At 33.5% G+C, this 142,084-nt stretch overlaps 17 protein-coding genes, 1 long non-coding RNA gene and 1 pseudogene across 22 annotated transcripts; 10 read left to right on the plus strand and 9 right to left on the minus strand.

Moving 5' to 3' along the window:
- The first annotated feature begins 4,530 nt into the window (after positions 1–4,530).
- LOC129892214 (protein LIGHT-DEPENDENT SHORT HYPOCOTYLS 7-like) lies at positions 4,531–5,385 on the plus strand. Its single transcript, XM_055967770.1, has one exon. The coding sequence runs from the start codon at positions 4,743–4,745 to the stop codon at positions 5,301–5,303; it is 561 nt and encodes a 186-aa protein (XP_055823745.1). The 5' UTR covers positions 4,531–4,742; the 3' UTR covers positions 5,304–5,385.
- Positions 5,386–8,353: 2,968 nt separating this feature from the next.
- LOC129892437 (peptide-N4-(N-acetyl-beta-glucosaminyl)asparagine amidase A) lies at positions 8,354–10,381 on the minus strand. Its single transcript, XM_055968003.1, is given in 4 exon segments — positions 8,354–9,188; positions 9,191–9,259; positions 9,262–10,060; positions 10,062–10,381. Coding segments are annotated over 4 exon segments (1,716 nt in total). The 5' UTR covers positions 10,344–10,381; the 3' UTR covers positions 8,354–8,622.
- A 367-nt stretch (positions 10,382–10,748) lies between these two features.
- LOC129893262 (uncharacterized) lies at positions 10,749–15,203 on the minus strand. The gene is made up of 8 exons (XM_055968772.1): positions 14,784–15,203; positions 14,029–14,163; positions 13,692–13,871; positions 13,390–13,451; positions 13,103–13,260; positions 11,898–12,046; positions 11,455–11,598; positions 10,749–11,173 (listed from the first exon to the last, which is right to left on the minus strand). Exons 1-8 carry the CDS (start codon positions 15,135–15,137, stop codon positions 10,988–10,990), a joined length of 1,368 nt encoding a protein of 455 aa, XP_055824747.1. The 5' UTR covers positions 15,138–15,203; the 3' UTR covers positions 10,749–10,987.
- Positions 15,204–15,881: 678 nt separating this feature from the next.
- On the plus strand, positions 15,882–17,904 carry LOC129893218 (uncharacterized). The gene has a single exon (XM_055968715.1). It carries the CDS (start codon positions 15,980–15,982, stop codon positions 17,768–17,770), a length of 1,791 nt encoding a protein of 596 aa, XP_055824690.1. The 5' UTR covers positions 15,882–15,979; the 3' UTR covers positions 17,771–17,904.
- A 149-nt stretch (positions 17,905–18,053) lies between these two features.
- LOC129893219 (polynucleotide 3'-phosphatase ZDP) lies at positions 18,054–35,220 on the minus strand. Of its 3 annotated transcripts, XM_055968716.1 has the most exons (12): positions 34,753–35,217; positions 33,398–33,457; positions 32,958–33,014; positions 32,826–32,867; positions 21,958–22,029; positions 21,525–21,581; positions 20,914–20,990; positions 19,750–19,831; positions 19,488–19,604; positions 19,043–19,164; positions 18,878–18,947; positions 18,054–18,406 (listed from the first exon to the last, which is right to left on the minus strand). In XM_055968716.1, the coding sequence occupies exons 1-12, from the start codon at positions 35,062–35,064 to the stop codon at positions 18,353–18,355; spliced, it is 1,122 nt and encodes a 373-aa protein (XP_055824691.1). In that variant the 5' UTR covers positions 35,065–35,217; the 3' UTR covers positions 18,054–18,352. The 3 variants fall into 3 exon arrangements, with proteins under 3 accessions (XP_055824691.1, XP_055824692.1, XP_055824693.1); XM_055968717.1 differs by lacking the exon at positions 32,826–32,867 and having other exon boundaries at positions 34,753–35,218; XM_055968718.1 differs by lacking the exons at positions 18,054–18,406; positions 18,878–18,947; positions 19,043–19,164 and adding an exon at positions 19,171–19,274 and having other exon boundaries at positions 34,753–35,220.
- LOC129893666 (U6atac minor spliceosomal RNA) lies at positions 22,111–22,345 on the minus strand (annotated as a pseudogene).
- A 262-nt stretch (positions 35,221–35,482) lies between the features above and the next one.
- Positions 35,483–38,938, plus strand: LOC129893220 (uncharacterized). 3 transcript variants are annotated; one of them, XM_055968720.1, is made up of 5 exons: positions 35,483–36,202; positions 36,652–36,819; positions 36,918–37,022; positions 37,496–37,597; positions 38,461–38,938. In XM_055968720.1, the coding sequence occupies exons 1-5, from the start codon at positions 35,567–35,569 to the stop codon at positions 38,500–38,502; spliced, it is 1,053 nt and encodes a 350-aa protein (XP_055824695.1). In that variant the 5' UTR covers positions 35,483–35,566; the 3' UTR covers positions 38,503–38,938. The 3 variants fall into 3 exon arrangements, with proteins under 3 accessions (XP_055824695.1, XP_055824694.1, XP_055824696.1); XM_055968719.1 differs by having other exon boundaries at positions 35,484–36,202; positions 37,493–37,597; XM_055968721.1 differs by having other exon boundaries at positions 35,485–36,202; positions 36,667–36,819; positions 37,493–37,597.
- An 866-nt stretch (positions 38,939–39,804) lies between these two features.
- On the plus strand, positions 39,805–42,923 carry LOC129893222 (multiprotein-bridging factor 1b-like). The gene is made up of 4 exons (XM_055968723.1): positions 39,805–40,029; positions 41,521–41,604; positions 42,314–42,396; positions 42,558–42,923. Exons 1-4 carry the CDS (start codon positions 39,894–39,896, stop codon positions 42,675–42,677), a joined length of 423 nt encoding a protein of 140 aa, XP_055824698.1. The 5' UTR covers positions 39,805–39,893; the 3' UTR covers positions 42,678–42,923.
- A 480-nt stretch (positions 42,924–43,403) lies between these two features.
- On the minus strand, positions 43,404–48,262 carry LOC129893221 (tubby-like F-box protein 7). The gene is made up of 4 exons (XM_055968722.1): positions 47,778–48,262; positions 46,882–46,969; positions 46,035–46,164; positions 43,404–44,093 (listed from the first exon to the last, which is right to left on the minus strand). Exons 1-4 carry the CDS (start codon positions 48,153–48,155, stop codon positions 43,517–43,519), a joined length of 1,173 nt encoding a protein of 390 aa, XP_055824697.1. The 5' UTR covers positions 48,156–48,262; the 3' UTR covers positions 43,404–43,516.
- A 4,808-nt stretch (positions 48,263–53,070) lies between these two features.
- On the minus strand, positions 53,071–54,956 carry LOC129891829 (protein DOG1-like 4). Its single transcript, XM_055967314.1, has 2 exons — positions 54,478–54,956; positions 53,071–53,298 (listed from the first exon to the last, which is right to left on the minus strand). The coding sequence occupies exons 1-2, from the start codon at positions 54,928–54,930 to the stop codon at positions 53,071–53,073; spliced, it is 681 nt and encodes a 226-aa protein (XP_055823289.1). The 5' UTR covers positions 54,931–54,956.
- Positions 54,957–58,741: 3,785 nt separating this feature from the next.
- On the plus strand, positions 58,742–61,517 carry LOC129892262 (uncharacterized). The gene is made up of 3 exons (XR_008767288.1): positions 58,742–59,072; positions 59,987–60,037; positions 61,069–61,517. It is a non-coding gene; the product is annotated as an uncharacterized LOC129892262 (long non-coding RNA).
- Positions 61,518–73,938: 12,421 nt separating this feature from the next.
- Positions 73,939–75,226, plus strand: LOC129893078 (uncharacterized). The gene is made up of 2 exons (XM_055968569.1): positions 73,939–74,419; positions 74,759–75,226. Exons 1-2 carry the CDS (start codon positions 73,989–73,991, stop codon positions 75,012–75,014), a joined length of 687 nt encoding a protein of 228 aa, XP_055824544.1. The 5' UTR covers positions 73,939–73,988; the 3' UTR covers positions 75,015–75,226.
- A 7,384-nt stretch (positions 75,227–82,610) lies between these two features.
- Positions 82,611–83,460, plus strand: LOC129892984 (uncharacterized). The gene has a single exon (XM_055968482.1). It carries the CDS (start codon positions 82,623–82,625, stop codon positions 83,346–83,348), a length of 726 nt encoding a protein of 241 aa, XP_055824457.1. The 5' UTR covers positions 82,611–82,622; the 3' UTR covers positions 83,349–83,460.
- A 3,408-nt stretch (positions 83,461–86,868) lies between these two features.
- LOC129891942 (protein GRAVITROPIC IN THE LIGHT 1-like) lies at positions 86,869–92,073 on the minus strand. Its single transcript, XM_055967435.1, has 3 exons — positions 91,762–92,073; positions 91,550–91,664; positions 86,869–88,541 (listed from the first exon to the last, which is right to left on the minus strand). The coding sequence occupies exon 3, from the start codon at positions 88,539–88,541 to the stop codon at positions 87,174–87,176; it is 1,368 nt and encodes a 455-aa protein (XP_055823410.1). The 5' UTR covers positions 91,550–91,664; positions 91,762–92,073; the 3' UTR covers positions 86,869–87,173.
- A 17,545-nt stretch (positions 92,074–109,618) lies between these two features.
- LOC129892205 (uncharacterized) lies at positions 109,619–113,499 on the plus strand. Its single transcript, XM_055967761.1, has 7 exons — positions 109,619–109,937; positions 110,226–110,294; positions 110,450–110,617; positions 110,708–110,878; positions 111,083–111,292; positions 112,164–112,240; positions 112,692–113,499. Exons 1-7 carry the CDS (start codon positions 109,853–109,855, stop codon positions 113,355–113,357), a joined length of 1,446 nt encoding a protein of 481 aa, XP_055823736.1. The 5' UTR covers positions 109,619–109,852; the 3' UTR covers positions 113,358–113,499.
- Positions 113,500–115,295: 1,796 nt separating this feature from the next.
- On the plus strand, positions 115,296–117,199 carry LOC129892210 (uncharacterized). Its single transcript, XM_055967766.1, has 4 exons — positions 115,296–115,475; positions 115,578–115,703; positions 116,208–116,327; positions 116,767–117,199. Exons 1-4 carry the CDS (start codon positions 115,439–115,441, stop codon positions 116,829–116,831), a joined length of 348 nt encoding a protein of 115 aa, XP_055823741.1. The 5' UTR covers positions 115,296–115,438; the 3' UTR covers positions 116,832–117,199.
- A 491-nt stretch (positions 117,200–117,690) lies between these two features.
- On the minus strand, positions 117,691–120,836 carry LOC129892199 (gamma-glutamyl hydrolase 1-like). Its single transcript, XM_055967754.1, has 8 exons — positions 120,749–120,836; positions 119,196–119,573; positions 118,994–119,083; positions 118,717–118,779; positions 118,429–118,517; positions 117,988–118,080; positions 117,844–117,898; positions 117,691–117,750 (listed from the first exon to the last, which is right to left on the minus strand). Exons 2-7 carry the CDS (start codon positions 119,247–119,249, stop codon positions 117,844–117,846), a joined length of 444 nt encoding a protein of 147 aa, XP_055823729.1. The 5' UTR covers positions 119,250–119,573; positions 120,749–120,836; the 3' UTR covers positions 117,691–117,750.
- Positions 119,584–125,377, minus strand: LOC129892198 (gamma-glutamyl hydrolase 2-like). Its single transcript, XM_055967753.1, has 9 exons — positions 124,942–125,377; positions 124,422–124,508; positions 123,630–123,814; positions 123,015–123,075; positions 122,214–122,303; positions 122,037–122,099; positions 121,514–121,602; positions 121,066–121,158; positions 119,584–120,970 (listed from the first exon to the last, which is right to left on the minus strand). Exons 1-9 carry the CDS (start codon positions 125,236–125,238, stop codon positions 120,877–120,879), a joined length of 1,059 nt encoding a protein of 352 aa, XP_055823728.1. The 5' UTR covers positions 125,239–125,377; the 3' UTR covers positions 119,584–120,876.
- Positions 125,378–133,827: 8,450 nt separating this feature from the next.
- Positions 133,828–137,562, plus strand: LOC129893401 (BES1/BZR1 homolog protein 4-like). Its single transcript, XM_055968920.1, has 3 exons — positions 133,828–134,260; positions 136,382–137,133; positions 137,297–137,562. Exons 1-3 carry the CDS (start codon positions 134,045–134,047, stop codon positions 137,298–137,300), a joined length of 972 nt encoding a protein of 323 aa, XP_055824895.1. The 5' UTR covers positions 133,828–134,044; the 3' UTR covers positions 137,301–137,562.
- The last annotated feature ends 4,522 nt before the right edge of the window (positions 137,563–142,084 follow it).

Raw genomic sequence — 142,084 nt, forward strand, 5'->3', positions numbered from 1 at the left:
AATACCCCTATCAAGGAGGATGCAGCTGATACTTTGAAATGATTATAAGGGATCATTTCCCATTTAACCACCCCTTTTTGTGATTTACCCATGGTATGTACGTTCGAAGAGCAAATGAAACCGTTAAAGCTTGAAGTCAAACTCGCTTCAATATGCAGATGTTAATTCGTGGAGTAATCTTTAATTATATTACGAAAAAATTTATTATTTTTTTCACGATTCATAAAGAATTTTCACTAGAAAAATAGTCTGGTGCATGACATATTTTAAATTTATATAGGATACGAAAAAAGGATGCACTCTAAGAGGATGTGATGTAGGCAACTCACCTAATCATAACACAAACATTAATGACTATTATTTCATAGTATGAACACGTAATTATGTAGGTAAAAAAATATATTTTCTTCTTCTCACTCCAAGATTTGAAAAATATCAAGTTAAAGTTCAACGAAATGTCCCAATGATGCTTGAACACTACATAGATACTAAATTAAGCTAATTATTTATTCCCCATGGTCCAAATTGGTGTGAGATGCGTTTAGTGGCATAAATCTTGCTGTTTATTCGGAATTAATTTCCAACTGAAAGCTTGATTAGGATAAGTTCAAAGATTACACGGATAACACTACACCGCAAATATCTTTCGCGCCAATATAATTAATTAACGACAATAATTTAATTGCCGCTAAATATATTTTTTAGAGACAATTACTAATGACAATTACATTTTAGCACTATTTGTAAATGTAGCTAAAGCCTATAATGATATTGGATCCAATGACAATTAACTAATGCTTGTAAAGGCTTTGACACTCTTTATTAATGTGCATATTTATTATCGTTAAAAACTATTTTTGTTGTATTGCAATTTGGTGCAAATAAAAATGGCAAATAATATGTTACATAATTGTTACTGTAGTTTTTATTTTTCCTACATTCTTGAGTCATTCAAAAAATTATTTATAAGTAAATCTTCTTAAGATCGATAAAAATTAAAAAGTAACCTGATATTAAAAAGAATTCTTTATCATGAAGGCGTGTATAATTTAAACTCTATATTAGTGACTATTAATTCAATATGCACCAAAAGAAACCACATTCCATTAGTTGGCTTGTTTAACTCCATGTGAAAATTGGAGTCATTTAAAGTAAAATGATATGATAATTGATAGGTATCTCATAACTACATGAACTAAATTAGCACTCATGTTGACAAGTTAGCTTGAAATAAGGAAACAAGACACGACGGACAATATTTTAAAAAACCGTATGTATATTCTAGATTTTAGTACAAGTTAAAAAAAAAAGAATCTCGAGGAAGCAAGATGTGATGACATAAGTGAGATCATTTGATTGATAGGGAGTGATTTAATCGTTTTAATAAAAATATTCAATGTGATTCTGAATTAATTGAGACAGTCTCGATTAACCAATGTCTAAAATAAAAAAATAAAATAAAATAAAGTATAAATAAATAAATGAAAAGAAAATTGTTTACTCATAAATCAATACAGTTGAATTTATAGACGTAGTTCAAGGACATATGAATAGAAATGATCAAAACATGTGATTTGTATATTAAAATTTGCTTAATTAAACTGAACATGAAAAAGAAATAACAAGTATGAAAATGACTTGAGATGAACCTGAGTTCTAATGTTGATTGCTAATAGCGTCATCGAACAAGTTTGATGTTATTTATGATGAAAAAAATAATGAGTAATAGAACTTAAAAATATAAGACAACAGTATATTGCTATTTGCTAGTGGGTGAATAAATATCAAATGGTTTACAACGAATGACTAGAAGACTATAATTTATAGCTAAACCCTATGGAGCATTTTTTGTGGAACTTGCACCGATTAAGTTCATTACTTACACCCTTATTGTTACGTTCTGACGATAGCATTTGATATTATTCCTACTGAGTTACTTGTGACTCATTCTTCTTGCCACACATCGCTTCTTAATAAATTGGCTTAAATCTTCAGTCCTTTTTTATCTCATACATACAAAAATATGGAGACAAATTAAAGAAATGAAAAGGAAAGCCGACGAGCAAAAACAAAAACATCACTATGACAGTAGAGTACACTTAGATAATAATATGATTAAACCATTATCAACAGTGTTATGATGTTAATTAGTGACGCTACTATTGTCTCGGCTATTATATATTTGTGTTGTTAGAAATATTATTAATCTCACAGCTGTAATAAGAAACTATAAGGAAAGTTGATTCAGTAGTTAATTGATTAATTATATTTCTTTCTATGTAAGCAAAATCTTGAGAGTCAACAAGATAAAATCCCATATGATATATGATGATCAGTTGATGCTGATTATAATAGTGAAATGATATAATATTTATTTGTATTTCGTGTTTATATTATACCAAACAATTTAACTTTTACAATTAAAAAATTGCAGTGAAAATACATATCACTTAATCATGCATGGTTAAGAATATATGTGTACTGTATGCGTATAAAAAGCACGTATCTTGCACAAAAGCTGATTCATATATAATTTAAAGTTGATTGATTCCTTATAACGATCGACCTCAAATAAATATGTAATAAAAATGGAATTTACAATTAAATACATATAATCGCCTATCTATAATCTTCATTTATTAGCTTAATATATATATTGAGTGCGTGTAAATCTCTTCCATGATCACATAGTAATATTTCCAGTTTATACTTTTATTTATTTTTCTCCCATTACCCATAGAAGGCAAATCCATAGGAGCCAATCAAAAAGCTATTAGCTAGCTAGGAGCCCATTGTTTATTAAATAATTGAAGCAGCCAAGCCATCACTGTATAGTCTCACTGTATAGTTTTCAAATCAAATACAACTTTCATGGTTGTCTTTTTCTAACATATTAGAAAATGACGATCTAGTTGGTCCAACAGATTTTCATCTGTCTAATGGGAAAGTCTTTTCATAGCAGCTACATTTATACATGTTACCTAGCTACTAGGGTTCCTGCCTTATATATACACTCAAATATTGGACTTAATTAAGTTTATTCAAAGCTAAGTTGGTTCACTACTTAAATTTTTACTTTATTAATGAGCATTTAATTAAAAAATAAGTATTAAATGAATTTGATAAAAAATAATTATGAAGCTATATAAGGCAAATGATGGCAAATATGTTGGAATCTTCAAATTAAAAAAATAAAATTCATATAATTGAGATGAAAGAAGTACAAAGATAGTTTACACATATTTTTTTTTTTTTGGCCAAAGTTCTCAGATTTCATATATAGATAGGAAAAAGGAGAATAGAAGAAGGTTAAGCCTGACCTTCGTATTATAAAATTAGGAATCAGGAACTCATCCTTATTCTCTAGCTTGTCAAAGAAACGAAAAAGAAAAAAAGAGTCCGCTTTAATTCTTCACTCGGATTCTAATATTAGGCTTGTCAATTACATTATTCTTCAATATGGATATAATCATAGGAGGAAGACTTATAACCTCAATGAAGAAGGTAGTTATTTTGCAATGCTCTGATCCGCAAAGTTAGCAAGCATATTGTCAAAAACAAAAAGATATGTTATCTTTTTATATTCAAAATAATTTAACTTTAAGTTTTTTATTTTTATTTTACTTTAATGATACAATTCTATGACATATTTAACCATATATTTCAAAAGCCTTTCTTAAAAAAAAAAAGAACTTTGTATTAAGTCAAATCAAATAATATTTCCCATAAAATGTTATGGATATAATTTTTAGTTTTTTGTCTCCTTCATTCCCATTTCTTTCCCCGGGTGCACTAGCAACTTACCATTGATTACACAGTATATAAATAATATATCATATTATTTAAATTAAAATATGTTAAAATTTGAAGTTAACTTTAGTTGGTTATATTATTGCTTCTGTTGTATCAATTGGTTAATCCTAACTCAAAATATTATGATTTTGTATATGTATAAAGGTGTCGATCTTAATCTCTACTAATGACTGATTTAATTTCTTACAAAGCAAACATATTATCATTAAAATGAATTAAAATATGTGTTTATGATCTAAAAATTCTATATAGTTAGGAGAAATACAAGTTTCTTCACCACCTAAAGGCTAAAACAATGGTAGTAATTAACTCAATTCCTCTTTTTACTAGTCAAGTAGGATTAATTGGTCTTTTTTACTTCTTGACTACATACACAAGTTATTAACTAACTGTGTTCACATTGGCTAGCTAACCTTAATAGCTAAGGGTCAAATTAAAGTGCTAAATTTGCTAATATTCTTGATAATGAGTGCTGAGATGATGCTAATACAATTATATATAAAAAAAAGTTAATTATCATTAAAAGCCATACTTATTGCTAATAGTACAATTAAAGGAAGAAAACAATATGGTGATGGAAGAAAAAGAGGAGCTAAAGCACTTCCTCTTGGACCCCATGTCATGTCTTATCAACTACCCCAATTATTTGTTTTAATTTTCATCTTTTCTCCATTGCAATCCTACTCATCTCTATATATTTTTCCTTCTCTTAGCTCAAACAATTCATTAAAACTCAAAACAAATCTCTCCCTCACAAATTCTCCTCCCAATTTATGTTTACTTTTTTTTTCTTTTTAATAAAAAGAAAATAGATTTTTTTTTATAGTATTATAATTTATTACTCCTTTGGCAGAAACGCTTAATTCGAGAAAAATCAAGGTTGCTGGACAAAAAAACCCTTGTTGAGAAGATAGTGGAACTTTCAAAATATGATGTCATCAAGTGAGCAAAGAAGGGAAGTAGGAGAAGGATCATCAGCGACCGCAACTCTAGTACAATCTGATCATCACCATCATCATCAACTATTATCATCATCGACTCAACTGAGTCGTTATGAGTCTCAAAAACGTCGTGATTGGAACACTTTCGGACAATACTTGAAGAACCACAAACCCCCGGTTCCTTTACCGCAGTGCAACTACAACCACGTGTTAGATTTTCTCCGATACCTAGATCAATTTGGAAAAACTAAGGTACATTTAAATGGATGTGTATTTTTTGGACAAGTTGAGCAAGTTGGACAATGTATATGTCCTCTTAAACAAGCATGGGGGAGTTTAGATGCACTAATTGGAAGGCTTAGAGCTGCTTATGAAGAAAATGGAGGATTACAAGAGACTAATCCATTTGCTAATAGTGCTATAAGAATTTATCTTCGTGAGGTAAGAGATTCTCAAGCTAAAGCAAGGGGAATTCCTTATAAGAAGAAGAAAAAGAAGAGGAAAATTCAAATTAATTCTTGTAATAACAATGAGGCAAATTCTTCTTGATTTGCTCAAGAGGGAAAAAAATAAATGGTAAAAAAAATTTCTTTTATAATATAATAAGAGGGTTACTTCAATTTGCTTTTGGGAAATTTATATATGGTCATAGTTTCAATATTATGAGTATTAATTGACTTAACTTCATACATAATGTGAATATAACATTGATTATGTTGCTTTCTCTATGATTTCTTGGATATATATATATATTTATTGAAATAGTAGTATTACTTGAGTTGAGGGTATACTCGGAACAATCTCTCTGTCTTCACAAAGTAGGAATAAGGTTGTGTACGTGCTTTACTTGTGAGATTTCACTGAGTATATTTTTATTGTTATTGTAGTATATTAGATTTGAGGGTGAGCCCTAAATTAGAGTTTTAGAAACCCTAAAATTTTGGACAGCCTCTCTATGGGTTATTTAAACTTTGATCTTCTACTTGAATTAGGAACAATAGGATTAGTAGGCAGTGACAAATTCAAGATTTGAATTATATGAGTTTTATTTTTAAGATTTCAGTAATGACTTCATTATATTTTTAAAATTATGATTTCAGATCTACTATTTATTATAATTTTAATAGATATTTATACATAAAATTTATATTTCGCGTCGAAAGTACTGAATTAAAATGAATCTAATGCTACATCCACCATTGCCATGGCAGAGATAGGATTTTCATCCATTTGACCCTCAACAATACCATTTCAGGTTGTCACAATAATTAATTGATGAATTAAGCATTTTTCTTTTTTTAGAGTCTACATGATATAGACTTACGATATGATAAGCCATTAATTAGTAGTAGCAATTATTATTTGTAGTTAGGCCCACTGCATAAAGAGATTTCTTCATTGAACAAATTTCATATAGTCATAATCATAACCATTAATAGAAAATAATCTTGTGTTGTTGTACGCATTATCTTTGCTCTTGGAGTCCTTTTAATCTGTTGAAAATTTAATTCACATTGTCCTAGAATTCAAACTTATACAATTGAAATGTCAGGACTATGTCATGAAATTTAATTTTAAAAAATCTTAAATTAAGTTCCAACTTATATAAATAAGCTCAAACTTTATGAAAAAATCCTCGAGTTTGACAGAGTTCCTGTATCCCAAGCTGCATGGAGTATATCCGAAATTTTAAAGGTTTGTGTGTACACTACAACAAAAATAACTTTTAGCGGTAATAAATATACACATTAATAAAGAGTGCTAAATCTTTTACTGGCATTAGTTAATTGCTATTAGATCCAATGTCGCTATAGGCTTTAGCGACATTTACAAAGATAATTAATTGCCTCTAAAAAAGATATTTTTAATGGCAATCAAGCTATTATCGTTAATTAATTCCCGCTAAAAATTATTTTTGATATAATGGTATAGTCTAAGATCAAATTATAATGTTATCATACTTGATGAAGGTAAAAAAAATTATTCGCACCTGATATCGAGTAAGTGTTTTAACATAATAGTGGTTGTTAAACAAATGCTCTAATGACTCTAAAATATAAGAAAAGGTAATTTAGAGGGAGCATTAGATTTGGAGATCTTTGTTTATGTGATTTGGTCAACCAGAATCAAAGGTGGCTAAGTTGGAGATTAGCAATGAGACATGCTGGGACAATTTAATGGAATAAGCATCTGGGAGAATTTTGTCTTTTTATTTTTATTTTATACTCCTATTTTAGTTGTCATGTTGCGTTTTTCGAAAGTTAATTTGATTAATTTTTAAAGTTAAATTATATTACTTTAACTCAATATTATAAAGTAAAAAAATTAAATATTCAAAAACTACATGAAAAAAAGTACTATAAGTTACAATTTTTTTCATATCAATATGAAAAATATATATATCTTAAAACGTTAATCAAAGTTAATATAGTTTGACTTTCAAAAAGAAAACCATGACTAATAAAATGGCACGGGAATTTTTGTACTATTTCCAATAGTTCGAGGGCATTTTAGGCCCTTTTCTATAATTAAAATTCTGTTAAATAAATTTTGATTTATAATTAATTTTAAATAATTAAATTGTAACCGTCGCCATGTGTTTAAAAAAATATTCAAATTATTTAATTAAAATACTGTTAAACAAATTTTAATTTATAATTAATTTTAAATATTTAAATTGTAATCCATAGATGGACGCCACACTTGTTTAAAAAAATTATTCAAATTATTTAATTAAAATTATATTAAAGAAAATGTCATTTTTGGACCTAAAGGTGGATGACAAGGATATTAATTTTCAGAATTTTATATGATAATGTTCCAAAAATGACCTTTTCTTTAGCATAATTTTAATTAATAATTTGAATATTTTTTAAACACTTGGCGGTCATCTATTGGTTACAATTTAATTATTTAAAATTAATTATAAATCAAATTTTATTTAACAGAATTTTAATTAAATAATTTGAATAATTTTTTTAAACACGCGCGGCGTCCATATATTGGTTACAATTTAATTATTTCAAATTAATTATAAATTAAATTTTAATTACGGAAAAGGGCCTAAAATGTCATCGAACTATTGAAAATGATATAAAAATGTCCTTCATGCCCTTTTCCTTTTCCTTTAAAGAAAAAATCATTTTTGAACCTAAAGGTGGATGTCAAGGGCATTTTAAGCCTAATAGATAAATGAAGGCATTTTTATATCATTTTCAATTATTCAAAGGCATTTTAGGCTCTTTTCCATATATATACACACACCATAGTGGTAGTTGGGGTCAACTGACATGATCTGGTTTGCTACTTTTCTTATTTGTCTCAAATTGTTAGTCCTACTATGTTGAATCCTTCAAAAATATATTACTTTTAAGAGGATTCAATACGCATTTGATGACAATTTTAAAGAGTACCAGCAATATAAGGAGTAAGCGATGGACTACAAAATAATAAATGAGATCATTACTAAGGTTTGAATCTCGGTGGCTTTTGAACCAAAATTTTCCAGTTTTTCACAAAAACTATTTTTGCTACCAAGAACTAGGAAGAAAAAGTTTCCTACCATACTTTGGAATTTAAAAAGCTTCAATTGAAATTTTTCTCAAACAATTCCATGAATAGTAACAATCGCCTAGTTCATTTGCATGTTTATGTCTTTGCGACTCTTAGGCAGGGGGCAGATGTAGACTTAAAGCTACGGATTCAGGTCTAACTCAGTAGCTTTTGCCTGAACCCTGTATTTCTATCAAAGAAATTCACTTGATAGCAATAAATATTTGATTTTGAATTGACTCTATATCGCTATAGGAACCCATAAACTTCAACTTCTGAATCCGTTGGGGCACTGCATTTGCATGATACTTAGAAGCTATGATGCAGAATCGATCAATTTGCTGCAACTATTGATCACCTTGTCATAAAGCACTGTATAATTTGAGCTGCTTATGTTCCTGGAGTAGCAGCCTTTATCGTTGTTATATTTGTATGTCTGTAGTGTGCTTCCGAGTCCACTGTCTATCGAATGGTCCTTTAAAAGCATATAGCCATGCGCGTTCTGCAGATTATGAACTGAGCTGGCTGAGGATCCATACTTCAACCTCTTTTCATCGAATATCAAAGTCACATTCGAGATAGAAGCACAGCCTTGATCTCCTATCTCAACACCATCAGAGTACATGTGAAGCTGAAACTTTTTAAAGGACTCAACAACTTGAACAGAAAAAGACCGCGTCTTGGCATAAACAGTGTCATTAAACTCAATAGTCTGATCAACAATTTGCAAGTTCGCGTCATTTCCCATTACCATGTTGTTACTACAACTAAAACTCTGAGATGATCTCGTCGTGACTGTTCCATAAGATGATTTTACCCATCTAGTCAATGAGATCGATCTACAAGCATTTAACACAAAGGATCCATCAAGACCAGTAAAAATGAACTACTATACTCCAACAACTTCCCTTCTGTTTTTGCACTCTTTTTATCCAACCAAAGATGCAAATTTACCACACATTCAAAGCATTTGTGTCACTAAATGAAATATTATGAGAACTTCCATCTAAGATCTTCCCTAACAACGGCGTAATTTCAATATCATATGAAGGAAGATCAAATGAGACAATTCCACTTATAGGTCTCCTCAATAGAGGATTGATACCACCAGTATAAATCACAGTAAAAGACCAAACTGCACCAACTACAACATCATCCAAATTTACTATCACCTCTCTAAAAGCACCATTCCCCACGATATCAGTACGATTATTTGCAGTAATATAATCATTTGGCAAATTTCCATACCAAAATTCATCATTCTCATGGAATGACACATAAATTTCCAATACAGCCCTGTATGCATTTTGTGGTATTTTGAATTCTTTTGACTGTACATCTGTAGAATTCTCAATCTCAAACCACAAACCATCATTCAATGGCAAATTTCGCGAAATGGTTACGATTAAATCACTCCCACATTCAAATCCCTTGAAGGAATTACCCGAAATCGATTGTTTTTCAGTAGGATAAAAATGAACAAAAATTTCCACATGGTAAACCCCAGTATATTTACAATCAACAATGTTTCCAATATAAACAGCAAGAGTTTGATTGGTCATAAGCAAAGAATAATATCTAGTAATATCCTTCTTGACAGTCCAAATAATTTCATTTTGCCTTGGCTCTGCAGTGCAACTCCGGAAGATTTCAACCCCACTAAGCCAAATCCCCAAAATTCTATCAAATTGTCTTCCTTTACTCTTTGCTTTCCATTCAAGAATGATTTTGGAGAACTTTTTAGATGGGCAATTTAAAGGGGTGTGTGCAATTTGTGAGAATTGGTGGTTTCCCATATGTGTAGGCAAAGTCATGTTTGAGGATTAAGTTGGAGCACGATTGGGTTTTTGGTAATTTTCAAGGATTTGTGACTTCAAAGTAGGTTGTGGGAGTGTCATTCTTGGGAGAAAGGTCTTGTTGAGTAGTGAATTTTGGTCTAAAGAGAGCTGTTTTGTGGAGTGTTGCTGCGGAAAAGAAGGGTATTTGGAGTATTGAGAAACAAGTGAAGAAGAAGAAAGAGAGATCCATGAATGGCATGCAAGAGAATGTGTGGTTTTGTCAATAGCTTGAATTCAAGATTTGAAGTTAGATTTGAAGTTTATGATGCAGAATTTAAATAAAAATTATGGGAGGAGGAAACAATGTCCCTATGAAGGTACCGTTAATTCCTAGTTTGCCTTGTTCTTTAGGATTGCTTGGAAATTCACCCCAATGATGATAACTTCATTCTAGTAGGACAAAAACTAGCTGTATGTTAGTCTTACAGTCCAGCAACTTGTTGGTCCAGCAACCTCAGCTCGCCGTGCACTACTTACAGAAAAAAAAAGGCGAAGATAGTTTGATATCAATTTTAATATATTTCAAATATACTCGTATTATACAAATGACGTAGGATAAATAATTAAATCTAACAGTTAGATAGTTAATGTGAACCAAATAACATCACATCAAAGGTTAAATTCTATTAGTAAGGCAAATTTAAATCATAGAAATATGATAACATTACAATATTAACTATTGGACGTTTTACCTCCTTTTTCTTTTCTTTTTTTCTCTTTGGAAGTTTGGGGGAAGGGGTGTTGGTAAAAAGCTACAAAACAAATGAAATATACATTTTGTACAGGCAGCTCTGAGGCCTTTACCTGCAGTCTCTCGTATTATTTTGAATTTAATATATAGTGTCAACTAAGATATCGATTCAAGACGACGAGTAGACCGGAGTCTCCATTCAAAAAGAAAAGTTCCAAAGGTACATATGAAGACACAAACACTTCTGATGGGGCGAATCTGTATGTAGGCTGCAAAATCTTGCTACCTTTGGCACATGGAATAGTTAGAAGACGCGGACCAGTCCTCATCTGCCATATCTGCAATGATAAACTCAACTGTCAAAACAAGCATAATCTCTGATGCAACTCCAGATATACAATAAGCTAGAGTTTACTCGAACAATTTTCATCATATACAGTTTTCACAAGCAATCAACAAATGGCACAGATATGTATTTGTTGTTTACGCTAATAATTATTATGCAAAAGATGGTAGTTGTGGCTGTATTGAGTTACTAACAATGAAGTCTGAAGCGCATACTTAAAAATAGGGCCGAAATGAATGAGAAGATGATACAGCATAGAGTGCAGCAAACTACCTCAACAATCCCTTTACGCGGTGCATGAATCGCTAGACAGAGGCAATAATCACTTTTAACATGTTCACGGTAAGAAGATTTAGACGTTTCAATGTCTTTCTTAGCAAGCATCTCAACAAAGAGGCAACTTGCATCACGATAACCCTGCAAACCAATATGTTCATTTTATCAGGTGATAAACCTAAATAGATAGTTGGGGCTTGTTTGCTTTGGATTATTTCATCTGAACTACTCAAAATCATTTGTTAAACTTGTGTTTCCAGTCAATATTGACATTCAGTTTTTATATGAAAAATCGATTCACTGAAGTAATAATCAAACATTATTCTACTGAATGTGCACAAGTATATTTTCGTCGCCATCTAATAATCACTTATATAACCATTAACAATTTGGATAAACCAAACTGAACAGGTACTTATTAATAGGTGAATAGAACAAACCTTCCACAAACGGACCACCACAAGGGCCTGAGTGTCTAAGAGTAAGATACGACCCAGAGAATCAGTTATTGCAGCCAAAGTACCACTAGGTGATAACGTGAGCTTCTCCCCCTTTCTAGGATGATCCTTAAAGCAAGTCAAAGGAGAAGCTGCCATAAATAGAGAATTTACAACGACATTATGTCAGCTAAATTGAAATCCAATTAGATACTCAAAGAGTATAAGATGAAGTCTGAAGTACAATTATGTAAAACAAGGAGCAAAAGAAGATAGCCAAAGATAATTTCAGCGTTCTCCACTTCACAATTCAGACATACAATCTCAATGGGAAAGTAGCATGGCAGGGTCATTACTTGAGTTTTTCCGCTTAACTACAGCATCAACTTTACCAGGTTCAGTTTACTGACTAACAGTCAGCACAACATTGGAAAGTACATTGCCCAAAGCCCAGAGCACACAAACAAATTACCATGGTTTGGTCAAATATTGACCATGTTTTCTCCAAGCGAAGTCCAGAAAGATAATGGAGAGAAGTAATTGAGTTTTTCTTGAAAAAAGGAGCTTGTCATGAACAAATGGCAATAAAACATAGTAAAAATTTTTCTCCACCAAGTGACACAAAGGTTGTCTCTACCTACTTGTAATAGACTCTATGAAGCCGGTGTGGGCACCCGACACTAGTCATTGAGTACAGATCTAGAAGTCAGATTTGTCATCACCTAAATCTTAGGATTCAGGGATACAGATTGGAATATGGATACAGGTATTAATGATACAACAAATAATGTATATCTGACATGTATAAGTATATATATTTCTACAAAGAATTGAAATTAATAAATATTTAAATTCTTTCTAAACACTTGATATTTTAATCATAAGTTATCTTGTATAATAGCTAAGTGTTTCAGTACTTTATGTGAATAGATATGTAATAAACCAAATAACCAATCAACCTATACTTCTTGGCCATATTACAAACTACTTTCCAACTCAAGGATAAACTTGTGAAAAGAACACTTTTTTCAGTCATGATCTCTAGATGGAAGTTCAAATAAGCAAAGGAAGGATGACATGGCGCTTGGAAGGTGAAAAAAATGAGCATTTTTGACATGTAAAAGAAGTGATATGTGATCAACTATTAAAATTAAAATAGAGAGAACTGAATTAGAAATTCTTTCAACGATGAAAAAAGTACCATCTACCTCGAGCAAAAGGCTGAGGCTTTGGTTCTGGTCTTTTTGCAGGAGATGGATCACTTCTCCATAACATTTTTGAGATAGAAGTTATTGTTGAAAAAGTTGCAGGCACAACCTTTGAGAGAATAGCCCCTACTATTGATCTGCTTCGGTCTACAGAAAGTCTTGAAAGTGTAGAGAGAAATTCAATTTAGTAAAATAAAGTACGAAATGGAAGTACGAACAGTAAATTTAGATTAATAAAATTAAATGAACTTGAAAAAGAATCATAATACAATGTACTGCAAACTAACCGATAAGCAGAAATCACAGCATCAGCTCCAACAGTGATTGCACAATAATAACGCTGACTTGACTGCCCAACAATAAAAGCAGCTGAATTCAAATACCAGAATAACTTCAGAAAATTCCGAAAGTCATAGGACAAAAAAAGCATCTCATTAGAACAGTAAAAATTCATTTTGGTGTGTGCAGAACTATAGGTGAAGGTTAAAGGGGTTCAGGAAACAACAAATCCCAGTAGAAAAGTATGCTTTGTATAAAAGGAAGAGAAGAAAGTACTGCAACATGATACAGTGAGAAAGTAAAATACTACCTGTAGCTCAAGCAGAGGAGGGGGCATCAGACCAGTGATAGCAGCATCAACACACGAACCATACTTACTAACATTCCATAGCTGGTATGGAAGCCTCCCAAAAGTATCTGTAGAATTTTCGGATTCTCTCTCATCCCAGAACTGCGAGTGTCTTTCTCTAAACCACCTCTGAAGCATATTCTGCATTTTAATACGGACGTTAGCAGTATGTCATGAGAACCTAAACTTCACGGTTCAAGATCTAAATGGAGATTTGAAATTTAGAAATAAATGTTCTCATACCATAGTTGATTTAGAAAAAATAACATTACTTGTAACCGCGAGAATATTCGAATACCTGAATGTCTGATCCATCAAACCGAGCAATAACACCAGACATAACAACACAGACCTCTTCTGATGATGCATCTTGGGTTAAATCTCTCTTAGTACCACGGACTCTCAATCTGAGAATCTTACCAGGGCTTACTATCTGCCACACAAAAGTTCTAGTAAGTTCGCTAATTATCTTATGCCACTGCTAAAGAAAACAACAAATAATCTCAAACCAAAGGCTTATAAGTTCCAAAAAATCTAGTTTTACTACATAGCATAATCAATTTAGATGTCAAACTAAAAGAAAAAGTACCTAATGACCATCATAAACAAACTCAGTGGCGTCCGGAAAGGGTAGTGTGTATACAAATCTTATTCAAGTGGGGTCTAGGAGTTAAAGAGGTTGTTTCCGACAAACCCTTGGCTTAAGGAGGAGTATATCATTAATGACAAATAAGAAAGCATAAAACTTTTTTTGTTGTTGTTGGTTGGAAAGCATAGAACTTTTAAATAGCAAAATTAAGAGTAGCATGATCCAGTGACAAATTACATTTACGAGTGGAAGAAAGTACTAATTTCTAATGTAATCCAAGCACAAATGCAACTTCACTAAAATTCTTTCTGAACGTGAATTCCACTGCTTCATCAATTACTACAATTCCCTTTGCTACATAATCCCAATTTCCCCTCTCAAATAGCTTCTTCACATAACAATTAAATTCACGACTACATTACTAATTACTGCATTTGCAAACTATGAACGGAAAAGACGAATACCTGTTTATGAATCAGATCACCACGGAGAGAATAAACCAACAAGTACCCACGAGAAGTGCCCAAAGCTAGAACTTTGATATCATCAAACACTAACCACTCGATCGCAGATATATACTCAGCCTCGATCGGAGAGAGATCGGGTACGATCTTCACCCGGTTCCCTACCGGGTCGGATCCTTCGGACCAATGTAGAATGAGAACAAGCGAGCGGTTGGCTAATGAAATAGAATGAGTGTCGAGAGCAGTGAGGAGATTAGGGTTATTTACAAGCCAACCTTCTTTGCCGGCGCCGAGCTCCGTCAAATCGTCGCAGGCTATGCATCCGAGCTCCGTCGTATGGTTTCGTCGGGCCATTACGGGTCAAATGGAGAAGATTACGGGGCCTACTCTGTTATATAATTGTAAATTTTTTTTCTCTGTGTAATTAATTTATTTATACTTTGCTTGCATCATGATTGGACGTTGGACTCAATAGTTAAAAGAATTTTGGATTTTTTTTTACAACTAATCAAATAAGATATTATAATTTTATCAAAAAATAATACTCCCTCTCCTGAAAAAAATATTAATTAAAAGACGTGTTTAGTTATTTTTACTCTTATTTATATCTCCCGTCTTCGAATGTTTCTTTTATGTTGTTTTTTTTCAATATTTTCATCCTAGAGTAGCATTTTACTTGCATTTTTTTAAAATTGTTTCGAAATGACATTTTAAATCTTGAATTTCTTTTAAATGATTTTGAAAATAATAATTAAAAATTATCGAAAATAGCTTTTTTTCTCAATTGATAGAAGAACAGATAATTTATTTTGAACCTTGCTCGCCGTCAGAACTGAATGAATTCCGTTTTGAAGAATAGCTATTTCCACTGAAATAAGAATAAAGTTGCGTATAGTACATTTCAACCTTCTATGACCTTATTTATGGAATTATATGTTATTGGTATTATTGTTATGGTTTTTACTGTATTTCTCCTCAGTAACAAGAACTCCATAAGTTTTATTGTTGATATATACTCGTTATAAAAATGACGAATATATTTCTATATCCTAAATTATGTCGTCTTTTTTCCCTATTTTAATTATGTTATATCTTCCTTTTTCATTTGTTATCTCTTCTGTAAATACACCTTTATCCTATAAAAGAACAACGCAGCTCACTCCTCCTCCCTTGTGCTGTGAAAAATTGGAGAAAAAATGCAGAATCAGAACTTGTCTGTAGCTAAAACCCTAAACCCTGCCTTCTCAACTCTTCAATCACCATCCCTAGCCCAATACTTCAACCCTCTTCGCAGAACACTACCCACAATTCCATCTACCTATAGAACTCCGAAGCCTCTCTCTATCCGAGCCCAGAACCGGGAACTCGCAATTTCCCGGCGAGAATATAGTCACCGGAGGGATATCCGGTCATTTGCCGGCCGAAGCAAAGGAAAATCCGGTGGAACTTCCCCCGGGCGCATTGAGGGAAGCGCCGAATTCCGACGACAAGCTAAACGAAATGCTCGCCGGAAAAGTAAGAAATTAGCTGAGAGCCTTTTCTACCGGCTGAAGAATCCACATGGAAACTACCCGGATAATTTCTCCGAGGAAGAGCTGCAAATGATTGGTTTGGGGTATGATAGAATGGTTAGGTTCATGGAGAAAGATGACCCAAATCTCAAACACCCGTATGATTGGTACAAGTATGGTCAATTTGGCCCATATTCTTGGCGTGGAGTTGTATTAGGGGAGCCTATTCGAGGGCGATTCTCCGACGCATGTGTATCGATGATTGGTGAGGTAAGGGACCAAGAAGAGTGGGAGAAGATTGAGCAACATGAAATGGCTCAAGAATTTCAGAATAGATTGGATGCAATGGATAAAAATGTGGGCTTTAGATACTTTTGGGTGTTTGTTAGGCATCCTAAGTGGAGGATATCAGATTTTCCTTGGCAACAATGGACTTTGGTGTCTGAGGTTGTCGTTGAATCTGGGAATCAGAGGTTGGATAAATGGAATTTGATGGGGCGGCTCGGGAATAAGGCAAGGTCATTGATCACACAATGTGCAGCATGGATGAGACCTGATATTGTATATGTACAGAGACCTGTATATCAGTGTAGGTTTGAGCCTCAAAATGACTTTTTTAAGGCGTTAACGCCTTTGCTTGATCCAGAAACTGAACAGGATTGTTTGTTTGAATTGGAGGATGATGATGGAAGGGTGGAATTCTGTACTTATTTTGGTGGGTTGTGTAAGATGGTTAGAGTGAATCCTAAGGCATTTGTGGATGATGTGGTAAAAGCTTATGAGAAATTGAGTGATGAGAAGAAGTCCAAGTGTTTGGGGTTCTTGTTAGACAATCATCCTGTGCCTTTGTTGCATCCTTATACTAAGGAGTGGAAGGCGAAGTTGGAGGAAATGGAGATGGGTTGTGATGCACCGGATGATGATGATTATGGCAGTAATAACAAGGGAGAGACTGAGATAGTGGACTGGATTGAGGACGCAGAGGATGGTGAAGATGACGATAACAATGAAGATGAGTACGATGTGGATTTGGATGCAAGTGAAGATGAAGATGATGAACTGGGTATCAAGGATGATGACGATTCAGGTCAGGAAGAGGACGCGAGATTCTGGGATGATGAATTTAAGAAGGCATTGGGTAGCAACGAAGCAATGGAAAAATTTGCCAAGAAATATATGGAAACATCGACAAAGTTTTATGAAAAACATATAAATGCAATGGAAGACAAGGGAAAACTAGCAAATGGAGATGGTGGAGATGAATTGGCAATGAGAGGTGTTAGAGCTAAAGTAAGCCCACAGGAGTGGGAGAGTCTTGGATTTGGTTCTTATAGAAGGAAACTTAAGAAAGGTAAAACGCCTCCTGAATTGTTCATGAGAGCTGCAGTCAGACCATTCACTTATAAGAATCTGGTAAAGGAAATTGTTTTAACCAGACATGCTATACTAGAAGGCGAGATCAGTAAGAAGAAATGAGATGTTTACCAGCTTTTGCAATTGGGTAGGAGTAGATACAAAGATTCATTGTGCTACACTGCATATGTCATACTGCAGAAACTATGTATTGTTTAAGGAGCTAAGTTATTTTCTCGTATAATTTCACTTGAGAGTGGACTCTGCAATCTCACCAAGAACATATTGCTATGTATTGATACCAAGTTTTGATCGAAACATTGATCTTTATGTTTCATCATAGAACAAACTCTGTAGATTCTAACGATAAGTAGGTGCAAATTCACTACTGAAAACTGACCAACAATTTCCAATCAATGCATCTCTTCATAATTTTGAAGAATAAATAGTTTCATGCAACCTTTGATCCGCTTCCAAAGCAAAAAGGACTGAGGTATGGCTTTGCAGAAATCTCCGCAAAAGGATGAAAAGGAGATAGAATAGAAGATAATTTAAATAAGAAAAATCTTACTCCTGCAAAGCAAAATCAAAGGTAGAATATGAAAGTAATATTTACATAAATGTCAACCCCTTTGCAGGGAAAGAGTTGTACGCATGTTCTTTCTACTGTAGTAGATGTTACACAACAAATGCTCATTGTCATTGTCAAGTTTCCTTCTCAAAGAATTCCTCCGGAACATAAAATCTCATTCCAATCGCCTGCAACAAAAACACAATGGAACCCCGTATTAAAGTGTGTTAACCATATCCAAACAACCTAAATAATAGCAGATATGGTAGATGCATAAAGGGCAGTCCGATGCACTAAAGCTCCAGCTATGCGCAGGGTCCGGGGAAGGGCCCGACCACAAGGGTATATTGTACGCAGATATGGTAGATGCATCATACAAGTTATTGGGGGTTCAACTGAACCCATCATTTTCGTGACACAAATGTACACATAAAAAATTATTAAAATGTAACAAATATCAAACTTTGAACTCATAATTTCAATATGATTGAACCCGTCGAAGTTTAAATCTGTATCTTATAGCATACACAAGTATCATGCATATCAGCAGAGCAGTCGGTCTGAGTCAAGTAGGGATGTGACACAAGTTAGCAAACAAAGCATAGTTAAAAAAAAGGATGCAAAAGTAATCATCATCTAATGTCAGCAGAATTAGGTACCTGCGCAAATCTAATATCAGCATCACTATGGTCACCTTGTCTGCCAGCAGCATCACCAACATAGAAAGACCTAGAATGACAATAAGAAAAGCTCTATTAGATTCGTCAATGATTAGAAAGTTAAATATTTAAAATTGGGCTATTGACCAAGGAAGAGGAAATAACTCGTCCATGTCTATGGGAACTCCAGAATTGAACTGCTTTTTCATAATATTCCACATCCCAGTCTTAGGCTTGCGAAAGGGATCTTCTGGCTTGATCTTACTCAAGCCACAAGCGATGAAAACCTGCATCAATGGAGCTATGAGAACTATTTACGGAGAATTCCATTAGATTTTTCTCTCTGCTATTTTCATCACTTATGAAGGAACCTGCCACCCCACCAACAAACCACGACCTAGCAACAAACAAAAGCCAAAAAGAGATTAATCTGAGAGAAACGTCCTTTTTCTCCATTTTCCTATACTCTGCTGGGGGTGAGGGGCTGCAGAAGGATCAGGCACTAATAAGCAACTTATCAGCTACTATTTAAAAGAGAATTAACCTTCATTACATCTAAGGAAAAATACTACCTAGATCCAAAATGTAGATACACAAAAAGACCAATCACCTGAATTGGAACACCAGCTACTTTGATAAATTGTTCAAGGCGTCCAATTTTCGAGTCCACAGCTGCCTGCCTACTTTTATTCCAACGCTCAATGTTGGATTCATTACTAAAAATTACCTGCATGTATTAATAAAAATAAGATGGCTAATTTGCAGATAATGCGATGAACTTGTCTAACACACTTCAAATCCACCTAATGACTTAATATACTGCAGCATATGAATTAAACATGTTATTTAGACACTAGAAAAAGGATGTCCACCAGCTTATAGCCATCATTGTACAGGCTCTGCAGCTTCTTCGGGATTGAAGGATGCATCAGAGACCAAGCATCTGCACCAACTCTGAGAAAAATGTAACTCCGTCATATCAAAAAGAGAAGTTTGACTTTAAAACACTTATCTAATTTCAGAATATTTAAAAATACTTATCCAATTCCAGAATATTAAAAAACACTTCAATCTCACTCCAGAATATTTATGACATTGGTATACATAGTCCATCCTAAAAACTAATAAAAAGAGAAAAAGAGAGGATGTTAAAACATAGTATTCACCGGACACGGAGTACTTTTCTTTTTGACACAGTCACCAAGACACTAAATTATGCAAACAAAGAGCTGTGTATTTGGTGTCAATAGAACTATTGAAGAAACAAGTACATCTCCAAGTCCCTTCTTAAAAAAATAAATACTCCTAACAGTTTAAAAACAAAATGGATGACGTGGAGGAATTCCTTACTAAAATCCATAGTTATGAGATTTTGGGTGGAAGATGGCAAAATGCTATGGCTACTAGGAAAAGGTTCTCGTATAAATCATTTAGAAAACCAAGGTTCAAAAAAATCAGTTTTTTCACAAAAAAGTCACAAGTTGACATGCACTTTCATAGCTACAACTTAAAAAAGAAAGGGTAGGCCAAAAAATGGAAGGAAGCACAAATAACTTTTTTACAGTGTGATTTGCCTACTTTATAGAGCTCTATTTACTTGTATTTTCATTACTTGAGTGCATCCAAAAACGGTGAATGAGAACTCAACAACTTGGAGAAATGCAACACCAGGAAGAGAGATTGAATCAGGAAAGTAGTGCCTTCATTCATGCCTGCATGTACATTCTGGGTGACTTACAGAGGAAAAACTAGAAGAAAGAATTATGAAGGAACTCTATGTACAGACAGTTGGATGTATGTCTTGGACACTTGATATAATATTCATCATTGTAACACAGCCACTACTTTGGGGCAAGTAATAACTGTTTAGTCTTATTAAAAACATGACGATTCTTTTCTATTAAATCCTGTGTTTTCATACATTCTAGAATCAGTTTAAGCTCCAATCACAGATTATTTAAAGTTGGAATAATTATCATATACACACTCTCATCTTGAGAGTTTAAGATAATATGAAAAAAAGGAAGAAACCATACCTTTTCACGTTTGTATTTGCAAGACAACCATCAAAATCAAAGGCGGCAATTTTACTTGAAGCATGAAGCCCATTGTCCTAAAAACCCATAAAAGTACATAAAGGTGAAAAGCGAGATCTTTTGATCACATGCCAAACCAGTGCTAGAATAAAAGACTCCACGCCATGCGTCTGGCCCTGTATCTGATACTATTCCATCCCATTAGAGGTCATACAAGTTAAACTAGCACCATTATTAAAAGAAGTATGAATGGATTATTATATCATCATTGATTCATTGACCGAAGTAGTGGTTAAAATAAAAGTTCAAAGAATGAAAAGGTTGAACAATATGTCAACAAGATGTCACATAAAATTGGAGAAGGAAAACTTTAAAGTGTAGAATGAGAATGATGGGAGAGAAATTGCAGCTGTGAGATGTTGGGCAAAGAAGAGTATACCTATACTAGCATCCTACAGAGTGAATATCTTGAATACCCACTCAACAACACCCTGGCCAACTACCACCACAGCAAAATGATATCTTCATGTACTCAATTGAAAACCTCATACAACTTGAGTGTCAACATTTTTGTCAAATAATTAATCAAATATAATCTCAATAAGACTAACCTGTTCAAGATATATAATCGTCCGAAATGCCCTCCACTTTGGTAACAATGTAGCATCCTGAGAAAAAGAAATAGCTCTCCATTAAAACAAAGTGCCAAATATCTGATCAGAGGCCCTTTTTTTTTTTACAAATATAAAACTGCAGAAAAAAATAACAGATAGCACAGAAGCTAAAAAGACCATTCATTTTCATATCGTCAAAATGAGGCGGCAAGGGGGCCATTTAATTAGCTAATAGCTAAATCAGGAAGCAGCTATTTGTTAAAACATTCCGTTAAAATGCCATCCTATGACAAATCAAAACCTAAAAAGAAAAAATAATAAAGCGTTACAAACTAAAGCTTTTCCGGTTCTAACATTTTCATTCAATTTTTGCTGCTCTAGGATGTGGGTAAAGGGGATTACTGATTTTGACATATGCCAGATATCGTACCTTATAAGTGTCCCTCACATCAGAAATAGAGAAGGCTATCTCCAACACAGGTTCCTCTTCAGTGGCCGACAGCTAAAAGAGTTTTGTCATGCAAGACATGCTTAGAGAGTCAGTTCAACTAAAATGAATAGGAGACAAACATAAAGAGATGCAAAAAAAACATGGGAACATACTGCTTAATGTAATTGTGCAGACTAATCAACAAAGTCATCTTTCATTTCAAGATCTATTCAAAGTTTATCGGTGGTCTAAGTTTATCCTATTGCCAACTTCAGTGTGGGATACCGGAAATGAAAAGCAGAGACAACTTTTCCGACTCAGGTAAAGCCTGAAGGCTACCCCGACCTTGTAAGGGAAGATGGCAATCATCTCTCCTTTGTATGAACAAAGACAATTTTAGCTGTAAGCATTTGCAGCGCACCAAAAACAATATTTGCATTCTGGACTGGCTAGATGATTTGTCATGCATGCTAAGGTTTGCCCTGACAAGTGCCAACATAGTGCAGAAAGACCAAATGTAATGACCTTGAGGGTGATTTTCGTAAATTTGTACAAAACACGCGTGAACAGTAACACGCGTGAACAGTAACTTTTTGGGCAGAAAATGCCCCTTTCTTCTCATTTCAATATTTTTCAACATTTGTTTGAGTTCTTGAACTCCTTGAGGTGATTTGAGAAGAGATTTTCGAGGCAAAGTGTTGGGTAAGTGATTTTTGACCTAAAACCTTCCTTTTTCATTAAGTTTTTGACGATTTTAACTCTTAAATTTTAGTTTCAAACCCCAAAAATCCTTGTTTCTTCCCTAATCCGAATTTAAGGAAAATTGTGATTTCCAACTCGTTTTGAGCTCTATTTTTATGGGTTTTTCAACCATGAGTTCCTTATTACCAATAGAATGGGATTGTTCAATAAATTTACAGATTTGACCCTTTTCGAAAATAGTTAATTTTTGGACCATTTTACCCCCGGTTCCGAAACCTATCAATATGGGTGTCATTGGACTCCTTGTGACGTGTATGTTTCATTGTTGATAGTGGGTTGTCATTCCGAGCGCTGAATTCGAGAGTTACTTGTCCGGTGGAGGTATTCGAGTGCGGTTTCGGCAATTGAGGTAGGTTTGGCTATCTTTCTTTGAGATTGAGATGGGGTAATTAATCATTCATATGTTATAGACTTTGGGATGGGGTTGTAGTATGAGTTGAGAATGTTATATATATTATGATGTCCGTGTGGAGGCTTATTTATTAATGTGTTGCCGTGACGGGGTTTATTTGTATTACATAGCCCGTGTGGGGGCCTTATTTGTTATCTTATTTGCTTTGAGAGCATGTGAATTATGATTTGCCTAAGAGAGAGGCTTGAGTATATTATTTGACTTGTGATGCCGCCTAAGAGATTGAGTTGGGGGTTTTGAGCATACTTGAGTATTGAAATATTGTTGAGAAAGGGGTGAATATTTAAATGAAAGTGTGTTCTTCCCGTTACTATTTATTGAGGGTGAATATCATGTGTAGGTTAAGTTTTGAGAACTTTGAACATTATACCACATGTGAGTTGATTATTACTTCCATGCATATGTGTTTTGATGCATTCATCCTCATTCATCACATCATGAAACATGGGAAGTTGAGAAATATGGAAATTCTTTTTGAGAAAGAAAATGAAACACCTTTAAACCTTTGTATCTTGAGTCCCTGACCGAGGCAGTTTTCCGGTAGGGTAGTGGATGCATTGTGATCCCAACCTTTGTATCTTGAGTCCCTGACCGAGGTAGTTTTCCGGCAGGGTAGTGGATGCATTGTGATCCCTTGACCACGAGAAGGTGGCAAGGATAATGAGATATTGTGATTGAGGTATATGGTCTGCGAGACCCCCATGGGTCCTGCTTGGTAGCACAGCTCGGCAGGTGTATACGACAGGCTGTGCGACAGTCTTGATTCCACCGTACCACCACATCATTGCATCATCATATTGCATTGCATTGCATTGACATTTGTGCTGCTTGAATTATTTGATTAATTGTGATTATGAGTTGTTATTATACTTTATTCGTGCCACTATATATATAAACTGGCGGCACCGATGCCGAAGTGGGACTTTTCTATATGCAGGTGGAAGCGTTCCTTAGTTTACTTCATAGGTTTGATTAATTCCTTATACTCAGTCAGCTAAAACCTACTGAGTACATGTGAATTGTACTCACCCCTACTTCTGTGTCCCTTTTTGATGCAGATACTAGTCGGGGTACCCCACGTGGCAGTTAATATTCTAGCGGATTGTGTAATTCTCAGATTAGTGGTGAGGTCCCAGAATTCGGATCGTCACTAGTCTATCTTTATTTTTCAGTCTTTTGTATCATTCAGAGACTTATGTTGTATCTTCAGATTCGAACCTTGTATTAGATGCTCTTTATACTTATGACACCAGGTTTTGGGATAATTTCTTCATTGTTTTTTTTTCTTTTTATTTAAATCGTGGAATCACTTTCCTCTTTGGAAGTCTTGTATGAATTTTATTTTTAGGGTTACACATCAGATTGGGTTTTGAGATGTGTGCCATCATGACCTCAGTTTTTGGGTCGTGACAATTGGTATCAGAGCACTAGGTTCACCGGTCTTATAAGTTAAAGAGCAGGGTGTCTAGTAGAGTCTTGCGGATCGGTACGTAGACGTCCGTACTTATCTTCGAGAGGCTACAAGATACTTAATAGGAGAATTTCTTTCTTTTTACTCCCTTCGTGCGATTTATTCATATCAAGTGTTGTATACCTCTGATCTATTCCTTCTGCGCAGATGGTGAGGACTAGAGCCACAATTACTGAGGGTGAGGCTGCACCTGCTGCTCAAGCCCCAGTACGCGGGCGAGGTAGAGGACGTGGTGGAGTCAGGGGACGAGGCCGAGCAAGGGGAGCGGCACCTGCTCGTGGACGAGCTAGAGAGCTATCACCTGAGCCCATGTATGAGCATGAGGATGACTTAGAGCAGAAGACTGAGGAGGAGAGGCCATCCCAGCCTCCTGTGGTTCCCGATAGTACTCTGATGCTTCAAGAGCTATTGGTTCGATTATTGGCTAGACTGGATGGTGCTCCTACCTCTGGTATTATTTCAGGTACTATAGGTTCTCCTATCACAGTTGGTGCTACACCGCCAGTTCAGGGGCCTAGTGTAGGATTTCAGACTCCTGGTTCATCTTCAATGCCTTCTATTGCACCTCCGAGATTTGCAGCTCCGCCAGTTTCTGCTAATGCTGCCATGTCGGTAGCTGAGCAGAAGAGTTTTGAGAGGTTCGTTCGATTGGCACCTCCAAGGTTTGATGGTAAAGCCGGAGAGAAAGCCTATGACTTTTTGACTGAGTGTCAAGATAGGTTGTTCAACCTAGGCATTTTAGAGGCACATGGAGTTGCTTACACTTCATATCAATTTGCGGGAGTGGCCAAAGAATGGTGGAGGTCAGTTCTTGCTCGTAGACCTATTGGTTCTCCTATGATGAGTTGGGAACAGTTTACTGAGGTGTTCCTTGAGAGATTTGTGCCATATAGCCTTCGTGATCAGCGTAGGGATGAGTTTGACAGACTGGAGCAGGGCTCCTTATCTGTATCTGAGTACGAGACTCGCTTCCATGAGTTATCTCGTTATGCTATGTCGAGTATTCCCACCGAATTCGAGCGGATTCGCAAACTAGTGAAGGGATTCGCCGGTTATCTCCAGGAGGCTACAGCCTCTCTTGTACTGTCTGGGGGTACGTTTCAGAGTATTATTGATCATGCCAGGATGATAGAGAGTATCCGACGTGCTAGACAGGGCGGGGCCAAGAGGTTCCGTCGGCAGGGTCAATTTAGCGATCATTCCTCCAAGGGTAGAGAATATTCGGGTTCAGGAACCCATGGTTATCAGGGCAGACCAGTCCAGGCAGCTATTCAGGGTTCTTCGAGCTCCGGAGGTCGTTTTAACAATTCTAGTTATTCCCCACGGAGTTCAGGTCCTCGAGGTTGTTATGTGTGTGATGAGTTTGGGCATAAGGCCCAAGATTGCCCCAAACGTGCTCCTTCTAATGGACGGCCTGGGGCACCAGTTGTTCATTCTATAGATGCTCCAACTATTCGAGGTTCTTCGCAGAATACTAGAGGTGGCACCCATGGTGCTAGGGGTAGAGTACGAGGTGGTGCTCGTGGTGGTTCGCAGGCTAAGGGTGACCGTCAATTATGCTATGCTATACCGGGTAGATATGAGGCAGAAGCCTCTGATGCAGTTATTACAGGTATTGTTCCAGTTTGCCATCGTTCTGCTTCAGTATTATTTGACCCAGGGTCTACCTATTCTTATGTGTCGACTTATTTTGATGTGGGTATTGATTATGTGAGTGAGTCCCTTATTGTGCCTATTACTATTTCTACCCCAATAGGTGAATCTTTAGTAGTGGATCGGGTATACAAGGGATGTTTGGTGATATTTTCGGGTAGAGAGACCCGTGCAGACTTGATTTTATTAGACATGCTTGATTTTGATGTGATACTGGGTATGGACTGGTTATCTCCTTATCATGCTATATTAGATTGTTATGCAAAGACCGTGACCTTAGCTTATCTCGGTTTACCTAGCTTAGTATGGAAGGGTAATCCGAGTTCATACCCTAAGGGGGTGATATCTTATATTCGTGCTCGTCGCTTGATGGATAAGGGTTGTTTGTCTTATTTGGCTCATGTACGTGATCTCACCACGGAGTCATCTCATATAGAGACTACGAGGGTGGTGAGAGAGTTTATGGATGTATTTCCTACAGACTTGCCGGGAGTTCCTCCTGATCGTGATATCGATTTTGTGATTGATTTGGAGCATGACACTAAACCCATCTCTATTTCTCCTTATCGGATGGCTCCGGCAGAATTGAAAGAGTTGAAAGAACAATTGGAAGATTTATTGAAGAAAGGGTTTATTAGACCTAGTGTATCACCGTGGGGTGCACCGGTTTTATTTGTGAAGAAGAAAGATGGTACTATGAGGATGTGTATTGACTATCGACAGTTGAACAAAGTCACTATCAAGAACAAGTATCCTCTCCCTCGCATTGATGATTTATTTGACCAGCTTCAAGGTGCATCGGTGTTCTCAAAGATTGATTTGAGGTCGGGTTACCATCAGTTGAGAGTTCGAGAATCTGACATCCCGAAGACTGCATTCAGGACTCGTTATGGGCATTATGAGTTTGTGGTTATGTCCTTCGGGTTGACTAATGCCCCGGCTGCTTTTATGGAGTTGATGAACCGGGTATTTCGACCTTATTTGGACTCGTTTGTGATTGTGTTTATTGATGACATCTTGGTTTATTCCAAGAATGAGGCGGATCATGTTAGGCACCTGAGGACAGTCCTTCAGAGATTGAGAGAGGAGAAGTTGTATGCAAAATTCTCCAAATGTGAGTTTTGGCTTGAGTCCGTGACATTCTTGGGTCATATAGTGACCAAGGATGGTATTATGGTTGATCCAGCCAAAGTTGCAGCGGTTCGTGATTGGGTTAGGCCTACTTCGGTTACCGAGATTCGGAGTTTTATTGGGTTGGCAGGCTACTATCGTCGGTTTGTTCAAGGATTCTCTTCTATTGCAGCCCCATTGACTAGGCTAACTCAAAAGACCGTGGCATTTCAGTGGACTGATGAGTGTGAGGCGAGCTTTCAAAAGCTCAAGGAATTATTGACTTCAGCACCTATTCTAGCCTTACCCGAGGAGGGCGTGGCATTTATTGTGTTTTGTGATGCTTCGGGAGTCGGCTTGGGTGGTGTATTGATGCAAAAAGGTAGAGTTATAGCTTATGCTTCTCGACAGTTGAAGGTACATGAGAAGAACTATCCTACCCACGACTTAGAGTTAGCAGCAGTGGTGTTTGTTCTGAAGTTGTGGAGGCATTATCTCTATGGAGTGCATTGCGAGGTCTATACTGACCACCGTAGCCTTAAGTATATCTTTTCTCAGCCGAATCTGAACATGCGGCAGCGTAGGTGGTTAGAGTTATTGAAAGACTATGACATTACCATACTTTATCATCCGGGCAAAGCTAATGTGGTAGCGGATGCCCTGAGTCGCAAAGCATCTAGCATGGGTAGTTTGGCCTTTCTTAAGGCTGTGGAGAGGCCTTTGGCGTTGGAGGTTCAGTCATTGGCTAGACAGTTGGTCCGACTGGATATTTCTACACATCATGGTATTTTGGCATTTGTGGAGGCTAGGTCTACTTTGATGGACCAGATTCGTACACACCAGTTTGAAGATGAAAAATTGAGGGCCATTCGAGACAAAGTGTTGAGTGGTGAAGCAAAATCAGCCTCTCTTGATCAGGAAGGAGTTTTGAGGATTAATGGTCGCATTTGTGTGCCCAAGGTTAGTGAATGGGTACGTATGATATTAGAGGAGGCTCATTGTTCCAAGTATTCGATTCACCCGGGAGTGGCAAAGATGTTTCATGACTTGAAACAACATTATTGGTGGTGTGGCATGAAGAGAGACATTATTGATTTTGTGGCTAAGTGTCTAAATTGCCAACAAGTGAAGTATGAGCATCAGAAACCGGGTGGTCCTATGCAAAGGATGCCCATTCCTGAGTGGAAATGGGAGCGTATCACCATGGACTTCGTGTCTGGATTACCCATGGCATTGGGTAAGTATGACTCTGTCTGGGTGATTGTGGATCGATTGACCAAATCAGCCCATTTCCTTCCGGTGAAGACTAGCTACAATGCGGATCAGTTAGCTAGGATCTATCTTCGTGAGATTGTTAGGCTGCATGGGGTGCCTATCTCTATTGTATCGGATCGGGGTTCAGTGTTCACCTCTCACTTTTGGAAGGCATTACAGCGTGGTTTGGGTACGCGACTAGAGATGAGTTCAGCATTTCATCCCCAAACCGATGGTCAGTCTGAACGGACTATTCAGGTGTTGGAGGATATGCTTAGGGCCTGTGTGATTGATTTTGGTGCCCGATGGGACCAACACTTGCCCTTAGCAGAGTTTGCCTATAATAACAGTTATCACTCCAGCATTCAAATGGCACCATTTGAGGCATTGTATGGTCGTAGGTGTCGATCACCCATTGGATGGTTTGATTCTGTTGCGGTTGATGCATTGGATACTGACTTACTTAGGGATGCTGTGGAGCGGGTACGTTTGATTCAGGGTCGACTATTGACAGCTCAGAGTCGTCAGAAGAGTTATGCTGATAGGAGGGTTCGTTCCTTAGAGTTCATGGTGGGTGATTGCGTGTGGCTTAAAATATCGCCCATGAAGGGTGTGATGAGGTTCGGAAAGAAGGGCAAGCTTAGCCCAAGGTTTGTTGGCCCGTTTGAAATCCTGAGGAGAGTAGGTGGAGTGGCGTATAAGTTGGCCTTACCCCCTAAATTGTCAGCTGTCCATCCGGTGTTTCATGTTTCTATGCTTCGCAAGTACATACCGGATGAGTCTCATGTGATTTCTTATGATGCGGTAGAGTTGAGTCCGGATTTGACTTATGAGGAGGAGCCGACAGTTATTCTAGATAGGCGGCTTCGTAGACTCAGGACCAAGGAGGTCGCTTCGGTCAAGGTGCAGTGGCAGCATCGGCCTGCTGAGGAGGCGACTTGGGAGTTAGAGTCTGATATGCAGGCTCGATACCCTCAGCTTTTTGAGACCCCAGGTACTTTATTTTATCTTATGTTCGAGGACGAACATCCTTTTTAGTGGTGGATATTGTAATGACCTTGAGGGTGATTTTCGTAAATTTGTACAAAACACGCGTGAACAGTAACACGCGTGAACAGTAACTTTTTGGGCAGAAAATGCCCCTTTCTTCTCATTTCAATATTTTTCAACATTTGTTTGAGTTCTTGAACTCCTTGAGGTGATTTGAGAAGAGATTTTCGAGGCAAAGTGTTGGGTAAGTGATTTTTGACCTAAAACCTTCCTTTTTCATTAAGTTTTTGACGATTTTAACTCTTAAATTTTAGTTTCAAACCCCAAAAATCCTTGTTTCTTCCCTAATCCGAATTTAAGGAAAATTGTGATTTCCAACTCGTTTTGAGCTCTATTTTTATGGGTTTTTCAACCATGAGTTCCTTATTACCAATAGAATGGGATTGTTCAATAAATTTACAGATTTGACCCTTTTCGAAAATAGTTAATTTTTGGACCATTTTACCCCCGGTTCCGAAACCTATCAATATGGGTGTCATTGGACTCCTTGTGACGTGTATGTTTCATTGTTGATAGTGGGTTGTCATTCCGAGCGCTGAATTCGAGAGTTACTTGTCCGGTGGAGGTATTCGAGTGCGGTTTCGGCAATTGAGGTAGGTTTGGCTATCTTTCTTTGAGATTGAGATGGGGTAATTAATCATTCATATGTTATAGACTTTGGGATGGGGTTGTAGTATGAGTTGAGAATGTTATATATATTATGATGTCCGTGTGGAGGCTTATTTATTAATGTGTTGCCGTGACGGGGTTTATTTGTATTACATAGCCCGTGTGGGGGCCTTATTTGTTATCTTATTTGCTTTGAGAGCATGTGAATTATGATTTGCCTAAGAGAGAGGCTTGAGTATATTATTTGACTTGTGATGCCGCCTAAGAGATTGAGTTGGGGGTTTTGAGCATACTTGAGTATTGAAATATTGTTGAGAAAGGGGTGAATATTTAAATGAAAGTGTGTTCTTCCCGTTACTATTTATTGAGGGTGAATATCATGTGTAGGTTAAGTTTTGAGAACTTTGAACATTATACCACATGTGAGTTGATTATTACTTCCATGCATATGTGTTTTGATGCATTCATCCTCATTCATCACATCATGAAACATGGGAAGTTGAGAAATATGGAAATTCTTTTTGAGAAAGAAAATGAAACACCTTTAAACCTTTGTATCTTGAGTCCCTGACCGAGGCAGTTTTCCGGTAGGGTAGTGGATGCATTGTGATCCCAACCTTTGTATCTTGAGTCCCTGACCGAGGTAGTTTTCCGGCAGGGTAGTGGATGCATTGTGATCCCTTGACCACGAGGAGGTGGCAAGGATAATGAGATATTGTGATTGAGGTATATGGTCTGCGAGACCCCCATGGGTCCTGCTTGGTAGCACAGCTCGGCAGGTGTATACGACAGGCTGTGCGACAGTCTTGATTCCACCGTACCACCACATCATTGCATCATCATATTGCATTGCATTGCATTGACATTTGTGCTGCTTGAATTATTTGATTAATTGTGATTATGAGTTGTTATTATACTTTATTCGTGCCACTATATATATAAACTGGCGGCACCGATGCCGAAGTGGGACTTTTCTATATGCAGGTGGAAGCGTTCCTTAGTTTACTTCATAGGTTTGATTAATTCCTTATACTCAGTCAGCTAAAACCTACTGAGTACATGTGAATTGTACTCACCCCTACTTCTGTGTCCCTTTTTGATGCAGATACTAGTCGGGGTACCCCACGTGGCAGTTAATATTCTAGCGGATTGTGTAATTCTCAGATTAGTGGTGAGGTCCCAGAATTCGGATCGTCACTAGTCTATCTTTATTTTTCAGTCTTTTGTATCATTCAGAGACTTATGTTGTATCTTCAGATTCGAACCTTTTATTAGATGCTCTTTATACTTATGACACCAGGTTTTGGGATAATTTCTTCATTGTTTTTTTTTCTTTTTATTTAAATCGTGGAATCACTTTCCTCTTTGGAAGTCTTGTATGAATTTTATTTTTAGGGTTACACATCAGATTGGGTTTTGAGATGTGTGCCATCATGACCTCAGTTTTTGGGTCGTGACACCAAAGCATATAAATGTCTCCTAATTACTTTCCCGTATATTCCATAATCCTGTTGTCATGCCATAGAGAATGAAGCTTTTGATTCACTAAAAATCCACAGAAATAAGTACGTAAAATTGGTGAAAACTCTTGACATCATCAATTCTTTGTCACTGATTTCTACTACAGTCCACAAGCTTCTAAGAAGGGTATAAGTTAGAAAATTGTCATACATGAACAATTGCTTCTATAGTTGGCTCTAGGATATCTAGGGAAAGGAGGCAGCACTACAATAACATCTAGGTGCACTTTATCAAACAAATAAAAAACATCTAGGTGCATGATGCTTTTTGGAATGAACATAATATGCTTTAATGTTTCAATGGAGTTTGATTTGTTAAAAGGGATAAAAATATATAATTATTTTCTGGTCATCCTGAAGACACGGAGAGCCTGAAGAAACCTACAAAGAAACAAAGAGCAATAGAGGAACAGCATATAAGAAAACATCTATGAAATGAAAAAATAATGCATTCATCCACAATCAAAATTTTCCATAATTCTACTACTCATATATGCTACATTGATGGGAGGATCATTTTGGCAAACTAGAGTACCAAATAAGCTTTCCATAAGTGAGTACTTAACCTGTTATGCACATTTTCATATACGAACATGACACAGTGAACTCGATACCACTAACTGTACTCAATATAATTACCTATACTCTACAACAACAACATTCCCAGTCAATCCCACAAGTGGAGTCTGAGGAAAGTAGGATATCCACAAACCTACCCTACCTTTATGAGGTAGAGAGGTTGTTTCGGATAGACCCTCGGCTCAAAAGAAAAGAAGAAGAATTTGAAGCATGGTTGTAAGAAAATAAGACAGAAAAAATAACAGGATACAAAGAAAATATGGCAACAGATAGTAATATTAAAAACTGAGGAACAAATAAGACTAAACAACAGATAATTACCTACTAATAATAATAAATCAAAGTAATGCAACTGGATACAAAATAAATTCAAGTTGTGCCTTCTAGTTTCCTTTTACTAATAAAAACAAGTCTACTGGAAACTTCAAGTGGAAACTGCAATAGCTACCTTTAGTCGCTTTTGCTTGCTTAGTTCATGCTCTGAACCTTCCTTCTCATATGTTTACAAGCCAGATGCAGGAGATCAGTGAGAATAAATAAGTAAAAAACAAACACCAGATTCGCTATCACTTAACTTTACCTGTGCACAAGTTTCCTTTTGTTTTCTGTCATTCTTGTCTGAGTCTGCATCCGAAACCTGTTAATTAATCACTTCATTGTCAGCACAAGTGAAGCTCCAACAAACTGACTTGCTAGACAGGTACCTCAGCTTTAGAATTTGCATAATTTTATAAACTTGGGAATAAAATAAGTCCAGCAAAGCTTCAAACTTCAGGAAGTAAAAGCACAAGGTGAAAAAGTTGGCAACTCAACTTGATGACAACATAAGTTGAAACATCTCTCAGTTAAAGAAAACTAGAAAAGGATTTGAAGAGTGACTTGGCAAAACTCATGTTCTTGAGATTTTAAATAGTGGGAATTTTAAGTGGAGTCAGTTTCAGCCTACTATGTTACCATAACAAGCGCTTTATACTTGCATTACAAATGCCTAAAGAATTTAAACACTAAAGAAGATCTCACCTTCTGCAAAGTCGGAATCTCTTTGTTAATCAATTTCTCCAAAGTTTCTTTATCTTTGCTCTGCATAAAATCAGAAAGACAAGCTTAGCTGCAACAAAGAATATTATCACCTTAAGCAGAAACCTTTCAGTTATCAAATAAAACGCCGTGAATATAGTATAGTTTATCAAGATGGAAAAAAAGGCTCCATAATGATACAAAGTTGTTCCAAGTCAGGTGATGCCAAATACAATCAGATGCACGTACAACTTTTTGATAATGATTTTGACTGAGTGCAAGTATATATTTAACAAAAGTTCATAACATAGCCTAGCGGAAGACAGTTTACGCCATGCTCACCTATAGCTACAACTAAAAGAAGACAACTTTTTTCACAAGAATGAACAATAAAATAAACAGCTAAACATGCATTGGGAAATGAAGAAATGGAAAAAAAAAAACTTCATCTGTGGAGAGTGATTGTACAGTAACTACCACATCTTCAACGGATGAAGTGAAAGTATTAAGTGTCATTTAGACAACTTTGTAAGACTTCTTTGCATGAATTCAATTGTGTTCAGATAGCATTTTTCATTAAAAGAAACTTCACTTCCAGTGGTCACTTTTTGATCCCCAATGGTATTTTAGAGGTGAAAAACAACTCTGGCTTATGGTTCCCAACCGTCGTTGTTGGACTTCCAGCAATATTTTCCGAGTTGAAAATGGTCAAATAGTATTTCTCAAATTGAAAAACAGCTTTTGAATTGTTCGCAATGATTTTCAATTTTTTGCACAACATATGTCAAACAAACGCTACCTTAGTCCTTACTGAATGCAAGTATACTACAAGCTCCAAATTAGAAAACAGTACAATAAATCACAATTGTTTAATTTAAAATAATTTTAAAATGCTTGAAAAAATCAGGAAATATTTTTTCTCCTCAAATAGTCATTCCAAAGTTGCCCAAATGTGTGGTTCCACTCCTTCATCTTCTTCACTAAGTTACAAGCTTGGCGGAGTAAGGGTGTATTATGGAAATCCTTGTCTGTATTAATGAAGAATGCCTAAAGTGTCTAGGTTTTTCAAGTTTCATACGTGAACTATCAATACTATTTATTGAAACACAATTCAAATATAAGTTGATTCATTTTCCTACTTGGAATATCACCAAGTTCACGTAGGAAAGAGGAATACTTGATAGTTAAGGTATATTTTGATAAATAATTAGCATAGGTCAGCTAGGTAACTCACACATCTATAGTTAAAAACCAGGGGACAAGTGTTTTTGACATGTTACTCTAAATAATACAGTAAATACTCAACATGCAAATTGCAAAAGGTGCCTAAATTTAGTCCAAGTTCTAGAAATGTATACCTGGAGCAATGACAATCCAGTGACGTCTTCGATAGAGGAAACGAAATCAGAACTGAACGGGAAACAATCGAGATGATGCCATTTCGTCTGGTCAAAGCCTTGAGGATGTTTTGACACCAATCCCAGCCTTACAGATTTCGCCGGAATCTTTTCGTCGCATTTCTTACATGACGATCGACCGGATTTCGCATACTCCACTGTGACTTTAGTAGAAGACGCCATTGGAGAAACAAATAGTAGAAGAAATCTAGGGTTAAAATTGTCGGGTCTGAAAGGAAATTTGAAGAAGCTGGAATTGTTTATGCTTAGCATTTATTAGGAATAAATAGTGGAGATTTTAGGGATTCATTTTCCCGCCATGGAAGATAGTGGTTGGTTCCAATTCCCAACTTCTCATGAGTTCAAAGAGACATTTTTGGGCAAGGAAAACGTTTTTTTTTTTTTTTTTTTTGAATTTCAAGTATTGAGAATGATATTTTAAAATAAAGTACAATCATAAATTACGAACTTTTTTGATATAGTTCGTATATCATTAATATGTAATTTCACTATTAAAATAATAAAATTATAAAATAAATTCAATAATCTTACAACGTATTGATTCAATTCTTCATCGGTATCTAAGCCTCAAACTTATTGTTAAAGTTTTAAATTGAAATGAGAAAATGATTTCAAATATTTGAATTAAGTGAAAGTCTTATTCCCTTATCTTAATAATAATAACTTCCCTTTAAAAAATTTAAAGACCAACACTTTATAGTGCCCTTCCGCCCTTCACTTCTACGCCGATCAAGAAGAAACCAAAAAAACAAAAATGGCCTGGAAAACCGATACTGACCTCGAAAATTCCGACCCACTTCCAGATTCCGGCGATGTGGAGTGGCCTTGTAAACCCATTGTTGAATCGTCAGGCTGGCCTACTAGCTGGCAAAACGACAGTACAAAATCAAGGCTACAAACCCCCTTGCCTACCGCCGAAGACGAGGCTGCAAACAAGAGTCAGCTTCCGGCATTGCTCAAAGTTGCTGAATATTTGAACTCCACACTCAGTCTAGACGACGATGACGAGTTTTCTGAGTATATAGGTGAAGATGGGGATGAGGGTTTTCTGGATGGGGAAGAGGGGTTTCAAGATTATGATTTTTTTGTGAAGTTGTTTAAGCAGGATGATGGGTTGAGAGAGTATTATGAGAAAAATCGTGAGAACGGGGTGTTTTGTTGTCTTGTTTGTTGTGGGGTTCGTGAGAAAGGGTGGAAGAGGTTTAAGGATTGTTCGTCTCTTGTTCAGCATTCCATAAGCATTGCAAAAACCTCTAAGAGACGGGCTCACCGGGCTTATTGTAAGGTCGTCTGTGAAATTCTTGGTTGGGATGTTAATAGCCTGCCTTCCATTGTCCTCTCTGCAGGCGACAAGCTCGGTGAATCTTCTGATAAATTAGTTAAGGCTCAGGTAACTGTTTATTAGTCGTATTGGTTTTAATTGGACATATATATAGCTCAACAATTTAATGATAAATCATCTCCAAATAGATAGATAGACGGTTAGATGCTGAAATTGTTTAAACAGTGGAACAGGAAGGGGAGGCATAGTGGATTGTACTACTCCTTTTATTGTTAGTAAGGTTTTTTCTAGGATGAAGTCTGTTTATTGTTAGTAAGTTTATGTCCCATATCCACTGAAATTGTTTAAACAGTGGAACAGGAAGGGGAGGCATAGTGGATTGTACTACTCCTTTTATTGTTAGTAAGTTTTTTTCTAGGATGAAGTCTGTTTATTGTTAGTAAGTTTATGTCCCATATGTACAAGCTTCGAGCTGTCGTAATGTTTATGTCTAGCACAGTGAAAGAAATATGTCTGTCAAGTCATTACCTTGCCGTGCAAAGCCAATGTTTTATCAGTCTGCGATATTGCAGGGTAATGTAGATGATGGTGGTGATGACAGTTTGAGTGGTCAGTGCAAATCCACAAGTTCTGTAAGTATCAGCGATACTGAAGCAACTCTGTCGAAATTGTCTTTGCTTGATGAAAGCCAAGAAGGAAAAGATTATTGCTCTTCTGAATTAGAGGTTCGTTTGATGGCTAGTAGTTTCTGTGTACTATGTATGAAGTCTACAATATTGAATGAGATTATGCTAAGTGTTAGCTGGTCTGTATTTGTCTTTAGCACAATTCTCTAAGTGGAGCCTCTGTCGATAAAAGCTTGGGAGATCTCGGCAAAGGTACTTCTGAAACAACCAAAGAGAATGCAGAGGGGGGCGTTAACTGTGTGGTGAGTTTTTTCGATATTGCATTTAGTTCTTATTGAAATCTCCTGCTATGTAGAGTCAGGTCTCTGGGCTTGCATGTATGTTACTGTATTTTATCTTTAGCATAATTCACTTGATGCCGGTGCTAACAGAAGTTGTGAAGATCTCACAAGTGGGATTATGGGAACACTAAAGGAGAATTGTAGTGGGGTGTGTGTGAGTGGGGGAGGGGAGGGGGGGAGTAGGTTCAGGGATTGTCCGGTGAAGTTTGGGCTGGTATATCTTCTTTTCAATTTCTTTCCTATGCTTCTATTGAGCCGAGGGTCTTTCGGAAACAGCCGTCCTACATTGGTAGGAGTCAGGTCTGCGTACACTTTACCCTCCCCAGACCTCACGATGTGGGATTTCACTGGGTTGTTGTTGTTGTTGTTGTTGTTGTGATTATTACAGAGCTGGAATTTACACCATTTGATTGGTTTGTATGTTCTTTTAGAAGAATTCTGTGAGCAAAGCTGGTGTTGATGTACTCTTGGAAGATCTCAGCTATCTTACTCTTGAAACACAAAAAGGGAATGCAAAGGGTGCATCAGATTACGTGGTAAGGCTTCGTATCTTTTACTTATTCATAGAATGTGCCATGTAATATCCCCTACCAGGTTACTATCCAATATTTACTTACCTTCTCATCTGCCTATGAAATATGTCACTGTTATTATTTGAAAGGTAAGCTTCAACCATTTTCACAAATGTTTTCAACATATATGTACCTATAATATTTTTTGACACTTTTCATTAAAAATATTATATTTTAAACTTTCACATGTTTCGACCAACCACTCTTGTCCCATATGTAGCAATGGCAAGGAGACTTTAGTTCACATATTCAGTGAATGTACAATTGCAAACATTTCTGGAACACTCTCAATATTCATATACCCTCATCTACCAATACTCTTTATTGGCTTCAGAACTTTAAAATCATTCCCCCTCCCCTACCTCATACCCTATTACAATGGGACTTTTTACTTCCTTTTGTCCTCTGGCATTTCTGGATCAACAGAAACCACAATGTTTTCAACAATTCCCCTAAGGAAATCCCTTCCAATCAGATCACAGCCAGAGTTTTAGAATTCATATACTCCACAAACTCGACAAGCATTTATGTTAAATGGTTTTCACCCACTGCCGATGGTTTGAAACTTAATATGAATGGTTCTTACAATTCGACCACTTCTGTTCAAGTAATAGGTGGAGTCTTTAGAGACAATAGTGGTAACTGGATTAGGTTTTTTTTATAAAAATAATTACTGCGCTAAACCCCACTCACATAGAGCTCAAAGTCATGAAGGACTCCGAACTGCATGCACTCACAAACTCCCTGATAGAAACTGATGCCACAGAGGTAATAGCTCTTATGAATAATCCTCCCCCACTTTATTCTAACATAATTGCTGAATTCAGGTGCCTTGTGAAGAAACTGGGGAATCATCCAATCTGGCATAGTTTCCGTGAAGGGAACAAGGTGGCACACGTTTTTGCAATGGAAGGTTCCAAGAAATCTCTTCTACATCAACCAGTGTTTTTATTGAATGCACCGCCATGGATATTACCAGCCCTACAACAAGATAAAGAAGGCTACTATATTAGGAAAAATGTTTTTAAGTCTCCTGGTTTGTAATAGTCTAACAAAACTTGGAAATCTAAGTATCATCAACTCAAATGTAATAGCTAGTAGTACTGCCAACTATGGTGTAACCGCTACTTGCAGGGAAAAGTATATGATCCCTGGATAGTAAGCATTTGAGATCTCATGTTCTAGGTCATGTCTTAATTTCTACTTTTGCTTGTTTAGATGAATGTAGTTGGGACTTGGGAGTAAATGGTTTTGTATTCAGATGGAAAATCTCTGTTGGATGAATGAAAAACAACGGTTGGTCAAGTGTTCTGGGTGAACCACTTTGTTTAAAAGGACATGATAGTTGATTGAATGGCACTCTACTTGTTTGTTTTATCTCATTGGCTAGGCATTGACTTGACAACAATTGGTCTGAATGCTTCCGTACTAGTGGAAGGTAGCAGGTATCCGATGAGATAATAAAGGTGCAAACAAGTTGTCCCCGTCATCACTATGTTGACGACAATGGTCGGGACGAGCAAGCAAAGTTGACATTTAATGTGACTTCTTAAGAAAAATGCATGATATCTTCACGACGATGGTTTTGAATTCAAAATCCAGAGGGGAGGCAACTCTAATTCTAATTTTTATTATAAGAGAAGATTCTTTAAAGCCTGTAATGAGGGATTAAGAATCACAATTTAAATTTACAGTGGTTTATCCCCCAATGGAATAGCCTACTTGTCAAGAAGTCTAATTTTCCTTCTCTCTCTTCAAGTGGAAATAAATTAAAGGGGATCAAATATAATATAAAATCTTGTATTTTGAAGGAATAAAGTGACCATATTGAAGAGGAGGAAAACAAATTTTACTAAACTTCCAATGGGGAAAAGAAAAAAGGAATTTTAAGAAGACCAATTTGGATAGACCCATAAAGCGCTAAGATGCAAAGAAGAACCCGCAACCAAACATGCCCTAAAAGTATTTCTTTGTCAAAATTAAGTTAATAAATACCTGACATGAAATGAAAAATATTCATACCAATCAATTAATCACTATTCAGACCTAAATATTCGTACACATCTTTAATTTAAAATCATAAATTTATTTTAGAACAAAAATTACATATTTTAATAGTAAATCACTTAACTACACCTGTTGCTAAGTTTTTAGAATCTGTCTATATAAAGGCTAAGCAGAGTTATGGAATAAATTTGAAGAGCGTACTAAGAAAGCGAAACAAAATCAAGAGAGATTTTTCCCGCAGAAGAAAAATAAAATGAGTGGAGGATTATCACAAGACTGGGAGCCGGTGGTGATCCGCAAGAAGGCGCCGACCTCCGCCGCACGCAAGGATGAGAAAGCCGTCAACGCTGCCCGTCGCTCCGGTGCTGAGATCGAAACCATCAGAAAATGTTCGTATTCTACTCGCTGCTTCGTTTTTTTGCATCCCTATATATATATATATATGAGGTTGTTCTAATTTTTAACCTAAGAATAATTTTTAGATTAATCATTTCTTCGATTTCTCGTATAATCTGTTGATTATTTCGATAGAAATTCTTAGCTCGATTTTTATTGATGGCTCTTGTACTGCACAATTTTTTATTTCTCTGTCTGCAGCTCCGATTATGCCAAGTCTTTCAGCTAGGTTTTTCATTTTTTTTAATTATTAGATTGTCGCTTGTTTCTATTTGTTTATCTTTGATTGATTGGTGTATGTGCCTATTTTATGCTACTCCCCAAGCATGTGTATTGTATAGTTGAAATATTTTGGGCATATGACCACCTTTAGGACTGCTGTAATATCTTTGCTGTGTTTTGGGTGCTTATGAAGAGCAAACTTATTGATTATCATGAAAATCAGCTACTGGAGCTTCTGCTCCATTTGCTGGCAATAACTTTCTGCTTAAGTTTGTGTCAATTGAAGTCTATTATCATCCTTCCCATGCCAGTCCAATTTCTATATTTTGTGCACATTCATAACTAGGAAAGTTGAGTAGAAGTATAATTCTAAACGTGGCTGCGTTTATCCTCTCTGTTTCCCTACAGAAACTGGTAGAAAATTACGGGAAACTACAACTACACCTCAATTCCAACCTTTTGTGCTAACTATATGAATCCTCTGCTTTTGTTGTGCTCTATTGGCCCATCCGATATAGATAATTTTTGCCTTCATGGTTTTTTTTAATAGCTTGAAGTTCTCTAAAACTATTCTTGGCAAACACGAGATCTGATGTACTGTTGCTACATTGTGCTTTTATCCCAATTAATTGATATCAACTTTACTGAATTTTTCTCGTCCCATGGATTTTGTCTTAACAAGTCTGCATCTATTATGGTAGAATGTTCTTTGGAACGACTTCCATACTAGAACTTTCAATCATTGTAGTGATGTGTCATGCTACTATTTTCATTTGAAACCTGAAATTTCTTTCATTATTCATTGAAACTGGAAATCTATAGTTGAATATGGAAACTAGAAACTAGAAACCGTGAGGTGTGAATGGAAATTAATTCCCTATTTTGTGGAGATGAGATGTTTGATAGCACATAGCTAACATTTCGTCATTTGGATATACATTCTCCAGTGTTTCACAGTTACTTCAGGATATATTCGTTGTTGTTAGTATGTCAACTTCTACAAATATGAGGGTCCTTGAATGACAATATGATGAATGCTATAGATTATTCTCTTTTGAGCTTTCCACACCCACCCAAAAAAAAAAAAAAAAAAACACACACACAAAAAAAATCTTTCCATCAGTTGGTTTGTGAGTTGACTCATCCGGAGTTCCTTCCTTTTTTTTCAATTTCTATGTTGCCCGTTTTTCCTATTGGTAAAACTTTTGTATATTTATTTTCAAGGGATAATTTGTGCTTACAATATTTATCTTCTGTTGCAGCTACTGCTGGCACAAACAAGGCTGCCTCCAGTAGTACCACCTTGAACACCAGGAAACTTGATGAAGATACTGAGAATTTGGCTCGTAAGTTAAAACAACACTTTTTTACAACTTAATTAGTATGTTTCTTTGAGCATACACATATTTAGACTATGTTGTGTTCTTTTGGTTGAAGTCATGCTTGCTTGTAATTGTTCTTTTGATGTCTCTGGTGTGTTACCTTTGTTCTCCTCTACATTATTTTGATGGCATTATGCTAACTGCTTCTGATGTTTCAAACATATACTTTCACCAGCAATTGTGGTTACATTTGGCAAAATTTTGAAAATTCTTTAAGGTCTGTGAAATCAATTTTTTTTGGGAACACATCAAACACCGTCAAATGAACATCATCCTTGAGCGTTTCTCGACATCTATACTGCTTTATTCATTAGCACATTACACGTAGTCTGGTATATTCATTCTCGCTTGAAATTGTTTTATTCAACATCCACAATCTTTATGCATGTGATGTCACCGTTGCTGGGGGTAGCGGTTGATAGCTTTATTTCATTTGTGATCTCTCTCTTCTCTTTTAGATGTTCTCGTTCTTTCACTCTGATAGATCTCCTGCTATTCTATGATCTAATTATGTTGTTTGAGCTGTTTTGATTTCTGTATCTGTTTCTACTCTTTTGTGTATGCGTTTCATCCTCAGAAAACAATATAGTAATAATATTTTGTACCACAACAAATTCATTCTTTCCTATGAAAACATCAGCTTGTAATTTTTCATTTGTGACCTTGTTGTCAGATCAAAAAGTACCAACTGAACTGAAGAAAGCCATCATGCAAGCTCGACAAGATAAGAAGCTGACTCAGTCTCAACTTGCACAGGTATATACCATTTTTCTGTCTCATTCCTCCCCAAGTGTCCAACAAAAACTTTAAAAGGAAGTAGCTAAAGGGGGTGGGGGGGATGAACAGATTGAGAGTACCAGGTGGCTGATTCCATAATCTGTGTGAAAATGGTTATGATATTCCTTGTTGTTTTGCAGCTGATAAATGAGAAGCCTCAAATCATCCAGGAGTATGAGTCAGGAAAGGCAATTCCAAATCAACAAATCATCTCTAAACTGGAGAGAGCTCTTGGTGCAAAACTTAGAGGAAAGAAATGAAGAGCCTCTTGGCTTCTCAAATCTCTATTCCAGTTCTAACTGTGGTCATGTACATGGACAACTTTTTCTGTTAGCCCTTTTCTATAACCACTGTGGTGCTTATGCCTGTGTATGGATTGATGGTTGTGGATTTCTTGGCTAAATGGGTGTTACTTCTGTGGAAAATAAGGCGTTTATGCTTATGCAAGGGATGTTGTCTTGTGCTTCCTGTTTGCTTTAGAAAAAGTTCTCAGTTCTGAGGTATGACGTCCCCGTAATTATTCAGATCAGCATTTGAGATATAATGGAAGACATAATTGGCATATGGGAATATTCCGAGTATATCCCTTTGCAGTGTGGAATATAATTTGATGCTACAATTCTATACTAATGGAAATGTTACTACCTCTTCTTATAAATAATAATTGGCATATGGGAGTGATTTTGCATGAGCATTGCTCCTGCGTATTCTGCATTCTAGCACTTGTCTACGTGTTTGATTTTCCATGCGTTCCTTGTGACTTTATCTGCCCTACCTAAAACTACTACTAGTAGTAGATGAAAAATCTGCAGAACTTGAGTGACAACATTGGAGATTAATGGTGAGTACGAATGGGTGTCAGTACAACACTTGAAACTTCTGCCTGTAGACGTAAGAATTCATATGCTAGATAGACCATATGGTAAGTTGGTATATATGGTAGTGTTGTGATTAGCCTTACGCAGTGAATTAGATAAGTTAGAATGAAACGTAGAATTAAGTTGAGTAGAGTATACTAGATTAAATAAAAAGTGTCAATGTGAACCCAAAGAAAAAGAAAACAAACTAGGAAAGCATATTACCAACAGTTCTTAAGAATCTATTCACAGGCCAATTTTGTACCAAAACTGGTCAGGCAAATTGCAAACGCTTGGAAAGCAGACAAAGGCTTCCTGTAGTCCATTGTAAAAATATCATCTCCTACTTTCCCAAACTGGAGGATAACTGTATCCTCGTCACCTTTTCCACCAGGTTGGCTTTGGTCCATCGTTGCAACTAGCTGAAAGTTTTTCACAGATGCAACGGTGACCCTGCCGTGGAAATTTAAACACCAACATTGCAAATGCTCATGCCACCGTGGAGCTTTGTTTTTCAGAACTGTGGAGCTGGTTTCTGCGGAACCAGGCTGCTGCTGCTTCGGAGCATCCTGAGATTTGTCCATAACAGCTTCTCCAGGGCAAGGGCACTTGAGTGAACTTATCATCCTCCTTGGTCCTCTTGACTTCAACAAGTTTAACTTGTAGGAAACACTTCCCACTTCAAAATTACCAGCTGGTAACTGGGGACTAATTTGCTTGCTTGCAAAACGTCGACAAGACCGGCTGCTTGATGGCCTTGCCCCATTGTGTGGGGGTTGACTATCATATATGGTAAAATTGGTTCCAAGAAAGTCCGACCTGTCAATTGGATTCAATGGGAAGGTTAGAACACGAAGGAACAAACAAGAATGAAAATCAGAACACATCTTTTCTTCTCCCCTTATTCGGAAGGATACTCAGGAGTTTATCTATCATAGAGACAGGGAAACACAGGTATTATGGTGGGATATTGCAAGTTAAAAGGAAAGATTAAGCTTTTGCCAAGAGATGGGTGACATTACATGTTTTTACTGCAGTTTCTAGTGATGTATTGCAAGTTAAGTTTTTACATGTTTTTAGTGTAGTTTCTCCAGCTAACGACATTGAACACAAGACTCAACGGAAAATCAAGTTAGAAAAGGAGAGTAACAAACAAAAAGGAACTCCAAGTAAAGCATTCAATTTTCTAACCTCCTCTCAAGGACAGAAACCTTAACAACAAAGAAACAACATTAATGGGGCTATCTTTAAGAACCTTCTCTAGGCCACTAAATGAAAAGGGTACCAGCACCCTTTCGTTAAGGAGGATACAGCTGTGTACTTCAAGCTGTCAGCATCATCAATATTTGTACCAACAATTGAACAGATTCCTTGATGGCAATCCATAATTGGGAAGTGTAGATTTCCTACCTTAGTACAGTTCCAAATAAAAAGTGTAGATATCCTTCCTAATTACTGTGTCATATTTCTATTGAAGTAATTGTTTGATGAAAAACTAACACTCACAGGAACATTAACATTGAAGATTACCTTGTCTGCATGATCAAAAGCGTACAATTGCACATTAATTCATTGTATCAAGATTAGTGTTCAGTTACATGGCAGAAAAGATGGATAAACGTCTAGATACCAATCAATTTTATGTTCTGAGACTTGGATATCTTGATGTCATACTTGGAAAAAAAGAGAGGAAGAAATAGCACCAAATTAATCTTTTTAAAGTAAAAAAATTGACAGCACTGTCAGTGGTACTATCAGCAGTTGCCAGCGTAAAACAATTCAGTTCACTCCGGATACAAAAGTAACAACATCTGTGAAATTAGGTAGACTATATCACATGAATTATAGCTAAAGAGCCTGTTTGGATTGGCTTTTGGCTTATGACTAAGTCATAAACCATAAGTTAGAAATTCTAGCTTACGTCTTTTGGCTTATTTATGTTATTTTGACTTAAAAACAAGTGTTTATAAGCATTTTTTTATTTTACCCACACACTACAAAACTACTAAAAAACTATTTTGGCGTAAAAGCATCTAAAATAAGTCAATCCAAACAGGCTCTAAGACTAGCAGAATTTCTATCCTTAAAGAATTGAATTTCACCATGCCAGGATTCTTCTTCCTTGCAAAATATTAACAGAGACATTGCATGGGGGACATCAAAAAGGTACACAAATAAAAATCTAAGGTATGAACCAGCAAGACTATTTGGAATGCCTCACAAATATTCTCATCCCACACCCTCTTCTTTTAGCATTCTTGATCACTAAGCAGCCTGCTCAACCCAATCTGTTTAGTAGCAACATACCAAACCACTCGACCTTTTAGACAAAAATGCCTCACAATTTTGGCTTCTAATTTGTGACACCGAATATCTCCCAACAAAAAAAGTTTTGTATCTTATACACCTAGAAGGAAACACGTTTGACACTATACTACTGACTCTTGTTGCACGTCTAGATTTTAATTTGTCATATGACATCATATGTCAGATGCACTCTACCGAGTTCTAGCCATGTCATTCTATATTTTTCTACAAACATCATTTTTCCTAAATTCTCCATCAGCGTCTAGTCGTCAAGTTACATATATGCAACTAGACGTGTTTGTGAGAATTTTGATATTTCTGATTGTTAGGACTTTTAGGATACAGCCTAGATTTAGCCCTTCAGACTCATTTTGCCTGACAACGTTGAACACATATTACATCAAATAAATGGCCTTCCTCATTCTTCATTTTAAGGGGTCAACTTATTTTTACCTTAACTTCCCAACATACGCCTTACTTCTCTGAGACAAATCATCTGCGTCAAGAGATATTATATATTCAATGTGAGCACCATTTCTGTACCTCCGGGCTGCTAAGAGGAACTTCCCCTGGTCCATTAACGCTGCCAAAGATAAATACCAAGAAAAACATTCAAATAATAGAGAAATCTCTAACAACTAGGAGGAACATACTATAACTGGTGAGTCTACACGTCTTTGAAACAGTATCTGTATTAGTAATTGGAGAATCAGACTCAAACCATCCATCAAGCTGATAGCTGTCGTGAAATAGCAATGAAAAATAGAATACAAGAGACTTTTATTACAAGGAGTCCTAATAAAATGTGAAATTAAAATAAATAATCATGATGAATTTTCATGTCATGTCATGCTTATAAAAGTATAATTAAAACGGTGCATGTCTCTAGACTTTGTGAATAGCTAAGATAGTACAGACAAACTTGCAAGTGCTTTTAACTATTCTAACTTTAAGAGATTAAGATATCAAAACTGATTATGGAAGATTTCAAATCTTGATGAGATGGGAGCACGATAAGGTTAGGTGCCAACATGTAGACAATTGAGACTAAAACTAATAAGTCAATACATAGTTGAATAGTCAATGCTAATGTAAAGTCTAAACAAAAAATACAGACCAAGTCAGTTGACCCAGAAAGATTCAAAGACAATTTAAAGCTTATGACTATTCAGTTGCTTAGTAACCACCAAAAGTACGGTCCCAACCAGCATTTTCAAGTCAAACATCAATTACTGCAGGTAGCAACCAATTTCCCAAGGCTAAGTTCCTGAAAATAATATTTGTCAAAGTAACAACTCACAGGGTGAAAGAGCAAGATACAGGTAAAAGGTTGCGTTCTTCTTGTCACGTTTGATGAAACATTGAAGAGGAGAGTCTCGAGGCCCAGGCTGCAGTAGAAATTGGAGAAGGAAGGCACATTAACAACTGCCTTAAAATATAACAGATATAAAAACAAGAATGGAGTAAACTAAACTCCTAATTACCTATATTATACAGATAATCAAGCTAAGGCATTTCTTTCAGCTGAAATTATCCCTAAAACCAACCCAGTATTCGAAAAGAACTGTAAAAATATTTCCCCTTTTTCATCTATGGGGTTGCTTCATCTACTGGAACCAGTAGCGGTGCACCTTTTGCACATACAGGAAACTCGTTATTGTAAGAGTTGATCAAATTCAGAATGGAAGAAGTTGATCTAGACTAAAAGCGTATCCAACAAGGACAATTCACAGGCTCAGAAAGAAAGTCCCATTATACTCCCAACTCAAAAACAGCAAGTTCACCGGACTACAAAACTACAATCGATCAACTATGCCTTGACCCAAAATAGTTCGAACGGTTACACATATCCTCTGTTTCTATTCCTCTCTAATCATGCCTATTTCATACTTTCACTCCTACCCAAAATTACCAACTCCAGAATTTTCCTTTTTCCCCCTTTCCTCAGTGTTTCACTTATCAGAACACCACAGCAATTAAGCTTATGCAACAATGAGAACAATACAATTAACATACAAATTTTACGCAAACAAATTCCTCACAGAATATCCAAAGATTAAAGCTTAAACGATCTAAAGTTATACTCTTTGAACCTCCAATTAGGGAAAATCACAAAAAAAACCAAAAAACCTATTTTAATTTTCTTCTTAAAACAACAAAAATTGAGGTAAAAAAAAAGTTGAGAGCAATTTGCACCTGCTTAAGGCAAGAAGGGAAAGTAATTTTTCCAGCCTGAAGAGACGACTCAACTACATCCTCAGTAACTTGCCTCCATCTCTTACACACACATCCACAAGCGACGACGTTTTGACGGAGTGGCCAACTATGCTCAGAAGCTTCCACTCTCTGTATTATCTCTCCCAGAATCTCCGGCAACATATTCGACCACGACGACGTCGCATCGCCGGAATCCGATTCAACGGCGGCGCCGCTTTGCTCGTCTCCTAATTTGTTCGAAACAACGAAATCATCTCTCGTAGAAGCTTCTGGAAGTTTGAATTCTTTGAATGATTTTGAAAATGTAAAAGATCGACTGATGATTCTTCGTGAGAGAAAAGAACGACGCAGTGACATATTGATGAATTTTTTGGTTTTTTTGTTTGTATTTTTGGTTTCTTATTTTGTGTGTGAAACTGTAAATTGGAGAGAGTGAAAGAGAGAATAAAAGAGACCAGAAATTTTTGGTTTGTGAAGGGGAAAAGATAAAGTAAACTGTCCGTTATTTAAACTTACATCACTGGTTGACGTGTCATGTGTGTCTAGATTTGGATTTCATTTTTTTAAAAAAATAATAATTAATGATTGATTTGAAAGAAAAGTTTTTGGAGAGCATGTTATAAAATTTTGAAAATTTTTGTAATAAGAAATTTCTAATTTTTGACTGTATAAGCTTGCTTATATGGTTGATTTCAAGTCTAGTAAAGAAGCTAGAATGATGATGGTAGACCAGCAATTAAAGTAAAATTTGTCAATTATGAATATCTAATGTCTAAAATAATTGGAATATTTTTATAAGTAGGGTGTGAATATATATGTTATCTATTAGTTGGAGATATATGTTAGATTTGTTAGAACTTCTAATTAAGCTAGAGTTTTTTATATTACAATCGTCTTATATATAACAATATTTCACTATAAAACTTATGTTTATTATTATATTATAATATATATTTTTTATAATAATATTTTATTATAGCAATCAAAATATTAAATAAACAACGTTATTATAAAAATGTCTAATTGTATTAGTACATCTATACACACATAAATTGACCTAAAATAAATCAGTACAAATTTATACGGTTGATAACAACTTATTAGGAATTGAGATGTATGTGTCACCATGAAGAAGTTTTTGATTGAAAGTTTTTTAGTAAGCGCCTTTGTAGTATAAAAGTAACAATTAGTTTGTCAATGAATTTTATATACTGAATAATTAAGAATTAATATTTTAAATATACAAAAATATGTCTTGTAAAAAAAGTAATTATGGTAGGTAGATTTGTCTTGTTAATGCAACTCACATGTGAGATTAATGGGTTATGATTAGTTTATTTATTGCTTTAAAAGAAAGAGAAAGACTTCTGCTTGTTTGACTATGTTTTTTCTTGTTCGAGTTTAAATGATATGGTCAAAATTAGACGGCTCAATCTCTCAAAATCCAACGATATTTTCGTTAATAATTTTTTTAAATTTTTGAATATATGCATATCAAAAAAAATTAACATAAAAAATTATATATCTAAAAATATTAAAAATTATAATAATTAATAATTTAGAATATTAAAAGAAATATGAAAAAATTGCAATGAAAGATCAATTCGATTGAATCTTGAAAAGCAAAATATATCATGTAAATTGAAATTAAAGGAGAATATTTTCTTAATTTTAATTTATGTAAATCTATTTAAGAGAGAATGAATATTATAGAGAAAAAGTCTTAAAAACCCTATGGTTTTATATATTTTTTAAGAGAAAACAAATTTCTCTTAAATAACTCCAAAAAAAACAAAAATAGATCTCTTTTTGTAAGATTTTATTTATTCAACTCTTTTTCCAAGTACATTAAAACCAAATGAAGATTTTTTAATCAACTCTATTTTCTAATATTTTATTTGTTCAACTCTTTTTCCCTGGTCATCTATTGTTCCACATGCTTCCACGTGGCCATTTGATTCTTCATATAATAACGAAAATAATAAAGGAGGGAATAAGGAAAATTTGATATTGTCCTTGAATGCAGTAGGACACCAAAGTTGTGTATTTCCACTCATTTTCTAAAATATGGACCTAAATAAATTGTGGGAGTTGAACAAATAGAATATTATTATTTTTTTTACGTTAAGCAGATTGTGGGATCTAATTTTAAAACTTTAATATAAATTGTGACGTTATATTAGAAGAAATTATTCATAAAAATCGCAATTGATATATCAGTAGAAGTATTTAGTGAATGAGCCAAATGTACATTGACATATACAGATTCCGATGGTTCATCAAAACTTCAGTACAAATTGTGTCACAACTTTAACATAAATTGTTCAAAACTCTTGATATATAGATTATCAAGCCTTTCACATAAATTTCACTAATACAATGTTGTTTCAAAATTGATCCACATCAAATTCAAATTTGATATCAAATTAATGTAATGTCAATTTCAACAATTTTCAATAATTAAAATCAACTTATAACTCGTCGAAAATCAACAAACCCATTTCTTTCTTCTTCTTCACAATCAAGTTTAGCAAGACCCCAATAATAATGTTGTTCAATTTTCCTTAACCAAACAATAAAATTTCAATTTTAAGAGTTTCCTGCATATCTTTTTTTCTATGTTAGTTGATCCTTTAGACACAATTTTAGAGTTCAATCCTTGCCCTTAAAAGAATTTTAAGATATGCACTTTTTAGAACCAAAACATACACAAAACAATGTGGTTTAAGAATGGAAACATGTTTTTTTTCCTTTCCATTAACTTAATTTTTGCAATCACAAAGTATGATCAACAACCAATTCCCCTTGAAATAGGAAAATTATTTTATAATGCTAGGTAGAAAGAAGAAAATAAGACACAAATAACATACTCACTTTAATATATGCCATTTTGGTGAAAATGTCCTTCAAATGAACTGATTTTTATTTTTCACCCTCATTAATAAGTTTTTTCAGGGCTCACGATATAATTTATAGAATATTGTGATGTAAAAATATAAATTTATGCTCCATGAAAAAATTATTTATTTAAAGAAACAAATAATTAAAGATGAACACAAAATAGGGGAAGAGGTGCCAATGGCGCACTTTTTGTCCTTCTATATTTGCTTGCATAGGGGTTCTTCAGTCCCTTTAAATAGTTGATGAGGTCGTTGTTTCTTATTGGTAAAAAAAAAAAAGGTCAAATTTTCTCCTCAACCATCCAAAAAATCTCTATTTCTAAATTAAAATTAAAATCATTTTATGTTCTGGCTTCGTTAATAACAAATATAAATACATGACGATATACTAAAAGCAACTATGTAAATGGGTCAAAAGTATAACATAGTTAACTCAAATAATACATAGACAAATTTGCACATCCTCTATTCTTTTGTATTATAAGGGGCCGTTTAGTCCCCGGGATAACTTGGAATATCTCAGGATTAATTATCTACTAAATTTTTAGAGATCGTTTAGTTAGAAACGGGTTATTTCAGGATTAATTATCTTGAGATAAGTATTTTATTATGTATGTGGGATAATTTAACCCATCATTATGATATAAATGATGGGATAAATTATCCCAAACTTAGCAGTCAAACAAGACACTAAAATTTTGTCTCTTAACTATTGTTTTTATCCCAAAATTATTTATTTTTATTCCTCACACCAAACAATTACTTGAAATTGGAAATAAGTTATCCCGGATTACTTATTCCGAAATAAGTTATCCACTATATATATAAGAATTGGAATAACTTATCCCAACACTAAAATATAAATAATGGAATAAATAATCCAAAGATTACTTAATATTCTTCCAACTAAACGCAAAATAAAATAATCATATATTTTATCTTGAAATTCTTATACCTTATGCTTCATATCAAACAACTCTCTAATATTAATCCTAAAATATCTCATCTTATCTCGTGTATCTTATCTCGAGTATATTGACCATGCAAATGTGCAATACAGACAAATGACTACTAAGCTCATGGACCGAAAGTTCAGAGTGACTTGTTACAAAGAAACTCGTAAAAGTTGTGTGGGTTAGTCACTTTTGATCCACTTTTTAATATTCAACCAAACTTGAAATGTTATTAAAAAAAAATGATATAGTGTTTATTTGGTTCCATATACTGATTTGATACTTCCAAGAATATTTATTAGAAATTTATTTTATAAAATTAACCTTATTAGTTATAATTAAAATTCTAAATTTTAACTATCACGGTAGTACTTAGGCAGTTGTTAGATAATATGTGATAATATTGCAAGAAAATTATAGATTCACTCTCTTAATTTGCTAAAATAACAAGTAAAAAATAATAATTTTAATATAGGATGGTAAATACAATTATAACTAAACATGCATAACTAATTCTTATATAACTAATTTATTTAGTGTACAACTAATTTCAACCTTATAATACATTCCTTATCATTAGTATAATAATATATGTATAACTAATAATTTTTATGAAATAACAATTTCACCTTTAGAAGCTACACAAAAAATAGCTTTAGTGTACAACTAATTTCAACCTTATAATACATTCCTTATCATTAGTATAATAAGATATGTATAACTAATAATTTTTATGAAATAACAATTTCACCTTTAGAAGCTACACAAAAAATAGCTTAAGTCATTATGAGCCCGTTTGGATGGGCTTAAAAAAATTAACTGTTTTTAGAATTTTGAAGTGATAAAAGTTATTTTTATAAATAAGCAGTTAAGCGTTTGAATAAAAGTGCTTATGTTGAAAATAAGTGTTTAAATTTTAGGGTTAAAAGAATAAAAAGGATAGTTTAAAATTTTAATTAAAATATAAAAATAATTTCCATGGTCAAACAAAATGGCTTTAAGTTAACATTAAACAAATACGTTCAAAAATTAGAAAAAGACTTTAAGTTGATTTTGACCAACTTAAAGTCTATCCAGACGGGCTCTATAATTAACAATTTAACACTCCAAGTAATAACTAGGAGACACAAATTAAAAGAGAGGGAATTAGCAATCTTAAAACATATTTTTCCAATACATTCTGGATTAGTTGATACATGCTCGCCACGTCTTCGTGTCGTGGCAAGCTCTCTGAATAACACGTGTTTTTCTGCATGCGACCAACTGCGTATTAGCTTAACACCTGTCATAGCCACTCATCCACTTGTAAAAAAAACTTCTCTAATTTGAGAAAAAATTCTTCTTAAAAAAAAAACCAAAAAAAAACCATGCAAACTAGTTTTGCATGATGAACCCGATGAATCAAAAACCGGAAAATATTCATGAATTTTCTCTTTGACGGTCATGATTGATTCCCCATCTGCGAACACCGAATTGCAAATGCGCCGATGCTATAAGAAATTCCACTTTTTGTTGTGGCGTTAATAGCTCTACCAAATTTTCTATCGTCTTCATCCTCACTTTGTCCGCCTTCTCTAAAATTTCCACTAGCTTTTCCATCTTCGCATCAACGTCTCCCATTAAACCAATTATCTCGCTTGCACCATCCTGCATGAATGAAATAGTGGACTAAAATTGACATAATTAGAGCAAAATTGATCATTCATATAGTTGGTGTCACTCCTATTCCTGTATCAAAAGTTAGGAAACCAGATGAAAATAAAAAATAGTATTCGATAGGAATTTAATCCTCTTATCCTACTCGAGGTTAGAGATTATTTCCTCCTAAGATAAAACGGATAAACTATTAAAGAATTAGTGATATCTTAGGTAATAGCAATACCTTAGGTATCTTCAATAATTTCAGCGTAATCAAAAGTTGACAACAAAATTACACAAAAATTCAACTTTGTTTATAAGAAAATATATGGAAAAAAAAGGAGAAATTCAATATTCAAGAAAGTTCGACACAATTGGTATTTTTTTTTTGGAAATTGGAAGCAATGTTTTACCATAAAAGAATTCCCCCTTTATTTATTTTACAGATATGGATTTTTTGTCTGTCATTGTCATCCACATCAGAATAAATAGAATTTTCCGAAAAAAACCTGGCTAATCAGATTTGCCAGAAGAGCCGATGTACAAAGAAAGAATCTGTTTTGAGCTAACTATCGAGACTTTGGCCTATCCGGACACATACTTCGAAAGTAACTCCAGAAATAGAGGCTTTTGCTTCTGTTCAATACATAATGACTGAAGCCAACTTTGGTTCGAATCTTTGTTGCGAAGTCAATAAATTAGACAACGACTTACTTCAATTTTGATCCTAGTTACTCTTTGGGGCGGAGTGGAAGAAGGGGGATTCTCGAACGCGAAATTCAACTTTGTTTATAAAAAAATATATGCAAAAAAAAGGAGAAATTCAATGTTCATAAATGAGAAGAAGTTCAATGTACAAAATGAGAGGAATAAGAGAAAAATTCTCTATATAGATACTTATTGTAGCTCATCGAAAAAGTCAGGAAAAGTCACAACCTTTAATCCCTTTGAAAAAATCACAACTATCACAAACTCCTTGAAAAGGGATAACATTTCGTAAAAATAACGTTCACTTCTTTAAAACCCAATAGTTAATCCAACATTTAGATCCCAATTATTTTTAAATTTGGGGTCAAGACAACCAACTCAATTATTTAGAGTATTGTAATCGACAAAGTGGCCTTAATCTCATCAAAATTGAATTCGATAAGAAGAAAAAATAAAGGAAGAGAGATGAAGATGTCGTGCCTGCCAGTCGGAGAGTTCATCGGTGATAGAATTTTCTTCGTGAACAGCTTCACATTGAAGTTCACTAACACGAGCGAGTTGATCAGGCGACAGATCACCGAGGTCTCCGTATCGGAAACCACGGAGAATGTCGATAATGTGAGATTCAAACAGAATGCTTGATTCAGTGTAGATAAGGTGGAACGCCGTAGTCGGTCGCCATCCGGCAATCCATTGGAGAGATCGTTCAAGTGAAGTACACCATGGCGCAGAGAAAACAGAGAGGATGTCATTTTTTGCAGCTAAAGACTTGACTCGGTAGTACTCGCAGTAATGTGATATCAGTTTTTGAACCAGCTGTTGTTGCAATTGGCGGTGTTCATCACTAGTCGCCGGCCGTGGAACTTGGTTAAGTTGCCGTACGATTTCTTTCAGTTGATCGAACCATGTTTGGTAGAAACGCTGGAAGCTCATCTTTCTTTTTTTTTCTCTTCCTTTTCTAATTTTGTTCTATGTTTGAAAGAGGTTTGAGTGGAGTGGTCTTCATTTTATAGTGCTTTAATTTGTATGTATTTGGTTTTCTATTGGGAAGGACCTGTAACAGTTTCAAGCTAAGCTAAACATATGTTACATATGTAATTTAAATATAATATAATATTATATTATAAGTTAATAATATACAACAAGCTGGGAAATCGTGAGGTCTGGATAAGATAGGATGTACGCAGATCTTATCACTACTTCATGCAGATAGAGAGACTGTTTTCGAAAGATAATCGGCTCAAAAGTCACAGTCCCAAGTAAGAGAGAAAAACAATATATATAGTATAATGACAAAAAATAAAAAGCGATACAAATTTTACAAGATAAGAACAATGACGATAGCAAAGTAATGTGATAGTCAATGGTAATAACAATATACATCTTATTATAATTAAAAAGTACTCCCTCCATTTAAAAAAGAATGACCTAATTTGACTTGATACGAAGTTTAAGAAAATAAAGAAGATTTTTTCATCTTGTGCTCTTAAATTAAAGTTATGTCAAATGTACCAAAATATTTCTTAATCTTGTGACCTTAAATATGTCACGTGAAAAGTTGAAATTAAAATTTTGCCAAAAAATAGGGTCATTCTTTTTGAAACAGACTAAAAAGAAAATAAGATCATTCTTTTTTAAAAGGAGAGAGTAATTTCATAAAATAATTTACAATCACATAAAACTGACGATTTCAGAATTGTTTTAAGTCACAATTTTTTAATTTTTTGTTAAAAAATATTATGTCATGTTAAATTGTTAATAAATTCGGACAGAAAAAGTGTTTCATATTAAGTGAATTTGTGAGACAGTGCGTATATATTAAGAAAAACATAATTTGAACTATGTTTTACACTATTATCTTTTGTAAAATCATAAATATAACTTTACAAGTAATATGAGTTATCTCCTAAAAAATATAAAACTTCAATAAATAAAAAAACAAATATAAAAAAAATTCAAACATCTATTTTAAATTTTAACGGGGAGTACTTTGCAATTTGATTCTTTGAATACTTATCAGTTTCCCAATTATTGCTCTACTCCATTGCGGCACCCCCGTATTTATATAATTTTATTTAATTTTAAATAGTAAAAGTTATCACATTAACTGAAACAAAAAATATATACTAGTATTATCTCACCAATTAAGTCTGTGAATATTTATTCTAGGTTATCAAGCCCTAATAACATCATATCATTAGTCAGAATTTTCAATAAAACTTTTTAAATGTAATATAGTAAACACATCAAAATTTAAAAGAATCCAATATCATAATATGAATATAAAAATAATTTTAATCACTTTCCTCTAAATTCTAATGGAGTTTCAATCCGCACAAATTTAAATTAATCAAAATTTTTAATATAAATATCAAATAAAAATTCACAAAAAAAAAACAAAATAAGAACTCCATCAAACAATATACTGAGGTGCCACCGCATGCGCACCTTAGAAAAATAAGAGAATATGGTAAAAACCTGCTGATGCGCGCGGTAGCGGCCATGCCATCTGATTATTTGCACTAAAAAGTTAAATATAAAGTGTATAATATTTTATGAAAGTAATTATAATTTTTTTTTAATTTTTTCATTCGATATTCGGTTCTCGTATTGATATTTCGACAAATTTAGATTCACAACAAAAAATTTCACTTTAGAGATGCAGCACAACATATTAAAAAATAATTTTATATTTACAATTTTAAATTTTAAATCTCTGATTAAAAATGAAACAAATACGCATAGTCCACCACACTTTTTATTGACAATTATAGAAAATGCATTTTCGGATATACTTCTATGCAAACCTATTTCCCGAGGCATAGCTCCAGAAAACAAGTTATGATGCAAAAAATGGGTAGTTCTCTCCAAATCGTCCTCCAATTCTTATCTACTGAGAAGATATCAGCAGCTTTTAATGGTGCCGTCAGACTGTTCATCAGGTTCTTTGAACTATCTCAGCTTAAGCTCTTCGTCGTGAAATATAAATTTATGAAAACTGAAACAAATAATACATATAAAATGAATCTATAAAATCACAAATACAATGAATTTAATGTTAAAAATTTAAAAATTTAAACTCAGCGGATGAATCGGAGTGCATGTTCTTGAAATTCTAATTAACTATTTACTGCTTTTGTATGACGTGCAATCAGGTATAAGAATTATTATTTTTCTAGTTTTAACAATTCAATACTGATTTTTTTTTAATGAGGTTGAATTCTTAATATAATTCTATAAGTAATAAGTTGTCAAATTTTAATTAAACATACGTGTTAGAATCATAAAATATGATTTAAGAAGTTGATAACTTGGTATATCCCCTTTTAATGTGTTTGTTGTAGTCCTTGAAAATTTATGAAGAAATAAAATAGATACTTTATAATTCACTTTGTTCAATACTTTTTGACTATTAATTCATATTTTTGACAGAATATTATTCTAACTTATCAAAGATTAAAAGAAAGAAAATACAAAAAAAGTTTAAAAATATAAGAAGGCAAAAAAACGTTTTCTTGATTTCTCCTATTTGAATGAGGTTAAGAAAAATAAAATAATATATATATTATTTTTAAAATTATTTTTTTAATCATAAATAATTAATTTTTATTTATAAAAATATACACATAATTTGTTCTTCATAAATATTGAGGCCTATGCATTGAGCCGGCCCTGCATGCAACTGATCTCTGCCTTGCTTCTTTTGTATCGTTGATTTTGTTACTCCTTCTGTATTAAGGTTAGCAAACCAGAAACAATAAAGATGAAAATAAAAAAAATAGTATCCGAGTCCACAAAATTCAATGTGTGTCCTTAAGGAATTTAATTCGCTCACTGTACCCGACGTTATGGATTATTTCCACCCAAGATAAAACGGATAAACTATTAAAAAAGTAACGATACCTCAAACTTCAATAATTTCAGCGAACTCAAAAGTCAACAACAAAATCACGCAAAGACTCAACTTTGTTTGAAAGAAAATATATATGCAGAAGAATGAGAAATTTTGATGTTTAAAAATGATAGAAAAATCCTCTATTTATAAACAACAAATGTAGTGTGAATAGGTGTTTATTGTGGCTTATCGAAACATACACAACCCTTCTCAAAAGTCACAATCTTTCAGAAAAGTCGCAACACTTTTTAAAAAGTCACAACTTTTTGAAAAAACACAACCTTTCGAAAAGTCACAATCTTTCATTTTTCATTCACACCTTTAAAACCAAACAATCCCCCATATGAATGGGGAAATGCCTATTGTTAAAACATGTGCATGAAAAACTGTGTGATTTATAAGTAAGAATTAATTGCATCTGGATACGTAGGTTTTCCTTTGAACTTTCTGTAGTGAACATATTTTTGCAAAAAGAGATTCATACTCTCCACCTCTATCATTCTTATCCTTTTTATCTTTTTACCTAACTGATTTTCCATTTCAGTTTTGTATTACCTAAATACTTTTATTGCTTCATCATTACCACTCAACAAATAGACATAACAATAGTGCAATTTGTTATATCCCATATTTTTTTTATTTTCACAATAGGACATTTTTGGGATAACGGTAACAAGTCAAGGGCAAGGCTATGTTTGATTTTGTTGGATACATAATTCTTATGACTAAATTGGAATTTGGAAATATTGGAAAAGTTTAAGGGTAAAATTGGAATTTCACATGTGGAAATACTATAAAAGGTTAAGGACAAAATTGGAATTTCACATATGGAAATACTACAAAAGGTTAAGGACAAAATTGGAATTTCAACTTGAGAATATTAGAAAAGGTGAGGGGCAAAATTGAAATTTTACATGGGAGTCATCATCCAATTCTTAGAAGATTCAAGAGAATTGGAGAAGATAGAAGTGAGAAAAATTGAGGAAAACAAAGAAGAAGAAGAAAATCGGCTAAGGAAAAAAATAGGGAGAAAATTAAAATCTTGCTCTAAAAAATATTTTCTCCTAGTATTCCTACTAATTCAAGGATCCTCTACAACATGATGAAGTTATTTTGGAAGATAGGAGCCTTGTTTGGTTAATTGGGTGTCTTGGTGAAGTGAAAAAGTTGGAAGGAAAAGGTAAGAATTAATCCAATTTCATTATGTTATGAAGTTTGTTTATGTTGTAGTAAGTAGAGATGTGTAGAATCCATGGAAATATGGAAGTTATATGGTTGGATTTGGACATATGAATAAGTTATGTGTATGTAAGATTGTTGGCAAGAAGACTTGAATTTTTGTGTAGTATTTTTGTGTAGTATTTTTGGTGTAGTATTTGAATAGTAGTATGATAAATATTTGATGTTGAAAATGGAAGTTGGATGAAATTAATTGAAGTTGGAAATATGGGTTAGGTGATGAGATGGAAAAAATTAAGGTTGTATAGCTTGTTAATTATTGTTGTGATTCTTGGAACATAAGGGAAGCTTAAATGGTTTAAGTTGGTATTAAAATGGATTGTAGGGAATTATGTATTTTTAGTATGATTTTATAATATTATGGAAGTAAAGTTGTTCAAGTATGGATTGTTGTTGTTGATTATGAAGTTGAAAGAAGGAAATGAATTTGATTATGGAGTTGAAAGAAGAAAATAAATTGTAATAGTTCTGTTGCATTTATGGAATTTTTGGGTGAAATATGGAATTGAGGAATAATGGAATAACTTACTTGGAATATTTTTCACCTATGTTTGAATGGGTTTAAATTAGTTATGAACATGAAATATTCATATTTATTTGGAAATGCAAAGTTGGGTTGAAAGTTATTGCATTAGTTGGAAAAGAAATCAATTTATGTTATGGTGCGTTTTAAATTGATTGTTGATGGTATCGGTGTTGTTGTTGGCTTGGTTGTTGATATGGTGGCCGAGTTGTAATCTCGGGGTTGTCATATATATAAGGGAGATGCTGCCGAAATTTTTTGTAGACAAATATTGGTAAAATTGAATTTTTAAAATCTTGTGAATAGTAATTGGTAAATGTGACCAATTGTAGATTTTGGAGGAAACGGGAGTTGAATTTGGACAAACGTGAAAAGCCGATAAGGTATGTAAAGCTTTTCATTTTCTTCTCTTGGCATGTCCTAGATGTAATAGGAGTGAATACGAACCTCGGGGATCACTCTACTCTTCGAAATCGACGCTCGAAAATTTCCCTTTTCTATTCAATAGAATTGAATTAGGTAATTATGAATAGTTTTGAAAAAATTGTCTAAACTTCTAGATTTTGCACAAATAAATTCCGACTACCTTAAAACTCTTCTAAATAATGTTATAAGGTATAACACACGTGATTTGTATGCGCCACCTCATTTGACCGAGGTGGGCCCCACTATTCCGAATTTTTCTTTGTTATTCCGTTTGGATTATGTTAGGGAAAATTTGAAAGAAACTTTTTGCTATGCTTCCTAATATTATATGAATAATTATTCAGTTAAATTTCCATAATATATTTGGAAGTATTTGTACTATTATTATTATTCAAGTTTCCTTTTATGATTTATTATCGAAATTATGCCATCGAGTCTGTATAAATATTTTGTAATTTAAATTGCATTTAGTTTCTCACTACTCTATTCGTGCATACTGTAACCATTCTTTCACTGAGCCTAGGCCAGGATATGTTTTCGTGCGTATTTCTCTGCATTGTTCGCCGTGTCCCGACGTGAGGGGGCAGGTATGACATGTACATGGGGTGGTAAATGTTATGCCACGGAGTTATGCTGTGTCATGTACATATATGTTTGTGATATGATATGATTTGATATGGTCATCTGATATGATATGATTTGTTACGGAGATATTCCCTACTCTGGTGTTATGCTGTGCCGTGGTGGGATGATGGGAGGGCAACCACACTTTGTTCACCGAGTCCATAATGGGGTCGGATATGGCATATGTCTGTGCATATATGGTTTGAGATTTTGATAAGCATTTTGAAATTCTAAACGTTGATTTCATGTTTTGCATATATTATTCAGATTATGATTTTATATATTACAGTGCATACTTTACATATTCAATACATTTTCCGTACTGACCCCCTTTCTTCGGGGGGGCTGCATTACATGCCCGCAGGTACCGAAGTTCGATTTGCTGATCCATCTGTTTAGGATATTTGCTGCGTCGTTGACAGTGCTCCCTTGTTAGGAGCTTGTAATTTGGTACTGACTTTATCTCTGTATATTTGGATATTTTGGTCAGGGGTACGACGGGGTCCTGTCCCGTCATATGACTATGCTATCATCTGTAGAGGTCTGTAGACAGAGTTATGTTGTGGGTTTTGTATATATGGTTTGGGTTTTGTGTGTTTTGTGACGGCCTATCAGCCCTCGTGCCTACATCTATATTTTTTTGGATCTATTTAGCAATTTGTTTCTAATCACTACCTTTGTTTATTCGGTTAAAAGGGCTAATTTGGGATAAGGGTACGTTTGGGTGATTAATTCGGGCACCAGTCGCGGCCTACGGGGTTGGGTCGTGACACAATTGTCAATAAAAGTTATGAAATACTTTTTTTTCCACCACGAGATGATGTTGAATTCGTATCACAAATTTCAGCGTGAATCAATTCTAAGGGATCATTCTTTTCAATAGATTTACAAGAATACTTAGTATACTTAGATTCAACACAAACTTGACATTTTGATTTATTGCACTCAAAATTAGGTAAAACTTCTAAGTTGACTAGTTCTCACAAGGTGTTGTAATTGACATTTCTCAAACGTTCATGCCATAAACAATTTGACTCAAGCAAATAAGAATGACCAGAAATATTGAGTTTGAAAAGACCCTCCGTGAGATTAATATTTTCCTACAAATATTTTGTTCTTATTTATTACAACCATTGTTTAAAGTCAACACCTTGATAGTTATCCTTTCCAAGAGGACATTTCCATAACCTTCAATTTTGATTGTTGCAGAATTACCCATGAACATTAAATTCCTTAAATTTGTTACTCCTCCTGTATTAAGGTTAGCAAACCAGAAACAATAAAGATGAAAATAAAAAAAATAGTATCCGAGTCCACAGAATTCACTGTGTGTCCTTAAGGAATTTAATCTCCTCACTGTACCCGAGGTTATGGATTATTCTCTCCCAAGATAAAACGGATAAACTATTAAAGAAGTAGCGGTACCTCAAACTTCAATAATTTCAGCAAACTCAAAAGTCAGCAACAAAATCACGCAAAGACTCAACTTTGTTTGAAAGAAAATATATATGCAGAAGAATGAGAATTTTTGATGTTTAAAAATGAGAGAAAAATTCTCTATTTATACACAACAAATGGTAGTGTGAACAAGTGCTTATTGTGGCTTATCGAAACATACACAACCCTTCTCAAAAGTCACAATATTTCAGAAAAGTCGCAACTCTTTTAAAAAAGTCATAACTTTTTGAAAAAGTCACAACCTTTTGGAAAGTCACAACCTTTCATTTCCATTCACGTCTTTAAAACCCAACAGATTTAATCTCAATTTGTTTCCACTTGTTAAATAGTATTGCTGAACTAACACAATCTTATTTCTTGGTTTGGAAACAGAAACTTCTTGTTGAGTTACTCCATTTATTTCAATTTATTTGTCTTATATTTTTTAAAATCTATTTCAAAAGAATGTTCTTTCTTTTTTGTTGGCAATTCTTTAATTTAATTTTTATATATAACATGTTTAAGACAATAAAATTATTGATCATCTGAATATATCTGATTGACATTTCCATTTTATGTGATATCTTTTTTCATATAGTTTCTGCTACGAGTATTAATTTTTATGGTTGAGTTGTAAATATTCTCTACCAAGATATTTGTCGAACATCTGAATCAATATCTCATTGATTTTACTCGAGGTAAGGAGGAATAGCATATTCTTTCGATTTATCAAAAATAATTTTTCTGCCTGGTAAAGTAAGGATAAGAACTGCATATACAATATTCTACTATGCTAAATTTAAATTGTTTGGTTTACATTGATAGCTTTTGTGATGTGAACCAATGAAATAGAATTAGTACCCATGGGTCATTTCTTCAACAAAATAGTCACCTTCAAGAAATTTTAAATTCAATATGGAGTTTCCCGTAGAATTTGAAACTCAAAGCGATAATTTTTATTTATTTTCACTTTATAAACAAATATATTTATTAGATTATGAAAATATTCCTTGGCAAAAATTCAGGAAATAAATTAGTAAAATGATTAGTAAAGATCTGATAGACTAAAATAGAGCGTCTCATTTACTGTAGAAAGACGAAAGAGGGTCCATTTTAAAAGCAGGAAAAACTACAGCTGCCTATTATAAGTAGCCAAAACTTGACTGTCTCAGTTGAAAATGAAACGTAAAAAATTCCCCAATCTTACAAATTTAAATTTTGTCTACGATTGAAATTCAGTTTTTTCTCAATCCTACCTAATATACAATACATATTATACTTGATTTTTTTTTTCTATCGCCATGTCGGAAATCTCAGGATCACTATCACCATCATCACCATCATTGTCAATATCATCATTATCATCGTCAAAACAAGATGATAGTGCACTTGTTCAACTAGTTTCAAAATCGACATCCGAGAGACTTTTGGGAAAGTATTTCGATGCTTTGGAGTTCGATTTTAATTATGAACAGAGTAGCATATGGTCTCCTTTAGTTGTTCCCAAAAGAATTTTCTTGACATCTCCATCCAAGTTATTGTACTCTGAAAAGGGAAATTATTACTGTTTAATCAAGAACCAAAAGGGTACTTCCAAGAAGTCATCACATTGGCTCAAAAATTGTATCAATTCTTGCTTCCGTTTATGGTAATTATTTTCATTCATATCCAAATTTAAAATTCTCTTGCTATTTCATCGATAGTGGCGGAGCCAGAATTTTTTCACTACTTTTTGTTGTCTAGATTGTTTGATGTGCATTTTCTTTTATATAAAGAGCGTGTTTGAATCAGAAAACAAATTATTTTATGGAGATTCAATTTTGCTTTGTAGGTTGTAGCATCCTGAATAGGGGAAAAGCGTGAACAACATAGTTGCGGTGGAATGGTTGATATCTATTCACTCTTAATTAAGTTAGTCCTAGAAATGAAAAAAATCATGTTGAGAGTGTCGTTCTCTAAAATGAGCCTACAATGCCTGAATTGAAATTTAGTTGGATTTCAATGTAATGTGGATACCGAACTTGGAAAAAAAAAAGGGGGGTGTGGTGGGGCGGACATTTGCTACGGGATAGTTGAAGTAAGGTCTTGTTTAGAACCATTCCATGTTTGAAAATACTGAGTCCTTTTTTCTTCCTTTTTTTTTTTAATGGAGGCGGCTCCAATAATATAAAGCGGAGAAAAATAAAAAATAAGGTTTCAAATCCTAACAGAAACAAAAAGTATTAGATAATATTTTCTCATTTCAATTTTGATGGATATAATTATTCGATATATGTATATTAATGAATGAAACATATGCAAACTAGCATGAACATTATTGTAATATATATACACACATAATAGAAAGTAGGGGACCAGTGAACTAGCAAATTTTGGAACATAAGTACTCCCTTTGTTTCAATTTCTTCGTCATGTGTCGATTCGGTACAAAATTTTGAACCATCAATTTTTTTTTGACATTTTAATTCTTAAATATCCTCCTCTTATTATTATTTTTTAAAAAACTTTGCTTCTCTTTTTTGTCCAGAGATTATTGTAGAACAAAGACCAATTTGCAGACATGTCACCGTCACGTATATTTAGAGAATAGTAAAAGTTAAAAACATATTTGAATGGTATAGTGACCCTTCATCAAACATACTCTGAATAAGCTTACAAAAAAGAATTTTCAGTCTCTGGAATTTCAGTTAAAGTCGCAGATTTGCTTTTTTGATATTCAAATTTATTGCCCAGTTGCGTTATTCAAATTCTAATTTGCAATTAAAATTTATTTTAGCTTTTAAAGGCCGCAAAAAATGTGAGATAATATACCATGTCTGTAATGCACATAGATGGCTACCTTGATACATTCAAGGAGTTTATTTATTGCCTAAGCTGATATGCCCAATAACCATTAACATTAAAAATTAATATTCTACATGTTTATAATAAGGTATAGTAATTATGTATTAAGATGGAATATAAATTACATCGATAAACCTGAAAGAATTAAAGAGAGGAAGAGGATGAAATAAATATTTTCTGTGTCTTATTAATGGTATATACCTATGGTTTATATAGGAACATACAGTAGTTATAATAAAGACAAGTAGGGATGGGCTACACTTATTCTATTTGTACAATATTCTACTTGCCCATAATTACATGGGCATAATTATTTTTAAATGCATTAATTTAAATCTACTTGTGGAAGATTATATATATATATATATATATATATATATATATATATATATATATATATATATGTGTGTGTGTGGAGGAAAGCTGTCCACGTGTGTGTCCACGTGTGTGTGTCCAAATAAGAAGGCTGAAGAGTTAAAACTCTTCAGCTTCTTCTTCTTTCTTCTGCGTTTTCTCTTCTCCTTCTTTAGGGTTTTCATCAGTTTTCTTCTTCCTTTCTTTTTCTGCTTTGTGGTAGTATTCTTCTCCAACATCCCCCCTCAAGTTGGAGGGGAGCGTCATTACCTTCAACTTGCGCAGGATCGCCTGATGAGAAACCCCAGAAAGGGGCTTAGTGAAAAGATCGGCAAGTTGGTCTTTGGAAGGAACAAACGAGAGAGTAATCAAACCAGATTGAAACTGTTGACGCACAAAATGACAATCTAGCTCAACATGTTTGGTGCGCTCATGGAATACCGGGTTTCGAGCTATATGGATGGCTGCTTGACTGTCTGAACGTAGCGGAATCGGAAGAGAAATCGGAGCAGAAAGATCTTCAAGAAGGCAAACTAACCAAGTAAGTTCAGCTGTAACACGACGCATGGACCTGTATTCTGCTTCTGCGGAGGACAGGGAGATCGAGATTTGTTTCTTCGATTTCCAAGAAATTGGAGCTCCTCCGAGGGTAATAAAAAAACCACTGACCGATTTGCGTGAATCTTTACAGGATGCCCAGTCTGTATCGCAAAAGGCCAGTAAAGAAAATGATGGAGCAGAAGAAAGTAGGATGCCCTGAGCTGGATCTGTGCTTAGGTAGCGTAAAACGCGTAAGGCAGCCGAGAAATGGGACAAACAGGGTCGTTGCATATATTGACTCAGAGCAAGAACAGCAAAACTTAGATCTGGACGAGTGTTGGTCAAATAATTCAACTTGCCGACCAAGTGACGGTAAAGGGTGGGATTATCCAAGCGAGGACTGTCGTCTGCTCGAAGCTTGAAGGAGGGATCCAGCGGAGAGTTAGCAACAGGCAGATGAGACACGTCGAATTCATGAAGAAGGTCCATGGTAAACTGTCGTTGATTTACAATAAATCCTTGATCCTCCCTCAAAATTTCCATGCCAAGAAAGTGGTGAATATCTCCTAGATTTTTAACTCTGAATTCTGTGTTGAGGAAGCATTTGATATTTTCGAGTTCATTCAAATCGTTTCCAGTGAGAAGAATATCGTCGACATATACTGCTAAGATAGAAGTAAGTGTCCCATTGTGTTTGAAAAAGAGGGAGTAATCGTTCAAAGAGGAGGAATAGCCTTTGAAGGCTAAGGCTCCTGCAAGTCGAGCATACCACTGTCGGGAAGCCTGCTTTAAACCATATAAGGATTTCTTCAGAAGGCAGACATGGGAAGGACTAGGAGGTGTCAGTCCCGCTGGGAACTTCATAAAAACTTCTTCTTGAAGGTCACCATGCAGGAATGCATTGTTGACATCCAATTGTGAAACAGACCATTTCCTTTTAGCTGCAATGGTAAGTAGGCACCGGATAGTGGTCATTTTCACAACAGGTGAAAAGGTCTCTCCATAATCTATTCCTTCTCTTTGTATATCCCCCCTCACGACCAGTCTGGCCTTCAGTCGTTCAATGCTCCCATTGGAAAGATGCTTTATCTTGTATACCCATTTGCAAGGTAAAGCTCTTTTTCCTTTAGGCAGCAAAACGACATCCCAGGTGTGATTGGTTGCCAAGGCCTGAAGTTCGGAGTTCATGGCCTCTCTCCATGCTGGATGTTGGGAAGCCTGGTTATAGCAGCTAGGCTCAGTGATATTAGTGAGGGAGAGAATTAGTTTCTGATTGTGGAGGGACAGGGAGGAGAAAGCATAGCCCTTTGGCTTGTGAGAGTGACCAAAACAAGTTGTCCATGAATCAGTGAATATTACACTATTGCAAATGTAATCTTTTAGATATCCAGGTTCGTGAGACATCCTGCTAGATCTTCTTGGTAGAGCTGTTATAGGAGCAATGGCAGAAGTATCTGGTGATGTAGGTGGGGATGTTTGTTGAGGAAGTGTGGGTTCAGATTGGGGTCTGTAGGTAGAAGCATTAGGTGGAGGTACTGAGGGTGTAGCTGGGTAAAAAGGATCATGATCTGAGGAAGAAGGGTAGTTCAAGAAAATAGGTGTGTGAGAGCTATCAGATGAGTTGAAAGGGAAATGTGATTCATGAAATCTAACATCTCTGGATACAAACACTTTCTTTGTATCAAGAGACAACAATTTATACCCCTTCTGCTGTAATGGGTATCCCAGCAAAACACAAGCAGTAGCCCTTTCATCAAACTTGTTTCTCCCTTGTCCCAGGGTGGAGGCATAACACAAACATCCAAAGTTCCTTAAATGGTCATAAGTAGGTTCTTGTCTAAGAAGTACTGCATAAGGTGTTTGTCCCTTTAGAACACTAGATGGTAGTCTATTAATGATGTGAGTGGCAGTTAAAATAGACTCTCCCTAGTAAGTCATAGGCAATTTTGACTGAAACATCAATCCCCTTGCAATTTCTAAGAGGTGTCTATGTTTTCTCTCAACAGTTCCATTTTGTTGAGGTGTGGCAACACAGGACAATTGATGTAAAATTCCTTGAGAAGCAAGGAATGCTGATTCCTGTGTCCCTTTCCCCAATTCTAAGGCATTGTCAGATCTGATCATTTTAACCTTGACATTGAATTGTCTTTCTACCATGGATAGGAAAGTTTTCAGTACAGGGAAAGCATTGCTTTTAGTGCTTAGTAAGAATGTCCATGTCCCTCTACTGTAGTCATCTACTATGGTGAGGAAGAACCTGAAACCATTATAAGTGCTACACTTGTAGGGTCCCCAAATGTCTATATGAATGAGGTCAAAGATATGTGTGGATTTTATGCTACTAATAGGAAAGGGTTGTCTAGTGTGTCTAGCTCTAGGGCATATGTCACAAACAAGATCAGAAGTGGATTCACATGAAAGAAAACTTAAATGTTTCATTGCTGTAAATGGAAGATGTCCCAGCCTTACATGCCAAAGTTTCACACTAGGAGTAGCATTAACATGTGCTGAATTGAAAACTGAAAATGATTGTGGGATGGGATCTGAGGATACATCATTTGGATTAAAACTACTGCTAGATTTGTCAGTGTTGGAATCCAATAAATAGAGTCCTTCTCTAACTTCACCAAAAACTTGAGGACTCCTCACTGAAAGGTCCTGCAAGAAACATCCAGTAGCAGTGAATAGGACATCACACTGAAACTGAATACAGAACTTGTGAATTGAAAGTAAATTATACTTAAAATCTGGCACAAGCAGTACATCAGTTATGACCTTCCCTGGCAGAATAGAAATGCTCCCTATATGGGTCACACTTACCTTGAAGGAATTAGGTAAATTAATGTTCAAAGGTATGGGGAGAGGTTTCAGAAATAAGAAGGAACTGGGGTCAAAACACATATGTTCTGAGGCTCCTGAATCAATTATCCAAGTATTTTGCTTAAGATTAGTGGGTACAGAATTTGAGTATTTAAGGATGGTACCAGCTACTGCATTTGCATTGATTCCTGCTTGTGTGAACTTGCTTTGCTTGTACATTTGTATCATCTCTGCAATCTGCTGCTTGCTAAACTGTTCCTCAAAATTTCTATCACTGATTTCAGGATCTGTCCTCCCAATATCTTCATCTGCTTGCTGAGTCAAGGTTGCATATGCCTTAATCTGAGGCTGATAATTTCTGGAGTTGGTGAACTCAAAATCTGCAGGAAATCCATGTAATCTGTAGCAATCATCATGCACATGGCCTGTTTTCCCACAATAAGTGCATGACAGGTTTGGATCATATTTCTTCTTTCCCTTAAGCCTGTTCTGTGGCTTATTATGTCTCTGGCTCTGACCTGGATTGGTATACTTCTGGTATGTGCTTGTTCCTCTTATTGCTTGGTGTTTGAATCTCTGTGTATTTCTCCCCTGTCCATTGGCCATGAATGCTGCAAACTCAGCAAATAGTTTGTTGTCCTGTTGTTTTGCTTGACTTGCTGCCAAAAATGATCCAGAATCAGAGATGTAGTTTGTGTTTGCATACACTTCCCTTTGGTTCTCATCCTGCAAAAGTAGTGAATATGCAACATCCATTCCAGGTAAAGGATTCATCATAAGTATATTTCCCCTTGCCTGAGCATATACATCATTTAGTCCCATTAGGAATTGAATCAGCCTTTGATCTTCTAGTGATTTTGTTAATTTTGCTTTACCATCACAATTGCATTGACATGAGCAACAAACAATTACATTTATCCCATCCAATTCATCCCACAGTCTCTTAAGTTTGGTGAAATATCCTGCAATGTCACTATTCCCTTGTATTAGACTTGTTAATTCCTTTTGCAGGTGATAGAGTTTGGCACCATTTGATTTGCCAAACCTCTGCTCCAGACTGTCCCAAAGTTCCTTAGCAGTTTTGGAACTCATTACACTGTCTGCAATGTCCTTAGAGAGTGCATTTGATATCCAACATATAATCATGTCGTTAACACAACTCCATTGTTCAAACTCTGCAGATTCCAATTCTGGAGCCTTGCAGGTTCCATTGATGAAACCAAGCTTCTTCTTGGCTGATAGGGATAGGAGGATGGATCTTCTCCAACCTGGATATCCTCTTCCGTCGAAAATATTGTTAACCAGCGTCATACCAGGTGAGTCTGAATTGTTTAAGTGGTAAGGATGGCTGCTTTCATATGTGTTCCCTTTCTCACCATTTCCTGATTTGATTTGAGTTGTTTCAGGCATTTTGAAGATGATATTGATGTAGATTTTGAAGATGGAGCTGATGTGTCTTACACAGATCTGTGCTGAGCTTAGAGGTGCTCTGATACCATGAAAGAATTAAAGAGAGGAAGAGGATGAAATAAATATTTCCTGTGTCTTATTAATGGTATATACCTATGGTTTATATAGGAACATACAGTAGTTATAATAAAGACAAGTAGGGATGGGCTACACTTATTCTATTTGTACAATATTCTACTTGCCCATAATTACATGGGCATAATTATTTTTAAATGCATTAATTTAAATCTACTTGTGGAAGATTATATATATATATATATATATAAATATATATATATATATATATATATATATATATATAAATATATGTGTGTGTGTGGAGGAAAGCTGTCCACGTGTGTGTCCACGTGTGTGTGTCCAAATAAGAAGGCTGAAGAGTTAAAACTCTTCAGCTTCTTCTTCTTTCTTCTGCGTTTTCTCTTCTCCTTCTTTAGGGTTTTCATCAGTTTTCTTCTTCCTTTCTTTTTCTGCTTTGTGGTAGTATTCTTCTCCAACAAAACCCTTAAACTAGTTCGTATATCTATTTAGATGTTTGAACTAATGTCTATTTCAATTGATAAAGTATTTCTATTTGACACTTTCGACTCACATTTTGAAAAAGATTTTTGTCTGGATTCTGAAGTGTCCATCACATGAACAAGATGACAATTTAAAAAATGTCATTAGATTTGATTATATACATAAGCCTCAATAAGTTGTAACACCTCAAGTTTAATTTTTTCATATTGAGATCGATGTATAATTGAAGGAGATGACGTGTTTTAAAATTTTAACTTATCGATGTAACTGGTGCTAATTGAGAAGCACAAAAAATTTTACAGTTGAACCAAATGATAATTTGAATATTTAAATGAAGTATAATATATTAACAAAATTTAAAGGAATGTCCGTGTATTCCGCCTATTATATTTCTAATTTCTCCCCGTTTGCGCCAAATTCTGTTTAATTAATTCCACATTAATTTCCAAGTCGTTGTAATTCCTTCATTTCACCTTCTGGCCCTCTTAGTTATTATCCTCCTGCTTTTGCCTGGGTCGGATTCTCAGGTGCGAAAGGCTGGTTATAGGGGTATTAGGAGGGGTAGAGGTAGATTGGAAAAATATTGGGGAGAGGTGATCAATTAGACAGGATTTGGCATAACTTTATATTACCGAGAACATGACTCTACATAGGAAGGAGTTGAGGACGCGTATTAGGGTAAAAGGTTAGTAGGGGTAAAGTGTTGTCTTTGCCTTATGTTGTGTATTGTGTTTCGATTATCACACTATTTTACTATTTTATTGTTTCTTTCTTGTAGACTTTACATTGTCTTTCTTATTAACAACTATGTTTTCTTCATTGTTTCTTCTTCTTCTTCTTTTCCTTGGGTTTGATGCACCTGAGCCGAGGGTCCTTCGAAAACAACCGAGATAGTGGTAAAATTTGCGTATATTTTTACCTTCCCCAAACTCCACTTAGTGGGATTTCAGTGGGTATGTTATTGTTGAATCTACATTCTACTCCAATAATTTTGTTTTTTGCGGATTGTGATTTTTCACTTCACTTGTATATATGACAAAACTATACTAGTAGAGAAAGAGAGTCTCTAGAACATGCACATTAATGTTCGTTAAGGAGACATTATATCATCTGCAGTGTTTTAGTTTTGGTGTGCACGCAAAGTCCATCTCTACTTTGAATCTTTTTTCCAAAAAAAGGGGGGAAAATATATGAACATAACTTATAACATGCATTTCAATTCCTTCCACGAAATGAGGATCATAAAAAGTTACGAGTTTATGCTCTTTCACCAACTTTGACACTAGTGACTCACTTCACTAAAAAGCCATATAACAGTATAGTAAAAATGCACTATATATAGAGGCGGGTCTAGAATTTATAGAATATAGGTATATCATTAAAAAAAGAATAAAAATATTAAGTGGATATTGATTTCTATTTCTCTCTATATAAATACCTCAACATTCAAGTGAACCATTCAGATAATATTACATATATCAGCAATTCTAATATATATATATATGTATATATATATACGGAGAAATCATAAATTCACGTGCACCATATTTCGTTCGGTAAATAATATTAATGTTACTCCAATACGTAACTGATCCATTTGCTTAGTGTATGTGTTAATTAATTAAGACCGAATCTACACTTTTCATTGATTGTCCATTTGCTTGCAAAGGTCAACAAGAGAAACAAAATGTCAACAATGCACGGTTGTAATGAAGTGATAGGTGCATTCATCCTTAATTAAGAGGTCTCTGATTTGATTTTCTTTATGTACAGAGTCATTTTTATTAGGAACTGCCTTTGTTAGGGAACATTTTAGCCCTCAATGTGGGACATCCTGACGTGAATCCAATTTTAGTCAAGCTCCAATGTGGCTATCGGATGAAAAACTAAAAAAAATAATCTCAACCATGCATGCAACTCTTCTTATCTTTGTTTTAGCATATGAAGAAAAATATTTTTTTTATATTTGATTGGTCAAAATATTTTGATTTTATTTTTTAAAAGTTTATTAAAAATAATCAGGAAAGAAAATGTTATGAACTCCAAAAGACTGAAATTATTTGTTTTTGTTACTGTTTTAAGTCGTGTAACGCAATGAGTCGATCGTTGTCAATCTTGTCACAGCATGCATCATGAACTCGAAGGTTTTAATCGCATTTCGTGGAAGGAAAATAGAGTTAAGTGTTGACCATATTACTGAAAATTATGCCTTCAAAAATACAAGTCACTGTACATGATATACACATGCCCTTTATGAACGTTGTGCATTTTCTTGACCCTTCTTCGTTTCTCTTCAATTTAATTTTAGTTTTTTTAGAGGTTCGATATTTGTATCGAAGTTTTAATTAATTTGAATTCGTATTTTGTAGGATTCATCTAATAAGATTTTTTCACAGTCACGATTTAATTCCGAAACCTCTACTCAAGTTTTTGCACGAATTATCATTCCTATTTTGAAGTGATATTTAATTTTTATTCTCAAATTAAATGATTTATTTAATTTTTGCTCCAATTGCTCATTTAATATAAAAAAAAAACTGTGAACAAATATACCTTTATCTAACCAGAACTAATTTGTTCAGTTTAAGTTTAGAAAGTTTTTACCTCCCCTGACATAATTTTGTAGGAATTTTTTTAGATTTCATTATAGTATTTAGAAACTAGAGTTATGGATTTGACGCATATTTTAATTTATCATTTTAAGAGGAAAATAAATTGATAGGTAATGTGAAATTTTATGATACGAACTTATAAACTTATGTTACGAAAAAATTATTTATTATTTCAATATTAAAGATAAAGACATTATGAAAATAACCCACTTCTAATTAAAAATAAGCGATATCATATGCATCTAGGTGAAGTGAACATATATCCATAATCCACACAACCATATAAGCAAGTGATGTTCTTTTGAAAACATCTATATAATGGGAACAGCAAATGCTGGCGGAGTAGTAAGCAAGTGATGTTCTTTTGAAAACATCTATATAATGGGAACAGCAAATGCTGGCGGCTTATATACTACTCTAGTTTAGTTCATCTGTACCTACCCAATTTCCAAGACATTTCCTAGGAAACACAAGCAAAACTCTTCTTTTTCTCAATAATTCAATTATTACTAATGACCTAATAAATAACTTTTATAGTCTAGATTTCTTAAACGTTTCGTATTTCGTTGCCTATAAATAACTTCTTTTCTTCTTAATAAACTCACTTCTCTTTATTATTTGCTCCCAATATTAAACTATATATAACTCTCTATTTCTCTACTAGAACTTGCTATTTTAACAATTAGCAATGGCTCGTTTTGCATTATTAATGCTTTTGATTGCTTTGGTTATTATGTTAGTTTGTGTTGTACCGGGTTTTGAAGCAAGAATCCAATTGAATAACAAGGATAAGATGAAGAAGGACGATCTTTTTCCTATTCAAAATGTCTTTCCTAAGTTCAATAACCCGGCTTCTTCGGCCCCAAGCAAAAAAGGTCACACCACATTAGGTAGTACCAAAACACAATATGTTGGTAGCAATGTTGGTCGCAATTTGGAGTCGGTCCCTAGTCCTGGAGTTGGCAATTTTGATCACAATTTGATGTCAGTTCCTAGTCCTGGAATTGGAAATTTTGATCACAATTTGGTGTCAGTCCCTAGTTTTGGAATTGGCAATGTTGATCACAATATGCAATCAGTCCCGAGTCCTGGAATAGGCAAGTTTGGTCGCAAATTGAAGTCAGTCCCTAGTTCCGAAATTGGTCATGTTGATCGCAATTTGAGGTCAGTCCCTAGTCCTGGAATTGGCCATGTTGATCGTAGTTTGGGGTCAGGCCTGAGTCTTGGAATTGTCCATGTTGATCACAATTTGAAATTTGTCTCGGGTATTGAAACTGTTAATTTTGATAGCAATTCAGGCCCTAGTCCTGGAATTGGTCATGTTTATCGCGATTTGAGGTCAGTCCCAAGTCCTGGAATTGGCCATTATGTTGATCACAATTTGAAACCAATCTCAAGTATTGGAACTGTTAATATTAATTTTGATAGAAAATCAGGCCCTAGTCCTGGAAGTTTGAGGTCAGTCCCGAGTCCTGGAATTGGCCATGATGATCGCAGTTTGAGGTCAGTCCCGAGTCCTGGAATTGGCCATGATGATCGCAGTTTGAGGTCAGTCCCGAGTCCTGGAATTGGCCATGATGATCGTAGTTTGAGGTCAGTCCCGAGTCCTGGAATTGGCCATGTTGATCGCAGTTTGAAGCCAGTCTCAAATCCTAAAATTGATCATGTTAATCGCAATTTGAGGCCAGTCCCAAGTCTTAAAATCAGTCAATGATCACTCCATTCGTAAACGGGCAACTTCTGATTTTGCAGTAGGGTGCAATATATTAAGTACAATATTATGTGACAGTTTGTTTATGGACATATATGCTTATTAATTAGTTAATGCGACATTTTCATCATGTATTAATTCTAGTCAGTATTGTGCATGATATAAATATTCCAAAGGTCTTTACCGAATTATATACGGTATTAGAATTCATATAACCTGGCAATCATCTATTTGACTTAGTTATATATCTCAATTACATCAAGATTGATCGTCATAATTATTGTATTTTCGAGGGTTGAATAAAAAGGATATATTAATCTTAAATGCTACGTGGCACGTTTCCTTTTTAATCTGCAAATATATTTATTTTTATAATTTAAAACAATTTAACAATAACATTTTAATTTAAGCTATTCAAGAAAAGTAATTTTTCTTAATTTTTAAAGAACTTGTTTTAGGATGAAAAATGGTTTCCTCCATACACACGTCACATAAAATTTGAAGATGTAGTGAAATAATCCCCACTCCAAAATCCAAATCAAGTAATTAAAGTTATCTTATGGGATAAATTTACATGAATCTCACTGAAAATTACATTAAATATTCAATTAAATAATACTAATATTCTTAATTTGCAGGAAATAGAGAAAAGAAAATTTCTCGCTACTCAATTTATGTGATTTAATTTGACTCAGATATGTAATTTAAGAAAGTAAATGAGGTTTGTAAATTTTATAATTTCAAAATAATGTACATAATATTCCAATTGTCCTTTTTTAAAACTTGTGATCTTAAACATGCCCTTAATGAATGTTGTGCATTTTCTTGACCCTTCTCCATTTCTCTCAAACTAATTTTTAGTTTTTAGAGATTCGATATTTGTATCGGAGTTTTAATTAATTTGTTCGCGTTTCAAAGATTCATCTAATAGGATTTTTTCATAGTCACGATTCAATTAATTGTGAAACCTCTGATCAAGTTTTTGCACAAATTATCGTTCCTATTTCGAAGTGATAATTAATTTTATTCTCAAATTAAATGGTTTTAATTTTTTCTCCTATTGCTCATTTAATAAAAAAATAAATTGTGAACCAATATACCTTAACTAATTATTTTTCGATTTAAGTTTAGAGAATTTTTACCTCCCCTGACTTAATTTTGTAGAAATTGTTTAGATTTCGTTGTAGTGTTTAGAAATCAGAGTTATGCTTTTGATGCATATGTTAATTTATCATTTTAAGAGGAAAATAAATTGATAGATAATGTGAAATTTTATGATACGAACATCTAAAGTTATGTTAGGAGAAAAGTTATTTGTTATTGAGTATCAGAGACATAATTTGTTACGATATTATCTATCTTTTATTATAAAACTTATTAGTATAATGGGAACAGCAAACGATGGCGGCTTATACTAACTCTAGTTTAGTTCATTGGTACCTACCCAATTTCCAAGAGGATACACAAGCAAAACTCTTCAATTCTGAATAAATCAATTATTACTAATGACCTAATAATAACTTGTGTAGTCTAGATTTCTTAAACGTTTCGTGTTTTGTTGCCTATAAATAACTTCTTTTTCCTTAATAAACTCACTTCTCTTCATTATTTGCCCCCAATATATTACACTAGATCACTCTCCATTTCTCTATAGAACTTGCTAGTTTAACAATGGTGATCACTGTTTGAGGTCAACCCCGAGCCATGGAATGGGCCATGTTAATAGCAGTTTAAAGTTAGATTCAAGTCCTGAAATTGATCATATTGATCGCAATTTGAGGTCAGTTTTGAGTCATGAAATCAGTCATTGATCGTGAAATTCGTAAATGGCAACTTCTGATTTTGCAGTAGCATGCATTATATTAAGTACAATATTATGTGACATTTTGTTTATGGACATATATGTTTTTTAATTAATTAATGCGACATTTTGATCGACATGTATTAATTCTTGCTAGTATTATGCATGGACTAAGTATTCCAATGGTCTCTACTGAATGATGTACATAGTACGGTAGTAGAATACATAAAACCTGGCAATCATCTATTTGACTTAGTTATATATCTCAAGTACTTTTAGATTGATCGTGTAAAACTGAAGATTAATTATTAACAACAAAATTTTAATTTAATCTATTCAAGAAAAGTAATTTTTCTTAATTTTTAAAGAACTTGTTTTAGGATGAAAAATGTTTTCCTTCGTACAGAATATAGACGTCACATAAAATTTGAAGATGTAGTGAAAGTAATCTCTACTCCAAACCAAGTTATTATCTTATGGGATAAATTTACATGAATCACACTCAAAATTACATTAAATATTCAATTAAGTAATACTAATATTCTTAATTTGCAGGAAATAGAGAAAAGAAAATTTCTCGCTACATTAGGTTGCATATGTCTTAAACTCACTATAATAATGAAAGCTTAATTTATTAAACCCAAGCAGTATACATATAACAAGTGATAACAAATGATTGAAGGTAGATGAGAGGATTCAGCCATTCAAGAAGGGAGATAAGGAGTAACATAATCTTTTGACCCAATAATATGCATAACTTATTTGCATCACATTTGTTTTTACTTTATTACATAAATAAATTGATTAATGCTTTGATAAATTAAATTTAATGATTATTCGTAAAATTTAGAAAAAGAATTACATTAGGGATGCTTGTATCTTATTTGCTTTTTGTTTTCTCTTTATTTCTCAAATAAACAAATTGACATTTTGATAAATTTAATAAGAGAAAACGTCATAAATAGTTCCTTTATCTATAGGCGTAGATCTAAAATGGTCCTTTCGGGTTTAGTTTTTTAAGTATTCAAAACTTATTAAGTTTGGTCTCTGTTCATTTCTTATGCAAACAACTTGAGTTTATATTAACATAATTCATGTCTCCGTGAAATCAAGTCTTCATTTCAGTTGTTTCTTTCTCTCTGATACTTTTTATTTAAAATACTATTTATGAAAAGAACTCCAACCTCAACGATTCAAAATAAAATTTATGAGAAAAAAAGATATAAGTCAAATAAATTGAAGCGAGAAGTATATATTATTGACCTTGGATCCGAATGTTCGGATAAACTTAGAAGCTGATCAATAAAACTTATACTCTTAAAAATGTATATATGCTTAATTAGTTCTAAAATGTCAGTGTATCTAAGACTTTTTTTACTATGAATAATATTATAGTGTTACTTAATTAGTGTAACTGATCCATTTGCTTAATTAGTGTATGTGTTAATTAATTAAGACCGAATGTACACTTTACATGGATTGTCCGTTTACTTGCAAAGGTCAGCAATAGAAACAAATTGTCAACCATGCATGCAGCTCCACTTATCTTTGTTTTAGCAGGTTCGGAGAAAAATATTTTTTTGCATTTGATATGTTAAAATATTTTGATTTTGTTCTTTTAAAAGTTTCTTTAAAATAATCGGAAAAATAATTTATCTAGTGAAAATATGAGAAAATGTTATGAATCATGTTGACTCCATAAGGGACTATGAGCTAGAAATGGTGAATGAGATTGATTCAATTAAAATTATATTATTGATCTGAATAAAATGTTGGTGAGTTTTATTTGAGAATCAGATTCAATGAGCAACTGAATCAATAAATAATTAGGATAAGGGGTTAGAAAGAAGAGGTTCATGTCTTAACTCTCATTTCCTTTCTTCTTAGCTTATGTTAAATTTACTTCCTATCATTAGTAATTACTTTATAATTTTAGTTTAGTGTTCAGTCTAAGCAGTTCTATTTTCTTTAATTATTTTTTATCATAATATAAAGAAAACAAAATATAAGAAGAGGGACATGGACCTTACCTCCATTCCTATGGTGGTACATGAGTCAACTAGCCTACTAAGGTTTGCCAACTCATCCCCATTACGATACAAAAGCCCCTAGATAACTATTCACCTATGAGAGGAATCCTCTCAATACAAAGCATCTAGGAAAGCGATAAACAAGGGAGACTCTCCCCTTTACAATTTATTCCGAACTAGATAATCTTCTAAAAGCTATAACTACAATTAGATACGGCCAATGTGAAGACATACATAGCACTAAAATAGAAAAGTAAAAAAGGGAAGCTCTTGCACCTTTGAGGGAGACGCTCAATACAATATATCTAAGAAAACGATAAACGAGAGAGACTCTCTCCTTACAATTATATTAGAAGGAAATCTAAACCTATGGCCTATTCAAAATAAATTCGACTTAAATAAGGCAAAGTTATGTTGAATAAGTAGGAAAAGCTACAAATAGAAATAGAGAATTCTAAATCAAAGTACAAAGTACAACAAGTCAAGGGGGTTGTTTAATCCTTTTTAGTCTTCTTCTCCTAAAGCTTGCCATCCCTACCTTATCCAACTTGATGTAGCCCTTGGTTTCTTGTGGAAGTTGTTGAAGGTTGTACAAGTGCTGAGTATTATCAAGTATATGGTTGTACTTAGACAATGTATCAGCAGCAAAGTTTGCTTCTCGAAAGACATGTTTGCATTGGAAGAGGTCCAGCAGTTGGACCAAATTCTGCAGCTCTGCTGTGAACTTGTGAATGCTCCAAGGTGGTTTGATGTCCAGCTTCAGCCACTTCATCACAAGTTCAGAATTGACTTTCAAGATGACTCTACTATAAGCATGTTGGAGGCACCAAGTGATGCCAAGAATGGTTACCTGCACTTCAGCTTGATTATTGGATCCAATTCCCAAAGGAGTGTCTAAACAGTTTTATTAAGGAAGAGAATTGTACATGATATACACGTGCCCGTTGTGTATTTTCTTGACCCTTCTTCTTTTCTCTCCAACTTATTTTCAGTTCATAGAGATTCAATATTTGTATTGGAATTTTAATTAATTTGAATTTGTGTTTCGTAAGATTCATCTAATAGGATTTTTTCATAGTCACGATTTAATTGTGAAACCTCTAATCAATTTTTTGCACGAATTATCATTCCTATTTCAGAGTGATATTTAATTTTTATTCTCAAATTAGATGCTTTTTATGTTTGCTCCTATTGCTCATTTAATTAAAAAAAATTGTGAACCAATATGCCTTTTTTCACTCACAAGAACTAATTTGTTCGATTTAAGTTTAGAGGATTTTTATATATCCTAACATAATTTTGTAGGAATTTTTTAGATTTTGCTGTAGTGTTTAGAAACTAGAGTTATGCTTTTGATGCATATGTTAATTTATCATTTTAAGAGGAAAATAAATTAATAAATAATGTGAAATTGTATGATATGAATATATAAATTTATGTTACGAGAAAATTATTTTTTATTGGTGTCAGACGTTATCTATCTTTTATGATATAACTTATGATTATAAGGGGAACAGCAAACGATGGCGGCGTATACTACACTAGTTTAGTTCATCTGTACCTACCCAATTTCCAAGAGGATACACAAGCAAAACTCTTCGTTTTCTGAATAAATCAATTATTACTAATGATCTAATAAATAACTTGTATAGTCTAGATTTCTTAAACGTTTCGTATTTGTTGTCTATAAATAACTTCTTTTTTCTTAATAAACTCACTTTTCTTCATTATCCACTACTAGTTTATTTGCTCCCAATATTACACTAGATATCACTCTCCATTTCTCTACTAGAACTTGCTGTTTTAACAATTAGCAATGGCTCGTTTTGCAATATTAATGCTTATGATTGCTTTGGTTATTTGCATCTCCAATAATATGCATAACTTATTTGCATCACATCTGTTTTTTCTTTATTACATAAATAAATTGATTAACGCTTTGATAAATTAAATTTAATGATTATTCATAAAATTTAGAAAAAGAATTACATTAGGGATGCTTGTATCTTATTTGTTTTTTTTCCTTATTTCTCAAATAAAAAAATTTACATTTTGATAAATTTTATATGAGAAAAGATCATAAATAGTCCCTTATCTATAGGAGTAGATCTAAAATGGTCCATTCCGATTTAGTTTTTTAAGTATTCAAAACTTATCAAGTTTGGTCTTTTGCCAATTTCTTATACAAACAACTTTGGTTTGTATTAAAATAACTCATGTCTCTATGAAATCAAAACTTAATTTCAGTTGTATCTTTCTCTTTGCTATTTTTTCTTCAAATTACTCTTTATGAAAGAACTCTAACCTCAATGATTTAAAATAAAATTAATGAGGAAAGAAGATATATAAGTCCTAAATTTATTTAATGGAGGATTAAAAGGAAGTATATTATTATTGTTAATAGGGGTGTGCATTATTTGGATTAAACCGAAAAGTCAAACCAAATTAAATCGAATTTTAATTTGGATTGGTTTTTTAGTTTGGTTTCGGGTTTTTTTTGTTAGGTTTGGTTTGGTTTTCTTTATGAAGACCCAATTTGTATAATGCAACGAAATATACAAATAAAAAATTCAATTTGTATAATACAGTGAAATGTATAAACGAAAATTAACATAGCAACTGAAAATATAGCGATGAAACATAATTAGGCAAATTATAGCTAAGGAGCCTTATATTTCAAGTATTTACTATTTTTAAAATCTCCTTTTTAAAATTAGGTGACGAAGGCATGGGTGGCAATTTCAGTCCATTTAAGTAAAATGAATCTATTTAACCCATATTTATTTAAATGAATCACTCATATTTTTGAAATGAATAAATATGAATTGACCTATTTCAAAAGCTCATATAAATATGAACAAAGTGGGTAAAATAGGTATTCATATAGATTCTTAGATCACAAAAAAAAATTGCATTAAAAAATATTTAAAAAAAAAGAAAATTGGGGTGGGCGGGAACGGGGGAAATTTTAAGGAAAAAAATTATTTTTTTTTAAAAAAAAGTTTGGGAAGGGGGGTGTGAGTAGGGGGGGGGGTCCAGGTGGAGGTGGGTGGAAGGGGTCCAAATTTTTAATTATCATTTTTTGCAACTTTTTTGAATTTTTTTTAAAAAAAATTGGGGGTCGGAGGTAGTGGGTCCGGATGGGGGGTTGAGATAGGGTGATGTGGGGGGGCGGGGACGGGGGGGAATTAATTTTTTAAAATTTTTTTAAAGATTTTGGGGTGGGTGTGGGTAGGGGGTCTAGTGGGAATAGGGTGGAGAGAGGATCTATTCAATACTATAGGTAAGAGACTATTTATGATTTTTTCTCAATTTAATAACAACACAAAAAATATTCTTAAATTTTGTGTCAATTCAAACTAACATTATGTAAAGTAGACTACGGGAGTGTTATAGATAAGTGACTATTTATGATTTTTTCTCAATTTAATAACAACACAAAAAATATTCTTAAATTTTATGTCAATTCAAACTAACATTATATAAAATAGACTAAGGGAGTGTTATAGATAAGTGACTATTTATGATTTTTTTCCTGATATAATAGTAACACAACCAATTTTTTAAGACAAATTGACTTTTTCATGTGTCCCTCCCCAATTTCCTAAACACTTATTTTTTCATACAATTTCAATTATTACTATTGACCTAATCTGACCGTTACGCCTTTAGCTACATCTCTTAAACGTTTCATCTATAATTTGTTGCCTATAAATAACTTCTTTTTTCTTAATTTCGTCACTTCTCTTCATTCCATTACTTCTTTTTTAACAATTATCAATGGCTCGAACAATGCTTTTGATTGCTTTGGTTTTTATTTTAGTTTGTGTTGCACCATGTTTTGAAGCAAGGAAACAATATGTTGAATCAGTCCCTAGTCTTGGAACTGGCAATTTGCAATCAGTCTCAAGTCTTGGAATAGGCAATGTTGATCACAATTTGATATCTTTGAAGTCAGTTATGTATCCTAGAATTGGCCATGTTGATGGCAATTTGATGTCAATCCCGAGTCCTGGAGCCGGCCATGATGGTGGCGGTTTGAAGTCAATTCCGAATCTTAGAATTGGCCATGTTGATGGCAATTTGATGTCAGTTCCGAGTCCTGGAGCCGGCCATGATGGTGGCGGTTTGAAGTCAGTTCCGTATCTTAGAATTGGCCATGTTGATGGCAATTTGATGTCAGTCCCGAGTCCTGGAGCCGGCCATGATGGTGGCGGTTTGAAGTCAGTTCCGAATCTTAGAATTGGCCATGTTGATGGCAATTTGATGTCAGTCCCGAGTCCTGGAGCCGGCCATGAAGGTGGCGGTTTGAAGTCAGTTCCGAATCTTAGAATTGGCCATGTTGATGGCAATTTGATGTCAGTCCCGAGTCCTAGAGTCGGTCATGATGGTGGCGGTTTGAAGCCAGTTTCGAATCTTAGAATTGGCCACGTTGATGGCAATTTGATGTCAGTCCCGACTCCTGGAGTCAGCCATGATGATCGTGGTTTGATAAATGCTCGTTAATAAATTAATGAGATTTCTCAATCTACATGAAATTCGATCTATTATTGTTCATGAACTAAATATTTCAAATGTCTCGACTGAATGATGTATGTAGTAGTATACATATAACCTGCCAATCATCGATTTGACATAGTTATATATCTCAAGTGCTTCAAGATTGTTTGGTTAAAATTGAAGAATAAAAAGAATAATCTGAAATGCTAAGTGACACATTTTATTTTTAATCAGTTAAAATAAAGTCTTTTTATAATTTAAAAACAATTTGACAACAAAATTTTCATTTTATATACTTTTAATGAGAATTTTTATTACCACATGCTTAGATAGAACTTTTTCCAATAAATGATTTTAGGCGAATGTTATTTTTCAATGAAAAATATTTTCCTTCATACAGATCACACCCTAAGTTAAGTATCCTCGTTACCTGAAATTACAAGAAGATGTCACATGAAACTTGATGTTGTAGTGAAAGTAATCTCCACTCCAAATCAAGTAATTAGCATGGGGAAATTATCTAATGGAAGAAACTAGAAAGTATACATAAATAACACTCAAAGTTACATTATATTAAATTAAGTAATATTAATACTTTTAATTTGCAGGAAATTGAGAAAAGAAAATTTCTCGCAACATTCGGTTGCATATTTCATGGTTAAGGAGTCGTTAGTGTTAAAAACTTCTTCTAATTAAAATTTTGATTATTTAATACTTCCTCGTTTTATTTGATGTGGTTTAATTTGACTTAGACACATAACTTAAAGTAAATAAATGAGATTTTTGAATCTTATAATTTGAAAATAAACTATGTATAATATAACCAATGGTCTTTTAAATCTAGTGATATTGAAATATATTACACATCTTCCTTTGTACTTGATCTTGTTAACTTTGACGATACTCCCTTAAGAAAGTATTTATTATGGCTTAAACTAACTATAATAATGGAAGCTTACATGATTAAACCCAAGTAGTATACATATAACAAGAAATGATAAAACAGGATAGAAGGTAGATGATAGGGTGCCAGTAGCGAAGTCAAAAATTTAATTAAGAATGTTCAAGTTAAAAATTTTGATTAATATATTTTGTATGAAGATATTTATCACAAGTAGATATTTATCACAAGTTAAAAATTTTGATTAATATATTTTGTATGAAGATATTTATCACAAGTAGATATTTATCACAAGTTAAAAATTTTGATTAATATATTTTGTATGAAGGTAGATGGTAGATTGACCATCCATTGCTACATATGGCTACATCACAAGTAGATATTTATCAATTTGGATCTCAAACATAACCACTTAATATTGATCTAGGCCCATTAATAACATTACTTCTAGTGTCATTCGGATAGAAGGTAGATGATAGGGTGCCAGTGGCGAAGTCAGAAATCTAGTTAAGAATGTTCAGGAGAAAAACTTTGATTCTTCCCGAAGGTGTTCCTTGCATGCTGAAGTGAACAGGGGCGGTACCAATTCGAGCGGTTCCTTCTTTTCTTTTTTCGATGATTTAAAGGCGACAGCTCTTTTCACCAAGGAATTGGGGTGGACAGTTGACCGGAAGATAACTTCGATTCGCCCGGCCAGCAGGCGGGCGGCGTGCTTATCTTGTGTGACAAGCTGAGTAGCTAAGAGCTTCTGGGAATTGAAAAACGTAGTCAAAAAATTTAATTAATGTATTTTGTATGAAGGGTGGTCGATTAACCAACTATTACAACATGTGGCTATATCACAAAGTCGATATTTATCAATTTTGGATAACATAACCACTTAATATTGATCTAGGCCCATTAATAATATTACTTCTTGACATGTCATTCGGCCCAATATCGTTTACAACACATCTTGTCCATATTTTTGTAATTTTGTAGTCGCAAATAATTACCATTGCTTATTGCTTTTTATTTGTTTTTTCTTTATTACATAAATAAATTGATTGATGCTTTGAAAAATTTAATGATTATTCATAAAATTTAGAAAAATAAATACATTAGGGATGTTTGTATTTTTTTTAATTCTCACATTAACAAATTGACATTTTTATAAATTTAATAGTAATTTATATAATTTATAAAAATTAGAAAAAAAAAAGTGCATTCTCTATTTTCCAAAAATTTTATGGCAAAAAAAAATAGCCAACCTCTCAAATGAAAAAGCAAAACTCGACAAGAAAAATTGACTAAAACATTATTAAATCTGCTAGCTTATTGTTTAGCATATTTATTTAGTAGAAAATTCAACTGTATAAAATGAACATTCTTTAATGTTACTAGGGGACCCGTTGGGCGTTGGATCTCATATGCTACGAAAGCCAACATCGTTGAGATTTTATCGAAAGAGTTGAGCAGATTTACTGTTTACTTTTTATGATCGTATACGCAGATTATACATGATCATACAAACATTATGTATAAACTATACCTCCATCATCTATTTTTAGTTTAATCAAAGTGTGAATGATTATTTAGGTTAATTTTTTTTCTTTTTTGGTATGAAAGATGTGTCTATTTTTGTTGGATACATGGCAAATCAAAATCGCTGCTGAAAATGTTGCCAAAATTTCCCAAAGTATCTGCTTTTAAACAATTGGGATCGGTGATATTTAAAGCCATAAATGTGAAAGAATTGTTTATATTAGAGATTTGTTTATTGATGTGCTGCGGACCTAGCACGACAAAATCACTTTAAAGCATAAAATATTTAACTTTTTTGTCAGAAAATTCACTCTATCACCTCTTTTTTTTAACCCGTATTGAACATGAACAAATTAGGTATTTGAGTATTTTTTTTATTCAACTCGCGCATTTGCTACCACTAGTTAATAGGATCAGTTCATCACCCAAATAATTAATGGTGTATATTTTTCCTCTAAACTATTTAGTCAATATTAATAATTAATTCAGGTCTAAGGAATTTGCTACTAGGATGGGATCGTCCACTCTTTTTGACTAAGAAAATGGACGGTATGACCTCGGCCTTGATTTGTCTTCAACCCAGAAAGTCTTTTTTCTCATCACACTCGATATTCGATATTTAGATTATATCCAAACTACAATAACAATAATAATAATAAAATAGAGTTTGAAAATAATAGAATGTACATAAATTTTAATCCTATTCCACACAATAATAAAATAGAGTTTGGAGATAATAGAATGTACACAAATTTTAACCTTACTTATGGTGGTCAAAGGTTATTTTCGCAAAAATTCTCAACTCAAGTAAAATAAATCATTAATTTTTGAGAAGTGACCTGCCCCAACGAAGCTCCACATGTAAGAGTCGAAACCAAAAAACTCTGGAGTAGAAATAAATAACTTAATAAAACCATGAGTGCAGAAATTGTACAATAACAGATGTACGTCAGATATAGAATAAAACAACACTCCAAATGTGCAAAACACAAACATTATTATCAAATATAATATTAGCCGAATCATATTAATCAAATAATGTACACAGCTAAGATTCTTCCACCATCCCTCTCCTAATATAAACAAAATTGGAGGAATGAATTTTCTACTTAAAAAAGCATTACTACTACTAATAGTAATACATTTTCCAACCAAACAAACATATAAAAACAAAGACAATGTTTGGTAACACTATTCCAAGTTTCCACAGACACAAAAATTCATCAACGCGCTTTCCCTTTATTGAAAAGCCATGCCATGCCCCCCACAATCCTGGTCTGTTTGTTCCCATTCACAACATTTAAAAAAAATATATATATAAAAGTTGTCATCCTTGATGTGTTGTGTTGTGGGTCCATTTGTTAACGAAGGAATCTGATGCACCTCCTCAATTTACCATTTCTTCGTCAACATAGGTAAACTTGACACTGAATGACAGTTTTACCAATCTTGAAACCAGGATTCACCGTGAAGCCTACACGAGGTTCGGTTTCTGGCGATCCGTCCCATGATAAGAATGCTTCTTCATTCAGACTTTCCATGTAAACGTCCGAAAATCGACATCCTCTGCTCAATTGGAAGATTGAAGCTACGGGATCGAAGGAGAAAGCCAGGCAGTGTAGTAACCAAATGCGCTTAGCCATTTCGCTAAATGTGGAAAAGAAAGTTGACTCGGGATACTCACCCGAATTGAGTATGTTTCTTTGATCCAGGTTGCTGAAAATGGAGTCTTCCAGCTTGGGGTGGATTAGTTTCAGGTACTTAGCACGACAGAATCTTGCAAATGTTGATTTGGGTTTCCAGGCTAAGTAATCAGCTGGCTTCACAGATCTTAGCTCCGTGAATCTGTCAAAGAACAACCTTTGCCGCTTCTTCTGCTCGGACAGGGGCTCGGTTGAGATCGAAAAGTTTGGACAATTGAAACCATCAAACATCTCTCGGCAAACGAATGACTCAAAAGCAAAACATATGTCATTTGCTTTCAAGAACTCTATACCGGGTTCAATGGAACTGGCTGCATCATCTAACTTCCACCCAGCATATACCATCTCCTTGCTCAGCAACCTAACAAAGCTTCGAATAGACCTAATTGTCTGCCGGAGGAACATGATAAAATGGCTGGGGCTCAAGCTTGAAAAATGAAGATTGTCCAAAGGAGACACAGGCCCGCTGGCATTCAATCTTTTCTCAAGAAGCTTGTTTTCTTTATTAGCCTCGGTCAGTTTCTCTCGAAGAAACATAATTTCTGATTCCTTGAGTTTGAGCTGTGAATCCAGCTTCTTTCCCATGATATCATACGTCTTCAAAACACTCTTCTGCTCCTGAATTTCAGCCAAAAGGAGAGTTTTCTCTGGGGAATACTCATCGAACTGCTTCTTCACAAAGCACTGTTTCAATTCAGACAAGTTTTTCAGCTCGGACACCACCAACTCATCAGCAGATTGAATTCCATCGGGATCATATGGAGACTGAGCAAACTGCAATTGGGCATATGCCGACTTAACAGCTGAGACATTTGCAAACAGCTTGGCAAGAAAAGCTTCTGCAGCTGCTTTTTGAAGCTTTTCATCTTCTTCATTGAAGGACTTGAACTGTGTTTTCTTGAGTAACTCGCTTTTCACTGCGTCATTCTTTACGACATCCTCCTTGACATGTTCACTGAATTTGAGCGTCTGGTTTCTTCCTGTGAGAGCTCGAATGTGCAAAACCTTAGCAAACGTACGAGCCAATTTGCTCTTACTTGGGGTCACAGCAGAACGATTAACTGAATCCATCTGAAGCAAAAATGAGGTTGTGAAACTAATATTATACCATATTAGGTTGGAGGAACATAATCATTTCAGGCTAATGCCAATAACAGTGTTATTTAAAGAGAGAAAAGGAATAAAATGATGGCAATGGCAACTATCTACCAAATGATTAGCATGTTACAGCTAATGAAAAAAGTAACACACTTTTAACTCTTGAATCGAGGATAATTAAAGGCAATTGGAATTTCTTTTTGTTAGCTATTTGAGTATTGCCCTGTGGCCTCTCAATCTCCCTTTTGCAAGTTCAAAAAGTAGAGTTAATTGGAAGAAGAGTAAAGTATGAACAGAGAAATAGAAGAAAAACGAAAAAAAAGTTTGAAAAAAATATCTCACAATTAAAAGGCACATATACATTACACGTTCAAAAATCCTTTTTTATATAAAAAGATACAAGATAGCATCTTGTTGGGGACTGGATATAAAAATGGTTAGTTGGGAACATAAAGAACTACTGCAGTTCAATATTATTATAGAACTTAATAATTTTGAAGCGGCATGATTTGACCCAAAAATATTAATAACTTATCAGCCTCTGCCAAACTTAAAGAAAAGTATAAATTCCCCAATCAATAGCCAAGCCAAAGACATGCGCCACATCAATGTACATATGACAACAAATCATAGCATAAAAACGTTACTGAATTAATGCAGTTTTGCCATAGGGATGAGAAACCCATACTCCTAAGTCCTAAGCAATAGTACTCCAATACTTAGCCATCCATATAGCTAAGTTTTCAGACCCCCCACCCCTATTGACTACTCTTAAAAAGTAAATCTTTGGACAGAATCATTTGAAAACAACCTCATTAATAGATAATGCATACTATTAAAGATCTTTATGGGACAGCAAAGATTGCCGGCCTAATTGGGATTAGGCAAGGCCCACTAACCTAAGAAATTATCCCAAAAACATCCAATCAAACCCAAAATCTTGGGGATGGAGAACATGAAAAAAAATTAAGGATAGCCAACAAACAAACCCTAAATTTGAACTTTATGTGTTCTAAATTCCATAATCAGCATATTAAATACTCCCTCATTTCAATTTATTTATCCTACTTTCTTTTTGATTCGTTTCAAAAAAATGTCTCTTTCACCTTTTCTCTAATTCATCCTAAACTAGAAATTTCAGATTTGTCGTGAAAATAAAATGCCTGGTGAAAAAGAATTCACCCCCAGTGGGATTTTCAATTCAAAGTTTCAAAAACAAATATCAAAAACATAACAGACAGTTGAGAACCAAAAACAATGGGATAATGATCATCCCACGCATCCCCCAAGGCACAGTTAGACCATGATTCACGCAAGACTTTGTGCTCACACCATTCACACCAAAGTTAAACCAAACAAACACGCATTTCTACTGCCTTACACACTTCTAAGTCCTTTTAAGACGCATTAATTTTCCACTTTAAAATTCTTTGACCAACACCTACCACAAAATTAATCCAATTAAAAGACTCAAACCCAATAATGCTTGGCTTGTACTAAATTAGATAATAGTCCAATTACCCTAAAAAAAAGTACTGAATATTCTTCCAAAAGTTTTAAACTTTAGACGTGTCACCACACATGAACAGGTACAGGGCCCATGTTCATAGCACATCATAGTACAGTTATGGACTCATATATTCAGTGGCAAACCAGAAATTTTGTCAAAAATATTTCAGATTTAATATATACGAAATTTTTCGATATAACTCGTATTACTTTTTGTATATATATATAAATAATATAATTTTTCAAAGCAAAGTATTAACCAGTTAAACTATCCACTGCATACAATAACAATAACCCAGTGAAATCCTACAACGTGGGTTCTAAGGAGGGTAAAGTATACGCAGATCTGACTCCTACCAAGATAACAGCTATTTCCGAAAGACCCTCGGCTAAATAAAAGCATAAAAAAGGTTAGATAGGACATATATGAGAAAGCAAATCACGAGAACGACAATGATAAAATAAAATAATCAAAGTACAAAAAGTAATAGATAATAACAGAAATCAAAGCACAAGAAATTATAGTGCGCTAATGCGCCTACTAATAGGGAAAAAAACGAGACTATGTACTAGCCTTCTAACCTAATGTGGGTCTCCACACCCTTCTATTTAGGGTCATATACTCGATAAGCTGTAATTGCGCCATGTACTTTCTAATAACCTCTCCCCAATATTTCTTCGGCTTATCCTTAACTCTCCTGAAACCATCCATGATCAAGCTCTCACACCTCCTCACTGGGGCATCTATGTCTCTCCTCTTCACATGCCCAAACCATCTCAATCTCATTTTCCGAATCTTGTCTTCCACCGAAACCACTCTTACCTTATCCCGAATAATCTTGTTTCTAATCCTGTCGCTCCTGATATGACCACATATACATATCTTTTGAACATGAGAGACCTTAACAGACCAATAATCCACCACATATAACATCGCCGATCTAACCCCACCAACTACCACTGCATATAGTATTAATTTCATCACACGTCACTCAGCATTCTGAAAAGAAATCACGTGGGCCCTGATATTTTTCAGAACTCTGATTTCACACACCATCCAAAGGCACATAAATGTCCGTTGGACTTACTTTGCCTCCTCGATACTCGAGCCCAAATAATCCAACGGCCAAAACTCAAAAGCTAATTTCCCATAAAATGTTTCCCCACAGTAGCAGCAGGTCACGTGACACCATTTTCAGGTGCCAAAACATCCCAACAGCAAGTCACGTGATCGGAAACAGTAATGGGGCACATGGTAAAGCTACTGTAAGGTCGCATACAGTGAAGCAAACACAACAATAAGACCTAAACGTGCACCCTTTTAACAAGGCATACCAATAACTACTGATTCTCTACATGCGGGTGCAGAATAAAAGATTTACACTAAAACTAAATAACTCATCAACTAATCAAATCACCATTCATTGTTCTATTACAGTAATCTCACAGAAAAAAAATTCAAAGTTACTTACCTTTTTTGGGCGAAACCTTCAGAAAAAAACTGGAGAATATTCAAGTCTCGTGCACGAATCTCAATGAAGCACAAAAACACCATAATCCTCCATTCGTAAACAACCTATTTTCACTCTGTATACCAAATTCAACGAACCAAAAAAAAATTAAGAAATCGGAAAAAAAGTTTTCATTGATATCACATATATTAAATAAAATCTAAACACGATACCTCCAAGGAAAAAATTCTTTTCTGTACGGCAACAAAACTCTAAAGTTCGAATGATCGACTACACATACAGAAAAAAAAAATTCCGTTTCAGTAGAAAGGCGGCATTGATGAGGGAGAGATTTTAATGATTGAGAATCTTCAACGGCTATTTGAGGAGAAAATGATGATGGTGAGGGATTGGTGGGTGTTTTAGGGAACAGAGAAAAAACCGGAGCTCGAGGGAGAAGAAATATAGAGTTAAAGTGAGAAAATGGAGAGAAAGAGGGCAAATAGGAAAAAGACCAGGGAAAATGGGCAAGTGTTGGACAACTAAGGCATTGGGAATTTAAAATACTCAGATTTTTTGGTTGGGGGTCAATTTATGGAATATTAAATGACGGAATTGTCCCGTCTAAGGGTAATTCTACGTGGGTTTTGTGGGTTTTGTATGGATGGGATCTTAGCTGGATGAAGGGTCATTTGGTAATTGGATATTTACTACTGACGCACCGCTTTATTCACACAGGTGTATGTGCTCAGGAGGAACATAAGGTGGAGGTTTTTGAAACGTTTAAAATAAAGAAAAAGAAAGAAGTTAAAAACTCCCTCCATCCTTTTAATTGTTACATTGTGTTTTCTGACAACTAATTTAATTAATTTTTAAAATTAAATTATATTATATTAATTTAATATTTTAAAATAAAATTTTGAACATTATAAAAATATCAAAAGTATTAAAAATTATAAATTTTTTTTATATCAATATGATGAAAAAATACATATTTAAATATTAGTCAAAATTTATATCATTTGATTAAAAAAAAAACTATAACAACTGATAATTACACACGTCATTTTGTATTCACACCAAATGAATTAATTCAATCACAATAGTTAAAAATCAAACTAATTACATATACCATTTAATCATGATTAAAAAAAATAATTTATAAAAATATATAAATTATTATTTAAATACTCACATGTGAATAAAAAATATACTCCCTCCGTCCAACTTTAATTGTCCACTATAGGAAAAATAGATGTTCAACAATATTTGTTCAATTTATGAAATCAAGAGATAATTTACACTTAGTTCCTAATTTACCCTTATCATTAGTTAGTAGTCATTTCTAGGAGTGTCAAATAGGCGGGTTGAATTGAAATTGAAAATATTAAAATGGGTTGAAATAAAAATAGGATTCGATCATGACCCGCCCAAATTTACTTTGGGCTCAATTGGGCTAAAATTTGGATTGGATCATGACCCGATTAATCTCAATAATTTTAACATATTATTATTTATCTTTTACAACTACAATTTGAATTTCAACTCAAAAAAAAAAATTACAAATTGATAGCTTAATCCTAAAATATATAAAATAGATAGTAATTCATACCTTTAATATGAGAACATACATTACACCAATGCAAATAAAAGCCTTAAAAGAAGTTGAAATTGGAGATTAAGTTGGGCTCAATTGAAGATTTTTTTTTAAATTGATTAAGGCTTGAATTAGTTGAAATTGAACATAATACACATTATGTTGAGCCCAACCCATAAAAGTTTGGACGGGTTACCTATATTTAGGCCCATTTTAACACCCCTAGTCATTTCCTATTACATTTTCCAAGACATTGTATGTAGGAAAAAAACTAAGTTCATGCCTCATAAAAGCAAAATAATTACAAATAAATACTCATTTACAATTCATACCCCCAAAGCATGAGATTCGCGACCAAGATACTGTCGGAGTATCATATACTGACATAATATCATTGAAGTTACTTCAGTCCTCAATGATACCACCACGGTATATCTATATACCGTCAATATCATTAATGTCTACTTTAATCCTTCAGCTACTTCTCCATAAAACCATCATATACTGATATGGTATCATTAATGATTGTTTCATATAGTCATCGAAAAATGACATAAAATGTCCTCGAACTATTAAAAAGGTACAAAAATATCATCATCCATCTATTGAGCTTAAAATACTCCTTTCTGTTAAAGAAAAAATGTCATTTTTGGATTCAAAGGTGGATGTCAAGGACATTTTAGGCCCAATAGATGGATGAGGCCTTTTTGTACCATTTTCAATAGTTCGAGAATATTTTAGGTTTTTTTAACAGAATTTTAATTAAATAATTTGAATAATTTTTCTAAACACTTGGTGGTCACTTATCGATTACAATTCAATTATTTAAAATTAGTTATAAATAAAAATTTATTTAACAGAATTTTAATTAAATAATTTTAAAAAATTTTAAACACGTGGCGGCCATCTATTGTTTACAATTTAATTATTTAAAATTAGTTATAAATAAAAATTTATTTAATAGAATTTTAATTAAATAATTTTTTAAGCACGTAACGGTCATCTATTGGTTACAATTTAATTATTTGAAATTAATTATAAATCAAAATTTATTTAACAGAATTTTAATTAAATAATTTTTTTAAATGTGTGGTGGCCATACATTGGTTACAATTTAATTATTTAAAATTAATTATAAATCAAAATTTATTTAACAGAATTTTAATTAAATAATTTAAATATTTTTTTGAAAAAATGTGGCGGCCATCTATTAGTTACAATTTAATTATTTAAAATTAATTATAAATTAAAATTTAATTAAGAGAATTTTAATTATGAAAAATGGTCTAAAATGTCCTCGAACTATTGAAAATGATACAAAAATGTCCTCATCCATTTATTGGGCCTAAAATGTCCTTTTCTGTTAAAGAAAATGTTATTTTTGGACCTAAAGATGGATGTCAAGGACATTTTAGGCCCAATAGATGGATGAAGGGTATTTTTATACAATTTTCAATAGTTCGAGGGTATTTTAGGTCTTTTTCCATATAATTATTAAGATGATTTTCATACAAATGTTGAATTATACCATCACATACTATGATGGTATCATAAAGGTTTTTCTAAGTATATTGTACTACCATAGTATATTCGTATATTATCATGAATGATATTACCGTAGTATATTCGTATATTATCGTGATATTGAAAATCATTAATGAGACACTTTTAAAATCCTCAATGATACCATAACAATATATTGATAGTTTATCGGTATCATAAAAGATTAAGCTATTTTCTTAAGAAATAAAAATAAAACAATTAGGCGAAAATTATAAAAATCACAATCTTATTTATTAAACTAATTAGTAAATATATTCTTTGTAATATTCGTCGGTATATTGATACCATATCGGTATCATATAGGACTAAGTTTAATCCTTTATGATACTCATTGGTATATAATACTCTATCAGTATCATGTAGGGTGAGCGCTGACATCAGCATGACGTTAGGGCACAAATTTAAAAATAATTAAAGGGGTACAGGGGTAATTAGAATGGCCAAATGGATACTGAAAGGAATTATTTGGGGATGGGGTATGGACTGGTAAATAGTTTGTTTAAAAGGTCAATTTTATTTAGTTTTTTCTTGTATTTATTATATTCAAATGGTGATATGATAAAATTACTATTTTATTTATAATTTTTTTTAAAATTATCTAAAGTCAATAATAGATAAATATTGTTGGACATAGGAGGGAGTAATAACAACTAAAGATAAACTATGTTTTCTTTAAGCTAAAATCGATTCCCAATGAGGCAAAGACACTGTCCAGAGAAGATGAGAATCTCAAACAAATTATGCACTTGTAGTTGGAATATTTTCCTATCTTTTTCTCCACATCAAACTTAATGTCTATTTTTAGTTTCTGAAAAATCAACTTATTTGTGATAAAAAATATCATTTTATCTTAAAATAAGGTTTTTGCGTTCTTTTTATTTTTATATAATTTGAATAAATAATAGAGCGTTACAATCCAACAACAATGATGATTCTAACTTGATGACCATTATAAAACGCAAACTAGCATGAAGACATTTTTTTTTCTTTTCCTTAAGTCAATTTCATTTCTCACGTGCGCAAATACGTTATTTTTACTAGATTTTTACAAGCACAATAAAGGGTGATTCGATACAAAATAAAAAAGGAAGATCTTTCTAATCAATGAGAAATACTTCCGTTTTAAGTACTTTTCATTTCTCAATTTTTTTTATTCCTAAAAAATTCTTTCATTTTATCAAAAATAGATGATTAATCATTTGTTATCTTTATCGTATTTAGAATATAATTTCATCGTCGTAGTCACTTAAATATATACGCCATTATGCAATCCAGTCGTTGTCATTTTGTTTCAAGACAACCTATAAATTTAAGAATCTTTAATGTTGTGAAGAAATTTTCAAAGAAAATCTATTGTTAAGCTTGTGTAGTTCTCATATATTTGTGGTGATAGTGACGTTTTTTTGAGTGCATGCAATGGAGGCTGGGTGAAGTCACATGGTGGTGGGTACTTCATCCGAACCCCTTTCGATGAAAAATTATATTATTTATATATGGTTTAAATAATTTTTTATGTATAAATAATAGACGTCGAACCGTCTTCGACTAGTTCGTATATCTACTTCTTCAATTTTTGAATTCCTTTATTAAAAATCTTGGGAGGAAAGACGAATTTTCTCATTAAGTTTTCAAGTTTGTTTCTCACATGCGCAAATACATTTTCTTTTACTAGCTTTTATAAGCAGAATAAAGGATGATTCGTTACAAAATAAAAAGGGAATTCTTTCTAATTAATGAGAGATACTTTTGTTGTGAATACCCTTTATTTCTCTAATATTTTTTTTGATGAGAAATTCTTCGATTTCTTTCGAAAACAAATAATTAATCATTGTTGCTTTTGCCGTATTTTATTGTCGTAGTCGCTTAAATAAATTCTTCATTATACAATCCTCGTCTTTGTTGTCATTTTGTTCAAGAAAACCTGAAAATTTAAGATTACTTAATGTTGTGAAGAAATTTTCAAAGAAAATCTAATCTTTAATTTAACCTTGTGTAGTTTTCATATCTTGTGATGATAGTGACATTTTCCTTCTAAATCTCATCAATCAATGATACATTTATTGATGCTGTAATTTACTTTGAAAAAATGGTCCTACTTTTACCAGTTGCTATCTCTGTCAATTTTTCTCCATTTAATGAATTTGCCTCCTTACATGTCATTTTTCTATTATTTGCACAAGGAAAAAAAGAAGAAGATATTTGTCGATAAAATTATCAAAAAATACTATTTATAATATAGGGAGTATTTTTGTCCAAAAAAATTACACCCTTTAAACATTGAATTAAAGTCAAATGGTATGTGTTATGCACTGCCTCATACGCCTTGATTTTCCCTCCCAAAAATATTGCATCACCTTCGAATAAATCATTCCCTCCAAAGACTTGTTTCGTACATTCTCATTAAATTCTCACTTAAATTTGTTTACAATCTCTAACACGAAAATCTTTCTTTCTTAAATTATACTAAATATAAGTAGAAAGTTTTTCGCTATTTGTTCCTTCATAGAATTATGTTATTTGCACATAATTGACGTTAGGAATAGGGGAAAGGTTTCTTGATTATTTTAACACGACATCCATATGTATGAAAAATTTAATTGATTTGTGTTGAATGATATAATCTCAACTAAATATCAATTAACTTATAATAAGTTGACGATCATTTTGTAAGCGGTAAAGGAATCTTAATTCCTCTTAAAATTAAGCATTAGTTTTTTTGTCCTTTTTAAAAAAGTAATGTTTTTTCCTTTTCTAATTTGAGAAATTTCACTTTTGTTGTTCACTATTTCAAGAGGTATTCTAAAGTTACTTTAAAATACACAACAACCAATAGCTAAAATCCAACCTGCTTACGTGTCAACGTGTTTCGTTTTTACTTCAGCCTATTCTATTCAGAAATCAGAATTAAAAAATTATTTTATTACTTACTGGTAATAGATTGTTTTACCTTTCAAAAATGAAACTCATTCCCGTAAATATCCAAGCATTAATGAATTATTAATTGATTATTTTTCCTTTTTATTATTTTTAATAATTATTTGATATTCGATAACAATTGACTTAACTAGTTTGAATTCGCGCCATGTAAAACTTCTAAAAGAGGAAAACACTTTTTATCAAAAAATTCTCTATTTTCAAAGACTAATAAATTTTAAATACTAGACAAAATCTCTTGGTGGTTTTTGATTATTTATTTAAATAAAATATGGCAATTTCGACAATGTTTGTCTCTTTTCCCCTTGGATCTAAACACTAAGGGATCATTTGGTACGAGAGAAATGTGATAATTAATTCATGGATTAATTTTAGGATGAGTTTATCTCATATTTAGTTGAGATAAAATTGCGGGATAACATATTCTAAGTTTGTAATGTTATTTTTATCAACAACAACAACACACCCAGTGAAATGTCAAAAATGAGGTCTGGAGAAAGTAGAATGTACATACACCTTACAACTACCTCATGGAGATAGAGAGGTTATTTTCGAAAGACCCTCGGCTCAAAAGTCACAGTCACAAGTAAGAGAGAATAATAATAATAATATATATATATAGCATAATGGCAAAAAAAATAAAAAGCGATGCAAATTTTACAAGACAAGAACAATAGCGATAGCAAAATAATGTGATAATCAAAGGCAATAACAACACAACTATAAAGGCATGCCTAGACCTACGGCCCCTCTAAACCGACACACGTACGGCATGACACCATTCTATCCCTACTAGCCTTCTCTCCTAATCTGCGATCTCCACTCCTTTCTATCTAAGGTCATATCTTCGGTGATATGAAGTAGCGTCATATATATCTTATCTAATTACTTCTCTTCAATACTTTTTTGGTCTACCACTACCCCTCTGCATAATCCCCAAATCAAACCGCTCGCATTTCATAATTGGGGCGTCGACACCCCTCCTCCACACATGCCTAAACCATCTCAGTCTCACTTCTCCCATCTTGTCTGCCACAGAGGTCATTCCCACCTTCTCCCGAATAACCTCATTCCTAATCTTATCACTCCTAGTATGTCCATACATCCATCTCAGCATCCCCATCTCCGCAACATGCATCTTCTGAACATGAGAGTTCTTTACTAGTCAGCACTCCACTTCATATAACAACGCCGGTCTAACCATCTACATGTGGTACTTTCTTATCACACGGAATTCCAGATGCAAGCCTCCACTTCATTCACGCTGCCTCGATGGATGCGTGATATTATCATCGATGTCTCACTACTCTGAATGATGGATCCAAGATATTTAAAACTTTCTGTCTTGGGAATAGGATGAGTGACAAGCCTCACTTCCATGCCCTCTTCATCTATCGCAACACTAAATTTTTATCCACATTAAAAATAGATAACAATTTTGAGTCAACTAATCTTAAGATAATTAATCCCGAAATAACTTCATGTTGCATCATTATTTTTGGATTCTCTTGAACTAATAAAAACAACCAATAAGTTATTTGGGGTTTCTTATTTAAAAAGGGGAAGGCATAAGTCAGACACCCAATTGATTCTCAATCCTTGTTCTTTTCATTGATTAAATAATTAAGTGGTATCCTCTTGTCATACTTTGTCACGAAATGCTGTGTACACTTGCAAGTTGCTACTTTTAAGGGTTAACAAATAATTTATTAGTTATAATAAGGTCTCCCAGGCGTTGTAACATTTTGAATGAGGACATTGGTTATAATCCTTACGTTGGTCAATCAAACATCAAAATAATATATTTCATTTGTTGTTTGAAGTGTCTGAAAAGTTAAATTAGTTATTAGCAAAGGTATTGATTACTTGAAGCAACTCTTGGAATGGATTGTTTAACCAATTAATAAAGTTAATTATATTATACCAACAAGGATTGTGGTGGAGTGGTAAGTACTCCTTCATCTTTAATCAGAGGTATCACCATTGAATAAGAAAAAAAAAAATATATATATATATATATATATTAGAATCAATTAAAATTATTAGATCCTAAGACATTATATAACTCAAATTATTTTTTCAATAATGATCACTTATACAGACACTATGGAGAAGAACAATTATCAGTCATAGGAGACAACATAGCAATTTTAAATTTAGCAAAATCCTGAATCCTTAAAAAGAATAATGAATACAAGAATAACATTAATGCATATAGGATTAATTGTCATGGGAATCAAAAGATTAACTAGAAAAAATTTAGGAACTAAGGTATTAATTGCATTATATGATGATAGATGGTCAGATTTAAATAAATCTATAATAGGATTAACAGAAGTAGACAAGACTAATAGTGGAGGAATATTTTATATTAGTCCAGACTACATGATAAATTTTAAAAAAATTGAAAAAAATATTAAAATAGGGATACAAACTAAAGGATATAAAGACATGAATAACAGAAATAATTTATTAATGTGCGTAGAATTTTTAGGAAAAATTATTTTAAGTAGTAATACAAAGTTTAAAGTTAAAATCAATGATGTAGTTGAAGTAATGGGAAATAAAGGTATAAACTAATAAAATCAATAAAAATAAATCCAGAAGAATATGCAAGTTTCTTTTCCTCTTAATTCTTCCATGCTTTTCTATCATTCACTCTTTCTTGTTGCATTATGGTTGATGACTTTTTCTTGTCTTTATCTTCTTGTCTTCACATACTAATAGAATAGTTCATCTTTGTTACGTATCCAGGTTATGTAAAACAATTGAGTCAAAATTCATGCCAGAATCATCATCTTCATTGGGGTCTTGAGCATTTTGATAGTAATGGTCTCCATAGCTATCTTCTTCTCTAGTGCTCGGAGACCGGAATCTATTAGATCTTTCTAGACTTTCATTTAAAACTCTGTCTGTATCTGAAATTAATATGTCTAAACTTGGACTTGGACTATCTTTATTGATTACATGTTTATCATGTTCTTATTTTAAAAAAATTGCTCTAATGTCTGTCTAAATCTATTTTCAATTTTTTCAGTTTTTTTCTCTTTGGAGAGTATGTGTTTCTTTTTTAATACCCTTCCCTGGGTAATCGTCTTCGCGATGACGAACCTTCATTTTCACTTTTTGGCAAAATGACAGCCATCAACGGATTTGATGTGTCTTTACTGGCCACCGTTTGAATCGGACTAGCTGTATCTCTATCGAAATGCACACCCTTCGCATTCATTTTTTCTTGAGATGAAAACCTCGATTCTGATGTTTGTGTACCTGTATTGATTTTCTGAATAATAATTGTTCCTTTAAGTGTCTCCAGTTGTTCAACTAGTTTAGCATTCTCTTTGAGCAAAGCCAGAATTTTTGCAGTTTGGTTTTCACTTTTTTCATTCAATCTTTTGAAAGCCTCGGTCATAGAAGAGCAATGGTCACAAAAAATTATTTTATCGTTGTCTTTTTGAATATTATATTGAGGAATTTTATTTGGGCTTTGCCTAAGGGCAGGAGAAGTATAATAGTTTGGACCAAAAATCCTCTAGCATAATCTTATGCTTCATTAAAATCATTAAAATCTTTGAAAAGTGGATTTTTTTACCTCATTTATGGAATCTACTACTTCTATTCATATATGAAAAACACCATTTGTCTTTCCATGTACGATTACAAAGTATTTAAATTTATTTTCTCTGCTTTTGTTTGTAAAATATTGACATAATGCATTACATAATGCTATAAAAAAATTATTGTCTTACTTATTATATGACATTCATAAATTATCTACTAACCATCTTTGAAGTTTATCTATAGTACATTCTGAAAATATATGAAAAGATAAATTAGAATGAGGATAATAAATTAAATTCTTTTCAAAATTTATACGTTCCATCGTAGCTATTGATGTCTGTGGTATAAATTTTATATTACCTTATAGTGTCTTGGAATATGAGTCTGCTGCTGAGGCTACTCCCTTGCCTTTGTCTATTTGACCAGTTGGTCTCATGTCTATTGGTTTCATGCTGAAATAAATATTAGTTAGTTTTTATTTTTAATCTACTTAATTGATCTGCTAAATCATTCTCTTTACCTTTTACATATTCAAATACAATATCATTATATATAGATATTGTATCCATAAAATTAAACCATCGCCTTTTGCTGCTAGCTTTATCATTTATTTTTCGATGAAATTTAACTATAGCCTCACAATCAGTTCTTACTAATACTTCTATTTTATTTAAGATATATAATTCAAAACTATTTAATCCATATGTGATTGCTAATACTTCTACGTCTATACTACTCATATTTTCTTTTTCTTTATATTTTTCATTTTGATAGGCGCATATTTTTTCTTCATGTCTTTATATCCTTTAGTCTGTATTTCTATTTTAATATTCTTTACAAATTTTTTAAAATTTATTATGAAGTCTAGACTAATATAAAAAAATTCTCCATTATTAGTCATGTCTACTTCTGTCAATCCTACTGTAGATTTCCTTAAATCTTACAATATGTCATCATATAATATAATTAATAATACCTACATTGGTTCCTAAATTTTTTCTAGTTAAACCTTTGATGCCTATAATAATTAACCCATATGCATTAATGCTGTTCTTGTATTCATTGTCCTTTTTAAAGATTCTGGATTTACTAAATTTAAAGTTGCTATGTTATCTCCTATGGCTGATTATTGTTCTTCTTTATAGTGTCTGTATAAATGGTCATTATTAAAAAAACAATTTGAGTTATTTAATGTCTTAGGATCTAATAATTTTAATTGATTCTGTTGGAAAATTTGTAAATCCTTGTCTACATTTATTATTTGATTTAATTCTTGTTCTTATTCGTTGTTTGATTGTTTTCTTGATAATATTCTAGATATAAGGTTATTTCTTAGGTTATTTCTTATTATTCTATTATTCGAAAATTTTATTTTTGGTCTTTCTTCTTCGATGGTTCTTCCTGATCTACTTAAAAGAAAGTCCATTTTTGTTGTCTTCTAGTTACCATTGGTCTTTCTTTTTGTGGAGTTATTTTAACTCTTTTTAATTGAGTAATTAATTCGTCTATTTCAGTATTTTTAAATGTTTCCTTTTCAGTTTTCTTCTCTTTGATTAATTTTTCTATATTTGTGTTCAATTCTAATAGTAAGGCTATTATAGTATTATTTTGTTTCACTATAATTTGTCTGAAATACTTGTTGGTTGGTAATTTGAAAAGCCTACTGGTTCAGAATTTGGTTGTGATTTTTTTTTTTTTTATATATTAAGTGGTCTTCTTCATTCATGAAAGGGAAATTTTTTCTTACTTTTGAATTATTCTTTTTAATTCACTTATATCACCAGTTGTTGCTTCTACTTGTCCTGTTATTTTTGTCAATAATTGAGTAGTTCTAATTTCTAACTCTTTAAGTTTTTCTGTTATTGTCTTAATTAATTTTTCTATTTCAATTTTTGTAGGTATTTTTTTAAAATTAAATTTTGTATTTAAATATTAAATCTTTCTATCTATTTCTAGTTCTTGTAATTTGAGAAAAGTCAAAATTTTGTTCTAGTTTTTCTAATATCTTTTTGTGCTTATTTTGGGTGACTTCTATTACTTCTAAGAATCTTACTATGTTTTTATCCTATTCTTAAACTTTTCCACTAAAATTTATTATTAAGTCTATTAATATATTATACAGTTTATCTTTAGAGTTTAATATATGTTCATCTTTCTTGTTTGTTTTATATTGGGTTCACCAAATATAAAATGATTTAGATATATAAAGTAAAAATAGTGATTTAGATATATAAATTACAGATTAAAGAATTATATTAATCAGAAGGTTGTGTGTTCGTTTCACGTTGGGTTCATCAAATTAAAGTGATTTCGATATATAAAGTAAAAATAGTGAATTAAAAGAATTCTTTAATATGTAATTTAGATATATAAATTACAGATTTATATATTTAGATATATAAATAAGAAGCTCTGATACCAATATAAATCTTGTAATTTCTGCTTAGATTCTAAGTATGTCTTAGTATTTTTTTAATGGTCGTCTCATATATAGTTTTTAATTTTTTTTTGCTTTGATACCCGATATGTAACAAAGATGAGACTATTCTATTAACATGTGAAGACAAGAAGATAAAGATAAAGAAAAAGTCATCAACCATAATGCAACAAGAAAAAATGAATAATAGAAAAGCATGGAAAAAAGATAAGACGATAAGATACTCAACATGGATAAACTAGTACCACTTACTATGTAAATAAATAAAGTATGCCATGTGGGTATGCCCACATTTATCATGTGAGTTATTACTTTATCACTACCATCCAAAAAGGAAAAAATTGATAAGCACGCGTCAGTTCGTGTAAAAAATATCAATAATGCATGTGACGATGAGACCCAATGCGTACCCGACTTGTATTATATGAAATCTTATCTTATGACTACGTTTCTTTGTCCGAGTCCACTCATTTCTTTTACCTTATGTCTATATAAGACACTCCTCTTCATTAAAAGACAGACTCAACTTAGAAAACAGAGAATACTTAGAAAGAAAACAAAGCCAAAAACACAACATATTCACCTTTTCTTTATGTTTCCAGGTCCTCTCCAAAAATCAATTATCCTCTCTATGTAATAAAAGTTTTGTATAATATCTAAGTTTGTTAAATAAAGTCTTTCAAGTTTGTAAAAGTTCTTCGGGGGTTCCTGAAAAGGAAATCTCTCTTATTTTAATCATGTAAGTCCTAAATTTTGTTATATTTCTTATATCTCTACCCGCCAAAAATATATTTTTATTTTTGTAGATGTATATTTTTGGATGTATTAAAGTTAGTTGTTCATTATTTGCATATTAGGCACTACCCTTAGTATATGAAGAGAGCTAGGGATTTGATAAAGGTGATAGGACAGGGCCTAACCGCCGCACCGATAATTTTGGGAGGAGGCGGGACACTATGAGGTGGGAAGTTTATCTGGAGCGGATGCCTCCTAAATCCTTTTCTTTTTTTTATTTGGATCGAATTTATGTTGGCTTCGTTGGGAGGCTCGCGTACTTTGTTACGTCAGCTCCAAAAGGATAAGTTGCGTTGGAATTGATAAAGTTCCGTGGAGTTCATAATTGCATAAAAGGAGTCAAAGTAGTGGCCGCGGCGCGTTGAGGCACTTCTTTGACTGTCTTCGTACGTGTAATGACCTGTTAGGTCATTTTGAGAACGAGTCTTCTTTCCTTCATAAAAGACTCATTCTGTACATTTAAATTGTAAATTTTAGACTATTCGATAACTTTATTTAATTAATTAATGGTGATTTTAAATAATTAATTTAATTAATGGGCTAAAGTGTTAATTTATTTAATACTTAAACCACTTTTCTTATATTTAATAAATTAGGTTAGTAGGATTTGTCATTTTAGTACATAATTAATTTAGAAAAGAAAAAGAAGGGAATAAATAATAATAATAATAATAATAATAATAATAATAATAATAATAATAATAATAATAATAATAATAATAATAATAATAATAATAATAATAAATTATATATATATACACACAATCTGATGGCATTAAGCCATCAGATGTGCGGCGGCAAACAAGAAAAAAAAACCCGCAGAAACAAGAAAAAAAATATGGAGGAAGAAAGAAAAGAAAGGGGAAAAGAAAAATAAAGGAGAAGAGAAAAATAGGGATTTTCATTCCAAAACGTCAAGGTAATTATTCTCATCCTTTCCATTAAATTTTCATGTGATTATGAATATATTTTTAGGGTATATTGGTGGAGAAACAATGTTGAAATAAGAAAATATGACCCTAGGGTTCTTCATATAAAATCTTGATTTGGGGGTCGAATAACGATCCGTTTTAGCTGAAATTTGACATGTGAGTTTATTTTATCATGAGTGAACATAATCGGAAAGAAAATTTCAGATTTGACTTCAATGACATAGAATGAGTTAGTTTCCAAATTTTGATATATTGAGATAGATAATTAAATATTAGGTATATTATATTTTATGAATTCCATTAAATTTATTATATTGGGCAAATTAGAACCTAACCCTAGGCTTGAAATTCAGAAAATATGGGAGTTGACATATTAAGTGGCATCAAGATTAGGAACGTGATTATAGATTTGTGTGAGTTTTTGGGTCTAGGCTAGACATATGGTAATAAGGGTGTTGTTAGTTTCGAAAATCTTATTGTGATTATTCATTTTACTAGATTACGTTGATTTGGAGGCCCAACGAAAAGGGAAAGCTCAAGTCCCAGAGTGACTGCTTGATTAATTAAGGCAAGTGAATTTCTAAACCTCAGTTTAAGCTTATAGATGCTTGTATTTCCGTGTCATATATACTAGGAAGTAATGAGAATTGGACTGGATTATTGACTGTATGATTGATCTTAAAAAAATAGAGATGAGGGTATAAAATGGTGATCTAATGACATGTATTGGTGGAATTGATATGTTGTGATTTTGGACATGTGAAATGACTATGTTGATGTGAGATATGAAAAATTATTGTGGTTGTCATGTTATTATCGTGAATTATATGAACATGAATTGATTGCACTGGTTCTGACATATTGTGTTGATACTGAAAATGATATGAAACAAAAGGGGTCGGGCCACACGCTCCGTGGCAGGTAATATGAACAAAGGGGTCGGGCCACACGCTCCGTGGCAGGTATTATAAAATAAAGGGGTTGGGCCACACGCTCCGTGGCAAGATATATATATTGAGGGGACGGGCCACACGCTCCGTGGCAGGTTACATGGACATAAATGTCCCCCATGGGTTCCGGACTGTGATTCAGCGGATGTGTACCGATAGGACAGACATGCATCATTTCATTGCATTGCATTGCACCTTTCTGACATTTGTGAATTTGTGTTTACCCCTATATTGCTCTGTGTATGTTGAACTTGACTTGGTATGATTCATTGATAAGAATTTGTGGACTGTATTACTGTTGTTGATTCATTGATATGAATTTGTGGACTGTATTACTGTTGTTATTGTACAAGTGTAGAGTTGGGCTGATTTTATGCAGGTTGTAGTTAAGGAGGTTCGGTTGGGAGGACAGGAGTACTTGTATTTGTTAAGCTTTGCTTAGTTTTAGTTATCCACTTGCTGAGTACCGTGTTGTTTGATACTCATCCCTTGCTTCCACACTTGTGTAGGTTATGATCCCGGACCTGCTTGAGCTCCTACTATTTTCTACTACATCCGAGGTTATCAATTCTGAGTGTTGAGGTAGCTGTTATATCCATCTAGCGGACACCTCTTACTCTTTTATTATGTTTTAGTCCTACTCTAGTGACAAAGACATTGTGACTGTATTTTCTTTCGTACTTCGGTAATTTATTAGTGGCTTGTATACGTGACAACCAGTCTTGGGGGATTTTGGAGATTATTTATTTGTTTTTGACTAATTTAAACCTTATTTTATCTCAATTACTTCCGCATTTACTTTCCATTGAGTTTTAGGCTGACTTATTTCGGTGGGTTGAGATAAGTGTCATCACACCCGAATTCGGGTCGTGACAGTATGCCTGGCCTGCGATTTGATTCTACAAGCGGTTCAGTACAAACGAAGAAATTTCGAACAAAAGGGTCGGAACTTGCTGATAGAAAAGGAGAGAAAAAGGCATTATTGAAGGAAAGAAATGGCGGGTGGATCAATTGCATTAGGTAGGAGATACAGGACATGTCTTAACCGCAAGTGCATTCGCTATTCGATTCCATCCTAAATCCCACCAATTCCAAAGTGTGTATCTCTTCTTTACTTTTAAGTGACAAGAGGGGTGACAAAGGGTATACTTTCTTTTCTATGTCGTCGTCTCATCAATGAGCATAGATTAATAGCCAAGCCTACCCCTTTGTGCTTGTCAATCTGTATCCCATTCTTCAGGTATAGTTTTCTTTGATCACAGACCAACTGGTGATCCGTCCTTTCTCCCCCTTTCGTCATAAGGCGTGGTCTGACTCTGAGAAAAGAAATTTCTGTGTTTAGGTCCCTACTATGCAGAATTCGTAAACTATGCAAAGGCTCTTTGAAGACTTTTTCCAAAGTTTTTAGCAAAAAAAGCAAAATATGGTATATAATTAACAAACTCTTAAGTAAGGGAGAGGGAGAGGGAAAGCTGATATTTCGATTTCAAGCAAGTTCCGCCACTTCTTACCTATTCTTTCTACTATCTAATGGTTACCTTAAGTAGGTGCGCAACCATGCGATTGAGGTAAGCAGACTCGCCTCAATAAGAAAAACAGCATCCCGTCGGGAAATACCGTAATGGATGGAGTTAGACAAGAAATTGATTCTGTGAGGAGGGGGAATCGGTCGGACTGATCGGGTGAGATGCCCGATCGATTACTCTTTGAGAGTGAGGAAGAGAGAGTACTTCTCGGGTGAGAAGTGGTGTTGAGGTCCGAAATTCAAAGTGAAATTTTGGATTTGCCTGTTCTTAGTCGTCATGGGAAAGAAATACAGAAATAAGAAAGAGATTATTCCCTTAGAGCTTGTCCAATACCACCAGTACCAGAAATGCATCTCCTTCGCCCGCGCGAGAGACTTTTATGCCAATCGGGAATAATGGCTCTTAATCTCTTAATAACAACGATGGATTAACATGTAAATTCCTAAGAAAATTTTTGACGGCTTGGCGTTAAAGTCCGCTTGAATTAAAAGGACGTGTTTGCCTTAGGTCATATTGGGGTGTGTGGTTAAAGAATAAGTTGTTGAGAACACAAGTTAAAAGAGAGAGATGAACAAGGTAAAATATTATTTTTTTTAAAATAAAAATAAAGATAAAAATACAAACGAGGAGAATATAAGTTAATTTCAATAATTAAAAGGCTAAAACATGATAAGACTATACGGGAGAGGGAGTACTAAGTAGAATTTTACAATATATTTGCATACACACCGATTTCAAGCTGCTTGTTAAATAATATATGAAATATACCCGTTAATGAGGGTGATTAGTGAAATGTACAAATTTAGCATAACTTGATAGTTTTGATACAAATTCTATATATTTGTTTAGAAATTTATGGAACACGTACCTATAATAAACTTCAAAACATATATATAAATTTTAAATTCAAACTTATAAACTTGTAATCCTGAATGTGCTCCACCTTAATATAATTAAGGTCACGAGCAATATTTTTTCTTATCTTGAAATTAAGATTCGGAATTTCAAAATAATAAATATGCACTTATTCTTGCATGTGGTTTAATTAGTCAAATACGGCCCCAAACTATATAGATGTCATGATATGATATATTTTTGTCATTAAATTAGTGATCTATGTCCAATGAATTGATTAAAGATGTAATTGTTGTGGGGCAAAGATAGACGAGAAACCATACATTTGCATGCCCAAATTAATCAGGAAGCAATCAGACTAGTTGAAAGAACTTGTATCCATCCAGCTTGCACCAACACTTTATGTAATGTATTGAACGTCGGATACATCACTTTACGCGATGTATCAAGATGTTTTGGAAAATATCCAAATTCCATCAAATTTAATAGATTTTTATAATTTTAAAAAATAAAAATATAATGCAACCAACTCTTAACACTATGAAATTTATGTAGTCCTTCGTAAACTTAACATACAAATATTATGGGGAGATGAATATACGAGAAATGTTGATGTTAGACTATAAACCCTTTCGATATAGTTGCTGTAAAGGCCCTTAATTTAGAGGCCCATATTAATATTGGGCCTTATCAATAATAAAGTCAGGCGCGTGTATCAACAACTTCTAGCTATTTCCAATATTATTATTCGACTTTCATAAGCAAAAACACTTTTTTTTAAGTGAAAAAATAAGCTTTACCCGCACCGATTCTTTTCCATTATTCTCGATAAATGTACTTTCTCTTTTTAAAAAAAAATGGAATTTGTAAAGCCACTAAAACCAAATTAAAGTAAATAAATAAATAAAATAAAAAAACTATCTGCCTCATTCGTCATATTTCCCCAAAAAAATTGTTCAAAAGCTTCAAAGTAACTGAACAGTACTGAACTTAGCTTAAGCTTTTTTGGCTTAGCAAAATCAATGTGAATTTTTCATCTGTAACATACAGCATTTAGCTCTACTTTCTTCTGCATTTTCAGAGATCCCCCCAAAAAAAAAATTAAAAAAAAATTCACTGTTTGCTCTGATCTTTGTCCTCTTTTTGGGATTTTTTTTACTGGGGAGAAAGAGCCATGAGAAATTCCTTTTTATTTTTTAGTTTGATAGCTTTTTTTATTGCTTTTCTTCAATTTCAGGTTCATGCTGCTGCTCCTGCTGGTAAGACCCAATTTTCTGATTTAATTAGTTATTTTATTTTCTTTTTCTGTTGATGTTTGAATTGGGGTGATTTGTTTATGATATGGGTATGCTTCGATTTATTTTAGTTTTCTTAAAAATTGGGGTTGATGAATGTGAAATGCTTAGGGGATTATATGGTAGGGAATCGAATGCTCACCACCAAGGTGAAAGTTCGTAACTCAACCAACTGACCTACTAAGATTTTTCGGGGTATGCTTCAATTGATTTTGTGAATTTGACTGAGTTTTTGTTTATTTTGTAACTCAGGGCCTTTGATTAAGCACTTGAATTCTATACTCAAATGGTCTAAATCTTCTTCTAAAACTCCTCAATCAGGTAAACCCTGTTTTGTATTTTATTTTCTGTTTCCTTCTGTTTAGTTTTACATTTTACATTGGAAATTTGAATTTGAGCAAGAGTTGCTGAATACTAGTATTAATAATTAGCTTTATTTGTGGGGGTTCATATTGTTGTGTGTTATGTTGTTACAGATGGAAATTTTCTTCAATTCGAAGAAGGCTACTTAGTTGAAACTGTTGTAGAAGGAAATGAACTTGGTGTTGTGCCGTATAAGATCCGTGTGTCAGAGGATGGTGAACTGTTTGCTGTTGATGCTATTAATAGCAAAATTGTTCGAATCACTCCCCCGTTATCTCAATGTAAGCATCTTTCGAGTTAGTAAATGGTTGAGAATTACTCCTCCGTTATTTCGTTGTGCTTTTTGTATTTTAAGATTGCGGACTGTGCAGATAGTAGAGCAAGATTGGTTGGTGGTTCATTTCAAGGTCACACTGGCCATGTGGACGGGAAGCCAATTGATGCTCGTTTCAAAAATCCAAAAGGAGCTACCATGGACGACAAGGGAAACATTTATGTTGCTGATACCTCAAATCTGGCTATTAGGAAGATTGGAGAAGCAGGTGCTTGTTATTCATGATATCTCTCGCCTTTGTTTTGATGTTCTTTGGCAGACATATAACATTCTAATTAATCTTCATTGCATTGCCTTTATGTTTTATGAAAAAAATTAGGGCGAACTGCGAAGTTGCTGTATAGAAAGTAAAAGGAAAATGATTGAAATATCTTGTCTATGAAGTAAAGGTCTTCGTCTTTCTTATTTTCAGGTGTGACAACAATTGCTGGAGGAAAGTCTAATGTTCCAGGATACAGGGATGGGCCAAGTGAGGATGCACAATTTTCAAGCGACTTTGATGTAATATATGTTAGGCCAACTTGTTCATTACTCGTTGTTGATCGAGGAAATGCTGCTCTTAGGCAAATTTCTCTCAGCCAGGAGGATTGTGACTACCAGTATAGCTCAGTATCAACTATAGGTTTGAATCCTTTTAGAACAGCTGACTTCTTTGATCTTCAATTACCACCAACAGTATGCGCTATCTTGAAGTGTTCAGTATCCTTGATAAATATGTGATATGAACAATTCTCTAGCTCTATTATTCTCGGACTAGTTATATCCATGCACCTGACTTTAACATCAGTTGGGTACGTAGTGTGCATTCTCTCTCAGCAAGGAATGTATTCTGACTTTTACGTATGTAATTGTAAATCTACTGTGACAATGAGATCTCATTTGGCTAGTATTTCTTTCTAGGCTAAATGTTTAGAATTTAGCAGAGTGAATTGACTATCCACTTGGTATGAGAAAATCAATGCTGATGCAATGCTTTTCTTCTTGAATAAATACAAGTTTTGGGCTCTTTTATTCTGTTTAAGTTACATATTGAGTTGAATTTGTTACTTCAATCCGAGAACTTAGACCCATAATTGGGATTGGATGTCCCTCAGGGGTTTCGCAACTGTCAAAAAAAGAAAATCGGGGTTGGGATAATTTGAGTACCGGGCCTCATCTGATCTGTACTAGCACTTGTTAGTGTCCAACTTTTACCCTGCTCTAAAAGCATATCTTTGCTAGATCCAAGCAAAAAAGTACTAGCACCTAGTACTTACTCTTAGATAAAGATGTGAAAATGGCATAAAGAGAAGAGAAACCATCTCTAGTCTCACACAATCCAACTCTAAAACTTCCATTTAATGAATTGATATACAGTATATTAACTATATGAAGTTTTTCTGTTGTATGTAATTTTAGATGTTTACACTGGTTTGTTCATCCGGGCAATGTATGTAATTGCACTAAGTTGGTTTCCTTTGGTTCTCTCTAACTTCATCTTATACTTGTGGCAGATGTTGTCATGGTTATTGGTGCTATATTAATAGGGTACACTGTGTGCATGCTCCAGCAAGGATTTGGCTCCAAGACGGTAGGTGATTCTGATCCTTGGTCTTCTTTCTTGCATTATAGGTTATGATTATTTTTCTAGCATCCATCTCTCACTCCAGTTCTTGTTGATTTCATATTCTTGCTGACCAAATGAAACATTGGAACGCCCTCGAAGATCAACTTAAATGTCTTGAATTTTAAATGAAATGGAGGATGTACCTTTTAGGAATATCACTGATTGCCTAAAAATATTACTATGTCAGTTCGGTCTATAACTACATCTTGGCATAAAAATAGAAGTCTCTCTTTCGACGCAGTTCTTCCTGGACCTCGTTTGTCAGGACATTCACTTATGAGTTGTTTATCCTTAAGGAATTGCATACAAGATTTGTATGGCCTCAAAAATCATATTGTTAAAATTTTCATGCTTTATATGAAAAGACAGGCATGTGCTTGGCATCACGCTATTCGCTAATCGTGTATAGTTGCAGCAAGTACATGTGGAAGTGGAGCAACAGGAACCTTCTTTATTAAAGGAGAAGCCGACCCCTGTTGTTGAAACTGTCAAAGAAGACCAAGAAGCAGGATGGCCTTCATTTGGACAGCTACTCTGGGATTTGTCCAAGCTTGCAATAGAGGGTCTGGGTTCCCTTTTTGGCTATATCGTTCCATTGCGGTTTAGACACAAGAGCTTCATTAGACATGGACTAACTCCATTGAAAGATTCACTGATCATGCCTGAAGATGAAGATGAAGCTGAGCCCCCGTTAGTCCAAAAGCAGAGGGCTCCAGTGCCTGCTTCCGAGATGAAACATGTCCCAGCTGTCGGTGATAAAGTAGTTCCCGAGGGCAAGCCCACCAAGATTAGGTCCAGTAGTTCAAAAGACCCTAACTTGTCTACCAAGCACAGGTCTTCCAGACGACATGAATATGCAGAATACTGTAGAGCCTCAGGTGAGGTTCCTTCATACGTGCACATGAGGTCTAAAAGCCAGAAGGAGAGAACCAAGCATCGGCGACAAGATTCAAGTGTTGGAGCAGCAGGAGTAGAGGCAAAACCTTCTGATCAAACTAAAACAGTAAACTATGAGGATCCAAAGTTTGCCTATTACAGCATGAGGAACAAGTATGGAGACTCTTTCCCCCGGTACGCATGACTCTAGGCTCACTAATGACTTTAGTTTTATAAGCGGGGAGGGACAAGCCTTTTTTTGTCATGTAAGTTGTAACTCTAATATTAATGGAAGCAAGTCAAGTCATATGTGTTGTATTGAGTAATATGTCACAGATTTTCTTTTACTCTTTTCTGGAGAAAGGAAAAATCTTAAAGTAGTGGCGTACGTCTCGCCGTGGAGTGAAAGTAATAGGAAAAGGATGAGACATTCATGTGATTTCTGAGATTTGAAAGATGACAGCCGTGATATTCTTGATGATCAAAACAGCTTGTGGAGAATCCTCATTCCTATCCCTTAATGAAGCGAGCAGGCAAAACGACGACTCACATGAAAGTGTATTAGTATTATTATTACATAACACTTTTGTGTATGTTGTATGACTCATTTCTCACTACTTGAATAGAATTCTGTCTCATCATTTTTACTATATATATTTTGTAGATATAAATATGATACTGGATAAAGAGTTTTTCTTGCAAAAAGAGAGCTTGTTGAAAGTTGGACAGTTTTAACGTGATAATAATCACTACTAAATAGTGAAAAGTTCCTCTTACCAGTCAACGTCCAGTATGATATTTTTATCACTTCCACAGTGATGGATGACAGGTCTATTTGTGAATCACTAAAACATATTGTATCAGTTGAGAAATTATCGAATAAAGGGAGGCGGTGTGTACATTATAGTGGTGTAATATTTTATTTTATTTTGGTTTCTATCCATACTTGGAACCTGACTAATTAACGTTCGTGTTGAGAAGTTTTATTTTGGATTAAAACTTTTCTTACACATTTTTTGAATTTGAAACTTATAGTTAAAGGAAAAAAAGGCTCAAAATATGCCATTAAATTTATAGAAAAGACTTATTTATGCTATCCGTTAAAAAATTAACTTATTTATGCCATTTTCATTTGAGAAAAGGCTCATCCATGCTATTATTTGTAAACTAAAAATATTTTTCATTTTGTAAAACTATTTTGTACACGTGATCAATTATGATTCAACCACGTCATTAACTAAATTATTTTTTTGAATGGAAAAGGTTCATATATGCCATCGCACTTTGAGAAAAGGCTCATCTATGCCATCCGTTAAAAGTTTGGCTCATCTGTGCCATTTCAGTTAAAAAATAATGACATGAATAAGCCTTTTCTCAAATGAAAATGACATAAATGAGCCAAACTTTTAACGGATGAAATAGATGAGCCTTTTTCTCAAAGTTCGATGACATATTTGAACTTTTTCCTTTAATTAAAAATGAAAGAGTACTTACCATTTCAGTACTACACCTTTTAATGATACTACCTCCGTGCCATATTAGATGAACATTTTCAACTTTACACGGTGATTAAGAAATCATTAATACATTGGAAGACTTTACCATTTTGCCCTTTGTTTAGACCAATGCAATATATATAAAGTATAGAAATAGCTAGTATTGAGAATTGCTTAAATTCAAAAGGCCATATTAATTGTAGGGGGTAAAATAGAAAAAAATTAATTAATTCTATCTTAATTTAGTAAGTATCAAGTAATATAAAACAAATATTTTTAATAAGATGCCATCTAATATGGGACGACGGGAGTCTAATACTAGTAATATTTTTACCATAAAATATCTATCAACAACAACATAAGTATGACCTTTTTTTAATGATAAAACTTATTTGCACTAGATTTGATCTTTTAGGTCAAACCAAAAACTTTAACCTTAACTTTTAAAAATTAAAGTGAAAATGTATCATATATAAAAGTGATAACAAGTTCATCTTTTCTTTTTTATGTTGATCACATTTTTAATTATCTTCCATGGTGATAATTTAGTCTAGCGGCATAAAACGGTGTAGTCACGAGAAAGCAAACTCAAAGCCAACTACCAACATAACTTTCCTCTTTAATATTATCCATAGTTATAGTAGTATAGTATTTCAACCTCGTTATTTTCTTACATCTCATTTTCCATTTTTAGGAATATTTTAACTCTTGACAATTTTTGATAAAGTTGTATGCCACTATGGTTTATGTGTGTAACTATAGGGAATTTGTATGCTAAAAAAGAAACACTATGGGTTCTTGTGGATCATCTCATGTCAAGCCCAACAGTTACTATTTTAATTTCTTGATTTAATTTTTGCTTTAGGTTTGTGAAATTACAAGTTTTCTTTAAATAAAATTCAATGATATGATTTAATTTTGAATTATAGGGACAGGGAAAAAGATAATAAGAAAGCCAAAACCATGGAAGCATCCACAACCAATAACAAGAAGTCAGTTGATGCAGCTGAGGGAAGAGTTTTGGGACACAGCTCCTCACTATGGTGGAAAGAAAGGTACAATTAATCATCTCATTTTAAAAATTAATTTAGTTGCGTTTGAGAGGGCACACTTTTATTTATGTACGTTGTTGATTGATTATATCCCCATGAATCAAGTACATGAAAATTCTTTTTAATAGTATACCGACGATGAAACTTATATTCTAATTAATGCTCTATAAAGCATAGATCATGAAATGATATATAGAATATAATCATGGACATATGCAACTATATAGTTGCGTCCTGCAGGTTTATCTGAATCTAGTACTTTCGACATGAAAAATAAATTTATGTGTGATAATTCATTAAGATTATAACAAATATAGATTTACAATAGGTTCAATGCTAAATAAATCTTGGATCCCCTGTGAGTATAATCATCTCAAACCTCCACCCCCCACCCTTCCAACACCAAACTCATCTAAAAGTTTTTTTTTTTGGTCATACAATTTAACATGATATGAAAGCAGATAAACACACGAGTTTATGTACGTTTGTTTATTAACTATGTAACAGAAATATGGGATGCACTTCGGGCTGCAGCAGAAGCTGATCTAGAACTATCTCAAGCAATTGTGGACAGTGCTGGAATCATTGCCCAAAATACTGACATGACCATTTGCTACGATGAATCAGGTACTTCTAATAAAATTACTAAGTTTGGGGTTGGTTTAAATTAGTCCATTAAATATACATAATTTAGTAAGGTTAAAATTACACTGTTCAATAAGGTTGAAATTTTAGTTTTACGTATATATGTTATAGTTTTGAACTGTTTTTATTTGAGACGAGAGTCTATAAGATATAACTTTTTTATCTTTCAAAGATAGAAATAACGGGTATGTTACCTTATTGTTTTATATATGTTGTATGCAAAATCCCCTTATTTTTTTTGTGCATCTATTTTTGTTTTATATTTTGACATCGATCTCTTAATAAAATTTTTGGCTCTACTATTGATTGCCATGTGTCTAGGAGTGCTCAAGTACTGTATATGTTACACCCATCCTAAAACATTAAAAACTATTTGTTGAGATTCATGAAATGTGTTACTAATAGAAAACATTTGTTGCAGGTACCAAATATGAACTACCAAAGTACGTTTTGAGCGAGCCAACAAACATGATAAGATTTGGTTGACAACATTATTACATGAAGAAAATAGAAAGTCACTTTGGTGGATTATGTTGTAACGTAACAACATAATTATTCCCCACATAACCTCTTTTTTCAAGTTTAAAAGTGGCGAAGCTATAATTTCTACCTAGAATGAACCAATTTCCTTTCTCTTTTCTTCATTTATAGTCCCAACATTTGCTAGGAATATTCACAAGGTCTATGTACACGTCACTTTTTTCAGATCTCACTTGTTATGTTATTGATATTGTTGATTTGCTAGAAATATTAGGAGTTGGGACTCACGTACTCCTCGTAGTATTTGGTTTAAAATTTACCGGAACAATGTAATAATTGTGAGAAATTGGATGTCAATTCCAAACTTTTTGTTATGTGCGTTGCATTATGTTGCGCTTTGGTAAATGTTCATTCAAAGGAAGATAGAATTTTTAGGGCTAAAATGCTAAGGTAAATACTTATACGCGTCCAATATTTACATCTGTCACCATGCTCTCGTTTGAATGTCGAGAATCGTTGCTTTTGGATAAGGAATTCCTCTTCGAAACTACAAATTCATAAATACAATGTGCTCAACGAATTACTCATATTAATTTTAGGATTTGTCGCAAGCTAATTTAGAAATAAAAGAAGTCTACTGATAGCTTCAGTAATTCATTGAATTTTTTGTGTAGTTTGATATTTCACCTATTACTAATCAAGTATACGTATATATTAGGCCTTACTTTTCCACAACATTAATGACTGCCCTTCGCTAACATGGAGACCCTTTAATTGCCATAAAAGTGGAGCTAGTACATGTAATCAAGTTCTAGTTTTTTTTTCCGAAAGCTAGTTCTTGGACCGAATGGAAAAGATGCAAAGCTAAGAGAGTGGTGGAAGACTTACACAACTGAAAGAACATAAGATCGTTCTACGACAACAACTGAAGCAAAAACAAATTCAACCATAGCCGATTAGAAGGCAAGCGTTATTAATTCAAATATTATTACTAAGGTTATATGCATTTCCTCTGCACCTAAAGAGAGTTCACAGCAGGACCGTTGAAAACGTAAACCTCATCGTAACCCTTCCTGAAAGAGCAAAAACATAAATACATCAAATTACTGAAAATTGAAGTGATTGCTAAATAGAAATATCAAAAATGCAGAACTACACTTACCCTGCCTTTCCACTATAAGTGGGATTGTAATTGTAGATGAGATTGTCTAGTACTTTTTGAGCTTCCGGTTTATTACAAGACTTTCTTGCTTCACTGCATTAATGTATTAGAAGTGAAAGCTTTCAACCATAAGTACAATCTTTTGAATAAATGAAAACACAAACAAAATCTATATAGCTAGTACCATAGTTCATACTTGTGGAATGTGTTCCCTTTTTTTGTATGTGTTTTGTAATTGTTAAACCAGAGTTTTTGTGAGTTTCACACTCCAATTATCACTTGTTTCCTCATTGAAGTTTGGTTTTAGGCCACCCATAGTATTGAGCCGTCCGGTACCACTATACCATACTTGTGGAATGTATTTTTATTTTTATGTTTTAAACCACAGTATTCTTCCCCAGAGATCGTAACGAAAGGCTATATTAAGAAAAAGAGGTGTACCTGACAAAATAGTTGGCTACAAATTGAGTCACTTGAACTGCATCCTCAGAATGTGGAATTGCTGATGAACCCCATTCAAAAGCACTTTTCTGCAGTATGAGAACAATTAAACCAAATAAGTTCAACAAGAAAAAATTAAGCCCAAGTCCCAAACATGTTTGAGTCGGCTATATGAATCCTCATAGGAAATGTTTTGAAGTGAGGATATTACCCTTCTTAACAAATTCACTTATACTAATAATATATATGATAAAATGGATGTAATAAGAGAACAAATAATCATGGTACCTCTGGGTGCCACTGTAAAGCAGTTATGGGATAGTTCTCTGCTTTAAGAGTAGAGACATAGACCTGATTCATTGATTAGATCACTCATTGTAACAACAACGACAACAACATACCCAGTATAATCCATACAAAGTGGGGTCTGGGGAAGGTAGGGTGTACACAAATCTTACCCTTACTTCAGAGGCAGAGAGAATGTTTTCGATAAACTCTCGACAGAGAATTAATCATGTACTCAGCATGTAAAAAAAATATTGGAGGAAGAGAATAGACTATGTACCTTGTTGCGTGTGTCTGTGCTGGTAGTCAACATAACGAAAAAGCTAGACAGATCACCATTTGCTTGAATTTTTTCTGGTGATAAACCATACTGTTGCATGAAAGGAACAAAATAAAATAAAAATATTTAATTTTTCCGTTATCTATGCTTGTGGGAGGTAGCAGGTATTTCGTAACATTAATTAAAGTGAGTGCAAGCTAACCGGAGCACTAGAATTATCAAAACAAAATTCTGGGCTAAAGATGTGCAAACACATTTTCAAGGACTTGCTTTATGACTTTGTAGCACAAGGCATTCTTTACTCAACTTCTTTATTAATGTATCTGGGAACCTGCATAAAACATATTAGCAAAATAAACAAGTCCTTAATTTATATAATGCAAAATGCATTTTGCCACTTCGTTAAAAGAAGTTATTAATTAAATTTGCGATTAATATTAGTCTTGTAATTAGTTTGGTGATTAATTACTAGTAATCTTTAAATCCTCCCAAATATTGTATCTTCAATATTTACGGTTTCCACGAAATGGAGTTTGGTTGCCTGATTTGATACACTGAATTTCTCAAGAATGTTGTTGTCCTGGTACAAAGAGGAAAAAAAAACAGCAAAATGTCAGAACTATTGCATACTTAAAAACAACCCTAATTAATAAAAAAAAATGTAACAAATCTGTTACTTATTGTGTTTGAAAAGTTTATGTTGTGACCAATGTTGTGACTTGTGATACATCATTTTCATTGAAAAGAGTCCAAAATCTCTAGCAAAGCAGAACTGCAGTCTTTTTATGTAGTAAGCAACTAAGTTGTCCGGACTCAGGTGCGGGTGTTTGATATGATTCATGTGTGTAATAGGTCGAATTTTTTATGATCATAATTTAAGATTCAGGGGTACAAATTCAGATATGGATACAAATTCCAGGATTCGGCTAAAAATAATTATGAGACATTATATGAAAAACTTACAAGGTATTCCGAGGAGAAAACATTGATCAAGAGGAGAATCCCAAAAGGTGATAAAAGGAAAGACAGAGACATAGAATTTTCTATATACAAGCTATTCTATTTTCTTCAATTTTACCTTAGCTTTTGTTTTGATTACAGAAATCATAGATATTTGTTCTGAATTTTTCCGTCGATTTTGGGCGAAGTATCCAAAATCAGTTGATCAAAACCAGTACAGTTCTCCCACCCACACCCATGTCGTGTCGACATGAGTGTGCGACACCAAAAATGAAAAGTTAGAGCAACTCAGATAAGTAACACATGAATCGCGTTGTACACCATGGTAAGGAATAATGATCAGTATTTTTGCATATAGATCAAATTAAAGATAAACTTATATATATATAATCCAGTGAAATTCCACAACATGGAGTCTGGGGAGGGTAAAGTGTACGCAGACTTTACTCCTACCAAGGTAGGACGGCTGTTTTCGAGAGACCCTCGGCTCAAAAGAAGCATTTTTTGGCTTAGCAAAATACTTCATTAGGAGTATACTATTGTATCTCATGATTAGTTATCCCAAGATTGTTATCCACACCCTTAATGTCGGATAAAAATAACACTACAATCATGGAATAATTAGTCTCGGGATAAATTATTCCGTGATTTTATCCCAACCAAACATGGAATAAACTCATCGTAAAATTAATCCGGAGATTAGTTATCCCTCCTATTAAACGAGCCTTGGAGGCATGCATGGAAGCAGTTGGAAGGAGGTACATGTAATTATTGAAAGTGATAGTATGCCCATACAAAGGAAGCTGCAGTCACCATACAGGGGATCATTAAATTATCGAGCTGCAAGCAACAGGATCTTCACACACTGATCCATCAACTCCCGAGTAGATCTTCATGTGCATCTTAATTAGATTGTGCAGTTGTTATTGCTCAATTAAACTGCTTTGTTTTTCTTCTCTATACAGATAGCTCAAGGCAGAATGCGGAGTGAAGAGATAAACCTCATCATAACCCTTCCTGCAAAACGAGAAACAAAAAAGGAAGAAGACTTAAGTTCCCAAAAATCAGTGCACTAATTCTCAAAACCAACCTGAAATTGCTGTGTTACTTACCCTGCCTTCCCACCATAAGTGGGATTGTAATTGTATATGAGACTATCAAGCAATTCGCGTGCCATTGGCTTGTTAGAAGACTTTCTCGCTTCACTACAATTCAAAATAAGGAAATAAAACACACGAAACTAGAAGCAAAACAGTGATCACAATATGCAAAGTAAAACAGTTTCAATTGAAGAGTAAGAACAATTCGTGAAAAGCATGCCTGAGAAATATGAATTCAACTCAATTATTTCACTTTCTACTTGTGAAATTATATTCTTATTTCCAAAACAAAACGTAGCCTGCAAATCTGAAGTGTAAATGAATCTAGGGATGCACTCAACCTGATTATATATATTACACAAGCATTAGTTTTATTCAATATTTTTTATCTGTCAGTGTTATTCGATATTTCATTTTGCACCTCTGAGCCCCTCCTCGGACGGAAAAGAAAAAAGAGCACCTTATAAAATAGTTGGCAACATGTGTAGTGACTTGAATTGCATCTTCAGAATGTGGAATCCTTGATGAACCCCATTCGAAAACATTTTTCTGCAGTAATATAAGCAACAAAAACATTCAAATTAGGAATTTCAGCTCAGAATAAAAGGTCATGATGAGTTAGCATTAAGATGAGCAGTTCTGTCCAAGGAAAATAATCGTATATACTCTCTTAGTTAAGATAATATTTTTACTCCAATGGAAGCATGAAATTATAAATCATGAGAGAACAGAAGAAATAATTTTTTTTATCGGATACCAAAAGTGCAGCTTAAATCATGTTTCATGAAAATAACCTTTGAGCAGTATCCACCAAAATGTGATTAGGAAAATTTTTTAAAAAAAATATCAAAGCCGCTCAAAGAATAGAACTAGCTAGAAAACAATAGAATGTGCTATCTCGCGTTTTTATATCTAGCGACTATTAATTCACTGCATGTTCAAGATAGAATTGTAAATCCGAAGTCGTAAACCAAAGATGGTACCTCTGGGTGCCATTGGAAAGCAGCTATAGGATAGTGTCGTGCTTGAACAGTAGAGACATAGACCTGAATCAATCAAAACAGAGTAGTTCAACAAGAATCTCTACTAGATTTCATACCAATTGGAAACATTCAGCAGAAATATCCCAATAGCAAAAGGTGGTTAAATTCAACATGTACCTTGTTGTTTTCATCCGTACTAGTTGTCAATACCCTGAAAAAGCTACTCAAATCTTTATTCGCTTGAAATCTTTCTGGTGATACACCCCACTGTTGCAATAATAAAAAAAAATGCAATTAATCAACAGCATAACAGCATATTTAACGCGCTAGTAAGGCCGGAAGCAAACACAGATAAGATGAGAACTGAAAGACAAGTGCAGTAGCTAGCCTGCTCAAAATGTATTATTGTATAAGATTAACATGACTCATTCATCTGAAGGAGTTATCTCTCCTGTATTACATGTTCATAGGGACTTACTACGGACTGATCTCTAGTTGACAGTTTATGAATGATGCAAATATTCACGGATAAATGTGAATACCTTGTCGAAACAAGCTGAAATAGAACTGTAGACAGCTTGAATAAATCTAAGTAATGAAAGAGATATGAAGTACCCCCAAGGCAGGTAACTCAAAGGCCATACTCGAATATTAGACGTTGAAATCAACGTAATAATCTTAACAATTCTGTTGAAGTGTGTGACAATCTCATCTAAAAGCTCAAGTTGTTAAAGAGAGCGCACTTTTATTATTTAATTGTATTCTCAACAATTTCTAGAACTCAAAACTGATATACAGCCTTACTAGATGTAGTAGCATCGTAGAAAAATTCAGGACATTCTTCACGAGTTACCATTTTGCAACAACAATCTCCACTGGACAAAAGAAACATGTAGTAAATCATGTAATGATCACAATTAAGCTAAAAAACTACAGTACCACACCAGGACAAGAAAAAAACTATTTTGTAAAACTTACATGATGATTTTGCATCACAAGGCAATCTATACTCATCTTCTTTAGCAACACAGGGGGGAATCTGCAGAGGAATTGATAGCAAGTTGTATATCAACAAATAAGAATTATTACTGAAACCTGACAATATAGAGTTGACCATGCTATAAGGTCAAATGGTCAATAGGTTTATTAAAGTGCAGGAACGCGATATATAGTAGACAATCCTTCCTCCACTATGCCATCATCATTGGCGAAATCTTGCTCATTTTACACAAAGCAAGGGCAAGAGAATAAAGTGACACTTCTTACAAATCACATTAAAGGCGAGGCTTTGTTATTGAGTATTCCAAATAATATTAGGCTCTTTGTTCATGTACTTATTATGATTTCTCGAACGAAGAGATCCATAATTACCTACTATGATACAGGAAAAATATCACAGGAGCCTTACAATTTTCTAAGAAGATCAGGCTAGTCTATTTACTGTTTTCCTATCAATGTACACTTGGATTTACCATTATGAACGATCTTTTATATTTACCTTTTAAATGAAAGAGAAGGAAGAGGAAACGAGAAAATTGAAAGAGACAGAACAAAAAGAAGGTGAATGCATAAAGGAGCAGAACAAGCATATACCTCCCAAATACTGTTCCTTCAATATTTACATTTTCCACAAACTGTACTGTAGAGGCTTGGCTCGCTGCACTGAATTCCTCAAGAATATTGTTGTCGTTGGTGATGATCATTGTTAAAAGTTCATATCCCAAGCAGATTGCAAGTACAGGGAAGTGCTCACCAGCATCATTCTTCTCCAAAACTTTCTGCAAGTATCAAGTAAGCATTTAGATTTTCGCCACAATTTTCATCAACAAACATTTTTCGAGATACTTTCTCAGATGGTCACTCAACTAAGGTTTCTTCTCTCAGAAAGTCACTCAACTAAGGGTTCTTCTTTCAAAAAGTCACTCAACTTTTTTTAAAATTTGTGTATTGTCAAACTGTTGATGCTTGTGGAAAAGCATTCTGCATCCTCTTCCTCCCATAGCCTTAGTCATCCCCTTCCCAACTTATGTCCCCATGTTTCTTCTTGCCCGGACATTGTTGTTCTGTTTGCAGTGCTTTTATTCTGCCTCGTACTCATGTTATAATATGTTTTTGAATGCCTTGTTTATGTGTGTAAGATGGCTAATATCCTCATACTAACTTACCTTATTGTCAGCAAGGGTGTACTGGGTAGTGTTGCCGAGGGGACATGAGTTAAAATTGATATTGCACTCATTGGATGTTCATCAGGTTCTTTAGTTGTTTATTTTCAATGATGCCAAAAGGAAAGTTATGGTGGGTAGTTAGGTGCATTTCAAAACGAAAAAGAGCTACATTCTGTGTTCAAATTATAAGGCACGGAGAGCATTTCCACTTGATCATTACCTGGAAAATTCCTTTAATAACATCAAAATATAGACCATCTTTGGCCCACCCTCCGGTGAAGATAATGCCATTTACAAGATTAAGCTTCTGCAAAAAGAAATTCAATTAACAAATGTCAAACAATCCATGCTTTAATATCTTGGTGACGATTTGAGGTACTTCCCTTGAATTTCTGAGTACTGACTGACTCATTCAATTAAGCTAGCGTTTGACCATAGATTTAGTTGAAACTTGTAAAAAATGAGTTTTTTTGAAATTGTGTGTTAGACATGCATTTTCCTTAGAAAAAATTTGAAGCTTTGGGAATGGAAATAAATTTCACCAACAAACAATGTTTTTCAAAAGAAAATCTATGGACAACGGGAGCTTAAATTCGAGCTATTCAATAATCATACTTCCAGCATAATTTGCACGGACAAAAATTACAAAGAAAAGAAAGAACCTTTAACTGCCAAATTTGTTAATATGCCCAGTAAGTGAGAAATTGCGAAAATTAAAAGGAAGGAAGATTTATAAATACTTGATTGAGAACTTGGGGAGGCTCGGTGTATATTAGGGGAATGACTCTAGCACCAGCCATTTCAGCAAATTTAACATAGGAAGCTGCAATGTAAGAGACATTAGTGGCGTTGCTGAGTCTGCCCGTGGCGCCATCGCCGGGATGACTCACGATCCCGATGATCGGCCGGTAATTAAGTATAGGGTCCGGCGCGGGACAACTCGACGGGAGAGTTTGCTGGGAAACAAAGAGTTGGGCTTCTGCACTAATAATCCCATAGACAAAAAGGAGAAATGAAATTAACAGGTAGTTGCCCATTTGAATTGTTTTGCTGTGGTATTATTTTTGAAAATTCATTTGCATCATCGAATATTGACTTTTATAGGGACTAACAAAGAGCTAAACGGAAGTGGTTCAGCACATGATGTTGCTCTTTATTTTAAGTCTGGTCTCGATTTCATGTTTAAAATAGAAATGCATTCTAAAAGGAAGGTGTGTATCATATTTGGTTATTTACTAAAATTTCGGAGGACATGTATAGTTAGATTTCATATGTATACTTGGTGAAGTATCGCATATCTTAACCAAATTCCTTGCATGGGCGCGTCTTTGTATGGTTTGAAAAGGCTTACTTATCTTATAGTTTAGGGTTTTCTTCTGAATGTGCCTTACATGTCACAAATTTAAATCAATCAAATTTCAATATAAATATCCAACTTCAAATAAAAATAATAATAATAATAATAATATATATATATATATATATATATATATATATATATAAATACTGTGGTAACTGTATTGCATGAGTACAAGTGATTCCAACTATTAATAGAGGAAAAAGTTTAAAAAATTCCTTATAGTTCAACGATAATTACATCTTATCCTTACTATTTTCTAAGTTACAAAAAGTTCTTAAATTTGGGAGAATCCGGATATATTTCAAAAATATTATGATACATCACGTTTCGGTTTCGGATACATCATTTAACGCTCGGTTCTCGATACATCACTCAACGTTCCGATATATCACATAAAGTAATGTATCCGATTGATATATCTCGTAAATTGATGTATCCGAGAATAAGAGAGAGTAAGAATTTTCTTAATGTTTTCAAATGGTAGAGAATTTTAGTGAATAATGTTAAAATAACTTGTGTATTCAGGTATTTTTTCCTAATTTTAATCCTTTTCACTTTATTTTAATTCTTTTTTTTGGTTTGGGGATCGAGATAGAAGATTTGATGTTAATCTCAAAAACAAAATATGAAGCGAAGGCCCAAGGTTGAAGCCCATGAAAGAAGTCCATTAAAAGCTATGCCATCACGTTATGATTCTCCATTTAAGACGAATAAAACTGATAGGAGGAAGTTGTTTTGATGGTAAGTACCTTTGCATTCGATTTTGTTTGTCCACGATAGACTTCACACTCTCTTTAAATAATATTTTTTTATCTCAATATTTTAAAACTATCTTTAAAATAAATAAATTTTTAAATAGAAAAGTACGTACATATTTGTGGACTTTTTACCAAACAAGTAGGATCCAACATAAATAAAATATTGATATTGTCGTTGAATATTTGTTAAATAAGAAAATATGTTATTCTTTTTTAGATTGACTAAAAAAAAAGTATTTCATATAAATTGAACAGAGAGAACGTATAAACAAAGTACATTAGTATATATTTTATCATAATATTCATATTAATTGGTGTATAATTTTAATGAATTTATAAAACAGTTTGAGGACTAAGTTATTAATATTAAGGTTAAAACATAACTTTTTTCTTTATATGTTAAAATGGACAAGTAAACAAGTACTTCCTCCATTCCGTATTAAGTGAATTTTTGAGAAATTTTTCCTTGTTCAAAATAATTGAATTGTTCAAAGTTCAAGATAGATGTTTGAATCTTTTTTCATAATTGCCCTTTCATTTATTTAAGTTTTATATTTCTAAGAGATAAATCACACTACTTGCAAAATTATATTTATGATTTTACAAAGGATAGTAGTGAAAAGTATGATTCAAATTATGTTCTTAAATATTTTTCTCAATATGTGTGTATTGACTCGCAGATTCACTTAATATGGAATTAAGGAAGTAAAATATTGAAATATTCAGTAACTTTGTGTGCATTGGAGTCAGTGCCTTCCCAGTTGGTGGTACCACCTTGTTTGAATTGGAAGGCTTCTGTCAGCCAGTTGCTGAAGGGACACTGTCATTCAATTTACTAATCCTATCTTCTAGGCCTGGAAAATTATGTGTACACATGAAATGACTCTACGTACAATGATTTTTTATGTGTTTTTTTTACGCAAACAAAATAAAGCCTTAAATATATACACTCTTGATATAGAGGTAGTTTTAAAAAACCTACATAATATAATGATAGTTTGGGATTTTATAGCAAAAATATGCTTAGATAGACTTATTATCTATTCAAATATAGTTAGATTGAGATATTGTATACGTATGGATATATTTATTAAGGTGCCGTTTGGCCCCAAATTTTTAAATATTTTTTATAAAGTTTTATCATGTGTTTGACCATAAATTTTCTTAAGTTTTGGTGAATTTCAAAAAATATTATTTTGTACCTGTAAATTCTAAAAATTATTAAAAATAGCAATAAGTTTGTGTTATCATTTTATAATAAATATGTTCCCTTTAAAAAACATTATAACATAATTGATAACGATCAACAACAACAAAATAACAATATGGGCAAGAGTAATAAATTAATCGAATTAAAAAAAAAATATTATTTTTTCAATCTTGTCACTCAAACTATTCTTTTTTGGGAAGGTAATAACAAACTATTATTTTATAAAATGTTCCCACATTGTATGTATGAACAATCTCTTTCCAACAAGCTTTCATTTCTAGATCAAATGATCGAGAAGACGAAGCAATGGAGTAATCTGATAGATAAATATTTAGTTGAAATTAATAAATGATGTGTATTTTTACAAAATATAAAAGTTTGAGGTAATTTTCAAATTTTTAAAACTTCCCAAGTTCTTATTTTTTCTAGATCTTGGGATTTTTGCCAATTATATTTTCCAAGTAATGATAAATTATATGGACAAACATTAGTTTCCAAGAATTTTTCAAGTAAAAAACTATTGGGGCCAAACGTAGAGATATTATATACGTGTGCAAGCGGTTACACTTATTTATGCAAGCGGATACAATCTATTGTGCTACGTTTTGAAACTAAAATGCCTCTACGTTTCATAATTAAGCAGAACCAATTAACCCATCTTTTAGGTAGTGTCATATTTACCCATGAAAATGTGAATCATTCCATGAAAATTGGTTTTACGATCCTTTTTTTTCTCCATCTGGTGTTCGATATTTATATTGAAACTCGATTAATTCAAATTTTGCATGGTCTATTTTTGAAAACAATCCTCCGAACATGATGTTTTTCTATATCTAGAGCTCCAAATATGCGACTAATGTGCGTATATTTGGAGTATATTGGATCATTAGTAAAGAAAGACAACCTCAACAATTGTGTTTTAAGAGTTGGCGAGTTATTGCCTTCTTTACAATATTACTCATTGATGTGTATATATATCAGCTCTCTCTTGAGTATATACATGTGATGTTTGAACTTTGAAATGCACTTTTCGAATTACCTTTTTTTCACTTTTGTTTACCATTTTGATGGGAAAAAAATAGTGTATGATTGATTGAATATGATAGTGGAGAACATGTAGGTGAGAAATGAAGGAGAGATAATAGTGTATGATTGTATGTGAGAGTGGAAGAACCCCACAAGGTGGTGATAAATGATCTAAGGAAAAGTAGTGAATGATTGAAAGGGAGAGTGGAGACCACTAAGGTGTGATGATGGACATAAAGACATTGATGGGGTTTGCTTTGCCTTTCCCACTTTGACCAATTGCCTTCTACAATCTTATGATTTTTTCTCAGGTGTGGCTAAACCTTATGGGATAATTTGATTGGGAGGAAAATATTTGGAAAAATATTCCATTTAATTATATTTAAAATTAAAAATTACTTAAAATAAGTCAATTCAAATAGGTCTTGAGTAGTCGCGGATCGAAGCAATGTTAATCGATGGGGTTTATTAAATCCTTTAAACATATCCTACCGTGCGTCCAAATTGCAATTCTTGTTTCTATCATTTTTTTTGGTTAATCGGATAATATTATATGAGAGGTATCTTAAGAAGCAGTATTACTAAATAAGGGAGTAGTAGTATTGGTTGCTATCAAATTATTATTACAATCGAAATTTTTCTTGAAAATGTAGCTCCTAGTATATCTGCCTGCTTCTTTTGCAAACACTGGAGGGATTAGCAAAATTCTTATACGATCAAATAATTGTTTCTTGGCCCCTTTCTTGGGTAAGAGACCAAAATTAATATTTGAATTCTAAATTTTAGGTTATTGACATCAGGTGTTTAGTAACTAAATTGTGAATTGAATTTTATTTATATTTGATTAAAAAAATTTAATACAAATAAATTAAAATTATTGGGTTGTGTATAAAGTAATCTGCTCCACCCAACAAGTATATGACTTTCTGATACCATGTTTTATTTGATGTTGGCCGAAGCTTTTTCGTCTTGGCATTTTCCTGATGTGTATGATTATATGGGGCTGTGTTCTCATCATTTAGTGTGTAATATTAGTGGATCAACAAACTTAATTTGAAAACAAAAGCAAATTAAATAGGTTTGCCTTGTAGGTGGCAGGCAGATCATCTGCAATGACAACCTACTTCTCTTTTTTGTTACTCATAAATTCATTGCTCCAAATAATCTGAATCAGAAATTTGACGAAAAATATACAAAATTAGATATATATTAATCTTCATACCCTAAATGATTTTTCGATGAAGAATGTGCATCGGACCACCCTTTATTTAAAATGGTTCCGCCCATGTCGGCCCCCCCACCCTCCCCCTTAGTCCAACATCAAAACAGAGCCCAATGGCCCCAATTTTTAATCTTACAGCTAACTAGAATGCTGGTTTTTTTTGATTTTTTTTTTATGGCGAAACCATAATTACTACTTAACAAAAGAATTCAAAATAAAAATAGGTATATTACTATATCTAAAACTTTTTTTTTAATGTCAAAAGGGATTCAAAAAGTTACTTTATCCTATACTTGCATTTTTTTTAGTCTTTAAGTCACCAACTCGAAGCTTTGTGTAGGTTATGGTTACATGCTTACGTAAGGGTTATTCATATGAGTTTAAATTATATACACGATTAATATATACAGATAAAAGTAATCGTTGATGCTAAAATAATTTACAGCGATATAAATTATCATAAATTTTATTAGAAGAGCACACAATTTGTGTCTTTCTTGGATTTGCTTTTCTTTTAGATCACTATATTTTGTTTATTTATAGTGAGTGAGAGAAAAAGTATATAAAAAAATGGGCCAAATAATATTTGCATTTTGTTGACTATTGAGGTGTATGATATATGGTACTTTTATCACAAGGGAATCACGTGAATGTGGCAGAACTCATCGCGTGCTGACCCCAACGATGTTAGGGGCCACTTACGATTGCTAATTCATGCTAAATTGTTGGAAATCTGTTTTTTTATTATTTATTGTTGATGGCTAAACTCATCTAGCACGTGCACCGAACTCTGTCACGTGTGAAATATTCCACCTATTTGATTTTCTTTTTCCATTTTTTATGGAAAGTCTCGGGAAAAATAATATTAGATTAGAAAAAGAGGTTATTGTTGATTTTTTTTTTTTTCCATTTTGGAGGATTTATAGTGTTTCCACACTTCCCCTCCAGTGTGACTCGAACCCAGGACCTATCGATCGTGGGCGGAGGTGCTTAACCAACTGAGCAATCCTCACTTGTCAGGTTATTGTTGATTCAAATTATGCACCCCATGGGATAGAAATTGAGGAAGGGAAACTATTCAAGATTTTGATACTTTTATAGATTTAATTTACTTTATACATTTTGTTCAATGATTGAATTCTACTACATGATCAAACTTAGAGGATTCAAGAATGATACATTATTAAACTTAGTGAATTCTTATTTATGTTCTGATATATAATGACTCAAATTCATAATCTTAGAATTAGAGGTGGAACAACTTTTTGTCATTCTTTTTATTTTCAAGATTCTTTTTTTAAAGAAAAAATATTTTAAACTTTTTTTTGATTAACTAAATATAAGAATTTTTTTAAAAAAAAATCCTTCATACCAAACAAACATTAAATTAAGGGGTTTTAAATTTTCTTTTTTCACAATTTAGGGGGTTGGTTAGTAGGAAATGTTGGAGTTCTTTGGCACGTGACACGGTTCCGTCATTCGTAATCAGCAGGTCACGCTTCGGTGCAAGTAGCCCCTAAATACTAATTATTATTATTATTTTTTCCTTCCTAAATCCTAATCCACTTACTCATGCTTTTTTTGGTTTATTTTTTAAATTAGTTAATTTAAAGCGAAATCACAAAAATAACATTTGATTTCCTTATAAATATAAATTAATTGGAGGATAATCTATATATTAGTAACTAGTAGAAGATTCATCCCCTCTAGTAAAATTTGTTAATTTATGTGAAGTCAAACTCGAAAAAACTACCTACTTCGTCTTACATAAAAAAAAATGTGCAGTATATATATTCATCTACTTGTATAGATAGTCTGGAGACTGGAGGTGTCCTTTTTTGAGTAGTATTTCTAGAAAACGAAGGAAAATGGTTATTAAGAATAAGGATATATAATATCATTTTCATGGGACTATTATTGAAGATTGTAGATATTTATTAAATGTCAATAAAACCTAGCAAACACACCTGGAGAGAGGCTAATAATAAATGCATTGACTATCTGGCAAACAAAGGACACGAGCATAATGAAGATTTGATTATTTAAAAAATACACTCAAAGACATAATTTAAATACACTCAAAGACATAGAATTTCTTCTCCTGACAAATTTAAGTAGCTAGCATTTCTTTTGAAAGATTAGAAACCTTTTTAGTGTTTTCCATTGTAAAAAAAAATGTATAAGATATTGATGGAAATTCGGCCTAATTACTTAAAATTTTGTTTCTAATTTAGGAAGATTCAATAGTCTTGGTTTAAGAAATAAGCTAGAAACATTTCTATCCTTAATACTCTGTACATAAATGACATTAATTGATCTTGAAATTTTGATAGTACAATGAAATTAATAAACTACATTATTGCTTTTAATAGCTTTGATAATAATAAGATATATTCATTTAATGTAACATTAAATAGGGATAATAATTGTTATACCCCGAAAAAAAACTATTTCTTATTGGACACCCCACTACTTTCATACCCCTTTGTTTTTAACTATCTCGTGCATTTGATACCATGAGAATATATAATATACTCTAATAGTATCAAACAGTTTCACTGAAGCACTGTCTGATGCTGCGTCAACATGACGTAAAATCTGCGGAATTAAAAGGGAAAAAGTGGGATAAGAAGGTAAATAATTTGGGTCATGAGTCTATCAAAGGTAAATAGTTTGGATTAAGTCCAATTTGGATAAATAATTTCACAATTAATCTATTAGGTGAAAATTTCCCCATTAAATAGACGAAGAGTGATTGGAATGTTCTACCCCTCAAACTAGAAGAAAGGTCTTACTCTCCTGTCCATATTAGATGGACATCTTACTAAAAATATTTGTCCCATATTACTTGATCACTTACTAAATCAAAGGGCAAAATGATAAAGTCTTCCAATGTATTAATGATTTCTTAATCACCATATAAAGTTGAAAGTGTCCATCTAATATGAAACAGAGGAAGTATCCATTTTATGTAAACAAGATGAGGTCTGTTCGTAATTCACCCTATAAACTTTTTAATATATCATGTGTATAAAAAGAATTGTCATAGCATACTCTATATGGACAAAACATTATTCCTTAACAAAAATTAAATAAATTATTAAAATTAATTAAAATTAAAAATTAAAATATTATTATCTTTCGCCCAATAAAAAATTATAAAATATTTTTCTTACCTCCATCACTTTCTTTCCGCTTTTATTCCCTATACAGATATTTAAGTGAATATCTCAATGATAGTATCATTTCCTCAAATACATGAGTTATTCTTATGTTTCATGGGATCAACTTTATTTCAAATACAAGAACTATCCAATAATTGCACTTATTGGTTTGTCGTATTGTTCAATAAAATGAATGGATAACCTCCGGATCTTGAGTTTAAATTTCACCAAAAAAGCAAAATACTAAATGAATTCATCTTATTTATCCAAATTTAGATATATAAAATTACTCCATTCCTACATTTTTACTTGTTTATTATATTAAAAATAGATGTTCAATAATATTTATTTAATTTATAAAATCAAAAGATAATTTTAATTTAGTTTCTAATTTACTCTTATTATTAATTAGTAGTCATTTCCCAATTACATTTTTCAAAATATTATATTTATTATATTCAAAGAATGATATTGTAAAATTAGGTACCCTTCTATTTGGAGAGAAAGGTAAAATGTAATTTTGTACTATATGTATAACATTGCCATCCATATTCAATGTGAACTAATATTCTTGTACTTATATTTTGTGTAATAATAAACTAAACTTCTACATGATTTGAAGGTAAGTTTTTAAAAATTGATTCAAAATTTATGGTCAAACGTTAGCTAAAAAAGATTAAATTTTATTTTCAAAATAAATTAGCAATAGCTTCTTTTTATTAGAAGGTATAAAATAAACTAAGGCGATTTATTTATTTTGCATAGGAATTCTGCATTTTTTTTGCCAAGTGGGGCAGTATTGTCAATTACTCAGCAACGTCTGAACGTCATGAAATCCCCTGCTTCTTCTTTTTTCCTTTTCCTCGTATTAAAGTGGAGTCGTCACTATTTCGATTTTCGGTTCTTCAATTATTTCCACATTCTTTCATCAATTTTCAACCATTTCCCTTCTCAATTATACCTTTTCGATTTCATTTCATCTTTCGGACTTTACCATTTATTGCCCATTTGATTGTTTCACTTCTGAGAAGTGTAGTGTTCATGCAGTTTGCTCAGTGCTAAGAGCTTTTAACGGCGTCGGTTTTCTAATCGCACCGATCAAAATGACGTCGGGAACAAGGATGCCGACGTGGAAGGAGCGGGAGAACAACAAGAGGAGAGAACGACGGCGAAGAGCCATTGCCGCTAAAATATTCGCCGGATTAAGGATGTACGGTAACTATCAACTTCCTAAACACTGCGATAACAATGAGGTATTAAAATCCCTCTGCAATGAAGCCGGCTGGACAGTTGAGCCCGACGGCACCACCTACCGCAAGGTAAATTTCATAGATAGAAGCATTTAATTTGTTGCAGCGGATATCACAGCTATCAATTGTTCCTTTTTCCTATCGAAATGATAAAAAAAATGCAACATTCAGTTGGAAAAAGCTAACAACTGATAGCTATGATATGGAATTTGTGATGAAAATAATAATTTAGTGTATTTTTTACCATTAACGTTTTGCAATTATTCATAAGTTCTGAATGTCCGTATTCAAATATCCTTCGTCAGAACCAGTTTCATGTTGCAAGTTAGATGGTTGCAATTTTGTGTAGCAGTAGTACAAATAGCTTTGGTTAATGGCTCAATTTATGCTAATTAAAGTAGCAGTACCGCAGTGTGTACTACGTACTGCAAAGCTTATCCGCACTAGCAGGCGTTTGTTGAGATTGCTGTTATAGTACTTGCGTCATTATAAGATTAGATTCTTCTTTTGCCTTTGCTTTAATCATCTACCTACGTTAGACTAAACAGAGGTCGTTGAACAATTCCTTTTCTTCTTTTCTTTATAACAATACAAATCAATTTGCGTACACTTTGATTAATTTACTAATTCTTATTAACACAACACATAATTTACTAATTCTTATTAACACAACACAAGTATCAGATAACTTTTTCAAGCGAGTGATTGTTGTGAACACTCAGACACCCTTTCTGTTTTGCCTTTTGCTTTATTGACCCCCTGAAGTTGCAAATTTGCAAGATTCGCCAGTTTAGCCTGTTCTCACCTGAAAAAGTGATTTGGTATTGAGAAAGACAATAATACCCCTGCAATAATTTCACTGGAACTTTTGGTATTCACATGTCTGTCTCGAATTAGGGGTGGGTCTTTAACAATGTAGGAGAATTGTACTTGCTTAGGTTTCTTCTTTTCTGCTTTACTTTTGGGCCAATTAAACATTTTTTGAAAACTTTTGAGGGTGAAAGTGGGGGGTTGAGTTTTTCATCCTGCTTAAATGTTGAACTTTTTTCAGATTTAGGGTATTTCCCTCTTTCTCACTTGCTGTTCTGATGAAAAGTTCTTTATTAGATAGCTCCATTATTTAGGGAGTGATATAAGGGGTGTTCAACATTTCTTTTTAGGGGCTCTGCCTATACTATTTCTTTCTCTCTTGCTTAGGTGCTTGTCTTATTACACGTGCCTTTCCTTGTAATCAGTGAAATGCATCAACTAAAATGAGACCAAAGTAGGGGGCTAATTAATTTACATCCTAAATATTCACCTGATATTGAACTAATTATGGGGAGTTTAGATAAAATGATTCTTTTGAGTGAGGAAGGTAGACTTGAGTTGTAAACACAGAAAAGGAGAAAAAATCTTAGGGTGATTTTGATCCAAATGGAAGTTTAGACAATTTGTTTTTGGTTTCTCATCTATTTGGGGTTTGACTAATCTAAATTCGTGCCTAGAAGTCCCACTTTGAGGTAAAACACTTCCAACTAAGGACGATTTCATTCTCAGGACTCCAATTTTAGACGCTTAATTAAAGATGAAGGAGAACTTACCTTTGGTGGTTTAGACAATTTCATTACATGATAGAAATGATTTTGTATATGTCTTTGAGACAGTCTAAAGCCTACCAACCGGTAACCAACACTAAGGATGTCAAGTGAGTAGTATTATTTACTGCTATTTATCTGCTTTCAAGTCTGATACACGATGCAAGATATTATGTTCTTCCTCCTACCATTTGGTTGAACTGATGAAGAAGAATTTAATTATGGTCATTTTTATGTTAAAAGAGTCTGAACTCAGAGTTTTGTCTTGCATCATATAGTAATTGTTTTAAAACAAAAGTACTTGCATAATATGAAGAACTTTAAAGCAGCAGGAAACAATAAATTGATAAGGCTGTTATTCACAAGAAATCAGGGACTGGCAGGACAATTTGAGTGGACAATATTGAAATTCTTGTCTTTTCATAACAAAGATGTTAGCGCCACCTTTCACACACCTCAACTTAAGAGTTACGTACTTCTTAGGAACAATGTAATTAACAGTTACAACTAGTGATTTCAATTTTTGGCTATACCTAGCTTGCTAGATATATAGTATGAAAATGGCTATTGCAACAACTCCTGAGTTTTTGTTGAAATCTTTAAATATTTGCAGGGATGTAAACCAATGGAGAGACTGGATTTTATGGGTGGTTCAACATCATTAAGTCCATGTTCATCTTACCAGCCAAGCCCTTTCACTTCCAACAACCCAAGCCCTTTCACTTCCAACAACCCAAGCCCTGCTTCCTCTTCGTTTCCTAGTCCAGCTTCGTCCTCATATGCAGCAAACCTGAACATGGACGGGAAATCCCTCATCCCGTGGCTTAAAAACCTCTCTTCTGGATCCTCATCAGCTTACTCCTCCAAACTCCCTAATTTTCATATTCATACTGGCTCTATCAGTGCTCCAGTGACCCCTCCTTTTAGCTCGCCAACTGCCCGAACCCCTAGGATTAAAACAGATGCCGGATGGGCTGGATTTCGATACCCTTACCTTCCATCATCTACACCAGCTAGCCCTGGTCGTCAGAAATTCATTGGTGGAGAATGTTTTGCTGGAATAAGTGGACCACCTTCTCCAACATATAGTCTTGTTTCGCCAAATCCATTTGGGTTCAAAATGGAGGGTATATCCCATGGTGGATCTCGTATGTGCACTCCTGGACAGAGTGGCACATGTTCACCTGCTATTGCTGCAGGATTGGATCATACTGCTGATGTTCCCATGGTTGAAGTGATGATATCTGATGAGTTTGCATTTGGAAGCAATGCGGCTCGGATGGTGAAGCCGTGGGAAGGGGAGAGGATCCATGAGGATTGTGTTCCGGATGATCTTGAACTTACTCTTGGGAGTTCAAAGACAAGGTTTGTCGTCATAAATCCTATATTTGTTCAGGTCGCTTAAAAGATAACTACATATGACCGTCTAGAAAATATAAACTACTTACACCAGCATATGTTAATCAAATCCTTTTGTTTTTTATATCTTACTCTTTGGCTTGTTTCTCATAAACAACACAATTTGCAGATAAAAATTGGAAGTGTGCAAGCAAAGGAGAATTGGCTTCTATTGATGTCAAAGTGCGATGGGGTAAAAATGAAACAAAAGTTTTAGGCTTTCACAGGAGGAGTTGTTATTATAGCATCTACCCTTTCCCATCTCCCAATTCAGTTGCTATATAATGGAAAACTTTAAAATTAGTAGCAAAATGTAAGTTGCAGAATTCAATTACTCCACATTATTCGAATGTTAGTTTGAACTTGTGCAAAAAAGAAACGCAATTGCTGCAAGAAGTTGGCTATGTCTATCGTTATTATATCATTTCATTATACTTGAGCGCATAAGATAAAATCTATGAAAGAGGAAATTGAGAAACCTGTAATGATCATAAAATACTTAGCTCTTATTTTATCCATGCTTCTTAATTAGTAGAGGTTCGTCGCATCATTAGCATTGGTAATGTAAGAACTAGCCTCTCTTGTTTGTAATTATTCACGTTCAGGATTTTTACTATTTTTAATAAAAGGCCGCTAGACGTTCTGTCTAGAGGTATAAATTTGTAAAAAAAAAATAGTAGAAGAGGATAAACCTTACCCCTGATTCCTGCTAGTGTAGACCAATTACAAGAAAGACAATAAGAATGGGTCCAAAACTATTTTGTAGTATATCATATATTCAAAGAGAACAACCTACACTTAGGTCAAAGTTGGTGTATTGATATGTTCAATTTTTATGATGATAGAATTAGAGGGAGCAACGGAGTCAGGATTTGAAGTTATGAGTTTTGAATTTATCATTGAGCTATACAATAACAACAATAAAAACCCACTGAAATTCCACAATGTGGGGTCTGAGGAGGATAGAGTGTACGCAGACCTTACTCTTACCAAGGTAGAACGACTGTTTTCGAAAGACCCTCGGCTCAATGAAAGCATAAAAATAGGTCAGATACGGCTAAAAATTCAAATCGATATGGAAAAGCAAATAGCGAAAGCGACACAAATAAAATAGAGTAATCAAAATGCAGAAAGTAATAGATAATAAAAAATAAATAAATAAAAAAATTATAAAGCGCTAATGCACTTACTAATAAGAAAGAATAACGAGACTATATACTAGCCTTCTACCCTAATGTGGGCCTTTCACCCCCTCCTATCTAAGGTCATGTTCTTGGTAAGCTGTAATGCGCCATGTCCTGTCTAATCACCTCTCCCAATATTTCTTCGGCCTACCCCTACCTCTTCTGAAATCATCCATGGCCAACCTCTCACACCTCCGCACTGGGGCATCTGTGTCTCTCCTCTTCACATGCCCAAACCATCTCAGTCGCATTTTCTGAATAGCCTAATTTGTAATCTTGTCGCTTCTGGTATGCCCACACATCCATCTCAACATTCTCATCTCGGCAACTTTCATCCTTTGAACGTGAGAGACCTTAACTGGACAACACTCCGCTCCATATAACATAGCCGGTCTAACCACCACTTTGTAGAACTTGCCCTTAAGTTGTGGTGGCACCTTCTTGTCACATAGCACACCGGAAGTGAGCCTCCATCTCATCCACCTTGCCCTAATACGATGTGTGACATCATCGTCAATCTCCCCGCTGCATTGCATGATAGACCCAAGGTACTTGAAACTACTTTTTTTTGGATGATTTGGTCACCAAGCCTAACTTTCACGCCAACCTCTTGAGGTGTCTCACTGAACTTGCACTCTAAGTACTCTGTCTTGGTTCTACTCAGCTTAAATATTTTTGACTCCAAGGTATGTCTCCAATCCCCCAGCTTAGTGTTAACTCCGCTACGAGTCTCATCAATCAGGACTATGTCGTCCACGAAAAACATACACCATGGAACCTCACCTTGAATTTGTCACGTCAATCCATTCATCACCAAGGCAAATAAAAAAGGACTAAGAGCTGATCTTTGATGCAATCCCATCACAACTGGGAAGTGCTCTGAGTCCCCTCCTACTGTCCTTACCCTGGTTTTGACACCCTCATACATGTCCTTGATCAGCCTAATGTACGCCACAGGTACACCTTTAGCCTCCAAACATCTCCATAATATCTCTCGTGGAACTTTATCGTAAGCCTTTTCTAGGTGATTGAATACCATATGCAAGTCCCTCTTTCTCTCCCTATATTGCTCCACCAGTCTCCTCATAAGATTGAACGTCCCGGCATAAATCCGAACTGGTTCTCTGAAATAGACACGCCTCTCCTTACCCTCATCTCCACCACTCTTTCCCACATTTTTATAGTATGACTTAGAAGCTTGATACCTCTATAGCTGTTGCAGCTTTTGATATCCCCCTTGTTTTTGTATAGAAGGATCATTACGCTTGACCTTCATTCTTCGGACATCATTGAGCTATAGTTATTTTAATTATTGGATTTACAACCAAATATTTAATTTAAGTAAAAGTTATTAAATTTGTCCAAATCTATACCTAATACTATAGCTCCGCCTCTTATTAGAAGTCATTCAAGACCGCGTGACAACCTTGTTTATTTGGAGTAAGATGAAAGTGTGAGAGAGATTGTTCAACAACAGGTTGAAGAGATTAGTAATCATCTCAATTTGGATCGTTATGTTGGCGTATATTTTCTAAGACTCCAACATTAAAAAAACAATTCAGAAAATACTTGTAAATTAAAACCTTCTATTATTTTCTAAGCCCATGACTATTTAGGTTATCTATATACGCAAGCTTTACTAATTTTTAGCACAATTTAATTCATTAAATACAATCTTAGTATTAGGAAATGGAGGACGTAGCTTCTTTTCTATGAAACAAGATTTTTTTTTTACGTAATCCTCCATTGCAAGTACTATTGCATTACAACAATTAATATTTATTTATTTTGCGAAAATTCCACTATCTATTAGTCCAAATTGCCCCAACTCGACTTAACTATTTGACAATAAAAGAAAGAGAAGTTCGCTTGTGTACGGATTTACTAAATCAGAAAATTTTCAGCTCAATTATTTACCGTTATAGTTGGGTCTATTCAATAACCTACTGATTTAGATAAATATCTAATATGTTTTTGATCAAAGAAGTCATTTTAGAGTAAATGGCTAAATTCACCGGTGACCACCTAAATTTGATATCAAGTTTCATTTAAACACCTTAACTAAACTTTGTTCATTTTAGACACCTAATGTCAAGCCCCGTTGTGTCATTTTGATACTTTTCGCTGACTCAACTTAGCACATGTGTTGCACGAATTTTGAGCGCGTGACAGACTTTTTTTCTTATAAATATTTTTTTCTCCTTCTTCTTCTTCATCACTCTTTCTCCCTTCCATCTTCTCCACCTTCCACCACTCTCCATCACCACACAACTTTTAAAAAAATTCTACAAATTATACTAGGTTACATTCTTTGATTCTTTCATCTTCTTTGAAAAATCAAATTTACATCTTGCTTCATTTTAAGAAACAAAACTGATTTCAAGGATACAAAAAAAGAAATCAAATTCTTTCAAATGAAAAAAATGATTTATATTTTACCTTCTCCGTTGAAATTAAGAAATAAAACTAATTTCAAGGGAACAAAAGAAGAAATAAAGAAGCTTCACTTGAAAAAAATAAAAAAAATCTCTTTTACATATCCATCATTGTAAATCCCAATCAAAGTAGCATAAGAAATCAAGTTACTTCAAATGTCATACAAAAACTTGTCGATTTAATAAAATTTAACTTATTCTTTCAATTTATTTTATTTTGTGAACTAATCCCTATTTTGTTATGGGTTTTGGTATTGATCCAAAGGGGAAAAAATAAAGTAAAAGTGAGTTTGTTTTTTTTTTTTAAAAAAATCCATGTGTCACATATTGATTCGTTTATTTTTTTGCATAGGAGGCGTTTGAATGTATGCGCTTAGGCTGATTTTAAAAATATAAAAAAAGTATCAAAATGACATAGCGAGATCTGATATAAGGTGTCTAAAATAAATAAAATCTAATTAAAATATCTAAATCAAAATTGATGCCAATTTTATGAGGCCACCGATGAATTTGGCGGAAAAAAATTAAATATGATCCCTGGTCAATGATATCAAATGGGACAAAAAGGAAGGCCCCACCTTTTGGTCTTTAAAAAAAAATCTTTTTGAAATGTGAAACTGTAATTTCTGAATTTTTTTTCTCAAGGGACTCAAAATTCAAAAACATGATATAAAATTCCATGCACAAAATACAGTTATATCTGAGTTTCAAATCCATTTTCAAATTAAATTTAGAGCTATATAATAATTAATTATAAAGTAAATAATAATCTTGAATTGAGTTATTACCACGCTATTAATGTTTACATAACATCTCATGCAGTGTGAAGATCATGTACTGCCATCAAAATTTCTCTTAATAAATACATACTTGCATCAAGTGTTTATATTATATTCTATAAATTCACTGTACTTCACTAATTTAACAAGGAGCGAATGTAAGTTAATTAACTGTCATTACGTTCTAAAAACCCGTATATCCACACATTGTATATTTATTTGCTTGAGGTAAACACTAATATCAGTAATTTTTGTTATCCATCCTATATTAAAGTTAGTAAATCAGAAATAGTAAATATAAAAAGAGAAAAAAAAATAGTATTCGAATCCACAAAATTCACTGTGTGTCCTTAAGGAATTTAATCCCTCACTGTACCCGAGGTTATAGATTATTTTCTCCCAGGATAAAACGGATAGATCATTAAAGAAGTAGCGGTACGTCAAACTTCTTCAATTTCAGCAAACTTAGAAAGCAGCAATGTAATCACACAAAGACACAATTTTGTTTGTAAGAAAATAT

The sequence above is a fragment of the Solanum dulcamara genome, chromosome 6, assembly GCF_947179165.1.
Source record: "Solanum dulcamara chromosome 6, daSolDulc1.2, whole genome shotgun sequence".
Lineage (NCBI taxonomy): Eukaryota > Viridiplantae > Streptophyta > Magnoliopsida > Solanales > Solanaceae > Solanum > Solanum dulcamara.

What these genes read in the sequence shown, in the direction of transcription:
- LOC129892214 (XM_055967770.1), top strand. Translation starts at nt 4,743, where the DNA reads ATGATGTCATCAAGTGAGCAAAGAAGGGAAGTAGGAGAAGGATCATCA.
- LOC129893262 (XM_055968772.1), bottom strand. Translation starts at nt 15,137, where the DNA reads ATGGCCCGACGAAACCATACGACGGAGCTCGGATGCATAGCCTGCGAC. An exon ending in TTGATGGATCAGACATTCAG is followed by an intron (nt 13,872 to 14,028) that starts GTATTCGAATAT and finishes ATTAAAATGCAG; the next exon opens with AATATGCTTCAGAGGTGGTT. An exon ending in GCTGTGATTTCTGCTTATCG is followed by an intron (nt 13,261 to 13,389) that starts GTTAGTTTGCAG and finishes TACACTTTCAAG; the next exon opens with ACTTTCTGTAGACCGAAGCA.
- LOC129893218 (XM_055968715.1), top strand. Translation starts at nt 15,980, where the DNA reads ATGCAGAATCAGAACTTGTCTGTAGCTAAAACCCTAAACCCTGCCTTC.
- LOC129893219 (XM_055968716.1), bottom strand. Translation starts at nt 35,064, where the DNA reads ATGCTAAGCATAAACAATTCCAGCTTCTTCAAATTTCCTTTCAGACCC. An exon ending in AAAAGGAAACTTGTGCACAG is followed by an intron (nt 32,868 to 32,957) that starts GTAAAGTTAAGT and finishes ACATATGAGAAG; the next exon opens with GAAGGTTCAGAGCATGAACT. An exon ending in ACAATGATGGCTATAAGCTG is followed by an intron (nt 19,605 to 19,749) that starts GTGGACATCCTT and finishes TAATACATGCAG; the next exon opens with GTAATTTTTAGTAATGAATC.
- LOC129893220 (XM_055968719.1), top strand. Translation starts at nt 35,567, where the DNA reads ATGGCCTGGAAAACCGATACTGACCTCGAAAATTCCGACCCACTTCCA. An exon ending in ATAAATTAGTTAAGGCTCAG is followed by an intron (nt 36,203 to 36,651) that starts GTAACTGTTTAT and finishes ATGTTTTATCAG; the next exon opens with TCTGCGATATTGCAGGGTAA. An exon ending in ATTGCTCTTCTGAATTAGAG is followed by an intron (nt 36,820 to 36,917) that starts GTTCGTTTGATG and finishes ATTTGTCTTTAG; the next exon opens with CACAATTCTCTAAGTGGAGC.
- LOC129893222 (XM_055968723.1), top strand. Translation starts at nt 39,894, where the DNA reads ATGAGTGGAGGATTATCACAAGACTGGGAGCCGGTGGTGATCCGCAAG. An exon ending in GATCGAAACCATCAGAAAAT is followed by an intron (nt 40,030 to 41,520) that starts GTTCGTATTCTA and finishes CTTCTGTTGCAG; the next exon opens with CTACTGCTGGCACAAACAAG. An exon ending in CTCAGTCTCAACTTGCACAG is followed by an intron (nt 42,397 to 42,557) that starts GTATATACCATT and finishes GTTGTTTTGCAG; the next exon opens with CTGATAAATGAGAAGCCTCA.
- LOC129893221 (XM_055968722.1), bottom strand. Translation starts at nt 48,155, where the DNA reads ATGTCACTGCGTCGTTCTTTTCTCTCACGAAGAATCATCAGTCGATCT. An exon ending in TCCCTTCTTGCCTTAAGCAG is followed by an intron (nt 46,970 to 47,777) that starts GTGCAAATTGCT and finishes TTTCTACTGCAG; the next exon opens with CCTGGGCCTCGAGACTCTCC. An exon ending in GCGTATGTTGGGAAGTTAAG is followed by an intron (nt 44,094 to 46,034) that starts GTAAAAATAAGT and finishes TCCAATTGACAG; the next exon opens with GTCGGACTTTCTTGGAACCA.
- LOC129891829 (XM_055967314.1), bottom strand. Translation starts at nt 54,930, where the DNA reads ATGAGCTTCCAGCGTTTCTACCAAACATGGTTCGATCAACTGAAAGAA. An exon ending in ATGAACTCTCCGACTGGCAG is followed by an intron (nt 53,299 to 54,477) that starts GCACGACATCTT and finishes TCATTCATGCAG; the next exon opens with GATGGTGCAAGCGAGATAAT.
- LOC129893078 (XM_055968569.1), top strand. Translation starts at nt 73,989, where the DNA reads ATGGCTCGTTTTGCATTATTAATGCTTTTGATTGCTTTGGTTATTATG. An exon ending in AAGTTTGGTCGCAAATTGAA is followed by an intron (nt 74,420 to 74,758) that starts GTCAGTCCCTAG and finishes TGGAAGTTTGAG; the next exon opens with GTCAGTCCCGAGTCCTGGAA.
- LOC129892984 (XM_055968482.1), top strand. Translation starts at nt 82,623, where the DNA reads ATGGCTCGAACAATGCTTTTGATTGCTTTGGTTTTTATTTTAGTTTGT.
- LOC129891942 (XM_055967435.1), bottom strand. Translation starts at nt 88,541, where the DNA reads ATGGATTCAGTTAATCGTTCTGCTGTGACCCCAAGTAAGAGCAAATTG.
- LOC129892205 (XM_055967761.1), top strand. Translation starts at nt 109,853, where the DNA reads ATGAGAAATTCCTTTTTATTTTTTAGTTTGATAGCTTTTTTTATTGCT. An exon ending in TCATGCTGCTGCTCCTGCTG is followed by an intron (nt 109,938 to 110,225) that starts GTAAGACCCAAT and finishes TTTGTAACTCAG; the next exon opens with GGCCTTTGATTAAGCACTTG. An exon ending in TAGGAAGATTGGAGAAGCAG is followed by an intron (nt 110,879 to 111,082) that starts GTGCTTGTTATT and finishes TCTTATTTTCAG; the next exon opens with GTGTGACAACAATTGCTGGA.
- LOC129892210 (XM_055967766.1), top strand. Translation starts at nt 115,439, where the DNA reads ATGGGTTCTTGTGGATCATCTCATGTCAAGCCCAACA. An exon ending in ATCTCATGTCAAGCCCAACA is followed by an intron (nt 115,476 to 115,577) that starts GTTACTATTTTA and finishes TTTGAATTATAG; the next exon opens with GGACAGGGAAAAAGATAATA. An exon ending in TCACTATGGTGGAAAGAAAG is followed by an intron (nt 115,704 to 116,207) that starts GTACAATTAATC and finishes ACTATGTAACAG; the next exon opens with AAATATGGGATGCACTTCGG.
- LOC129892199 (XM_055967754.1), bottom strand. Translation starts at nt 119,249, where the DNA reads ATGTGTTTGCACATCTTTAGCCCAGAATTTTGTTTTGATAATTCTAGT. An exon ending in TTGATAATTCTAGTGCTCCG is followed by an intron (nt 119,084 to 119,195) that starts GTTAGCTTGCAC and finishes TTCATGCAACAG; the next exon opens with TATGGTTTATCACCAGAAAA. An exon ending in CTTTACAGTGGCACCCAGAG is followed by an intron (nt 118,518 to 118,716) that starts GTACCATGATTA and finishes CTCATACTGCAG; the next exon opens with AAAAGTGCTTTTGAATGGGG.
- LOC129892198 (XM_055967753.1), bottom strand. Translation starts at nt 125,238, where the DNA reads ATGGGCAACTACCTGTTAATTTCATTTCTCCTTTTTGTCTATGGGATT. An exon ending in CTCCCCAAGTTCTCAATCAA is followed by an intron (nt 124,509 to 124,941) that starts GTATTTATAAAT and finishes TTCTTTTTGCAG; the next exon opens with AAGCTTAATCTTGTAAATGG. An exon ending in ACTTATGGTGGGAAGGCAGG is followed by an intron (nt 120,971 to 121,065) that starts GTAAGTAACACA and finishes CTCGTTTTGCAG; the next exon opens with GAAGGGTTATGATGAGGTTT.
- LOC129893401 (XM_055968920.1), top strand. Translation starts at nt 134,045, where the DNA reads ATGACGTCGGGAACAAGGATGCCGACGTGGAAGGAGCGGGAGAACAAC. An exon ending in ACGGCACCACCTACCGCAAG is followed by an intron (nt 134,261 to 136,381) that starts GTAAATTTCATA and finishes AAATATTTGCAG; the next exon opens with GGATGTAAACCAATGGAGAG.